At 33.2% G+C, this 114,730-nt stretch overlaps 11 protein-coding genes and 1 pseudogene across 47 annotated transcripts; 4 read left to right on the top strand and 8 right to left on the bottom strand.

Annotated features, from left to right (window-relative positions):
• The first annotated feature begins 4,343 nt into the window (after positions 1-4,343).
• LOC137811813 (putative clathrin assembly protein At1g03050) lies at positions 4,344-7,155 on the top strand. The gene is made up of 3 exons (XM_068613646.2): positions 4,344-4,612; positions 4,829-5,612; positions 5,912-7,155. The coding sequence occupies exons 2-3, from the start codon at positions 4,931-4,933 to the stop codon at positions 7,003-7,005; spliced, it is 1,776 nt and encodes a 591-aa protein (XP_068469747.1). The 5' UTR covers positions 4,344-4,612; positions 4,829-4,930; the 3' UTR covers positions 7,006-7,155.
• A 321-nt stretch (positions 7,156-7,476) lies between these two features.
• Positions 7,477-8,368, bottom strand: LOC137811815 (large ribosomal subunit protein eL42). Its single transcript, XM_068613647.2, has 4 exons — positions 8,237-8,368; positions 7,974-8,153; positions 7,807-7,881; positions 7,477-7,724 (listed from the first exon to the last, which is right to left on the bottom strand). The coding sequence occupies exons 1-4, from the start codon at positions 8,237-8,239 to the stop codon at positions 7,665-7,667; spliced, it is 318 nt and encodes a 105-aa protein (XP_068469748.1). The 5' UTR covers positions 8,240-8,368; the 3' UTR covers positions 7,477-7,664.
• A 410-nt stretch (positions 8,369-8,778) lies between these two features.
• Positions 8,779-12,535, top strand: LOC137811816 (Mitochondrial substrate carrier family protein). 2 transcript variants are annotated; one of them, XR_016518698.1, is made up of 7 exons: positions 8,798-9,056; positions 9,136-9,211; positions 9,470-9,565; positions 9,927-10,146; positions 10,242-10,443; positions 11,055-11,190; positions 12,029-12,535. XR_016518698.1 is itself a non-coding variant. In XM_068613648.1 (6 exons), the coding sequence occupies exons 1-6, from the start codon at positions 8,940-8,942 to the stop codon at positions 12,227-12,229; spliced, it is 1,143 nt and encodes a 380-aa protein (XP_068469749.1). In that variant the 5' UTR covers positions 8,779-8,939; the 3' UTR covers positions 12,230-12,535. The 2 variants fall into 2 exon arrangements, 1 of the variants encoding a protein (XP_068469749.1); XM_068613648.1 differs by having other exon boundaries at positions 8,779-9,056; positions 9,927-10,443.
• Positions 12,536-15,621: 3,086 nt separating this feature from the next.
• On the bottom strand, positions 15,622-17,503 carry LOC137811817 (NAC domain-containing protein 104). The gene is made up of 4 exons (XM_090298723.1): positions 17,227-17,503; positions 16,864-17,031; positions 16,327-16,598; positions 15,622-16,185 (listed from the first exon to the last, which is right to left on the bottom strand). Exons 2-4 carry the CDS (start codon positions 17,024-17,026, stop codon positions 16,048-16,050), a joined length of 573 nt encoding a protein of 190 aa, XP_090154849.1. The 5' UTR covers positions 17,027-17,031; positions 17,227-17,503; the 3' UTR covers positions 15,622-16,047.
• Positions 17,504-29,393: 11,890 nt separating this feature from the next.
• ARC5 (P-loop containing nucleoside triphosphate hydrolases superfamily protein) lies at positions 29,394-36,773 on the bottom strand. 6 transcript variants are annotated; one of them, XR_016518699.1, is made up of 14 exons: positions 35,673-36,733; positions 34,822-34,955; positions 34,642-34,734; positions 34,426-34,489; positions 34,096-34,144; positions 33,869-33,951; positions 33,155-33,312; positions 33,018-33,078; positions 32,523-32,585; positions 31,990-32,121; positions 31,579-31,636; positions 31,042-31,374; positions 29,863-30,027; positions 29,394-29,759 (listed from the first exon to the last, which is right to left on the bottom strand). XR_016518699.1 is itself a non-coding variant. In XM_068613651.1 (14 exons), the coding sequence occupies exons 1-14, from the start codon at positions 36,513-36,515 to the stop codon at positions 29,694-29,696; spliced, it is 2,271 nt and encodes a 756-aa protein (XP_068469752.1). In that variant the 5' UTR covers positions 36,516-36,773; the 3' UTR covers positions 29,394-29,693. The 6 variants fall into 6 exon arrangements, 3 of the variants coding, with proteins under 3 accessions (XP_068469752.1, XP_090154851.1, XP_090154850.1); XR_016518700.1 differs by having other exon boundaries at positions 32,021-32,121; positions 33,018-33,085; positions 35,673-36,721; XR_016518701.1 differs by having other exon boundaries at positions 33,018-33,085; positions 35,673-36,643.
• A 1,676-nt stretch (positions 36,774-38,449) lies between these two features.
• LOC137811820 (FAD/NAD(P)-binding oxidoreductase family protein) lies at positions 38,450-41,678 on the bottom strand. The gene has a single exon (XM_068613654.2). The coding sequence runs from the start codon at positions 39,949-39,951 to the stop codon at positions 38,518-38,520; it is 1,434 nt and encodes a 477-aa protein (XP_068469755.1). The 5' UTR covers positions 39,952-41,678; the 3' UTR covers positions 38,450-38,517.
• Positions 41,679-43,871: 2,193 nt separating this feature from the next.
• Positions 43,872-45,543, bottom strand: LOC150029152 (uncharacterized; annotated as a pseudogene).
• A 3,211-nt stretch (positions 45,544-48,754) lies between these two features.
• LOC137811824 (uncharacterized) lies at positions 48,755-52,053 on the bottom strand. 2 transcript variants are annotated; one of them, XM_068613676.2, is made up of 4 exons: positions 51,933-52,053; positions 51,023-51,640; positions 49,407-49,463; positions 48,755-49,321 (listed from the first exon to the last, which is right to left on the bottom strand). In XM_068613676.2, the coding sequence occupies exons 1-4, from the start codon at positions 51,936-51,938 to the stop codon at positions 49,001-49,003; spliced, it is 1,002 nt and encodes a 333-aa protein (XP_068469777.1). In that variant the 5' UTR covers positions 51,939-52,053; the 3' UTR covers positions 48,755-49,000. The 2 variants fall into 2 exon arrangements, with proteins under 2 accessions (XP_068469777.1, XP_068469778.1); XM_068613677.2 differs by having other exon boundaries at positions 51,023-51,752; positions 51,935-52,038.
• Positions 52,054-52,095: 42 nt separating this feature from the next.
• LOC137811821 (uncharacterized) lies at positions 52,096-57,778 on the bottom strand. 29 transcript variants are annotated; one of them, XM_090298730.1, is made up of 6 exons: positions 56,829-57,762; positions 56,027-56,184; positions 54,595-54,681; positions 54,433-54,504; positions 53,983-54,333; positions 52,096-53,912 (listed from the first exon to the last, which is right to left on the bottom strand). In XM_090298730.1, exon 6 carries the CDS (start codon positions 53,858-53,860, stop codon positions 52,439-52,441), a length of 1,422 nt encoding a protein of 473 aa, XP_090154856.1. In that variant the 5' UTR covers positions 53,861-53,912; positions 53,983-54,333; positions 54,433-54,504; positions 54,595-54,681; positions 56,027-56,184; positions 56,829-57,762; the 3' UTR covers positions 52,096-52,438. The 29 variants fall into 29 exon arrangements, with proteins under 29 accessions (XP_090154856.1, XP_090154857.1, XP_090154860.1 ...); XM_090298731.1 differs by having other exon boundaries at positions 54,433-54,517; XM_090298734.1 differs by having other exon boundaries at positions 56,950-57,043.
• Positions 57,779-81,145: 23,367 nt separating this feature from the next.
• Positions 81,146-86,152, bottom strand: LOC137811825 (beta-xylosidase/alpha-L-arabinofuranosidase 2). Its single transcript, XM_068613678.2, has 7 exons — positions 85,576-86,152; positions 84,473-84,760; positions 84,181-84,350; positions 83,704-83,801; positions 83,067-83,417; positions 82,165-82,575; positions 81,146-81,884 (listed from the first exon to the last, which is right to left on the bottom strand). Exons 1-7 carry the CDS (start codon positions 86,005-86,007, stop codon positions 81,313-81,315), a joined length of 2,322 nt encoding a protein of 773 aa, XP_068469779.2. The 5' UTR covers positions 86,008-86,152; the 3' UTR covers positions 81,146-81,312.
• Positions 86,153-95,939: 9,787 nt separating this feature from the next.
• On the top strand, positions 95,940-101,630 carry LOC137811829 (BRASSINOSTEROID INSENSITIVE 1-associated receptor kinase 1). Of its 2 annotated transcripts, XM_068613685.1 has the most exons (11): positions 95,940-96,285; positions 96,835-96,967; positions 97,041-97,112; positions 97,207-97,350; positions 97,704-97,775; positions 97,875-97,946; positions 98,149-98,222; positions 99,194-99,328; positions 99,418-99,759; positions 100,205-100,599; positions 100,961-101,630. In XM_068613685.1, the coding sequence occupies exons 1-11, from the start codon at positions 96,180-96,182 to the stop codon at positions 101,270-101,272; spliced, it is 1,857 nt and encodes a 618-aa protein (XP_068469786.1). In that variant the 5' UTR covers positions 95,940-96,179; the 3' UTR covers positions 101,273-101,630. The 2 variants fall into 2 exon arrangements, with proteins under 2 accessions (XP_068469786.1, XP_090154864.1); XM_090298738.1 differs by lacking the exons at positions 97,041-97,112; positions 97,207-97,350 and having other exon boundaries at positions 95,969-96,285.
• Positions 101,631-107,065: 5,435 nt separating this feature from the next.
• LOC137811830 (BRASSINOSTEROID INSENSITIVE 1-associated receptor kinase 1) lies at positions 107,066-112,911 on the top strand. The gene is given in 12 exon segments (XM_068613686.2): positions 107,066-107,675; positions 108,110-108,242; positions 108,362-108,433; positions 109,052-109,195; positions 109,497-109,568; positions 109,656-109,727; positions 109,962-110,038; positions 110,569-110,703; positions 110,798-111,139; positions 111,552-111,775; positions 111,777-111,953; positions 112,378-112,911. Coding segments are annotated over 12 exon segments (1,863 nt in total). The 5' UTR covers positions 107,066-107,581; the 3' UTR covers positions 112,699-112,911.
• The last annotated feature ends 1,819 nt before the right edge of the window (positions 112,912-114,730 follow it).

Genomic DNA, 114,730 nt, shown 5'->3' on the forward strand with positions numbered 1-114,730 from the left:
ATTGGAGATAGTAATAGAATAAACCAATACAATATATTTATACTTAAATAAAATTTAGCAACCATTAAGTTCTATTATTATTTTTCTTTAAAAAAAATTCATTGTTAAATCACATGCATTTTGAATTGTATTAACAATTTTAACTTGTTATAATTTTCACAATATAATATAGAGAATGAAACTTCAAGTATTTATTTACGATAAATTATTCTTTGTTTTCAACAAATAATGAACTATCATAATAATATTTTATCATCAGTTTGCTTAAACTTTGAGAACTTTTCTTTATCATCAGTTTCATCAACCTTTTTTCTTCATAAGATTTATATAGGTGTTGAAAAAAAAATCGTTCCAAATCTTTTAAGAGCCATTATTGTGAAGTCTTGCACAAAATCTTCTTCGTCATCTTGTGTCAATCTCTAGTTATGTACGTGGATGCATTAAATGTTCCCCATGAAACATTAAATACGAGTGACTTTTTTTATGCAACTTTCTAATATACAACATCATTTATCATAAGTACAAGACATGTAGTTTCTTCCACCTTCAAGTATAAAAACGTAGAATTTGACACAAGTGACTAATTTCGTGATAGTCATTCTATCTTTTTTAAAAAATTGTTTACATAAAACAACTTTAAGCATGTTTTTCAAGAGATAATTATGTAAATACTTCGTTATGAAATTTTCTTGTAAGACTTGAAGAGACAAATATTCACTACAAACATAAAATAAACATTTATAAATCTGACATATATTATGAATACTCAGACTACGTATCAACTTCATCTATCTTTTTTTCTGTCTAAGCAAAAACTTTTTTTTATCAACAATGAATAAATTAAATAACAAAGATACTTAAGGAGTATCCCAACCCATATACAAACCCACAAGGTACTCCCCTTGTGGTCTAGAACAAGAAACAACCATTATGTGGTATAATATGCACCATAACAACAATCTGGTTACATATTCTACACCAGCACTTACAAAAAATCACAAAAAAAAAAACAACACCCCTTCCTGCATTATAGCCTTGAAAAAAGGAGGAGTACATCATGTAGCTGCAACCACTAAGGACTGCACCGAGGGGCACACCAACATCACCTAACAAATTAAATTGACTGTGGCAGCAACCATATTAAAGATATATAACATTCCAAGTTATGCAGAAAAAACTTGCCAATTAGCGCAATCATTGGTAGCACCAATCAGACCTTACCATAGCATATATAAGCCCCTGACCAACTTTATATCAGACACCTTAGCATAAACAAAAGCTCATTCCAACGTTGCCAACACCTTAAACTATTCTTTTCTCAATTCCAGCATGACTTCAAGTCAAACGTGCCAGTCCTTTGCCAGTGACAATATTTAGCATAGATACATAAGTGAATCCCTAAGAGAGAATCCCTTTTTCATTTAGAATTATAGGGCAATATATGATAATCTTCCGCAATACCACTTCACCTTCCTCTATTACAGTCATAAACAGAACCTTCCAGTCTCTACATAGTTGAGCTCAATTCCTAAACAATCCACTACAGATTCCAAATTTTCATTACCAAAAAACTCCCCTGCTTCAATACAAAATCTGTCCATACTCCAGTCAAAACAATACATTCCCAATTGAAAAACCACCTGCACCCCACCTTTTCCATTACCTGCAAATCCTTTTAGCTGGTCTGCGTGGCAACACCATATTACTAGCCACTCCTTTCGCCCCTTAAAAGTACATCAACATTAAGCTCCCCCTCATATTGATAATGTATCCTTCCAGTTTTGAATTCACATTTAATCACCCATCAACATCCTATTACTTGAAGCTTCTACAACAAATTAGTGGATTTAGAATCCAGGCCTTAAAGACCAATGAAACTGGTCTGAGTGTAGTTGACCTCCAGCAGCCACGACCTAGAGCAAACACCTTCCCCACAGTAGCCTTAGGCAAGGCACACAACAACCCTGCAAAACTGCTCCTTTGTGGCACCAAAAAATAGATAAGTGCTTAGAAAAATGATCTCCACCTCTTGACCTTGATTCAGCAACACCAGCTACCCACACAATTAACAGGGTTGAAAATACTTGAAAGTGACCCTCCACTGTACACCTAGAGCCAATCCCTCCAAAGCCTCAGGGCATGTTCTGTTCGTGCCCAACTACTCCAACTTCATCACAACCTTCTCACAAGAGAAATATGTTAAAAGAAACCTTTACATCCTCACCAAAACACCCCTTTTAACTGGAGGGATTCCAATATATCAGACAAAGAGCTCGCCTTCAAGAGCTCAGCTATCGTCCAACACTCCAGCTAGCTGATTCTGATAACTGAACCTCTAAAACCACTTACCAGCAACCACTCACTTTGAACTTCTAATACAGATAATTGGATTGAGAATCCAGTCAGCAAGAGTGTAATTGAAAGAGTGACTTTTGTGCTTCAACCATTGCCAGGACTTGAGCTGGACCATCATGAAAATCTCTTCCCCATCTACAACACCTTGTTTGAAAACTATCAAGTTCCTATGGTCCCAAATACACCTCACTATGGTAGCCCATACTCCTTTCCACAAAAGATTTTGCTTGCTATTCAGGTGTGACAAAAAAAGCTTTCAAAGTGTTTTGATAGCTCATTGTGTTGTACAAACGTAATTCCTATCCACTTAAAGCTTAGCGTCCACACCTTCTGGGCGAAAGGACATTCAAAGAAGATATGTTGGCATGATTCCTCCTTCGTTTGGCAGAAAGCACACAAAACTGTGTTTAGCATTATCCCTCTCCTTCTCATACACGTCCTAGTTGGCACTCTACCAAGGAGAACCCTCCAAGTTGTGATAATAATATTAGGAAACACTTTTATTTTCCATAGGGACTTGAACACTTCCTGATGGAGTTGCTGGCCCTCTTCGCTAGAAATTCATATGCCAAACTAACAGTATAGGACCCTGCTTCTTCGCCCCACGTCAGTACATCTTTTACCTGAAATATGTAGTCTAAGCAAAAACTTATTAGCCAAAACATATACGCAAAATGTTTATTTACGTTTAGCCAATAGTCCAGAGAAAGTGTTTGCATCTATTGAGACTTAATATTTATAAAATATGTTCTCTTTACTGTTAAGCATATAATTAAAATAAAAAAGATAAGGTATGTTGAACTTTCATATGATACTTTTTTTATACTCAATCCATATATAAAACTTTTAAAAACTTGAGGTTAAAGCTCATTAATAATAGCTAATTACACTGTACATTCGAATACATACACTATTATACACAAAACATTAATTAAAATAATATTTAAGCATAAATTAAATTTAATCATACTTGCGAATTATTTTCACATGCTTAAATAATTACCTAAATTTTTTGCGAGTTGTTAAATTTTCAATTCAATTATCAATAAAATTGGACATGAAAATGTGAAATTGGAGAAAAGACTTTAGAAACTGGTTACTAAAAATTATTTTAGAATGATTCAATATATTATTAAAATTGTTAATTAAACAAAGTTACAAAATATTAAAAATTAAAAGATTAAAATTCGTAAAAAATTAGGAATTAAAATTACATATAATTAAAAATAAAAAAACAAAAATTATAAAATTTATAAAATATAGGACCAAAATTATCCTACAGCCATAGAGAATTTTTGGTCATTGGTGGTGGAGAGCAACGAAGGGGATGAAAGAGCAATGACATGTCTACCATTTAGTAATTAGAATGTATTTTAGAGATGACCTCTTATGATCACCAAAATTAGAATATTAAGAAGAACCAAGGCAAAATCTTCTATCCATTGATTGTGTACAATAAGGGTTAGGTTTGTGTAGATCCAAAAATTTCTCAAAGAACTATTAAAATATGGAATAGAGTAAAAAAATGCAATTATAAAATTCTAATGAATATTAAGTAAATATAACACTATCATTACAAATAGTTTTCATTTGAGGGAAAAAAACTCCTAAAATAAAGCTGAAAACTAGTTTTGTGACATTTGATGAGTGTTTTGTCAAAGATCATTGGAGATCATTTGATCCTCTAGTTTTCTCTGCTTGTTTAATTTTTAAATATTTCGTTTTTGAATTCATCGTAAACCCTTCAATAAAGAAACCAAAAATGAAAGTTTGAGAGTATTAGATAATTGGGTTTTAAAATATGATGTATAACTGGATCTTGGTAGAAAGATAAAGATAAAAGAGGAAAATTTGTAGCATTCACCTTAATTAGAAAGTTTAAGTTGTGGGTGTATTCTTGAAAAGGTCAAAGGGTGATGAGAAAATGCAAGCTAAGCATACATGTCATGACAACTCATTTGGCTACCACGCTTTCATGCTACAAAAATGGGCTATGCTTGGCCATTTGAGCCTGGTCATAATACTACCTTGACAGAGAAGAAGAGAGGGAAGGGAAGAAGAGGGAAGAGAGGACTGATAGAATCAACTATGTATCCTTCTATTCCTTATTCTCTCTTTTCCTCCTAAACATCATCAAGCAAATATTTTTCTTCTTACTTTCTAATTGATTTCTACACCAAAGATATCCATAACCATTTTTGGTTTATGGCATTATAAACATTTTTCTCATAATTGTTGCCCCTCCTGTGCTCTTCAGGTAGCATTCTCTTTTTTCTTTTGTGTTTTTGCATCATCCTTATTATATCCCTGTTCTCTGTTAAAAATCTATCTAGAAAGGCAAAAGCCAACCTTTTGATTAAATGTCAAATGTATCTCCATGCATTTTCTCCATTATATATTTGACATAACATGAAGCCAATGCTAAAAAAGTTATGTAATGCTCTGAGTAAGGTGTAATTTTTGTAAATTGCAGGAGGGGACACATTTTTTCAAGGCAAATTTAAGGAAATTCAGAGGTTCAAAATTAGAAGATTTCATAGTCTGATCCAGACCCAATTGGAAACAATAAAAAACCATGGCTCCAGGGTCATTAAGAAGAGCCATTGGGGCAGTGAAGGATCAAACGAGCATAGGCCTGGCGAAGGTGGGAAACAGCACCTCACTTGCAGACCTTCATGTGGCAATTGTGAAAGCAACAAAGCATGATGAGTACCCAGCTGAAGAGAAGCACATGAGGGAGATTCTGAGCTTAACATGTTACTCTCGGGCATTCATCAGTGCATGTGTAAACATCCTCTCTAGGCGTCTCAGCAGGACTAGTAGTTGGACAGTGGCTTTAAAAACACTTATTTTGATTCAAAGGTTGCTATCAGAGGGTGATCCTGCGTATGAACAAGAAATATTCTTCGCAACTCGTCGTGGGACTCGCTTCCTCAACATGTCTGATTTCAGGGACAACTCAAAGCATAATTCATGGGAATTCTCTGCATTTGTGCGCACTTATGCATTATATCTAGATGAAAGACTCGAGTATAAGATGCAAAACAAACGTGGAAAGCGCAGCAGGTTTGCTTGTGATGACGAAGAGGAAATTATGGAGAAAGAAATAGAAAGAGGTAGATATATTAGAGAAAGAGAGAGAGATAGAGAAATGGTCACAGCCACACCAATTTCTGAAATGAAAACTAGCATTGTATTTTCCAAAATGCAACACTTGCAATTGGTGCTTGAGCGCTTCATAGCTTGTCGTCCCACAGGTTTACAACTATTAAGTCTGTTTGTTAATGCCTCAATATTTTCATCGCAATTAGGAATTTACATGCATCTTTGAACAATTCTATGATTATAAAATATTGCTTTTAAAGAATCTCGTAATAAAATATCTTGCATCTTGATTACAGTTGGTACTGAATTGTTGTATCAAGAAATCACCCACTAGTTAACACAATATCATTTGATCAAGATCAATCGTGAACTCTTAATCAAGACATAGAGTAGCCATATATAATTTTTGTATTCAAAAGAAAAGCATCTCACTGTTGTTTTCAACTAACAGGGAAAGCAAGGACGCATCGACTTGTGACAGTGGCTCTCTACCCCATTGTGAAGGAGAGTTTCCAAATATATAATAACATCACAGAAATATTGAGTATCTTCATTGATCGTTTTGTTGGCATGGAGATACCAGAGTGCATTAGGGTGTACGACATTTTTTGTCGAGTTGGGAAACAATATGATGAGCTAGACTTATTCTACAGCTGGTCAAAGAATATTGGAATTGCACGCTCTACTGAGTACCCCGAGATTGAGAGGGTCACAACAAAGAAGCTAGAGGTAATGGATCAGTACATCAAAGATAAAGCAAAAAATAAGAAACTTAGAATCCAAGAAGAAAACAATGAAGAATCAGAATCAGAACCAGAGCCAGATGAGGACATAAATGCCATCAAGGCACTGCCAGCACCAGAATATTTATGCCAAGAACCAGCAGAAAATGTGAAGGAAGAGATAAAGGAAGAAGAACCCAAAGAAGAAAAACTGGTGCAAACAGAGGGTGATCTATTGGATTTAGGAGATGACATGGAAACAAGTCAAGAATGTGGGGCCAACCTAGCCTTGGCACTATTTGATGGAGCAGCACCAACATCAAGTGCCACGCAAGCGCTTCCCTGGCATGCTTTTGATGATGTAGCAGATTGGGAAACAGCATTAGTCCAATCATCCAGCAACTTATCAAACCAAAAGCCATCATTAGGAGGTGGCTTTGACACACTGTTGTTGGATGGTATGTATAGACAAGCGGAAATGAATGCAGCTATGCAAGCACATAATTATGGGATGAATGGAAGTGGTAGCAGTATGGCTCAAAGGTTAACAGGAGGGCCTGCAATGCTAGCATTACCCGCACCACAAACATCAGGCGGTAGTGCAAGTGTAGATCCGTTTGCAGCCTCACTGGCAGTGGCACCGCCAGCTTACGTTCAAATGTCAGAGATAGAGAAAAGACAGAAGCTTTTAATGGAGGAACAGGTAATGTGGCAACAATATGCAAGTAGCATGCACGGAAATGCTGCATTTACAAAGCCACAACCTAACAATACTTATCACATGGGTCAGCATCAACAAAACTATGGACATTATTACTATTAATTAGGAAAACTTCTCCATTAGTTTGCAGTTGCACTGACCCAAGTAGAAATACTTGTGTCAAAACTCTTTGCGTCTGCTGATCACTCAGTATTATGTAAACCCACAGATAAAAAGATAAAAGCCAACCTACAAAGGTTCATTACTACATTTTTTCCCAAGTGTATTTTACTTTGCCAAGAATTCATTGTGGTTTGTCCTACTACTGTAAAACAGTGTAATTACCAAATTTACGAGATCAAAAAATGAGGAACCACATTTCAGATTAGATAATTAACTTCTCCCCTAAATTCAAGAGCCACTGTAAATCTATAACAACCTCAATGCAACAAACAAGAAACAACTGAACTTAAGAATTTAACGCCAAACGCTTGAAAACAAATAACCGAAGTAAACCATTGTTCTCTTTCCAAACAAAGTAAACCAAAGAGCAATTCAGTGGTGCGCTAAGCATAGAGGTAGATGAAGCCAAACTCGACGAAATTGCAATAACTCAAATTCAAGGAATGGAAATAACCAGTCATTGATACTATAACAGTTCTCAAACAAAACTAAATAGCAAATTCTAATATCCTCAAACAAAAGGTATTACTCCAAAATTAAAATGCCAAAGACGGCAAACAAAACAAGAAAAAAAATGTGAGTGAAATAGTAAATTCCAACTAAAACAGAGACGTTCCTTTTCCCTTCTTGTCACCACCGATTTCGAAGTGCTTGCACCTCTGTAGATTAGAACCAATGCAAAACAATTAGAGCCACGAGTTCAAAACGAAAATATGAAAAACAAAACGACATATAATTTACCTTGATTGGATGTTGGGAGACATGTTTGCATCCCTGGCACTGAAGCCTCAGCACGATTTTCTTGGTGGTTTTGGCCTAATTAATTATCAAAAAAGTGAATTTAGTGACAGAAAAAGATAAGCAGTGCAAGGAGCGAACGGTAATGTATTTTAGGGTTAGGGAGGTACTTTTTTGTGGAAAACGGGCTTGGTCTGTCCACCGTAACCGGACTGTTTACGGTCATAACGGCGTTTTCCCTGAGCGGCGATACTGTCCTTACCCTTCTTGTATTGGGTGACCTTGTGGAGGGTGTGCTTCCTGCACTCCTTGCTCTTGCAGTAGGTCTTCTTCGTCTTCGGAACGTTCACCTTCCAGAAACAATTACAAACAATTAGTTACTGTTAGACGAAATCGACGAGAGCTTAAGGAGGAAGAAGAAAGTGAAACTTACCATTGTTGCAGGGATCGGTGGAGCAACGGTGGAAGCAGCGTGTGTAGGGTTTAATGGCTTCTGGCAATTAGGGCTAGTTAAATGTTCTTTCTCTTCTCCGCGTTGGGCTTTCTAGTTCCAAGGAACCAAGCCCATAGGGTGTTGTCTGGGTCCAGTTTCGTGGCCCAATAAATATCCTTCCCAATGGGGAATAGAATCAACATGCAAATTGTGTATTTTCAAGGATTTAATTTCAGATTGTGATTATAAAAATTTAATTTCGGAAAGAGTTTAAAAACTATACTAGAGATTTAATTTCATGATACAATAAATATTTTCCGGGGAGTAGAATAATTAATACCATTCAAGAACAAATTTTTTTTGAATGTTATGCAAAACATGATAGTTTTGATTTTCTAAAAATCTTGAACTTTTTCCTTTCTTCTATAACATGTTAGTTTTGAATTAAAAAATTTGTACTTTTTAATTCTAAAATATTTTAAAAATATATAAGGACTCATAAAATAGATATTATTTTAATCATTTCCAACTTATTTTATACTATAATAATATTGTTTTAAGTTTAAGGTAAATTAAGAAAGAAGGAGAATGAGAGTGTGGATTGCGTAGGGTTTAAGATCGTGTTCCAAAATCTTGGCTCTGGTTCTTCTCTTCAACGATCTTCAATCTTCTTCAGTATTTCCTCCATAGTTTAGATGTTAAGATGAAGGAGTTATCTCAGAACCAGACTATTGCTGTCCATGGTATTGCTGGTGCGGGGTCAGTGGCTTTAGCCACTGCCTTCACTTATCCACTTGACACTATGAAAGTTCTCATTCAGGTTCTCTCCTTTTCTTCAACCCTCTTTCTTTCAAGCACTACTCATATGAATTTCTTCAACGTGGTTTCTTTATTCAAAGGTTGGTTCCAGTCCTGGTAAACAATTGGACGCTGCTCAGGCTTTGACGAGAGTAGTATTTCTGTCGGGTAATGCAGGTATGATGAGTTGCTTTAGGAGAATTGTAACCTTAAATGCGTGTATGCTTAACAAATGATGGGTGAGGATGGAAATGGGTTACTGTGTAGTTAAGGATTGATGGGAAACTTTAGACTTGTTTATGGCATTTTCAGATTTGGTCGCAAGTTACAGGTTTTGTGAAGCTAACTGCAGTTTCCTGTTGGTTTCTTGATTAACAATATCTTTATACACACAGTATGGTAATTTGGGTGTTTTGTTGTATTTGGACGTGTTAGGTTTATACAGTGGTTTTGGGTGGTTGGCAGTTGGAAGGACTTTTGGTCTGGGAGCACGATTTGGGGTTTACGAAATTCTGACTGCCTTTTATAAAGGTAAGTCATTTTGTTTTCTTTGAATTCTTTTCTGTGATTAGTGTTTTTTGTTTCAATTTTCTCATAAATATCAACGAAATAGAGTGGGACTACTTTGTATTAATTGCTTATGCTTGAGACATGCTTCTCTTTATATCAGTAATTTAGTATTGAAGTTTTGATATGCTTGTAGATTTGTATTGTCTGATTTTGAAATGGCTTTTTGATTGCATGACTTAAAGTTCATTAACTCTTTCTTTTTTTCTTTTTGATTATCACAATACCTCTTAGAGTTTGTTCTCTGAAAATTACAATTTATAGTGAATTTCTTCTTTGATGGAGCATGATTTGGTGCTCACAAATATATTTTTGCACTTGGCAGATGGTCGGGAAGATAATTATTTGTTTGGTTCCGAGGCACTTTTGGCTGGCATGGCATCTGGTGCCATTGAGTCTGTCATAAGCTCTCCATTCGAACTCATCAAGCTTCGCATGCAGGTTACCTCTGCTTCATATGTTCCAAGCTCCAACATTGCTCTGGAAAACGGGGCTCATAAACCTTTAATTGCAAGATTACTTAATGGCTGTTATCCAGACAAAAGGTCCTTGGACCTGTATACTGGTCTTATCTCCACCCTAACAACCAAAAATACTAACGTGAGTAGTGCTTTACTAGAGTATCCATGGACAATGACAGGATCTGGGAAGCCACCATCAGTTTCCAGTGTCAGGAGACCATCTGACATTGTATCTTTGGAAGGTTGGAGAACTTTATGGAGAGGTCTCCGTTCTGGAATTGCTCGAGATTCTGTGTTTGGGGGCATATTTTTTTCAACCTGGCAATTTCTGCACCAAACTATGCTAGATTGGAAGGCTGCAGGGATGAATCCGCCACCCAGGTTCATCTCTTTTTCTTTAATTGAATGAACATTTATTTTGAATCATTCTTCCTTCTATTGTTAGTTTTGTATTTTTAGGGAAGGTAAATTTGTGAAAAAAAATTCAAAATATAGCTAAAGATGTTTAACGTTTTTGTTTGTACTTACTACTTTTTTATGTCCTTCTACATAGATTGTGTTGTAATAACCGTTATGTGCAATAACAATTGCTTGTTTTGTGGCAGTAAACTATTTGTAAGGTTATTGTGGATTAGGTTTACAGGTTTCTTGTGTTTCATTTCTGTTTGGATTTTTTGAAGTGGATATGTAATCATCTGCACTTGTACTTCCAATGAAACGAAGCCAGAAGAACTAATTAGGCAATTAGGCATTCTCAGTTGTTTGTTTTATTGAGTTTTCTTGTGATGTTTTCTACAGATTAGTTTATGCTTAAGCTAATTTTAATTCATGGAGAAGTTTGTGTCATTTTTTCTTAATTTTTCCCTCCTAGAAGTCCTTTTGGAGAGATTTGTCCAAAGAGACCCTAAATTGTATATTTTATCATCTACTAGTTTAATTGCAAGTGAATCTAGTTATTCAGCTTCAGTCTAAGTGTGCTTGTCCTGACTCAGGTTAAATGAAGAAGTTGGTCCATTGTCTCCTTTCACTGTTAGTCTTACTGCTGGATTCTCAGCTTCAGTTGCTGCTGCTGCTTCCCATGGTTTTGATACTTCAAGAAGTAGATCACAATGTAATGTGGTTCCAAAGGTATGAATAATACTGCTTGTTACTGAAAAGTTTGAAACTGTGTGAACTACCGCCTTGTTTAGATTTCTCTTACATATAAAAGCCTTAAGAATCAGAAAAAGGAAAAGGTTGTACTTGAATATTTTCTATATAATGATTTTGGTATTTTGCAGCCATATTCTTTCCGCTAAGAATTGCTTTTCTCTTCTGACCAAAATATTTGAAGGGCAGAAGGAGTACAAAGGAGAAGGAGGCTGACATAGTCTACTTAAAGTAAAGAAAAGTTAACAAAACATGAACTCAGTAACTTTTTAAAGTTTAATTAATTTCTACATTTCAACCCAGAAAAAAAGCATTTGCAGATGATACTGAAAAAAAAGACCTGACATATTAGGTCCAAGGTTAAAACCTTTTTCTCTATTGCCAGATAGGATAGTGTGTTCCTATTTCCAGAGACGTTTCTCTATAGTCCCAGCAATCAACTGCAGGATGCTCTCATGATAGTCATAAAGTTGTGTTTCAATACTTGTTACCAAAAAGTTTAGTACTGATATTTAGTTAGTAAAGTCAAAATTTAAGACTACAAATAATGGAGAAAAGGATTGCATAATGCCCAATTAACTACATTAAGCATGGCTCACTAGTAGGTTAGTCTGGGAAATTGCCTTCATATATCAACAAATGCGATCCACAACTTGTCTATCTGCTGGTGTTATTTGCTTAAAGTCTATATCTTTGCGTTGTCATACCAAACTTTTAATAATATTACTATCTCACTTAAATAAAATAAATACTGTAATTTCATGTATTTCCAAATTGCAACCAATCTGATAGCTACTCACACTTTGTATGTTTCTAGTACATCTCAATGGAGAGAAAGATTTTGAAATGGAAGCGACCAGGAAACAAGTTTGAAAGAATTACTGGGATCCATCCTTTAGACAGGAATGTCTTGTTCCGCGGTATTGGTTGGCGGATGGCTCGTGCTGGGTTGGCATCATCCATGATTGTAGGAAGTTATTTATTTGTTGCTGATCAGCTTACTTCTAGTTTGACTTAATTGCCAAATATTGATACCCCTTTTTGGTTAATATGTAATGTTTACTATTTTTTTCTCCTGGAGAAGTCACATAATTTGGGATTGTGCTGTACTAGTTAGTAAATTAAAATAGAAAGGAGACAGTACTTGATGCTACCACAGTTGAATTGGATGCTGGTGGGAATCAGTACACGGATTATAGTCCTGATAGAAAGCGAGTAGACTACATTTGTTCAATACATATAAAAGATCCTTGGTGTGAGGATTCACAATGGGAATTTGTACCTTCCAATGACTGGTAACTTATAAGATTATATATTTTCGGGATCTTTATGTATTATTGCTTCCCTTTCTTTGAGTTTGAAAATATAAAAGTATTCTTTAAATTATATACTGAGTACACTGACCTTCATATCTTGCCTATATACACCAGCCTCCTAAACATCCGGTTTTTGCCCACAAAGCAATTGTTGTATACTATTACTTATACAGCATGTTTGAGTATTCTGGTATTAGAAAAAGGCAAACTACTTGCTTATGAACATCGTATCCTTATCTCGTTTATGTGGTCCCTTAGTTGGGTCAGCGTTCTATTGAGCCCTAATGGTGCAAACCATATTCTTTTTGTTTCCTTAAATGTTAGGACTTTTGTCCATTAGGACTTCTCTCCCTTTAGCACACTCAGAATTTCATCTAAGGAGGCCTTTTCCCTTTTGAGTAATCCCTTTGTGTGGGGTTGACTTATTTTGAACTTTTCTGTTGACCTGGGATGGTTGCATGGGTGGGTTGGTATAATTAACTTCACTCAAAAGCTACCGAGGTATTGGCCTCACAATCATGGTGGCTCGTTGTACTTTTTGCCATTGTAAGGGGGGGAAACATAATTCCTCGAAAACAAGCAAGCCAAAGAGCAATAGGGTTGGGTTGGATGAGTACTTCTCAAACACCTGCCTTCCACTTTGTGGCTTTCAATACACATAAATTTTGTTACAAACAACCAAAACTTTATGAACAAGGTGAAAGGAAACCAAGGCCCATTGGGAGGGTTTTCATGACAGACAATCATAATGACTTCCAATTCGATTTGGCATTTTCCACTTTAAAGGTCCAAACGGGGCATATAGTTTTGTGAGATTGAGAGCCACAAAGTATAATTATGTGGTTCTTCTAAGTAATGACTTTTGGTCTCTTTGAAGTTGCCACCGAAAATCACACCTCACTCAACTCACATGTGTTATGTTAATAAGCAAGCACGAGTGAGATGATTAGAAGGTTCAGTGGTTACGAGCTGATTAAGCAATGAAATAGTATTTTTATTATTATTATAATTATAAGAAACAATGGAGACTCGTGGATGCGAAGATCGAAGGGAAGCATTCTCAGATAGGACAAAAACTCCCCGAACTCCCTTCTTTATTCTTTTTTTCATTAAGTACCAAGTTTCAGATGTTGGATTCTACCTTAAGATTTCAAACCACGTTATGATCTGTGAGAAGAGAGCCACATGACTTTTAAACTACCATTCTAATAAAAAAGAAAGGAAAATGTATAATTAATTAAAAAAGCACTTAGCAGTGTGACTTCAATGAAAAGTTTTACTACAATTGCAGCTTTTTCTGTAAGTTAGAACTGTTTCTATCCTAACTCTGAAAATGCAGGAAACAATCTCAGTATGGCTAAGTTCTGGCAATGACTTTGTTTTACTCCTAACTGAATGCAGTGATTAAGTTGAGAAATAAGATTGCTAAAGTTATTAGAGTGAATAAAAATGATGAGAGGTAATTGATTTGCTCCTGCTAGTGGATTTAATACACGGGTCAAATGTTTTTTTTTATCAGCAGGTCAAATGTTTTATCTTTTTCCTTAGTAATAGCTTTGAGATGTCAGTTATTACATTACTTTAGTTAGTTACTCTAAAGCAAAACATAAAGGCAGTGTTATAAAAGCTTATGTCTGTTTTATCATAGTCTTCAACTCTCATTTTCACATCCTATCAAAATCAAATTATTAAACTTGAAATGAATATACTTGTCGAGGGACAGTGTGATAGCTCTTGGTCTTTGACCAAAGCATTTCCTAATTTCGCATTTATCTTTCACTTTCATATTTTGTGGCACCACTGCTACACTTGTAAGGTTTAGAGTTGAGTAAAAATTTCATGACTTCACAACCTACCCAAGTTGACTTTCACATTAATTAATAAAGCCTTTTGTATAACTCTAAACGGTGTTTTCTGCACACAAAATTCTCCTTTTGAAAAAAGGAATTTGTGTGTGGTTTTTTATCTTTATAAAAAGTGTGAACTTCATTTTAAATATAAAACAAACAAACCATAAGTATTTGGCACACATCAATTATCAAGCACGCCTTTGTCAAACGAATCATTGCAATAAATTGACTTCAATATTGATGTTGTTAAATTATACCATTTGTTTCACTACTTAACCAAACATGTAATTACTGGACATTATTATAAGTCCTATTGTATATTCTAGAAATGAACCCTTTTTGTTTCTCTGGGTATTTTTTTACTCCATAAGTAAGCTTCATCATATCATTAATTAACGGATCTTGAATTTGGGGTAGATGCTAATGGCAAAGAGAGGCCCAATAATGGAGTTGTAAATTAAATTTTGTGATTATTCAATTTTAATCCATGATTGTTGTATTGGAAGTTTGTCATAAAACTTACAAAGCTCTTGGTCATAATCTTGTCTGTTCTAGTGGATATGTATGAAGAGAGAAAGAAGCTCATGAATGAGGTAAGCATCATGAACTGGTGTGTCACTCTTTTGTGATGACAATATATGGATATAATATAGTGCTCGTGTTGGTGCTTCAAAGCATGCGAATGCTTGCATCACACATGACTTGATGCTTCCCTAAGCCGGAACCCATATGCAACAAAAACAATACAAAGCAAAAACAGAAAATAAAATAAAATGTCCCTCAGCATTGTGACACAAGACAACTAGCTAACAAATACCATCAAAGTAGGCAAAAGCTATAAAAGCCTAATAGGACTATTGCCCAATGTTCAGTTGCAAGCATCCCTTAGAGTGCTCAATGGGCTCCACAACCCTCCACAAATTCAATCAACATAAATCTCATTCATTCTCTCTACACTATCCTTGCACGTGAGGATCACAACTACCTGTTCTAAGGAATGACTAATACCCTCATTCTAAACCCTTCAACACATATTAGCTGGTTGTTTCACTCCCAACATCATTTATTCCATATCTAAAGTAATACCATCAAGATTCAAGTTCAGAACCACTCTCTATCCCAGAAGAAATTTCATTTCATTTTTATTTGCTTTGTTAAATGAGAATGTCTTTTTAAGTGCACAAAACTCTTATGCAACAGTAGTCAAGTGTAGATTATATGGTGAATTGCGAATACATGTAAAGTTAAAGAAACAAGAAATAGAGCTTTTGCATATCTTATCTTGATTTGCAGGAGTAAAGAGTCCTACATTAATGGCTGAGAATAGATACTAGATACGTGATTATCCACGTGTTAGAATAAGGACTAAAGAGCATGGAATTTCCAAGATTGACCTGTGCTAGTGAATGGGATATTTGAAAGCATAACGTCACACTGCATATTGTTTGGTTTGGCCATGAGTTTCATCTAGTGCCCCACTTGAAAGGCTGCTATGTGGAAATGTAGCTATAGCGACTTCACTGATTACAATGGAAGCTAAACTGCTATAGGCTTTAACTACAGCCAGTAAATATCAATAATAATAATAATGATGATGATAAAAACAAAATTAGCTTAAACTAATATCCCATTTGGATATACAATGCAGCTAACTAGATCACTTGCATCGTTTAATTTGGCAAACTTATTTCCTCAAGATCATCCAATGACAAGAAAACTTCATCCAAACAAGAGAGCTCTGGTCCATCACCATCATCATCATCGTTATCCCGCTCATAAACTCGACATATCACCCATTTACTATGGTCCTGAATCAAACAACCAAGGAAAAACAAATTAAAAATATGAACAATCTACTATGGAAGAAAGCATTAATACACATATATCAAATTTGATTTTTGGGGTAAAGTTTTCATGTACTATCTATCTGTACTGCACTACGTACTAACCGGTTTTGGTTGTGGTCTTCTTCTGGATGATCTGCTAGAGGAAGCAGAATCTAATAGACGATACTCTTGCATTATCCAATTGGTGGTGTTACCATCAGGGGCTTCTCCTACATGGAAAACATAATATTTCTTCATGCCAACTCTCTTGTTGCTTGAGCTTGTAATCACTGGCTCTTCCATTCCCATTGGCATCCAATAACCATTGCCAGTGACCCTATTTTGTGTCCTCCTGCTGTAGTAGTACCATTGCTTTCCCTCTGCCAAAGCTCTACCTGCAGCCATGCATAACCACCCACCCATTCACAATTGATTAGTACACACCAACTTTCATTTATTCTCTACCTATTTTTCATGTCAAATTGGCATGAAATTTTCTCATGTATTGATACTTTTTTCCCTAAAAAGCATTCACCTTCAAAAGCAATTCTGTTTAAGACATTGTTGTAAACTAAATATGCTCACCTCTCTCAACAGAAATTTGAACTTGTTACTGAGACATGAACTAATAAAGAATAAAATATGTGTATATATGTGTACCATGAAGTTCCCAAGGATCATATGGGTAGAGTTCAAGATCAGGGATGACATCTGGATGGCAAGGTAGAAGATTTGCCTTTCTTTGAAGGAAATGAACGACAAGCTCTTCATCTGTGGGATAAAAGTGAAAGCCGGGTGGGAGGTTGACATTGTTATCTGCCATGCTTTCTAGAACAAGGAAGAAAGGTGGAGTGAAAGAGCAATAATGGAAAATGAAGGTGGTGAGTAACAAAGTAAGGTGTGGTATTTATAGAGTTGTAATGCAAAGAAGGGAGGGAGAGAAAGACTAAATGGACATATAAGAGACTGACGTGAAACTGAAGTTGGCGTTTATCACATACAAATACAATACAATACTCATACATCTCAATATTTTATCAAGTGTTTGATAAAAGTTTTGAGTACTTTCAGCACTCAACATCAAGCAAGCAAGGCGGCGGATAACGGAACGTGATGCACGACTTAGCTAAAACGAGATCTCCAAAACTGTGTTGGACAGAGGCTTGTGTGTGAGACAGAAAACGTTGCAGCTGTTTCTCTCAAAGTTTCTTATTGATTTTTTTCATTTCATTTTGGAATCTGCACAGGTTTATGAGAAGTTTTAGACAGAGACATGTCAAAATAGATTTTAGGACGATATGTTAATGTTAGGCACATACATACTCTTATAAGCATTATTTTAGATTTGTGTATTGTTGCTGTTTATGGATAGAAAAGTTTGCATAGTTGTATCTTGAATTTGTATTTTGTGTCTTGAGGGTTATTATCACACTTCATGCTGATATCATGGATGAGCGTTATGAACGTGGCACAAGAGTATGGTTGTGGTGTTGGAGAGTTGAATTGGGGTGACCGACCTGTTGGAGTATACCTATATATGCTTCATAATTATTAGCAATTATCATAGGATTTGAAATAAGATTTAAAATACAAGGTCTTTTTGTTTGCTTTCTACCCATATGCTTTTGCCTTGCTTTGTAATCAATGGATTAGTAGTAGGAGTAGCACAGTGGGAACTGCACATACATTCCACATGAAACAAAGCAATCAAGTGAAAGAGCTCATTTTTTTGAAGGGGAAGGGGCCACGAGTTTAACTGATTTGCTTGGGTCATTGGTGGGGCCAAAGAAGCCCCCACATTATTTATATAATTAATCAATTATTAAATCTTGCATAAGAAAGAAACAAACATATAAAACTCTACTAGGATACAACTACTTTGCTTATAACTTTTCCAACCATAAATTACATTTTGCAGCTCTATTATTATATATTTTCTTCTGATTTAGGAGCTCTGCAATTATAATTCTTCCATTAAAGTAGACAACATTATTCTGTTTCTGATGGCTAATCTCAAATTTTATAGTACCATTTGAGGCCAATTATAACCATATCGAGATATAAAATGTTAGGAAGTTACTATTTGCAGTACAAGGTGTTACAGTGTCTTTCTTTTCTGTCATTATCTTCCTTTAAGGTGGTACCAACCTCCGTGAGACTACAACCAAACCACAGCCATCAACAACAAAAAAACATCAAGTTTTAGTCTGGAAATGGTGCTAGGTGCCATATCATGTTAATTTTAATAAGTCTTGTTGCCAGGTTCGAAAGTTACTTGCACCAATTTTAGGTGTAATCCATGATCCCCTCCAAAGGAAAAAAAAAGTATTGTGTAAGTAGATGTGGAAGCACTATCATCTTGTAGTTTTTGTACCTTCATATCCATGCCCCATTTCTGGGCTCTGGTGGACCAAGAGTTGAGGAACAACCTTCTATAAGGCATATTTTATCCATAAGGCCCAGTAAGCAACATTCCCAAGTGTATATGAATTTAGGCTTTTCATCCCCATTCCACATGGCCATTGACTTTGCTACTTAAACCTAGTCGGTGCTTCTTCCACAATGAAACTGATCATGCATGTTGAAAGTGTGCTTAAATAGTTAGTTTTAAAATGAGTGAAATTTTCCTTTTAAGAATTTACTAATTATATTTCAAATCTTTGGGATAGTGTAAATAAAGGTACAAAATGTATTCTTATTTAAAAAATACTAATTTTTACTATCAAGAGGTTAATGTTTTGCACATATGTCACATATATTTCATGTTCTTTTAAAAAAATGTTTTTTTTTTTCTGAAAATATCCCTACAATGCATGCCATCTATGCAAACAGAAATAGTAATACCAGGGGAAAAAAAGTCTGCCATTCTATATCATGCCTTTGTAAGTGTCAGTGTCTAACACAGTTTTTTTATTAATATATTGTTTAAATTTACTTAGATTTGGTGAGTAAGACTCAATAAAAAATTTCAAGTGATTTCAGAATATCAAACAGTTTTTAGCTAATAACAATAATAACAAGTGTGTATGAAAATATAGTTTAAACAGTTCTCTTAATTCCATATAAGGACATGGGATATTGGAAAGTACTGGTGCAGAGTTGTGAGATTTTGCGACTTAAAGGTTGTGACTAGATGATTTACAGTGGAAAATAACGTATAAAGAGTGGTTCTATGGTGCGGTTTGTGAAGAGAAAGAATGCAAATAGATTGTAACAAGGACAGGGGCTGGAATGCACATAGCATCCCTATGTTCCTGCTAACCTTTTCTTAGAGCAAATCAATCTTTATACGAGAGAGACACAAACTCAGACATCCATCAAAATGGATAATTGCTGGAGCATTCATAAGTTACAGTCAGATTCATAATGCAAATTTCGGTACATTTCCATTTCATTGCCACATTCTGAAGTAATTAGTCACTTTTTTAGATGATCGAGACATCCAAAAAAATCCCAATTATACTAATATTTTCTCTTTTCTTTTTACCTGTTATATAATACACGTTCAATTTGAATTAGCAAGAGTGGAAGTATGCTAAAAGAGCATTATAATGCCCCAAATGGAATGAGCACGCAAGTTTTGCTGACTAAGATGATGGTGTTACTGTAATTGAGTGGTGGGTCTGAGTTAGGCATGTTTTGCTCTCATACTATCTTATTCCTTTATCCTTTTCTTATTATTGGCCGACATCAAAGGCAGGGAGAAAAATTAAATAGAATAATTTGTACATACATACAAACATACCAATATTTTACTGCAACAGTTGTTGTTTTTTGTTACATTGAGTAATCAATCACTAGTGAAGTACTGCACTATCATCGGACAAGGAAACAGCAAAAGGGTCTTTTTCTCCTTAATCCTTTTTCACCTTTTCCACAGCAAACAGTTTCAATTTCAACATTTGAAATAAGTAGGGGGCTAATGGGGGGCTGAAAGTCTTAAAACTTTCAATTTATTTGGTATGAACCACTCATTTACAGCTGACTCAAACTCAATTCTAGGATGGTAAAAGATCACTGGATGTGTCAATTTTCTGTATGAAGCACAGCCTTTGGTTCCCTACTTCCTTCCCATCATTTCACACCTTAAAAGGGTGGTATTGAAGCATAGCTCTAAAGCAACAGTAATTTGACCAGTGAAGCTTTAAGTGACTGCATGTGAACTAACAACTGTTTTTTTATGTTATTAGTCAATTTTGAAGTGTCAAGGGAAATCTGATCTGACTGAGAAAAACGGATGGAGTAGAGTGTAGAATAATTCACTCACAAAAGTCCTTTCAAATCCAATCAACAATAGCCAGCAACAACAGTAAGTGGTGAATGCACAGTACAAAATGTGTGTTTGATGTTTTGATTACTTGGATCACCACGAAGTTTGGACTCTGGCTGCTACATTTGTTGACAAAAGAAGCAATGCCAGCATAATTTAAAATAGCAGTTAGGCCATCTTTATCAATCAGGTAAAAAGACTCTTATTATAGTACTATTAATAGAACATGCTGATACAAAGAGAAAAATTTATCATAGGAATGATCTTGGGAAAAATAACATGGGGAAGATCGTACATGTCTCATCACCATCTTGAGGTGTTAGTGTCAGTGGAGTTAGACTGAAAGCGAACCAAAGGGCTACTACACTTGCTTGATTGACACCATGATGTGTATATTCATATCTTATAACTCCGTCCATCTAATGCTGAAATTTGACCCACTTCACATGCTTTGACTGAAAAAACAAAAAATACTCTAGCAGTGATACCTACGCAACCATTATTACAACACAGGAACTAGTAGCTCCAATAACACCGGATTAAAATTTTGATGATGTTACTATAAAACTTAAAAGTTGGATTCTTCATTGTATTCAAGTATTGCACTGCAACAAAATTAAGATAATCACAAGTGGAGCATAAAAGTCATAAACTGGTCTTAATATTGCTACCTGCCTTAAAACTATTACCATAGTGATAAAAAAAGATCTTTTATTTTGTGTGCATTGCTTCCTCCAAGTCTGAGGTTGTTTGGAATTTAATTTGTACCTTTCAAAGTTGAAAGAGACCAATCAATTATTAGGGTGTTTACTATAATAGGAGAACTCAATTTGACTTAATCTAAACTAAATAGGTTGGATTTCTCATCACTAAATAATAATTAGTATATTGTTTACTTTATTATTCTTTTGATTAAATATGTATTTTTGAAATATTAAACTATTCAATTCTTTAAATATTAAATGATAGTCTATTTTCTTTTAAAAAAAATATAACAACAAATCTAATAAAGAAATGTTTTGAAATTATAAATTAAAAACAAAGTTTATAACTTATAGTCTAATGAACCTATTAAATGACTAAAGATAGGTTAGACTCTATTCCTCAGGTTTACTTCCACAAGTTTACCACTTTGAAATTATATGTAATTTTCGTCTGACTTTTACTTCCACAATAAAATACTTTATTAAACTCAATTTTTTTTAAAAAAATATCCGTTTCAAATTGTTTTCACATTAAAAACTTATACCTTCATGTTTTATACAGTTATATATATATATATATATTAATCTTATTTATCACTAATCATTCGTTATTATTGTAATTTTTTACTTTCTCCAATTATGAAGTGAAAATATTAAATTGTTGATATATGTCAGGATACATGTCACTAATATTGATTGAATTTACTATAATTCCATTTTTCTATATCAATTTTAAAGTTTTGATAATACTAGTGTCCGATACTGTAATTTTAAAAGGTTAAAATTTTAGTTCTACTCTTCACTTTAGTTTTTATCGAGAGTTGTCTTTTCTCCAAAATGTTTGTATGAGTACTCTAAGTTCTCGAAGTTGTTCTACCGAGTGGTAGGACACTTATAAAAGATTCTTCAACGTTCAAGTCAATAAGAATATAAGTGATTTGTAAGTGAGCAAATGAGTATGAGAGATTAAATGTACTTCTTGAGAGAATGAAAGTATTTATAGACTTTTGGGTTTGATAAGAGCTTAATAAAGTGTTTACTTTATCGTAACAATTAAATCACGTTTTTTGACATGTGTCTTTGGCAGTTAAAATCAAACTATGGGTAACATGAGAACTTAATACTAAGTTATAAGTTGAATTGTCATAATTGTTGACATTTTTGTCCACTTAGACATAATAAATTTATTTATTAAAATAAATATATAAGACAAAATCTATATTTTAAATACTGGGTAGTATAACTTTCCTTTTTTTAATTGTTCTTCTTATATCTGTGTCAATACTTAGGAGTGTATTCATTTGTTATTATTCGATTTTATGAACCAACTACCAATATTATAATTAAATTAGTAAATATGTTAGTAATGCAAATATACCTGATTTTGATTGTTATACAAATGTAGATGCTTTCGTCGAATGTGGTATACAAATCAATGAAACCCTTGGTGTCAACTCGTTCTCCTGAAAATCCTACCATTTGATCATCACATGGTTGGATTTTAGATTCTGAAATCCTCATTTTCTTGAAAGTTTACCAATATAAAATATCAATTGAACTGCCTCGATCTACCAAAACCTTGATAATGGAAAACTTGTCAATCTCTATTATGATAACCATATGGTCATCCTGAGTTGGATCAATAACACTAAAGTCATCATCGGTAAAGAGAATTGGAGGGATCCTTGGTCGGTCCCTGATAGTGGTTGAATGGACTGATTGAATAGCCCCGAGATGTTTCTTGCGCGCTGAAGTGGAACATCCTCCGCATGCAAATCCTTTCGCAATTGTGTTTATTACTCCACCAACACGTTGTCCCGAACGAGATCTAGGGCTTTCGCTCCTTGGTGAGAAACGTCAACTATAACGACATGATCTCTCTTATTTTCGGCCTTGGCCATCAAGTGTAAATCCTCCAATAATTTTGTTTATAACTTCACGAATGCCACGTCTTGAACGATCATCATTCCGAGGATTTTCACTTCTTCTTGACTGATCACCCCGTTTGGGGCTTTCTCTCCTTCTTTGTTGCTTTGTAGGACGTTAGTCGTCCTCAAGACATCGTGATCTTTACGGTTCTCTTTGTTCTTCATTATACGAATACCTTTCTTTCTTGTGGAGATCGGTATGAGGTTTTGTTTGTCGTTTGAACGAATTTTTCTATTTTGTCATTCAAAGCTTGGCATTATTTCGTCGTGTGTCCAAAGTTGCAATGATATTGACATTGTTTTGACATGTCGACATCTCTTGGACTCTGTAGTTTTTTCAATGCTGAGATCAGGTCGGCATGTAAAGATTCATCCATGATTTTACCACTATCAACATTTAATGGGGTATAAGTATGGAACCAATGATCACGTAGTTCCTCATTTTGCATGAATTTGATTGTTTGATTTCTAAATTCATCTAGATTTTTTGTTGGTTTTTTTTTATCAAGCTATCAGTGAACTTTTTTGGTCAGAGAACCAAGATCAAATGATGCATGGCTATCTCTGGCATGAGGTTCCTAATATCAAAGATATTTAGCTAAATCTTTCCATGAATGCTCGTAGGGATTCTCTTTTTTCTTGTCTGATATTGAGAAGAGCTAGAGATGACATATGGTGCGGTCGACTCCTAGCGTGCTGAGTGCTAAACTTTGTCGATAAAGTTTTGAAATTATCCATTGAATTGGGCGGAAGCTGAGTAAACCAACTGAGTGCTCCTTCTTTGAGGGAAAACTTTGCACCATATCGCCTTATCCATGGTGTAAAGATTCTTTGTACGGATTTGTAGAACCATCATAGAGTTTGATGTTAAGTCATTTCCATTTAGGAGGGAGTTGCGTCTCCATGATCTCAGCAGTGAAAGGGTGTCCCTTTGGATCATCATCTTCATCAATGATTTGAGTTCGTTTAGTATGCTATTTGGATGCTTGTTGAGTGTGTGTCGAACAGTTATTGATTTCTCTTGGTTGTGGGTAGGAGCATTTGAACGAGATTGTTCTCTACGCTCTTATCTGGCGATTCTTCGTTTCAGCTCTTCATTTTGTTCCTTAAGAAGATGTATCACTTCTTCATTCTTTTGTTGGTCTTCAATGCCTTTCTAATGCATCAAGTAAATATTCGGTATACAAAGTGTTTAATAAGAACAAATTAAAAGCGTACCTTACACCTCTGTAGAAGATTTATTTATAGTGTTTAATCATAGGTCATCTATTGTAATTGGCCAAATCTATCGTATATCAACATTAACTTTATTCTAGGGAGATTTCCTGATTTATCAAAATGTTATCTAAATTTGGTGGAACATGTTCCTAATTCACAGGAAGTTCTTGTAACTGCTTTAACTATTATTTATTATTAATATTTTAAATATATTCTAACGCGGTCGATCAGTATCCGAAACTGAGTGAGTACACTCGGTACCAAACGATACAAAATTAGTTTTAGAGTTTAGGTTTTTAAATTCTGATTAAAATTGTTTGAGATTTTAGTTTTAGATAGATATTACCAAGAATTACTAAAAAATTATGTTTGTTCAATGAGTTATAAAGCTTGTAAGACATGTTACATGAGATAAAAATATGTGATCTAAATTTAATTTAATTATATTTTTACTTGATTCAATTACCTTCATTCTAAATTTAAACAAATTCATAGACTTAAGATTGTTTTTATTTTATAAAATAATAATTATATTTTCAAAAATAAATAGTATTTTAATAAATATATTCATTAATTTCATTAATATGATTTAAAAAAATTATTTTTCATTTATTTCTTTTTTAAGTAAACTAAAATAACAAATTGGTCTGACACAAGAACATATGAATCTAAAAATTCCAATTCATTTTAAATACTATTACTAATCATATCAAATTAGCACAATCTATTAGTAATATATGACACGAGAACTATTTTATTAACTCTAATTATTTTTTCTGTTGTCTAAATTTCAAAAGATTTCATTTGGTGATTCAGAGAACTAGTTAGATCATTCATATAGCTCATTAACTGTGTTTTTCTTTGATCGCTAAGCTAGTTTTTTTTTAATATGGAACTTAGAATATGTTAATTATCAATATGAATAATTTATATTTTTTAATAGATCACCAATAAATGATTGGATTTTATTTTTTTAATTTAATATTTTATAAACTTTTATTCATAAGAAATTTTAAATTTTATTTTTGTCTTTTCTAAATCGTTTTATTTCACCTTCTAAAGTGTTTATATTCTGAATCACTTTCAAAAAATAAATTATTAAGAACAAAAAGTTTAAATCCGATAATTAATCAAGAACCAAAACATGATTAACAAAATTAAACAATATTAATTTATTAGTAAAACAATTTTAATTTACCATCTAAGCCATGAAGGAGAAGTCACAACTTAATGTAAGTGAAACAATAAGTCCATGATAAACCCTAATTTTAAACTCTCATATTCATCTTGAAATGAGATTTGAAATGAGAAAGATAACAACAAACGCAAAAGGTAGGGTGGGAAGTTTAGGAATAAAAAGGAATAAAAAAAATTGATGAAAAGAGAAAACAGTGTAACAATATATAGTGGTCCATGTTAAGTTGGTGATATTATTTGTGTGGCTTGAAAGATGATAAAGATATCTCTTCACCTTTTAAGGATATGCATGGGAGCTTTGAGATTGAGAAATTGGAAGAAATTAGAAGAAATGTTGAAAGTTTCAAAGTGGGGCCAAATGTCAATTTTAATTACTCTTGTTTCCATGACTTGGTAGCCAAATTGTATCCAAAAAGTTGTACATTGTTGCCAGCTATTACTCATTCACACTAAGCAAATCAAAAGGCTATCTAATTTGACCTTCATAATTATAATTATGCCATTGACATTAGTAGTAAATTGGAACATATAAGATCATTTCAATCATTATTCTTCTTCCATCTTACAAATATCGACTTGATCATGCAATTAGAAACAATAATTTGTCTCATTCTAGAGTGCTCTTGTTGGTCTTAATGGGGATTTGCCCTAATTAAAACCCTTCTTAACAAGTTGTTAATGTAAATATCTAATTCATATTGATTTAGCTGCTTAATAGTGGATGAGATTGAAACTTGCTACAAAATGAGACGGATAAACATTTCATTGAAGGAAAATAAAGTTAATGCCAACCCTTTTTTGGTCAACATTTACTTGAAAATCAACTTGACCAACCCATTCTGTGTGCATGGCTCCACAATCAAGCTCACTCCCCCAATGCTAATAATTCAAGAGTTATAACAATTTTTTTACTAGTTTAATCCAATGTTTATGGATGTTCAATATTGTAATTAGAATTTAGAAAGCAATGTTGTAATGTCACGAAAGTTATCTTGATTTTTTTATTCTTCAATAATATATTTGATATATAATCTTCTTCAATCATTAATCTTCAATTGTTTGGAAATGGTGAGATGGTTATGAAAGTTTGAAAATAAGAGAAATTTTCGGTAAAAGAAGTAAACACGGAGCAGGATTCTAAAGGAGAGATGAGGCTAACTGTTCTAGGAAGGAAGGATCCGAATAACCGAATTTAATAAACTCTCTAAGATGACTGAAGAACAAGTAGAGTGTAAACTTGAACAATATTTTATTATTCATTCAAAAGTAAAAATACAAAAGGTAAAGTGTTCTATTTATATCCAATATAGTCGACCCTTTGGAGATCTAAAGAGAGAAAAATTTCAATTCAAAATCCTTAGTAGCGTATGGAGTGGATCAAGTGTCACCTGTCCACTCATGTTTTTCACATTTGAGCATGTGTTCAAAATATATAAAGCTTGCTCTCCATTCTAGATGGTAGATGTCTTAGAATTTCTCGAGTTTAAGCGAGTCCAATTAAAATTCTAACCAAACTACTCTAACCCTAATATACTATGATCCAAGTACAAACTCAAAATTCTACACAATTTAGTCCAAATAAATATCTTGTACTATTTGACCTAATACAATACCAACATATCATAATTTACTATGTATAATATGTACCATACTAAGACTTGATCCATGATGATAATAGTTTGGATCAACTGATGTCAATTGAGACTCATTCCTTCTGATCCAACTGAAGCATAACTTTTTTTCATTTGATTAGGAATATGCCACTATAACTTTTTTAGAGGAGAGATTTAGAAGTATATCCCCACTCAACATTTTTAAGACTATTATATCTCTTAATTGAGATTAAAAGTTACATTATGTTTCAATTGCACATAAAATAATTATTACACTAAATGTATATAAAGTCTAATATCGAAACAATGGTGTGTGTTTTTTTCTATATAACTTCCATCATATCTCTTTTTATTTTTTTTTTAAATAAAGAAAAGCGCAAGTTTATTTTTCTTATTTATTATAAAATGAATTAAACATGTTTAGAGCAGGTATAAGACCTAGTTTTGAATTTAATTCTTATAGTTTTTTTTTTATTTCTCTTATTGTTATTTGTCCTGATAAAATTAGTGAAGTTTGGCTTTAATTCTTGTAAAATATTTTTTTTTGTTCTTGAAAACTTTGAAACCTTAGAAAAATAAATACATTTATAAGTGAAGATTTTTGGGAAAAAAAAGTATGACCCACTAACATTATAACAACAATGAAGGATGTCTCCAATGATAATTTGATGTTGAGGGTGTTTGGTTTTGTGGCTGAACAGGGCCAGGTGGTTCAAGAATATCGGTTGCCTATTTTGGGTACAAATGAACACATCACACTTTCACTATTTTGTTCTCCACTTTATTCCATGTGTAAAATATGGGTTTCTGCAATCGGGCTTGAAAATGGAAGGGGCTTATGTGAGGCTGAATGGCATACTTACTTCACAAATGATGACTGCTTCTTCGTGCACCTCCATACATTCTTGTACCATCCCATTTAATCTTTAAAATTCCAAACACCTTTTTTATCTTCTTTTTTTCATTTTATCTCATCCCAGCACTCCAAAAACATCCATTCTTTTCTTGTATTGGTTTATCACTAATTTAAATATCTTTTATATTTTTTAAAAACATTTTGGAACTCATAATCCAAATCATATTTCTGAATTCGAAAATGTTATCTGAATTTATAAAATCTGAAAACATTTTAAATATATATATATATATATATATATAATCTATAATCTATAATCTATTTTTAAAAAGTATGGTATTTCGAATTTGAATTTTTTTTTTAATTATGTAATCTAGAATTATATAATCTGAAAGCTAATAGCTAATGTAATCCAGAAACTAATGCCTGAATTTGAAAAAACTTTTTTGAAAAAGGCTTTCAAGTAATCCAAAATATAAACTGTATTACACCCATAAACTTCATATATTTTAACTTTTTCTTTTTATAAAAAGACAGAAGAACATATCAAGGTGCATGAAGAAGCAGAAACTTATGGGTGCAGGAAGAAGCAACCCGCAATCTATCCATCTCCTTTGCCATTCAAACTCTACTACCTTTGTGTTTTCCATTGTTCCTAAGTAGCCACGGTTTTGCATTCGTCCTAATAATATCTACCAACCAACCAAAAGAGTGACTCAAAAGTCAATATTTAGGCCTCCCAAATGTCCCAATCCTGATGTCATAAATTGCGATGCCAATACTAATTTGTTGTGTAATTAGAAGAGGAATAACATTCCTTAGAAATGATGTTTTCTATATAAACATGTACGTGACAGAAATTTGTCGATATGTGCAACATGAATGATTGTCATAGCAGTATAAATATTACATTATTAACCTTGAAAGAGAAAAGTACTAAAAATATATTGAAAGGAAACAATATAAAGAGACTAGATTTGAAGTTCCTGTTTTGAATTTCATGTAGTATTGTATAGATTTATGAAGGGATCTGAAAAGTTATCTGATTTATGCCACAATATTTTTCCTTTGTTGTGAAAGGGTAAATACCTTTTGTGCTGTTATATTTTATTCTAATTTCTTTAACGATAAAAAAACGGTTAATCTGTAACAAATTGTTTAATATTATATGCAATGTTAAACATATATTTAGTTATAATAGAACAGAAAAAGAAATTATTCATCATGATATATTAGACCATTGTGTAAAAGATAGTGCTACGTCATAAAATCCACTAAACCAAAATGGTTTGGTTTGAATATTTTTTATGTTCAAACGAACTATGTTCAGATGTATATTTTAACCAAAAACCGGACAAGTATTTCACAACTAAGTTTTAGGGCCAGAATTAACAAAATTACTGATTCAACTGAATATGTGCTGATCCACTGTAATTTGCTTAACTTTTTAAACATATTAAAATTGTGTTACATACAAGAATAAGAAAAGAATGTCCAAAAACAAAAGCACAGCACCTGACTCGAACTACTTAGGAAAAAAGATTTTCAGTTAGCTACAGCAAAATGTCCTCATAATGAACATCTATGCATTCTTCTTCTATGATAATTCATTAGGCACGCACGAATATAAGAAAATTAAAGATCATAAATCCTTAAATCACATGCCTGTTTCATTTTGAAAATTATACTCAGCAGCTCACATATTCAAATGACATGATTTTGAATTAGCTGCTCATGTATCATTCTGAATTTCTCTTTGAGCCTCCTGATCTGTAAAACAATAGAAAAGTTTAACATTATGGACAACAAAGACAAAGTTGGCACGTCTGGATATTGTTCATTAGAAAACCATGTTATATGAAATAAGAAATACCCTTTTCAATTCAATTTCTGTATCTCTCTTTTGCTGCCCGAATGAATGCTGCAGATTAGTTATGTCAAAAACATTATCCAAGTCATCTTCGAAGGCAGATTCTAGGTCTTCCCGGAGAAGTGCAGGCAACTTGTCCACAATGGGCATCAAAAGGAAACAGTTGAACTGCGAAATATTAGGTATAAGCGGAGCATAAAAGATGGGGAAAAATTTATGCAAGAATTCTAAATTATGAATGATTTCTATCATATACTAATCTATTGCCCAAAAGTCTTGACATTGTCAAGTAGTTAGTTTTAATCAACCTGAGCAAAAACATAAAATTTGAAAGAATGAGAAGAAAAATACATGTAATATGGTGTATACCTAACATTGTTTTGTTAACTAACTTGCAACCTTTACTGCAGTCTGTTTTGCATGTGTAAATGAATTTTTTCATATATTGATATCCTTTGTGAAATTACAATATGCAAGTGTTTAATGAGAAATAAAAAATGTTTTTCTACAATACCTGATGTTGATGCAACTTATAATTTTTTTCTCAGCATTGTAAGAAGAATCAAACAGAAATATTGGAAAATCATCAAATACTTTTTCAATTTCATATAGTTTGCTTGCTTAGATACCTTTAACTCCCAGTTGCAGGAAAATAAATCCATTTGAACAGTGCTGCTATTTGTTTTGAGTAATTTTTAAAATTTTAAAAAACCTAGCAATGAATATAATTTATTTTGACAAAAGTAAAAACTTTAACTTTTCTGCTAACAGGAATTGATTTTGGGTATAGAATCCACATAACATACCCATATTTATACTTCACTTTGTTTTACTTTACACTTCAAACAAAACTGATTACTGGATTATTCTATACTCAGTCCTAAACAAGACACAAATAAACTTTTGTAACCTAATTCTTTCATACTCAACTGTAATTTTGAAGAGCTACACTTTTCTCGTATATTGTATAGGCAGAGGGGATTTCTTAGCCAAAAAATATTTGAGAACAATCAGAAATTTTCAGCGAATATTGTAGGTTGTGTACGTATGTTATTAAACCCAAACAATCAACCCTTCATTTCTATGCTTACCAGGGAAGCTTTCACTTCCAGCAAGAAAGGAGAAAATTGGCATACCTAACACAAAGAAGCATAAATTAACAAAAAAAGAAACATCACAAACCTTTAATTCTGTGGAAACCAGGAAATATTCTCTAATGCCATGAAATATCTGTTGTACTAAGCCATAAACAATTCTTTCAGATGAAGGTGCAAGCCTCCTATTCCAGAGTGTACTATCCAAAAGGTCGGCAAGCTTTGTTTCTGTTGTCTGAATGGATGAACTAGAATCAATGCCAGAGGCCACATGACTGAGTTTTACATCTGGTTGTGACTTTGTGTCTTCTCTGTCAATGGCACTTGTTTGTGACATAACAGTTGCTGTAGGATTATTAGAAGCATTGGACTGTTCTGTTCCACCAAATGAATCCAAGAACTGACGTAACCCAGCCCGACTCTACAAAGTTGACAGACACTAGAATGAGATAGAAAATGAGAGATGAAAACTTAGCTTAGCAAACAATATTTTACTCATTTTCTCTAAGGAGGATATAATCATACAATCCCAGCTAGCCTAAATTCAAAGTAGGCAGCAAGATCATTTAAAGTTGCATCATACCAAAGCATCTGTCTCTGTAAATGCCCCTTAAATCAAGAATACCTTATTGTGGAGAGACCATGAAACATATCGGGTGGTGCTTACTAAGTCCTCCATACATCTGGAGCAAAGGATAACAAAATGGGATTTAGAAAATAGCAAATAAACAATGCAGAGAACTAATATTTAATGTAAGAAAAAAAAAAGGATAAATTATGGATGAGTATGCGAAGCTAGAAATTTTTAAGATCAAGGGGAAAAATGTACCCTAACATCTAAAAATAACAAGCATGAAAAATATGGAAGAAACCACAAAATCGTGATGTAATGCAAGAATGCCATAATACACTTGATGTTCTCTTTTAAATGGTGAACTATGCATCTTATTCCTCGTACTAAAAGTAAGCTCTTGATTATCCATTTTCCCTTTTTTATTAAAAAAAATCAATTTTTCACTTGACATATGGAACAAACTTGTGGCATATGGGGACAAGTGGTGGTTAACTTTTCATGGCATGATTTTTCAGTAGATTCTGCGAAGTTGTTGAAGGAAGAGGCAACACGCCTGAGGAACACCTCATGGCCACTTAGATATTCACTATCTTTCTGTCAAACAAAGTGCACATAAATAAAATAAGTTAGGAAAATTAGCAAACTAATAATTGTACAAAACTTGCAAAAGCATAAACAATTGATTCATAAAAATATCAAGAACTTGCTATCTCAAAAGCATAAGCTGTTAGGTGAAGACCTAAATAGTTTTATACCATATTCAGGCTGTGCAAGAGCCCTTCAGGAATTGAAGCACTGATAATGCACAGATCCACCCCTACCTTGTGCTAAAATTCACTTTTATTTAGAATAATAGAGCTGGCAAGGATCAAACTTTAGGCCACTCGTTTATGGAGGCTCTTGACACCATGTCAAAAACTAGGTGTCCTAAAAGCTGAAGCTGTTAGGTAAGATTCAAATACTTTATATCTTACAGAAAAATTGAAAGAGAATACCTGAAGAAGATAAACAGAGATAGGAAGCAGTCTCTTAAGTATATACAACAGTCTGGAGCCCAACTGTGGCAAGAATGGAGAATTAATCAATTAGTTAGACTTCGATTATGAAAAATAGTTAATATTATTTTCTCATAATTTGAAGAGTACAACAAGGATCATTTTGTATACAGCTTTGATCATAAAGTTATGATAGAATCCTGGAAATCAAATCAAACCTAATTATTACAAATGGAAGCTGTCAATGATAAACTTAGCTACTCAAACTTGCTAAGAAATGAGTTTGGATCAAAAAAAACAAAATAGTCAGATCAAGAAATTTGAGGATTCTATGAAAATTGCAGATTTTTTAAAATCCAGGGAATAAGATCACAAAAATAAATAGGAGGGCTAAAATACCAAATCAGAAATTAAAAGAGAACTAAAATTGCAATTCGGCTAAATAATTAGAGAAAGAAATCAAAAGGAATATATTCATTTTTATAACATAATCACCTGATGAAGAAAGGGTTCAAATGTGTCACGAGCCTTTGCAACAGCAATTACACAAGCAGTCCTGGTTACTAAAAAAATATCATTTTAATATTTAACAATGGTAGTATTACAATAATGAATAGGTAAAACACACAGACCTAGAGTAATTTGTTCCATCATGAATGTCTTCAACTCCACAAGCATTTACAATTTCTTCACGAGTAATTGGGGGACACTTGATTCCTCCAACAACAAAACGAAATTCAGCCATGGCCCGATGATATTGTGCTCCACCATAAAGCCGCATACTTGCATTCTGTGTACAAGGATAGGTTAGCTGTCCTTGTATAGAGACAAAGCAAACACAATATACAAGACTATGAAATGTGTGTATTATTTATTAATGTATGCAGGCATGACCAATGAAATCAGAATCCTGGGCAATTCAAGAGGCCAAATTTCTCATGGGTCCCAATTCCAAATTCCAGCCTCCCCTCCACCTCCCTTTAACTGTTTATACCCCTTCTCTCTCATAGGTGTGTTGCACATTTTAACTCTCCCAACAATATACCTTAGTAATGGTGGGCTTTGTAATTAGCAGACAAGATGTTTGTTTCATCAGGTGTTTGTTTAACAAGATTCAGAGAAAATCTTCACCCACCACACAAACATAAAACTCATACGAAAGTAGTAATTAGCAGACATAACTGCCAAAGTTAAATAAAATCATCATCCAAAAGACAAAGAAAATGGCAATTATGCATGTTTTAACAAGGGAAAATAGTAAAATAAAGAGTAGTTAGATTGTCATCCACTGCAACGAAAAGCTAATGCAGCTCAAAAGAATGGTAAAAAAATAGGCCGAAACTTACAGGTATTAGCTTGTGAGGGAACTGAACACCATCAGAACCAATAAATGCACCTCCATTTATTCGCTCATCTTGCAGTGTTTCACCTGAAACAACAAAAGAAAGGTCAAGCAATTTGTCAAGGGAAAGGGGATATCCAAAGATAGTAAGCTTGCTTTTCAAGTATTGTGTATTATCTACTGTTCAATAGGCTAGCCCGTGAAAAGAGCTAAGGTGAATAGGAGATTTACCAAACTTATCAGGAGGTGCAACAACTGTCCCTTTAAGCAACAATGACAACTGAAATAATATAAAATATGCAAGTGAGGGAGGGAAAATAGGAGTACATTTTAAGGTTCAAGCACTATCTATGAATTCAAACAACTGAAAAAAAAATTAATAACAAGCATGCATATGCAGATCCATACAGACTAAGAGACAGATAAAGAGTTTACTCTGCAAGCTCAACATCCCAAATTAAATACCCCTCCCCTTGGTAGGAGGGCAATTAACCAGCAACATAATAATTTACCAACAAAGAAGGGTCAGATACTGAGAAGAAGAATTTATGAAAAAGAAACCTTGGTCAAGAACATATCATGGAATGCTCTTCCTTTCTCCTTCAGTTTGGCCTCATCAAGTGTGCTGTATATAATGTAAAGGAGAATAAAATAAGTAATGAATGGAAAACAGCTAGATAACAGTTCTATATATAAAAAATTGAAACCAAAATTATCACCCTCGTTCCTTCCTTTGCAGATCAAGTACAACAGAGGTATTTTTAACTTATAACATACCTCAACTCTTGATTTATGTCACTCAATTTCCTTGTCACACTCCGATACTCCTTCTCAAGAAGTGGAATGATCAATGGTACATTATTTATATACCTAGCACGATCAGTATTAAGGACTCAGCCACAGAATTATAAACAAAAAAAAAGACAAACTTAAAATCAAACTATAATGTACAAGAACCTCTTCTGTAGCAATTCTTCCAGAAACAGCCTAAGTTTGCTCACGCCTATCCTACTCCTTTCCTGCTTTGACAATGCCCTCCCTAACTTCTCCTCCAAAGATGCAACATCTTCTATCTCTCTGAAGCACACTGCCTGCATCCGTAAGTACAACTAAATAGATCAAGGAGATGAAACTCTCAAGTATGACTGCACAAAAATTTTAACCTAAATTATGAACTGCTTAAGGGAATTACAAACTCAAATCGCAGTGGCATTGCCCTGTTTATTTATTATTTGGCTTTTAGTTTCTTAAAGTATCACGACAGTGCAATTATGGTTCTTCAGGTTTCAATTGCACCAATCGAATCCCTCAAGTTTTTTCTCACTTCCAATCATGACCCTCCATCCCAATTTCATCCAATATTTAAGTCATTAATTGCTCAAGAGGAAGAACATTCCCTTTCTTCAAAACAATAACTAACCCACACACACGTCGACAATTAAGTCACTATACTCATTGTACCTTTTCAGGTCATTGTAATTCAAATATCTGTGCTTTCGTTTTACTCGTGGTCATGTCATGCTAGTTTACCATGCCATTTAGTTTTGTTTAAATATTGATGTGATAAAAGTTGAGAGACTCAATTGGTGCAACTGTAACCACCTGGACCAAAATCACAAAATCTGTTATTTTTTTAGCCACTGGATAGGCATTTAAAACAGTGGCAGAAGAACAGAAAAGAAAATGCGCAACTTACTTGGCATGCCGAACATTGAAATGAAACAAAATAATAAGTAGTAAATGAAGAGCATACGAAAAATGGCAGGGAAACCGGTTATATACGAAGGAGGCAAAGGAGCATAAACAACCTGTTTGAACTCATCATTGGAGGAGTAGAGATAACCAGTTCCACAGCCCACTCTTCCCGAAGGCACGGAGGTGAAGAAGGGGGAATCGCCGAGAATGCAGCCGTCAAGAGTGGAGGGAGGCGGCGAGAGGAAAACCTCAACATCGGAGGGGCGCGCGAACTGAGGAATCCTGGTGTCGAGCTTGGTGGAGACGATGACAGTCCTGGCGAGCTCGGGATCGACCTGCATGACGACGCGCCTGGTGGTAGCGTTGCTCCAGTCGCTGCAATCCTCGAGGCAGAGTATGATGAACTCTTTGTGCTGCATCTTGGCCCGCACGAGCGCCTCAACGGCACGGGCCTGCGCCTGCAAATGGCGGTTCCTGCGGCCGGGAGCGGGAGCGATGAGGCCGGGAGTGTCGATGATGGTGAGGTTGGGGCAGTACTTGTACTCCACTCTGATGATGATTTCTTTGGCGGAGAATTGGCTGGAGTCCTGCTCCAACCTGGCATTTTCAGCTTCGATATAAGCCTGAATTTGGGGAAGGGATTTGTGGTGAGAGAGAGAGGGGTCGGTGTCGGAGACGAGGTGGCAGGAAGGGGACTCGCATTGGGGGTCGTATTTCATGTGGAGGGTTATGGGCCTGCGGGTCTTGGTGCCGCCGCCAACGTGGTTGAACTGAAAGCCCATGAGGGCCTCCACCAGGGCGCTCTTGCCGTCCGTTTGGTGGCCCACCACCAGAACCGCGGGGGCGTCGAAGGGAGTCTGCAAGTCCTGGGCCAGCGCGTGCAGCTCATTGTAGGCTTCGTACAGGCGCCACTCCCGCTGCTCCTCTTCTTCCTCTTGCGCCAACTCCCTCTCCATTTCCAGATAACTCTTCCTTCCTCTGCTTCTCTACACACACCCAATGCACTTCGCTCTTTTCACACTATTCTATTCTTCCACCGCTTCCAACCCTAAAGAAATTGAACAAGAAGAAGAAGAAAAGAGAAAAATAGTTAGTGTTTAAATTCCCAAGTGCCAGGAAAAGGGACGCATGACGTGATTGGATGCGTCACCAACTGACACTTGTCTTTTCATCTAAAGCAAAACCCAAACTCATAAGTGTACGACCGATGGTATACCTTAAATAACATAATATAATAAATACCTTAAAACAGAGACAATTCCACAAACACTTATATTCAGGAAGCCACTACATATCACATAAGAACCACCGGTCATAACCGGTTATCTAACTCATAGAACCAAAATCCAACTCAATTTATAAAAGGAACTTCTGAAAAGAAAAAAATACATTTTTATAATATCTGGAGAGATTAAACAAAATACTAGCACTGATTTAAACATCAAAATACAATCATAAGTACCCAACCGATCGACCGAACACGCATGTCAAGAAAAAAAAATTCAAAAAATTAAGTAATTACTAACACGACAACAAATATGTATCGACGTATATCAACATTTCTTCTCTTTCGCATTCAGACACGTAGAATAAGTATTTACAAATTCTCTACAAAATCATCACCAATGGAGAATATAATTTCCAAGTAATGTATATGTATAATTTATACAAATCAAGATGTTTATACAAATATACAAGAGAACACAAATAAAAAAATTATATACCTGTCACAACTATAAATTTTTTCAAAAAAACACAAAATAAAACATTCGAAAAAATTCTAAAACAAGGAATTTTTTCAACGATGTGGCTAATGCAGCACAAGATAGGTGGCAAATGCAGCACACGACATGACACTAACACCTTTGCCGTTCACTACTCACACGACACATTACACTGACACCTTTACCGTTCACTACTCAAAACTTCTGCTTCTGAGAAAAATTCTAATCCACGTTTCCTTAATTTCTTTCCTACTCAGAAATCTTATACCAGCCTCTACCTTTCCATTTAGTAATTTCTCAAATCCATGCTACAAACTCTGTACATGACTTTTTTCCATTTGGTAAGGTCAAAGGCTATATTCACGGTTGGATAAAAAAGATCACACCAAATTCAATAAAATCATCTTATATCAGCCTCTACCATTTAGTAGTTTGCGAAATACATGCTACAAACTGTACATGGCTTTTCTCCATTTTAGTAAAGTGAAAGTCTATGTTTACATTAAGATCTTTGAAAATGCACACCAAATCAATAAAATCTTTTGACTGATGAATGATTTTTGCCGCAATCAGAGGTTATAAATGTTTAAAGTACCATTTTGGTACGACTTTCTTCTCTCTCTTTTTCAGATTTTTGCTTTAAGGACTGAAATTAATTTTTTTTTGGGGGTAGGTTGCTTAGATGTTTGATTAGAGTTTATATTTTTTAAGCAGAGGATTATTTCTATCTTTACTGCAACTCTAGTTCACCATTTAATGATTAAAAAATATATTAAAATAAGAAATAATCACATTTCCTTTTAGATTTTGCTGCAGCAATTCTGAGTGAGATTATATTATTATTGAAAAACAAGGTCTTTCCAAAATAAATTACAAGTGAATGGTTGGCACCATGAGCAATGTGGCTTCTGTTATCTTTTTGTTTGGTTTGATTCCGACCCACTTACTGTCCCTACTTATCCTTAATGACAAGCTTGGATTGGCATTGCTGGAATCCCTGTAAAGAGTAAAGCTTCTCCTTATCGTACACTACTTATCTCAAAGAGATATTCAATTTTATAATTTTGATAATTACATGAATCATATATATTTGAAAAATATCTCAGTGATTGCAGTAAGAAAATGGGATCCTAATAGGTGCAGACTGAATTTGTAGCAAAGAAAGATAAAGAAATGAAGTTATAGTTATGTATAACAAGGAAAAAAATAGTTTGACATTAAAAGTGGAAGAATTTTAGGAGGGGGTGAAGGCTCTGTCCTTCAATAGGGATTCTGATGCCCTTCTCCCAGAGACCAAAGCACCATCAAACGTGGCAGATGTCAAATAATCACCACAAACATACAAACCCGACTCAACTCTCGGGTTTTTCTTCAGATCCGTGGGTGGGCACTGATTGGGCTGGGCAAACCCGATTCGATAGGTCCTCAAATGCTTCCACTCCCCAACAATTTTTCCCCCAAACCAACCCGAAAGCTCCTCAATAACCTTACCCACAAGTTCATCATCGGAGACACCCTCAAACACCCCAATGAGTGACACTGATACCAGGGCCTTGTCAGATGGCCCGTACGATGGAGCCACATTCGTCGCAAAGAACATGTTGTTTACAATGCCCTTACCCGACCCGTTCAGAAATAGAACCGGGTCTTGAACCGGTATCTGATCCCGGTTCGCGGTGAAATACAAACATACCGTGCTTCGAACCGGTTTCTTGGGAACCGTACTAGTCCTTCGCGCTAATAGTTCAACTGCTGCGGGTTCTTCGACCGCGACGATGACTCCCAGCTCGCTCTTCAAAACGTCGCCGTTTTGCAGTCTGACGAGCGGCGTTTCGGAGCCGTCGAGGTCGACGGAAACGACTCTGGAGTTGAGCAGGATGGAACCGGACGGCAACCTCGCCGCCAGCTGTTCCGGAATGGCCGATATGCCTCTCGCCGGCAGGGTGTTTTCTCCGAGAGCGAGGCACTTGAAGACGAAATCGAACAGACGGGATGTCGTTTCCAGGTCTGGATCAAAGAAGATTCCGCCGAAGAAGGGGCGGAAGAAGCTTCCGATGATGGAATCGGAAAACCCTAGCTTCTTGAGTAAAGCGATTGTCGGGACTTCCTCTGCGGCGAGGATTTCTTCGTCGGATTTGGAGAGGACACGAATTCTGGTAGATCCGATTAGTAGCTTGTCGAGGGGGGATCCAATTGGGTTGGTGAGGGATTTTACGGAGTCCCAGAAGTGGCGGAGAGGGTCCGCGACGGTGTGAAATTGGCCATCGTAGAAAATTCGAGCTCCAGAGTAGAACTTCTGGAGATTCAGGGATTGATAATTGAGGAGCTTTTGGGCTTCGGGATAGGCGGTGATGAAGATTTGGAAGCCGCGGTCCAGGAGGAAGCCGTCGACAATGTCGGTGCGGACGCGGCCTCCGACGGCGTCTGAAGCTTCGAGAAGGAGGAAGGGGATGTTGTTGGAGTTGAGGTGGGTGGCGGCGGCAAGGCCGGCGAGGCCAGCGCCGATGACAATGACTCCGGTTTTGGGTAGTGAGGGGTTTTGGAGAGGTGAGGAAGAGGTGGGGGAAAGTTGCGCGGAGGATTGGGGATTGAATCTGAATCGTTTTGGAGGAGAAGAGAAAAAGGAGAGGTTTGTGCAAGGGACGGAGAATAGTGTGATAGTAGTCATTGGAGTATGGATAAGGTTTTGGGTTAATGATCAAAACCTTTTTTTTCCCCTAGAGGGGTTTTATTCGGGTGGATTTGGCTCTTGAATTGGTTTTGGTGGAGACGCTTACGCTGATGTTGATGCCATGTCTTTACGTGGTATGAGATAGTGATATTATCATGTGTCTGTGTCGAGTAAAATTATGGTTTTTAAACTAGTGTTTCCAGAATATCAGAAGCAGAACATGTCAGAATATTCTCCCCAGGAGCTCCCTTCTCCTTCACACGACATGGGAAGAAAATTGATTTGTGCACTGCTAGTAATATGAATAAGACCAATCCGCTCTACGATATAACTAATGGTTCAGTTGTGAACTTGTGACATTCCTCAAATTTTGACTAAATCTGAGGCAGGAAGGTTATTGCAGCATCAAAGTTCGTATGATCATACCTCCTTCAACAAGAATGAATTTCCGTTTATATAGCAAAAGATAATAAAAACAGAGACGTTGCAGAAATCCGTTCTCGATCCCGTGTGATGTTACAGTTTTTGTGTGCCTTTTCCGGCCACCTCTTATTTTATTTTTCACGGAGCTTTCCTCAGACACCGTCACACTTCCTTGCTTTCTGGTTGGATCCTCTGCACGTGAGTCTTATTTTCTCCGCAATCTCCTTTGTTTTTCTTGGAGAGTTGAGATGCTGGAACGGGAAGTACGCTAAGATTGTTTTGGAGCTGCAACAGTTTGTTGGTTCTTCTCCGTGTATAAACAGGGGTTTCGTCCTCATTCTTCACATATCTCTCACGGCCTCTTCCTCTTCCCACTTCTTATTTTCTTTCTCTCTTTCTCTATTAACATAGTTCTGGGTTCTTAATCTAAAAGAGTTCTTTGCTAGTTTTGATCATTGGTTTTTACCTGAGAAGTTTGGGGGACTTGTGCAATACTTTGCAGATAAATCCTTACGGACAGTGATCACCCATGTTTCAGGAAACCAATCTTTTCGTGTTTCCAGCTTTAATTACTACAATCGTAAAGACTTATGGCTGATAATACGGACAACAACTCTACACCGGAGACATCAAATGTAGTTTCCACAACTCAAACCATTTTTACGAAACCGTTTCCAAATGTCTTGAAAATTGAAGTCTTCATCGATCAGAATTTTTTACGCTGGCAAGAACGCATATCTACCCTATTGGACATGTACAAAGTCACTTTTGCATTTACGACTTCTAAACCTGACTCAAGTATGTTTGCGAAACAATTTGATGTTTGGACCCATGCAAATAAGGTATGTCGTCACACCTTACTCAGTGTGTTATGTAATGATTTGTTCGATGTTTATTGCTCTTACAAGGATGCAAAAGATATTTGGGATTCCCTTATTCTCAAATACATCGCTAAAGACGTCGTTAAACAAAGGTTCATGATCGAAAATTACTATCACTAGGAGATGATTGAAGACAATACCATAAAAATTAAGATAAATGAATACCACAAGCTACTTGAAGATATTAAAGCAGAGAGCATAACCTTGCCTGGTGAATTCGTGTTCGAACTGTTGATAGAAAAACTTTTTGGACCGACTACAAACAACAACTGAAACACAGGCACAAACAAATGTCTCTGTCAAATTTGATCACCCGCATCATCATTGAAGACACAAATAGAAAGGAGTGTGCTAGTACAAGGGCCAAAGCGTTGTCTGCCAAAACAAACATGATAGAAGACAAACCAACTCCAAAAAGATACGAGAAAAAACCTGATCATAAAAAAAAATATAATAATAAGTTCTCTCGTCCCAATGCAACTAACTCCACTTTCAAGAAAAAAGAAAATTGTTTTGTCTGTGGAAAGTCAGGTCATCATGCATTTCAGGTAAAATACACACATAGGAGTGTTTATTTATAGATAAAAATAATAACATAATAATATAAATTATGGGCTAAGTCGTTACATTTAACACTTCCCCTCAAGCTTATGCATATAAATCATATATACCCCACTTGTTACAAATATAATCAATTATAGATCCCCGTAAAGATTTAGTGAAAATATATGTTAATTGATCATTCGAATTAACAAATTCAGTTTTGATGTCTCCAAACACAATATTTTCTCAAATAAAATGACAAACAATCTCAATATGTTTGGTCCTTTCATGAAAGATGGGATTTAAGCTAATATTAAGAGCAAACTGATTATCATAGATGAGTGTCATTTGATTGGCTTCTCCAAATTGCAATTATTTAAGTAACTGTTTAAGCCAAATAAGCTACAAGTAGCTGAAGCCATAGCTTTACATTTCGCTTCAACACTAGATCTTGCTACAACATTTTGTTTCTTGCTCTTCCAGTAAGTTAAATTATCACCAATAGAAACACAATATCCGAAAGTAGATCTTCTATCAGACGGAGACCCTGCCCGATCAGTATCTGAATAACATATAACTCTAATATGATTATTGTGACCATATAACAAGTCTTTTTCAAGAGAACCTTTAATGTATTTCAATATACAAATGAATACATTCCAATGATCAACACATGGTAAATTAAGGAGTTGACTCATCATACTAACAAAATATTTGGACAAGTGATCGTAAGATAGTTCAATTTTCAAACTAATCTTCTGTACTTCTCAGGATTTGAGAAAGGCTCCCCTGACTAGGTAGGAGTTTGACATTGGGATCCATAGATGTCTCAACAAATTTTGAATTCGTTAATCCAGATTCCTCCAAAATATCCAATGCATACTTCCTCTGAGAAATAACAATACCATTGTTTGATTGTGCTACGTCAATTCCCAAGAAATATCTGAGTTTGCCAAAATCATTGGTCTAAAAGTGTTGACAAATGTGTGCCTTGGTGATCACTGCCTATAAGAACAATGTCCTAAGTTCCATTATTCTAAAGCACACTCATTTGATCAAGCATGGCCTGACGCCAACCAGAATAAGTTAAGACATCACGTACAGACTTTTGAATGGACACAAAATAAATAGACGGAAGACATGAATAAAAGGTTGAGACAGTCAATGGTAGCTTAAAGCATTATAATGTGGAGAGGGATTACGGGTAGAGGATATACCTTTATGGATGGCAATGAGAATATCAGGTTCAACTATCGGAGCTGAAAGGGATGGAGGTTATGGCACTAGAAGAGATTCATCATGTGGACGATGGGAAGACTGACGATGAATGTAAACTTGAAGAGGTGGTGGAGGAGGAGAATCTTCAAGCACACTAGACTTAACAGGAGGATCAAAGGCAATTGGAATATGTACTTATTCAAATGGAGACACAGGTGGAGAAGATAAAGACTTAAAATAAAAAAAAGACTCAGTGAAGGTGACATCTTCAAAAATGAAATAATAGTTAAGAAAGAGTGAAAAAAGATTTATATCTTTTATTAGATTTAGTAAACCCTAAAAAACACATTTGTGTGCTGTAACAGATAATTTATCTAAACCATGACAAAAATCATGAACATAGCATGTAGACCCAAAAACTTTAGGTGGTAAGGGATGAAGAGGTTCATGAGGAAATAAAATAAAATGAAGATTTTTATTCTCTAAAATCGAAGATGGAATACGATTAATTAGATAACACGCACTAAGAACAACATCACCTCAAAAATGTTAAGGAACATCACCATGAAGTAACATAGTACGAATAGTTTCAACAAGGTGTCTATTATTGCGCTTAGTCACCCCATTTTGTTGAGGGGTATAAACACATGAGGTTTGATGAAGAATGTCATGAGATTTCATAACAGTGGTAAAAGAATGAGAAAGATACTCACGAGCATTATCACCGCGTGAAGTTCGAATTGAAACTCCAAATTGATTTTTAATTTCGTTATAAAAAAGATTGAAATATAGAAAACAACTCATAACACGATTTCATTAAAAATAACCAAGTACATCTTGAATTATCGTCAATAAAAGTAACAAAATACATAAACCTTAAATTCGACTTAACACGACTTGGTCCCCAAATGTCAAAGTGAACTAAGGCAAAAAGGGATGAAGCAAGAGATACTACTAGGAAAAGAATTGTGACTTTGTTTACCTAAATGACACGACTCACAAGACAAATTAGACACTTTGGACAGACTTGGAACAAGGTGTTGCATCTTGGCAAGACCTGGATGACCTAGCTAAGCATGAATGAGAGATGGAGAATCTATAATCGTGCCAACATGTGCAGATGTTTGTATGTGGTAAAGACCATGAAACTCACATACGATGTCAATCATCCGTCTCGAACTCTGGTCCTATAAACAAATAGAATCTTTGGTAAAAGAAATAACACAATCAAGAAAAACAAGTTAGACGACTAATGAATAATAAGTTAAAAAGAGTCCCAAGAACATAAAGAACATTATCAATTGATCAAAAAAGAAGATGATAAATAGTACTAACACCATGGGATGAGACCTTAGAGCCATTGGCCATGGTAATGAATGGTAAATAATTGAAGGTAGACAAAGAAGAGAAAAAAGATTTATTACCAGTAATATGATCGGTGGCATCTGAGTGAGGAACCCAAGGACTAAAGAATTGGAGTGAGTAAGGCCAACATAAGATGTACCTGAATGTGAAACAGAAGTAGTGGAACCAGAGTTTTGACGATCCTCATACCATTTAAGAAATTCATTGAAAATTGAAGGTTGGCCTGAGATATCAGATGAAGTAAGATCCATAGTAGAAGGTTGTAGAGGAACATTTTGGGCAACCACAACAGATCTAGGAGGACGACCATGTAAGGCATAACACCGATCAATTTTGTGGCCAAGTTTGCCACAATGGCCACACTTGTGATGCCCTTTGCCCGAGTTGGAAGGGCGAGTGCGATCATAACATTGAAAGATTAAAGTATAAGAGTCATCAACTGGAAGAGGTATATCAATGATGTGTTTACCTAGCACATGCAAAAGGGTAGAACAAGTGGAAGTAAAATTGGGAACAACGGGAGATCCCAAAATCTGATCACGGAATCAGAATAATCATTAGGAAGGTCATGTAAGCCCAATAACATGAAAAACTTGGACCGTTGCTCTAGTTCTTGAGAAGGAGTGGAGGCAGGAGGCAATAATTCATTAAAATCATGAAGAAGAGCATGTAGTTTACCCAAATATTCAGTCATTGTACCATCAAGATATTTGGGAGAAACAACGTTAAGGAGATTTTGACACACACCATAAAGACATTCAGTATCATTAGTGTATAATAATTTCGCATGTTCCCAAACTTCCGAACACGTCTCAAAAACACGAAAAATTTGTTTTAAAGATTAGTGAATAGTATATTTAATAACAATGCATAATTGAGCATCAATTTTTAACCAACGCGAAACCTCATCTGCAGCAACATTGCAAAAACATTGGGTAAGATGATCAACATAATCTTGACTCTTAAGTCATAATTTAATATTTGAGACCCAAGAGTCATAATTAGTTTCATCTAATTTTTCAATAGAAAGATGAATATTGACATAATTAGTATAGATAGATGGATTGGGCATAGTGGCAGCCGAAGAAGCCATAGATCCAGTTGTCGGCAGCATAGTGGTAGGAGACGGATCAGGCCCAGTGGTAGGAGATGGATCCATAGATCTACTTGTCATCCAATTGGTGACAACAACGACTCCGACAATATTTTGGTGGAGGTTCCGGTGAGATTCTAGAATGGCGATTGTGGTGGCGAGATTCCAACGATAGCGGCAACAGTGGGTGGCGGTGGGGCGACGCCTGACGGTGAAAAATGGGTTCACCCAAAAAAACTTTGAATCCTAATCCTAGACTATGAATACCATATTAAGAATGGAGAAAATAAATATAGGATTTATATCCCTTGTATAAAATACACACATAGAGGTATTTATTTATAGATGAAAATAATAACAAAATAATATAAAATTATTGGCTAAGCCCGTTACATTCAACAGTATGTTATGAAATTGCAACGACTAGGATTAATCAACATGCATGACAAACAAAGTAATAAACGTGATATATGAGTAGAATATAAAATAACGAATAAAACATGTTATTTGAATGTCAATCTGAACTTCTTGATTTAATTCATACTGATCTAGCTAATTTAAAACAAACATTATCTAGAGGTGGTAAAAATTATTTTGTAAAATTTATAGAAGATTTTTCTAGATACATCAAAGTGTATTTAATTAAGCATAAGGATGAAGCTTTTGATATGTTCTTAATTTATAAGACAAAAGTAAAAAATCAATTGAATAGGAAAATTAAAAGAATTGGGTTAGATAGAGGTGTTGAATATGTTTTGTTTAATGATTTTTGTGTTAAAGAAGGCATTATTCATGAAGACCATATTCACATGAATCTATTGGAGTAGCTGAAAGGAAAAATATGACTCTTAAAGAAATTATTAATTTCATTCTTATTAGTTCTAATGCTCATGATAATCTTTTGGGTGAATCTCTGCTTACTGTGTGTTTTTTACAAAATAGGATACCACATTAGAAAACTGGTAAAACACCTTATGAATTGTGGAAAGGTTATCAACATAATCTTGAATACCTAAGAGTGTGGGGGTGCTTAGCTAAAGTGATGTTATCTTATCCAAAAAAAAGGAAAAAAGGTTCTAAAACATTTGATTGTATGTTCTTAGGTTATGCGGAACATATTTGTTGTCTATAGATTCCTTGTTCTTAATAGTGATATAATTGAATGTAACACTGTAGTAGAGACAAAAAAATGTTAAGTTTTTTTAACTTATATTTCCTTTAAAGAGCAGTGGTACATCTAAACAATCTATAGAGAATGCTAGTGATGTCATAAGTGAGGATGTTAGGAGAAGTAAAAGACAGATAAAGGAAACCTCGTGTGAAGATGTTTCTTATGCTTATCTAGTTGAAAATGATCCAATAAGGTTTTAGAAGCTTCTAGTGCTCATAATGCTAAACATTGGGATATAGCCATTGGAACAAAGATTGATTCAATTAAGAAAATTATATTTGGACCTTAATAGATCTTCCTAAAGGAGAAAAACTCATTGGTTGTAGGTGGATCTTTAAGAAAAAGTATCATCCATGGATCCATAAATAAATATAAGGCAAGATTAGTAATGAAAGGTTTTACTCAAAAACCTAACATAGATTATTTTGATACTTGTGCCCTAGTTATTAGAATTCCTCTATCTGAGTGTTGTTAGCCCTGACATCTATCCACAAGTTATTCATTCACCAGATGGATGTTAAAATAGCTTTTCTGAATGATGAACTAAAGGAGGAAACTTAAACCTGAAGGATATGTAGTTCAATGTCAAGAAGAAAAAAGTGTGCAAAGTTTTAAAATCTTTGTATGGTTTGAAACAAATACCAAAACAATGGCATGAAAAACTTGATAATGTTTTACTTTGTGAAGATTTTTTTACCAATGATGTTGATAAATGTGTGTATTCTAGATCTGAAAATGGTAAATGTGTCATTATATGTTTATATATGGATGACATGCTAATTATTGGTACATGCAATAATATTGTTTTTAAAACAAATTTTTTTTTTCTTGAATCTAAGTTTGAGATGAAAGACATGGGTGAAGCAAGTGTGATTCTAGGAGTTAAAATTATAAGGGAGATAGTATATTACTATCCCAAGAACAATACATTGAAGAACTTCTTAAGAAGTTTGGTTATTATGACTTCAAGTCAGTGAGCACCCCTTACTAACAAAGTTTTAATAATTTTCATATCTCTTATGGGTGATGTATGATCTGCAACATACACTTGATAAAATCATCTATATGAGTGTTAAGTGGAACCGCTTGCATGAGATCTTGACAAGATTTCTAGAGTGAATATCAGACATGCGCATGGCCTAATAAGCGCAACACAACGATAACAACAAGGATTGTGGGAGTGTATTGTGATTGAAAAAATCGCTAACACATACTAAGTGTCTTGGTTAATATAGTTTGTTATACCAACTACACTCTGTGTTAAGTTCATCAATCTAAGACTGGTTCATATAGCTTGTTATACCAACTCTAATGCATTACATCTTATATGAACCCAGGATTTTTTTCTTTCTTTTTATCTTCTTTCTTTTTATCTTCTGTCTTTTGCAATATGTGAGGGATTGTTGTAAAACAGAATTCTTGTATATCGCAAAAGTTATTAAAAACGGAGACGTTGCAAAAATTCGTTCTCAATCTCGTGTGACATTGCAGTTTTCGTGCGCGTTTTCCGGCCACCTCTGATTCCGTTTTTCACATAGCTTTCCTGTCCACGCTCCCTACTTTCTGGTTGGATCCTCTACACACGAGTCTTGTTCTCTCCACAATTTTCTTCGTTCTTCTCGAGGAGTTGAGATGTTGGAACGAGAAGCACGTTGAGATCGTTTTGAAGCGATAATAATTTTTTGTTCTTCTCCCTATATAAAGAGAGTTTTCGTCTGCATCCTTCACTTATCTTTCACGACCTCTTCCTCTGCTCACTTATTTTCTTTCTCTATTTACATATTCCTAAGTTCTTACTCTATCTTTCCAGTTCTTATCTCAATTTTTACTCGAGAAATTATTGTTGTATATTGAGAGACTTGTGCAATACACAGCAAATAAGTTCTTATAGAGAGTATCACTCACACCTCAAGAAACCAATCTTTACGTGTTTTCAGCTTTAATTACTACACTTGTGACATTCCTCAAATTTTGACTAAATCCGAAGGCAGGAAGGTTATTGCAGCATCAAAGTTCGTATGATCATACCTCCTTCAACAAGAATCAATCCCCTGTGCATAACTCCGTATAAATATGGTAGAAAACATTCAATCAAAAACAAAAAAATATCGATAATTTTTTTTTTCTTAATATCATGTCATTATTCTGAAACGTATGCAGAACTACACAGGTATTCTAGCCATCAAGTGGTGACCACGGTTATACTTTCCAGTACGCCCCCACAACCATGATTTGATTTATTTATTTAAAAACTGGGAGAATTATTCAAATGGAAAAAAAAAAAAGCCATGGTTTTGACTTAGAAGAGTAACTTCCATCAGTGAAGAGGTGTTGTTTTATGAATCATGAGGATCAAGCCCCCTGGCTAAATGCTTCAAGTACCGGTAGTCTCCTTTTAGAAGTCAGGGCATGGTGAAGACTTGAAATATAAGCATGAATTTCTTTCCTTGATGGAGCTTTATCTAAACCTGGGAGTACAACCTCAATACCATCATCCAGGGGTGACCAGTCATTGAAAAAGGTTAGGATATGATGCGGTTCGGGTGAAGTTGGTTGGGAAGTCAAGACTTGGTGATCAGATTCCGCTGCTGCATGCTGCTGTTGAACAATGCGGCTGCTTGAGCCTTGCGTGCTTGATCCTGCTCGCACAGATGATGATGTGCTTGTCTCCGCCTACATAACGCCAGAAGATATACTCAATTCCTGAATACTTCCTTTTTTACATTAAAGGACATTGCTATCATTTTTTATTGCTTACCCTGGATTTGCTTTTCGGGGAGGGTCGACCAGAATTGGGCTCTTCTTTTAAGTGTAACTACAACAAGTTCACACCGTTAAGCTATCAAATACCATTAAGACAGGCAATTTATTTCCTATTGACACTGGATAGAAAACCATGCCGCTTGCTTGTGTCCGTCAAGAATAGTACAAATTACCAAAATAATACATTACATCGTACATTTTTATTTTCATAAAATGCAATTCGATAGGTATATTTGCTACCTTTTTTCCTTAAATTTTTCAGGAGGCCAGACCAATATCATAATTTAGCAGATTCCTCAGTCCGAAACTCAAAATTCCATGTCAAGTAGCATTATCCAGGTCCAGATCATGATCGTATGTTGAAGTATGGGTAGTTATGTTTTAGTCTAAAATGTCATTCTCACCCTAATTTAGAATGGGTAACATGACCTGTTTTTCATGTTGTCTATGCAATTTATATATAATTCTACACGTGGAAAAAATAGGAGAGAAAGAAAGTGACGGGAACGACAGAACATAATAGGAGTCAAAGATGTTAGCATAGTATATAAAAAATCATTAATTAAACCCTCTAGACACATTTACAATCCCCAATATAATATATGCAATATGACTTAACAAATACGTAACCAGAAGTGACAACAAAGATTTTGACACTGCCCGTAGTGGAATGTAACTGATTTCGCCACATGCCGACATTGCTCGTCCTAGAAAGAAAGGGAACCAAAATGGAAAGAAACCACGGGTTGCATTTTGAGGTTATGGTAAAGAAAAATAAGAAAATAAGGCATAATACTCTCTATTCTTTTTTTTATTGAAAGAAGCTAATATAGTAGAAGATTTACAATTTCATTAAACTCCAGTGCCCAACTTTGCAAGAAATTGGCACGGACAAAACCACATTCTTTAAAAAACAAATTGGTTCGGAGAGTTTCTTTGAATGTAAGGCTACCGAAAATCAGAATTACTTCCAATGAACAAAGTTTTATCTTAAACAAAATTAGAGAATTTAAATACCCGGGATCAATAAAGAATCGTCTATATAAATCCACCATACATACCTATAGATAATTTTCTAGAGGAAGAAGAGAACCGAAAAAAAACTGCTACTAACCACACAGTTTACCTTACCCTGACTCCTTCCGTCTGGAGTAGTCTTTTCATCCCCATCAAACAACCCACGAAAAGATTTCTAAAAGGTTGCAAATTAAAATTATTCCTCCTCTTAATCCTCTGAGACCAGCTAAATTAGTGAATGCCAAAGCACTCGTGTTCAATAATTACCTGGCGAATGAATTTCTAACTTCTTCCTATATATATATATATATATATATATATATATATCATGCAAAGAAAATATGAAATATAAATCAAAACAAATTATTCAATAATCAACTAATCAAATAAATAATCTCTAACAATTTTTACACAAAGCCTTAATCAGACTTGTTTAAATTACACTGACTGATTTTAAATTTTTGGGGAAAAGTGAGAAACTTCATTCAAATTTGAGGAAAAAAAAAGGTCTTACATACATATTTTATAATCATATTATATGATGGAGCGAATATACTTATCTTCCAATTCATAACAGTAATGGTGCGTACCAACCTGGCATTTGGAGTTGAAGCGGCAGTTTGCAGACTCTTCCCACGCTCTGCTGATATCTGTCTTGAACACGCTCTTGGACGCCGACGATGAAGAGGACGAACCGCGGCCGGAGGAGGATGAAGACCTTCCACTCTTTCCTCCGGACATTGGCCTCACTAGAATGTCATCCATCACGAGAACGTCGTCATCCCCAGTCGCCGTCGTTCGGTACATCGGCGGCGACATCAGCGACGCGATCTCCATGTTCTCAATTGACGAAAGCGGCGACGACGACAACCTATTGCGAGAGCCGAAGCTGCTGCTCCGCCCCGAACTATTGCCGCAGTACTGAAGACCTTTCGTGGACCAGGCGCTGAACGGCGGAGGACTAAATGCCTCGCCGGCGGCAGCGACCTTCCCGGAGATCGGAGATCCGGCGAAGAGGTAGCGCGCTAACGGCGAGCCAGCGTCGATGTTTTCGGCGTACGGTTGAAACCGTGGACTCATTGCTGATGGTTGGAGATAGCGTCCTCTTCTCTCATCCAAGTCGATCTGCATAGGTGGAATGTTCTCGTTCGAAGTCCTTGGCTTCAGGATCTTCATCTTGCCGTTGCTCCACGAGTTTTCCATTGCCAACTCCTGTATTTCGATGACGAAAAACAGGAAGCTGTTACGTCGAAATTTTCTTGTTCGAGTCACGACGCTGACAAATATTCAAACGCGATGGTGCGTTCTTTGAACGCTAGTTTCGCTTCTTGCAACATTAAACAATTCATTCGATGTTTAGTAAACATCATAACTATCTGAAGAGTAAAATGCTTGAATCATTCGAAGAAATTGCAGAAAAGAAAATTTTGCACCAAAATTATTGTTGAAAGATAATTAGAAAGGTTGAAAACTTATGGAGGAAAAATAACCGGAGAGATATTACACGCATAAATGGCGATTCAGCGCGGTTTCGGCGTCGGTTGCATAGAGAAAAACGTAAAAGTGAGAGAAGAGAAGCCGACGACGACGACGCTGCTAGTGGAGTATGGATATTCTCAGATAAACCTCTTATTTATACCGCGCGAAACACGATAGCAACGCAAATGTTTATTAGCGAAATTGGCCTTTAGTTTCACCCTTTATTTTGAAACAAACTAAAACTACAGGTTTAAGAATACAATGATTCAATTGGAACAAATCCACGCGAGAGAATGACGCTGTTTGTGGCAGTGGACTTGGTTTTGACGTTGCCACCTTACATTGAATAATAAAAGCCATCGCACTGACGAAACACTACAAACAATAAGAGACTAATGGCTAATAACACCCAACTATACACAAGTTATTGAACAAGCACCAACATGGCTTTATGCACAATTCCATCATGGCAATGGTCCCTAATCACTAAACTGAATCTACAACTTCCAAAGACACCAGCTCCCTCCCGTTTCAGATACCGTTAAGTGCATTTTTAAGATTTCCTCCAAAATACAACATGAGATCACCGCCGTGGACCCTGCCCTCTGGCAGATTAAAGTCGAGGCCTTTCTGAGCAGTGCTGCAGCCTTCGACGGGGCTATGGCAGTTTCTGTCTTGGTCTGGCTTCTTAGCAGTCAAGAAGTTCGAATAAGACGGTGACTTCATTGAGACCGGAACTAAGACCTCCTTCGGTATGAGGTTCCTTTGTGGTGGAGTTTCCATAGAATCATAGGAGTCAGACACAACACTGACGCCTGAGGAAGAATTGTTCTCAAAACTGCTACAGGCAGTGGAAGCAGCAGGTACAAGTCCACGGAAAAGTCCAGGAGCAATCAAGCCCTTGTTCATTTCCCGCTCTTGCACCAAGCTGCTGTGAGCAGCACAGAGGCCACTCTTTCCCCTTGCAAATTTCTCACACTTTCCATCTCCCCAGCTACATCGCTTTCCTCCACCATGGGCCTTGCAGAAATCTGTGCTCCCTTGAGCACTCTTCCCACATCCTTCAAACTTGCATCGCTTACCTCCACCATGCCTAACGCAGCAGTCGGTACGGCCACGTGCACTCTTGGTGCAACCTGCAACAGCACACCTCTTTCCACCACCGTGAGCAACACAGAAGTTTGTGCCTCCATGTACACTTTTGGGGCAAATGCCACCTCCATTAAAAAGGCAGCGTTTTCCCCCACCATGTGCCTTGCACAGTGGGGTGCTTCCTTCAGCACCTTTGGTACACCCTGCAAATGAGCATCGCTTCCCACCTCCATGTGCCTTGCAATACATAGTGCTCCCTTGTGCACCCTTTGTACATCCTTCCAACTGACAACGACGTCCACCCCCATGAGAGATGCACAACCCAGCCTGCCCTTCAGCACTCCGAGTGCAGCCATCTATTGTACACCTCTTACCCCCTCCATGTCTAATGCAAAGTCCCGACTTACCTCGCGCAGCTTTTGTGCACCCATCTGAATACCCACATCGCCTACCACCACCATGGGCAATGCAATAATCTGTCTTTCCCTCAGCACTTTTAGTACATCCTAAGTGTTGGCACCTCTTCCCTCCACCATGGGCCTTACAATAAGCAGTTCTGCTCTCAGCACCTTTGTTGCATCCTGGTTTCTGACATCTCTGTCCACCACCATGTCCAATGCAAAGTCCAGAAGCACCTCGAGCTCCCTTTGTACAGCCAAAAAATCTGCATCTCTTAGGATTACTTGTTCGGTTCTCTGAAGTTATCCCTGTAGCCTGGGGCCCAGATGCATGATCAAGCGAGTAATTTACAACACTGGATGGTTCTGGGCACAATTGAGGTTTAGTTCCATTAGTTAATTGTTGTACCTGCACCGAACTTTTAGCAATATCCATTCTAGGAGCCAAAAGAAGTGACGGCATGTAGCCACCTGATTTCTTTGCTGAAGTAGAGCCCTCATCAACAACAGGAATCCTAGAAAAATAATTATCAGAAGACGTTTGGCTTGAGAAACATGACATATTCACATCAGTCTCAGTTGAACCTGAGCAGTCAAGTACACTTGATGCCTCATTTGTTACACCAGAAAGGCCAAGTTGAAGAACTGATTCACATTCAGATGGCACGTGCTGAGGAAAACGTTTGGCTGTCTTCTTTTTTGTATTAAACCCCAAATTGCTGTAGCCATCATCATATGCCATTGGGGTTGGGCCCAATCCCAGAACCAACCTGCATCCATCATCAGAAGCATTGGAAAACTTCATCCCAGTATTGCTCTCACTACATCTATAAGTAGCCTTATTTGTTTCCCCAAAACCAATGCCATTCAAGCATAATGTAGTATCACCGAAGTTGTCACCTCCCCCGAGTTCAGCATCATGAGGAGACAGTAAAGCTTTCATGTTCAAATCCATTATCAGATGTTGTATACAACAGCTACAGAAGGTTGAAGCAGCAGAACAGTTCACCACATACTACTATAATACTCACTTACCAGAACTTTAAGGCTAGAACAACAAATTCCAATATACAGCTTCCACCACTTACAAAGCCAGATGTATCTGATCTGTCCATTTTCACTATATCTCAGACAGTTTAATTTTTCAATAAAAGTAATTTAACCATAGATATCTTATAACATCTCTTGGAAAGAAACCTTTGATAAGACTGCTTAATACTGAAGTGAGGAGTTCTCTGGAGCTTCTCGTGCTCCCAGCAAATAAATCATTATGCTTCATTAACCCTGACAGAGACAAAGAAATAAGTTAGTAATGAATTAATTAATACTTAAAGAACAGCTAATTTTTAATCCACAGTGCACCCATATAAAACACACTTCATCGCCATGATTGAGAGGGTTCATGTGATTAAAAAAGGGAAATGTCAAGTTTTCATGTCTCGCCTTAACATGAGCTGGACATTTATCCACAAAATACTGTAACAAAACTACGGGATGACTACAGTAAATATAGGCTTACTTTATCAAGCTGACCAAAATATGTGAACCAGATATACATTACAAAACAAGTTTCAAAGATTATTTATGCAATCTTTCAAGCATTCAACCTTAATAAAACAGGAAGGCTGTCTAAGCAACACACCTGTCGTTGATCGTAAGAGGTTTTAATTAACTAACACACCAAATATCTAAAACCAAGAAGAAAATTGAAAAAATCAGAAAACTTGTATCCTTCAAAATGTATTGCTCCTTGTTAATTAGCAAGTGACATGTAATACACATACGGACTTCGAGCTGTTAGACTTTCAGATGCATTGCTCTTGGAGTATGCAAGAACCTAGAAGGTCTCCAAGTCTCCACCAAAAGCAGACAGACATAAATCTTAATGAGAAATAAATAAATATATATTTATACATATACACATGTGCAAGGTTATCAAACTCCAGTGAACTCTTGGGAGCTCCATAAACTTGTAAGAGTTAACTTCATATAAAAAAAAACTAATTTATACAAATAACATACTATTCAATATTTCAATAGCACAATTAAGCAAAATAAGTCCACAATACTGAAAAATAAGTTCATATAAATATTTACAAAACATAAATTGTCGAGATGAGATGCACTTGAATTGCTCTGAATTGAATTTGATCCATTCCTAGACATGACTTTAATTGCTCCCTAATTTCAATTTTCAATTACAAAATTAAAAAAAAAAAAAAATATATATATATATATATATATATAATTATTAATTTTTCTATAATTAAAAAACAAAATTGAAAAATACCATAAGAGCGGAGAAGAGCAATTAAGAGATATGAAGTTGTAATAAGCATTCTCAGTCAAAAAGGATTGATTTTTTTTAGAGGCAAGAATAAATGCAAAAAAAAAATCAGCAGTATGTACAACAAAATAACAGAAATATTAGAAGAGGAAAATGAAAGGGAAGAAGATCAGGATATAGAAGACCAAGTTCATTTATTACATGTAGAAAGAACCTCAAATCTATTTTGAAGAGAATATTAAATATAGCTTTGACATGAAACAGAAAAAAAAAAAAATAACAACAATAATGGAACAATGAAAAAGTAAAGGAAACAGGCAAAATCATAAGGAGTTCCCTGACCTTCGCCAACTTCATAAGGGTAGGATCCAATCTCATTTTGTTTGTATGTAACTCCATAGTCATGCAGTCCTTCAGTAAATGAATTTATTCACAAAAATTCCAGCAGAGACCAACTTTCCAAACATACAAGAGAAGGCTAATGATGACCAGTGCTGCACCTGCATAAAATTTGAACAGAAGCAATTCAAGCCTCAAGATTAGAAAGTAAAAGAACACTACGAATTCTGGTCTAGAACAGAACTACCAACAGCAGACAATGCTACATCAATTCTAGGCTTCAACCGTTCAACCAGGATAACTTCATAATAAGATAGATATACAACCAGTCCATATCTTTGTAATATATCGCGCTCATAAAAATATTAGCATTCAATAAGCACACACATGATGACTACAAGAGTTGAGAGAATCGGCTACAAGGGCATATGCAGAGAAGTAGATCTAAGTTAAAACAAAAACACCAAACTCATACATTGTGTTGAATCTTAGGTTAAACATATTAAAAAGAAGAAAAATCTTAAAAAATGACAAGGCGATATGCAGAGAAAATCAACCAACTAGAAGAATAACTAGTTGCCAGCGTCATACTCACATCTTAAAACAAGACAAAAACACAAATAGATCGAAGACTATTATATTTTCCCACCATTAGAAATTACAAGCAAAACAGAAAAAACACAGAGTGCGACCCCTACAACCAAATCTGGCAAATTATCCAACCAAAAACAAAAAAAAATGAATACAAAAAATCAGAAAAAAACTGAGCAATTTTGGATTACAGAAACGAAAGCTGAATACATACGGCGAGGATAGAAAATTGTAGACGGAACGTAAGGAGGGTTTCCAGATCTGAGAACCACTGAAAACCCTGGAGACTTGAAAGCTATCGAAGAAGAGAAGACGAAGAAAAGACAAGGAAGTACCGAAACATTGACGAAAGAAGAGGAACACAACACAAGCCAAGCCAGACAGAGAAATAGAAACTCGTTACGTAATAAAGCCCCGCGCTAATAAATAAAGTAGAGGCGGCTCTTTTTATTTTTATTTTTAATAATATTTTTCATTTACTAATTATTTATTTATTTATATATGGAAATTTTTCTTGGGAAAGTAGTACCAATGCAAAGCTAAAAAATATCGAGTGTTATAATGACAAAACTGTCCTTCTTGGCAAGTGGGGGAGAACAAGCGTCACATGCTGGCGGGGCATGCATACTTTTGGTAGAAAGGGATGCTGCGTGAAATTCCCTTACTACCCTAGAGTCAGCGTTTTAAGCGGTCCAAAGAAAGGGTGCTTTCGTCTTTTCAGTTCCACTGTAGGCCTTGTGTTTTGTCTTGGGTTAGTGGAAGCAGAAGCTGTCGTGGCGCGCTCGTGTCTACCAAAGTCGAACAAATTTTGGAGAAATAATCCGCTGCGCTCCCGCGGCTTCTGCACCTTATCCGTGACCGTTGATGCATCTGAAGTAAAAACAAGTCAACACTTGAAAAAAGATCAACGATTTTGGTGTGTCGCGAGGCTAGGTTAGGCTTAGACATGAGAGGACGCAGCCATAACTCCAGCTTCAGCTTAAGCAGCTAACTAAGCTCGCTGAGGTAACATATTAAATGTATTTATTTTTATTGAATAATTTTTTCGAAAAATAGTAACACTACTTACAATTTAAAATAGATGAGAAAAAAATAAATAAAAAATTAGGGTTGATGTTTTTTTTTTTGTATTTGAAAAAGCGATTACCAGAGTAATAGTAGAATGTGATAGTGAGTGTTGGGTGAAGCTTTATAGAAAAATGAGTTAGTGACATGAACAAATGAAATGAGTGTTACTAATTGGTTCCCCACACGATTCAAATCCAAAATACCCAATTGGTTGAAGTCTGATTCTTATCTTATCCCTCATCATCTTTAATAGTCATCTCTTCAACTTTAAATTCATTCTAAATGTTATTTTATTTTAATTAATTATTCTCTTGTGTACTAAATTTATTTTCAAGTAATAATAAATACTTTTCATTTTTCATGATCTACTAATTTACAGTACACCCTTCTGCCCTTTTTTATAAAAAAATATTTTTCTCTGGACAGAAATTCGTTTTAATTATACTTTATTTTAATACATATATATATATACCTCTTTTATTTAAAGAAGTTAAATTCTTTTATCAACTCTTGTGTTGGGTATTTATCTTACTCTTTGATGTACATTGATAACAGAAGTTTGACCCGTTCTTTCAATGTTGAATTAAATTTATATTTCTAAAACTACTATATATGTAATAAATCCCACGTTTTATAATAATTAATTAAACATCAATTTTATTGAATGACAAATAGTGATGTGTAGCGTATTTCTATACTCTTATTTATTCATGATATTCAATGTGAGATTATGTCTTTCAGAGCAAGGACTTTTTAACGTAAACTCGTGACTAAATTGTTAATTTAGTTTTTTTATTTTTTTTAATTAGGTTCAGCTTATTTTTTTATATTTTTAAAGTTTGATTCATTTTTATTTGTGTTTTGAAAATGTTTAAATTCTTTTTCTATCATCTTATATTTAACTCTATTAGCATTTTAAAGGTATTGATTATTCATAATTATTACAAAACAACATTTTGTTTAAAAAATAATTGTATGCATTGTTTGGTTAGATAACTTTTATTTAGAAGGATTATTTGAGTTAATTTGTGAGATTGTATGTGTTTATTATAGGTTATTTGAAATTATTTGAACGTAGAGAAAATTTTGAGTGAAAAAATTGTGTATGAAACGATGGTAAAGAGGAATTTGTGAAGATTATTGGATAAATTATTAATTTATTTTCATCTTCAATATTTGGTTTTTAAAATAATCTATTTATTTATTTATTTTTGTACCTTTTTATAATTATTATTGTAACACCCCAAAAATATATTTAACTCTTACTGTACATGTTCTACATATTTTTATACAAGTTTAGAGTTTTTCAAAATATTTCTATTACAATATTATAGAAATACAAATATTAACAATATAAGATTCAAAACTAACCATTTATAAACATTTCTTTAAATGTTGTCACATAAAATTTTAATACCAATTACATCATTCATATAGACCACACATGGATATATTTTCAATCATAATCATTAGATTTCATTTCAATCTCACTAACTATACATGAATTCATCGTCTTTCGGAAGACTCATTAAGTATGTTCCTACTATAGACTAACACTTGTTCCAAAGATTACCAGCGAATCCAAGAGAAAGAATCCGGGTAAGTTCAAACATCCAATACTGAGTGTCTACAGCGAGACCCGGTTTGTATGAACTCCCTCTCAGCTTCTCACCACCTGATATCTTAGCCTATATGACTTAAATCATCAATGAAGTTAGATGATCTCTGTTAAACATAAGCTTTTCATACTTAATGTCATCAAACAACAACTCATATATTATCCCAAATGTATGACATCAATTTCATATTATTTTCATCATTCATATATAATACATATCATTCAATCACATAACATTTAAAAATTCATATCATTCAAGAACTTTTCCAACATCAAAAACAATATTTAACTTTCAAACTATCAAAATATAATATTTATACATGTTCACACTGTTGGGTCTATTAGTGTCTAAGTTCAAGAGGGGAGGGGTGAATTTAGCTTATAAAATTTTCGCAAGAACACACAATTTTCAGTATACCAGAGACAAAAAGAACAGATTGATTTTACATGAAACAGATTGATTCTTCAGAGCAGTCTAGCACAATTTGACTTTGTTCAAATTAAAATTGTAATCAGCAGAGAGCTATAACAGAATCAGATTACTTTGATTTTATGAGTATGAAGAATACAGCTATGCCAAGAAATCAATCAACTTCATTCAACACAAGGTTTTAATGAGAATGAATCTTTCTCAGGTTTTAATGAATAGACAATTTGTTTTACAAATCAATTAAAACAGCATATACAACTGCCTTGTTTGAGATTAGAAAGCTTTAACAAATCTGGAAGAACAGTTCTTATTTAAACCCAGAATTAACAGATTCAATTTCAAAAGAACAGATTTAGTTCTTGACAGAATTAAACAAAACCAGAAATGAGTGCAGGGATGAGAAGAAAAAGCACACAAGTTTTTATACTGGTTCACTCATACAGAGCTACGTCCAGTCTCACCTTACCCCAAGGTGGAATTCACTAAAAACAGTATCAATTACTTACAAACACAACAGTTCTTGAACACTACAAGAACAACACACACAATGTTGAAAAAACCCTATTTCAGCACACCTTGCACTCCAAGAAACCCTATCCAAGAGTGACTAACACTTACACCTTTACAAAACAGAATAAAGGAAAGATTACACCTGAAAAGAAGATGCAAGAACTCAAAACCAGTAGTTCAATTTGCTGCAGAACTGCACCAGCACCTTCACCAAGATCAAAGGTTTCCTAGACCAAGCACACTTGAAAATCTCTTTGGAAAACCTTTAAAAAATCTTTCAATCCTTCTTCTCACATGGAAAATGTTTGATCTCTGTCAAAAATGTAATTGCTCAGTACACTTTCATGTGAGAGACACTTTTCTTTATATAGAAAAACAGTTATGAAAACAACAGATTCATTTTTGAACTTAACAGATTTATTTTTGTGAAAACCGCCAACTCAGCTAACTGAAATAACTGTCTGAATTGTACCTTTGGTGCCCTAACTAACTTGTGAAAAACCTTTTAACTGACCAAAAGGGCAAACCGATTCTTTCACAGTGAAACAGATTAAATGAGAGCAAATAGGCCAGCTCAGCTTTAACTGAAATAACGACCTAAGCTTTGCATGTGCTGCCCTAACAGACTTTTAGAAAAGCCTTTTAACAGAGAAGAAATAAACAGATTCTTTATCCATAAAACAGATTTATTTGTGTACTGATTTAAAACTTTTAAAATCATTTTAAAAAGCTTTTCAAAAACCATTTAACCACATCATGTGCTTGATCTAGACTTGGTTAGGCATCTAGGATAGGTTATACAGCAAAAGGCAATCATACACAACTACAAGCCTAATTACAAATGAATCTAAAAACCTATTACAATCTTCAAAGCACTCAAGCCATTTTCTTCATCAAACACATATCAAGCCTTGGTCGGGAAGAAGCTTCCTCCAGCTTCAACACACACAACATAAAATCAAACAATTTTATCAAATAACATCCCTGCAAGAGAAAATGAGTAATGGGACAACGTCCCCTCCACATCCAGATCTTTTAGCCTAGGATTTTATTAAAAATTAAAGTTAGCTTCCCTTACCTGAAATTACATTGATGGAAATTCTACCTCAAACAAAGAACCACTCAAAAATTTAGGAACCTATAGCAAGTTATCTAAATATTACCAAAAACAATTTAGTATGAGCTTAATCAAGTTGAGAGAAACACTTTTCTCAACTGCTCCCACTAAGATTGATGACTAAATCATAAAGAAAAACAAAGAATAAGGGATCTTTAGGGTAAAAATGAACTTATTTTGTTTGAAAATTTGATCGAGTAGAAATGTAGCCTGACTTCTCAACTACTGCAGGGTGTGATCAGATTTTGAAATAGATGAGTTATGGGGGAGAATTTGAAGAGAGAAGAGAAGTTGGGAGAAAGAGAAAGTAAGGTACGTGAAGGAATGGGGGGTTTCTTTTTTTGCTCTGTTTCTTTTCTTCTGCTTGTTTACGTTGTTACATTATCCCCACCTTCAAAAAAAATTGTCTTCGAAAATTAGCTTACCAAGAAAAATTAGGATATAATTATCTTATATTCTCTTTTATTTTTCAAGTGGAATCACATCATATGAGATTTCCCAATACTTTTACTATGTCGATATTTCTACCATGAAGTTACCTTACTTGAGAATCCAAATTTTTTAACTAAGTTCACTTTAAAAGAGAGACCTTTTATTTAACTAAATTAGACATTAGAATATGATTATGACCAATTATATATATTTCCTTAGTTATGATACACGAAAGACATAATGAATGTTAACGAAAGAGATAAACAATTTTATGAGCAGTATAACCTATTCCCTTGAGAATCTAGTAAGAACCTATGATCTTTGGAGTCATCTTCTTAGATATGATTGTTCTCCTAAAACCAAGGAATGACGTAACTCTAAAAAAATCATGATCATCCATAAAGAAACTTAAAAGTCTTCTTCATTTATCTACATTAGATTTTTGCTTGATCGAAGATGTTTTAATCATCATAGTTCTCAAAATTTGACTCATAACAAATAACAAGTTAGAGAACATAGCCTAGTATAAAAGTTATAAAAATGATTTAATGTGCATCACGCATAACTAAGATAATATTTGAAGAAGTTTTTTTTATGGTTCAACATAAAGAGGAAGTGGCTCCAGAGATCCTTTTTTGTCTGACCTATAAAAGGCTGAAGTGGAGTATCAAAGACTTGGGATAATGTTACAAACATTGGACGTGACTAAGTAAAATAAAGTTGTTTCTGTTATATGTGTGGTTCCTTTTCCACAAATAATGAGAGTACATCATGGAATTTGAATTGTGGTAGACCGAATAATGAACGATGCATAATTCATTTTGGAGAAGATGGATAGAGTTTTGAAAGATTATTAATTTTAGTGGAAGAACTATCCTGGGAAAGAAAATGTTGATGCAGATGGTTAAAGTCACAAGGATACATAATTATATATATGGTTGGAGTTCAATGAAAGTTTCAACAATTTAAATTTGGAAGTTGTAGTACATTTGTTATAACTAATGAGTTTCTATAAAAAAAAGTGAGAGTAACGAAATTGGTGAAATTCAATTTGAAGAATATTCTAAAATTATTAAATTATGATGAAAGTAAAGATTTCTCTATGAGGTGAATGGTATCTTGAAATTTAAAAACAAAATATGCGTGTCAGAGGTGTTGGGTATGAAGTCAGGACCAATTGGGTTGGGCTGAGTAGACACCATGTTTTAGTGAGTGGACTTAATCATTGTGTCCCTTTATTATCTCTATTTAAAGACGTCATTGTGCTTGTAATTTGGTACGCAACACGAAAGAAATAAAATCTAATAGTTGCTCGTGTGGATGTAGGTTGCAGTTGGCGACCGAACCACGTTAAATCTTGTGTGGTTTATTTTCTGCAGTTGATTCGTGATTGTGTGTGTTGTTTTCGCGTGCGTTTTTACTATCAACTGGTATCAAGAGCTTTGGTTCGTTCACACACTAGAGATCCGATCAGCAGAAATTAATCGACGAGACGTGAAAATTGCGACTGCAGTAGTGTTCCAAAGCTAGGGTTTCGCAGAGGCGGCAGCAGCATCCCAAAGCTAGGGTTTTGCAGGGGTTGCAGCAGCGTCCCAAGGCTTAGGGTTTCACAGCGGTGCAAGGAGGAGGCTCCCAGATCTGCCTCACAACAGCGGCTATGGCAGTGGGGACTGCGACCAGGTCTGTTGGTGAGTGATTTTGGGTGGTGCAATTTTTGTGTTCTTGATTTAAAAAAAAAAAGATTGCCAAGATCTTAAATCAGTTGTACCGAGTATCTCGTATAGTCATTTGAGATGACAGAAGAAGGGAGGTTCCGAATTGAAAAATTCGATGGTATAGATTTCAGTTGGTGGAAAATGCAAATTGAGAATTTGCTAGTTCAAAAAGATTTGGACGTGGCTTTGGATGACAAGCTAGAAAAGATGTCTAATGCAGAGTGGGCAGGTTTGGATCGGAAAGCTATGTCCGTTATCCGACTCTCTTTGAGTAAGAATGTTGTGTTCAACATTTTGAAGGAGAAGACAGCGAAAGGTATCATGGAAGCATTGTCTAACATGTACGAGAAGCCATCTGCTGCAAACAAGGTGTTTCTGATTAGAGAATTGGTAAACACAAGGATGAAGGAAGACAATTCAGTTACTAAGCACATCAATAAAACGAATTCGATCTTAGCCAGACTTATGTCAGTGGGCATTAAGTTCGATGATGAAGTTCAAGCTTTACTACTGCTATCGTCTTTGCCTGACAGTTGGTCCGGAACGGTTACAGCAGTTACCAGTTCAGCGGGATCCGATGGATTCACTTTTGAGAAGATTCGTGATCTCATTCTTGGCGAGGATGTCCGAAGAAGGAGTTCTAGGGAATTATCTAGTGAATCGCTATATGTCATGAGAGGTAAGAGAAATATCAGAGATAGTGGGAGCAAGAACAAAGGAAGGAGTCAGTCAAAGACTTGGGATTGCTCAAGTGTAACATGTTGGAACTGCAAGGAGGTGGGGCATTTCAGGAATCAATGCCCAAATGATAAACAAGTCAGCATTGCAGAAGATTCCGCGGACGAGGACCTCTTAGTCTGTTGCGCGGAGAGTGGTGTGGATTCCTGGGTCATGGATTCTGGTGCTTCATTTCATGCTACCCACAACAGTGAAGCATTGCAGAATCTAGTTATTGGGGACTTTAGAAAGGTAAGACTAGCGGACAATAGAACTCTTAAGGTAACGGGCATGGGTGACATAGTGTTGAAGACACCAGTTGGCTTTTGGACTTTGAAGAATGTCAGAGTTGTTCCAAGCTTAACGAAAAGTGTGATTTCTGTTAGGCAGTTGGATGAACAGGGACATGAAGTGAAGTTCGGAAATCAACAATGGAAGGTTGTCAAGGGAAATCTTGTCATGGCCTGCGGAAGAAAGAAAGGTTCGTTGTATATGGTCGGATTACCGTCTGAGGGAGTGACCATCCCAGGTCAGAAGATAAACAAAGTTCGGTTCACAGAATCTCGTGGGCAGAAGAGGGTTGTCTTTACAAGAGAGAAACTCAGAGCCACAGGTCAAATTCAGGATGAACGAGCATGGAAAGGTTTAGGTAGACCAGTCAGAGGTACTTGTGGCAGTGGGAGCACGGGTCGTGCTTCAGCTAAAGTTCTTAGACGACAGTGGGTTAGGAGAACCAGTATTCCAGCGGTTGAAACTTCTCCAGAAAATTTCTTGTTGAATATGGAAAGTGTTTGTTCTCAGGTTGTTCCAGGATCTGGCAGTTCCTGTAAGTGGGAGTCAGTAGGAATAGAGAACGGGAATATGAAGAGTGTTTTTTCTCAGGTTGTTCCAGGATCTGGCAGTTCCTGTAAGTGGGAGTCAGTAGGAACAGAGAACGGGTATATGGAGAGTGTTTGTTCTCAGGTTGTTTCAGGATCCGACAATTCCTGTAAGTGGGAGTCGGTAGAAACAGAGAACGGGTCAGTGACTGACGTGTTAAAACTCAGGGGAGTTTTAACGAAGTCTTCAAAATGATTAAGAAGGCTGGTGGCAACTAGTGGTGGAACATTGAGTTTCGTCGACAGATTACAGAAGTACATGTACACAGTTGAAGCGCAGGTGAACATTGTTCCGTGACTTCAAGTGGAAGATTGTTGGGTATGAAGTCAAGACCAATTGGGTTGGGCTGACAAGACACCATGTACACAGTTAAAGCGCATGTGAACATTGTTCCGTGACTTCAAGTGGGAGATTGTTGGGTATGAAGCCAGGACCAATTGGGTTGGGCTGAGTAAACACCATGTTTTAGTGAGTGGACTTAATCATTGTGTCCCTTTATTATCTCTATTTAAAGACATCATTGTGCTTGTAATTTGGTACGCAACACGAAAGAAATAAAATCTAATAGTTGCTCGTGTAGATGTAGGTTGCAGTTGGCGACCGAACCACGTTAAATCTTGTGTGGTTTATTTTCTGCAGTTGATTCGTGATTGTGTGTGTTGTTTTCGCATGCGTTTTTACTATCAAGAGGATGATAAATTGAAGCAAACAAGTCATCTAAGAGTTAAAAAAGCAAGTTCAATGACATCTAAGTATGATCCAAGGATATCAAGATTTCATAAAGTTTATTTGGTGACATGGTACGAAGGAAGATAATGTAAAGTATGTAGTTACTTGTTTATTATTCAAAAAAAAAAATCAAAGATCGAACAAATAATGACTATGAAGTATGTTAACATAGTTTGATATTCCCGGATGGGAGTGAAATAATATTTTCATGAGTTTTGTCACCTACTTGTCACATACAGTGAAGAAAAATGACTCAATATGAGTAATATGAGATGAATTAATAAAGACCACACACGTTCTATCTATGGAAGGGAATGATAGGCTTGAGATTATGCAAATAATTGAGTAAGATAAGATGTATCATTTTGACAAAAGTGGTGAAGAGGTAAAATTAGGTACTGTAAAAAATAATTTACATTCAAATTTTCAGCTAATTTTTGTCAATCAAAATATTTATATTTAAAAGAATATATCTAAAATTAATTTTAACATTATACTGAAAAATAACATAAATTCAAAACAAATGAATTACATAAAATCCGCAAACCAAATCATCTCAATATGCATTTATTTTTTGTCTAACTCACTCCAAAATAATCATTCATTTTTCACAACCTTAATTAAACAAAGAAATAATTGCCAACTTTTAACCATTATTATAATTAAAAAAATTCCCTCTTTTTTCTCCTTGTTTTTTATTAGTTTTTTCTGTCATTTTTGTCACAACTGCTAAAAAAATATGTTAAATTTGATTCTTCCATCCAGGAAATCTACAATAAATCAGATCAATTTTAATTCAAGTAATTTATTCCAAAGTTTAAATAACCTTGTATATCAAATCGATCCATGAATTTATATATTATATATTTTTTTCAAAATAATAATTATAATTATAATTTAAAATAAAATAAAATTATTTTTTATAATTAAATATTATTTTAATTAAGTAAAATATGTTTACATTGTAAAGTTCTTGAAAAATTATATGTGTTTTGAAATTTTTATAATTAAAACCACTTTTATTATAAAAATCACCTCTTGAAATCTTTTTATTTTTATTTTTCTTATATCACGTTAACAATGACCCTAAAAAAAATCTTTAAATTTTAGAAAGACAAAAATAATACAAAACTTTTCTTGGGAGACATTTAATATGTTTCAATTTACATGGGAGCAAAAACATATAGCCTTTTTTCAATGTCTCATCTAACCTAGGTATAGTAGTTGGATATAAATAACTATACACATACATTCATTTGTTATCATTGTGTGTGCATACTATCACTTTATCATTAATATTATCACTTTATAACTAATATATAAGTCACTCAACTTTCAATTTCCAAAGCTAGTTATATAAATACATGTACATATCATCAAACTATTGTAAAAAATTAAAATATCTATTTATGGGTAGTATTTCACTGCTGTCTACATTATCCTTTGTTATTGTATAAATAATAAAAATTTACACATATACAATTATACAAAATTGAATTGATTATTTTAAAATCATCATAAAACATTATATAAATACATATAAATAGTTATTTATATTAGATTCTTTAAGACATGTTCACATACAAAATAGCAATGTAATTATTTTTAAAAAAACCTTTCTAATCATTAATTAAACATTGTAATTTGTGATGATTAATGCATATTTTATTAAGTATAGCCTACCATACTAATATTTGACACATCATAATTATATTGGAAAAATTATCCTCAACTTTCTATGTGAGTATAATTTGTACACTTACTTTGTAACAACTTGATATACAAACTAGTTTCAGTATTTCATCTCTTAATATTTTTATTTATGTGATCAAATCATTAATGAAACATATAATATATAAGTTCTTTAATGAATTTTGTACTTAATACTACTAGCATTGATGATCCAAAATACTTTCACCACACATCCATAAAGATCAACATACCCAAAAAGAGAAACACACCCATAAAAGATCACACATACACCTACAAGGGATAAGACACACAACAATAAAAAGGTGATATACCATACATATATCACATAAAATATACACAATGTATATTATAACATGCATGCATCTCATCATCATCATCATCATCGTTAATAATCATATTGCACATGCATTTCAACACATTAATCACACACACATATATACAACATCACATACTCATCATCAACATCCTCTTTCGCTTAAGAGAATTCATCTCACTCAAGTCTTGTTTTCCTAAATTGAGATAGACTTTATCGCTTAAGTGACCTCACATCACTTAAGTGGTACAACTCTATATAAGAATTAGTTTTATTTTTTTCTTGTTCACATGTCCATCCAACATTTGAGTGACCATTACTTGAGTGTCATTGCAAGTTTGAGTGACATTACTTACTATATCACCCAAAAAGTTTAATGACTACTAATCAAATTGTTTTATTACTTGATTATGGCTTTAACATTAGTTGCATAGTTTCACATTTTCTATAATACCATGCACCACTATCACTTCAACATTTAAGGGACCTTGCCTTTAAAAGAGAAAGAATTGTCTTTGTCTCTCTCTCACTTAAACACATGTATCGCTCCAACTTTCATAATAACGTTTGCACGATCTTAAGTGATGCATACAATGATGATTCATCGCTTGTGTAACAATCTACCGATGTAGCAATATCAATCCTAAGAATAAATATTAACAACAAATATTTATAAAGTCAAATACAACCAATACAAAACACTCGGTTCATACTTTCTATTTTTATTTTTTATTTTATTTTTTTAATTCTTATTTTATATAAAAAAAAGAGAACAAAGTAATAAAGGATTATTTGATGGTCTAAATACAATAGAAATGCTAGATAAAAAATTTAAAAATTTGCACGTACCCTTAAGGTTATGTTAAATGACATTTGCATGCCCTGTAGTTTTAATTAGATATTCACCTCCGTTATATTTTTCTAATCAAAATGATATTCATATATTTCCAATAATTTTTAAATAAATATGGACATCTCTTATGTTTTGAATAAATAATACTCATTCCACTTATTTTTTTAATGAAAAGACACTTATTTTCTTTATTTTCTCTAAATATATTATATTGAATAAAATTAAAATTTCAAATTATATATTTTTTTTAAAACTAAAGAAAGTAAAAAATAAATGTCACTTTACTAAAAAAAATACGGAAGGAGTTACCAAATTGAATTCACTTATACTTTTAGTAATAATTATGTTTAATTAAACTCATTATATATGTTCAATTAAGCCCATACAAGACTAAGGCTAAAACAATGCATTATACAATTAATCCTAACTAAAACAATCCTTGGTCATATACACAATTTCTTAGCATTATTTAAACATTAAAAATATGTTTATAATATAAAATTAAATTGAAAATAATTGATAATTTGAAAATGCTGTAACAATTAAGAATAGTTTTATTAACAATTATTGGATGACATTATCCTAACAATTATTTTGCATAAGCGAAGCTAAGCCAAAGGAGGAGCTAGCCACGCCACCAACGAACGACAATAATACTAACTAAGTTTCATCGCCAGTTCGCTGCATCCAACAAAACAGCGCCCCTACAATCCGATCCGTCCAACTAAAATTTGTTTGCACAGCCTTGCCACGTGGCGCTTCCATGTCAACTTTGATCTGAATCGACGGCCACACCGCCTCCTAACTGAACCTTCAAACGTTTCAACGCATTGCGGTGCACGCTGCGTCTCGAGCGTGAGGGATGCGTGTGCGTGTGCGGCTTCTAAACGCACGGAGGGTCCACACTCTCTGCTACGCGCCAAACAGCGCTACCATCCATCGCTGCGGGTGGGCCCACTTCGGGTGTCAAAATCTAAGGCTTTCGACACGTGGAGTCCGGGGATTGGCTGATGCAGGTATCAATAATTCAATGCGACAGACATGGGGCAGTCTCTAAGGAGATCCGCTGGTGACGCCACACCCTCACCCGCGGGCCCCACTATCAACTATTATTATTATTGTTTTCAATTTTTATAATAATAAGTTATTGTGATTTGCACGCGTTGATCCGTCGGAGCAACCTCATGAAAATACAATATGACGTCATGATGATGAGATATATAGTAGTTTAGTGTTTGTTTGTACTTTGTACTTTGCGGACACTCCCATGTGTAGCTCTGATGCCCTCGCAACACTTAATCTATCTATGTTCTTACAACAACATTCTTTAATTATATATCATATTTTAATTTACTTTAATTATTTTATAATCTTTTTATATATAATTCAAATATATTTTATTTTTATCTCCATGCTTTCTATGAAAGATTTGACTCATGAACTAAAAATATATTAAAAAAACATAAGATAATCTACAAGTTAAAAACAGGAATACGAAAATAGCAATTATAAACAAAATTCAATGAAATAATTTTAATTTACTACAATATTGATTTATTTTTTTCATATAATTATATAAAATAATATATTTTTGAACCTAGCGGGGGGCTATAGAGTTATCGAGATAAGTAATATTTTACATTAATGTATCATATTTTAATATTTTACTTATTTCTTGGTTTGGATTTATTCCAAGACTTATTATCGAACACCTTATATCTTATACTGTAAGCCTCTTCTAATTTTAAATAGAATCAGGACATCACACCTTTTCTTAATCTTTTGTTTGAATTAACTTTTTAATAAACTATTTAAATATTTTTATATGATCAACTTAATAATTATGTATAAAAATGTTAGATAAATAATAGTTATGTAACTTTATTGACAGATATATTTATAAATATTTTAATAAAGCATCACATTGTTTTAACTTTTCTAATGTAAACTTAATTTATTCAATGGAAAATTTTGTTTTTACAATTAAATTAATAAAAACCTTTCATAAAATGTTTGAAAAATGTAATTTCACCAAGAATTGACTCAACCCTCCTTCCAAATTAATATTAAATTAAAGTTCGATATTTTACTTTCTTTATTTATAATTTTCTTTAAATTGCAGTATTAAGATATAATTAAATTAGTTATATTTTCACATATAATTAAAATTAGTTCAATGCCTGCATCATTAGTATTAGTGGAAGGACTATAAAAAAAAATCATGAATAGAAACCAATTTTAGAGATAAAAAATAATTAGTTGTTGTAGTAACTAAATTAGAGATTATTTTAGAAATTAAAAAAAAAATTAGTTTTTAAATTAGTTTTTATTATATCTAATCAGCTATCAAAATTTTAACTACCAATTATTTAGATTTTAAATTTGATTAAAACTAACCTAATGAATTATTATCATTGCATGCAAGTCGTTAAAAGTTACAAGAACACTTTGTTTTTGTTCCATGTTCATAATGAATTATACCCAATGCCCATTGCATTCAATCTCTCTAATAGCCTTTTCGTAGGTTGAGGCATTATGTCACTCCTGTATTTCATGCACTTTTGTTTATGAGTCACAAACCTATGTTGTAAAACTTTTTTCACTTAAACATTGTTATAAATGGTTTACCTATGAAAGGCCTAACTCAAGTTATCTATGAGAATATCACATTTAGGTTTATATGGGAAGACATACTTATCCTAACTACACATTTCCATAACCATTAATCAATTGAATATTGTCTCATTAATTTTCTTTAATGTTAACATCTTCTGTTGAACATCCTCGTAATAGGTGGCCTTGATAATTTTTATCGTAATAGGTGGCCTTGATAATTTTTATCATAATATCGTTGAGTTGAGTGTCTTTACCATTTTTTTTTTGAAATTTTTTTGGTATAAGTATCATAAACAAAACCTATATTTTTCGTTTGTAATAAACTCTTTTATAATTTGAACTAATCATTGACATAAAACATGTATGCATGAATGAGATGTAAGAATTAGTGACATTAACAAGAGGAGGGGGTGAATTGTTTAAGTAAAGTTTTCGCAAATACTGGCTAAGAATGAAGATTGATGTTGATTTACAGGTCAAAGAATCAAATCAATCAAGAAAACAAATATGTTAAAACTGTTATCAGAAAAACAATCGGTTGAAAATACGATTTAACCGATTGTTTATGGCAGCAGAGATGAAATCTCAAGTCAAACAGATTTTAAATGAGTGAGAGAGAGAGAAAAGATCACACAAACAATTATACTAGTTCACTCCTTACCAGAGCTACATCCAGTCCCCAGAAAACCATTGGGTATTCACTAAGTAACCAACAACAGATTACAACGCACCACAACCTCAAAGAAGTGATCTTGATCACTCAAGAACACACACTCTCTTTGACTTCACACACACAGTCAGAACAACCCTCTGACCTTACAGTTACACAATTTACAAGAATTCAAACTAAAGAACAATTACAAGAGAATATGGAACAGATTACACCTGATTACAGGAAATCACAGTTGCTCCTAATCTACTCTTTAACCAAAGCACAACCCAAGACAATCTTGCTTTCTTGAATCCAAACTTTCACAAAATCTTTTCTTAATCACTTGTTGTGTTTTTTTCAAATAAGAAGGGTAATCACAGTTTTATAGTTCATCAAACTAGTCGTTTTAACCAGTTAATCATGAGCCAAATTGAACAACTTTTGGCCTTCCATATAACAAATACTTATTATGACCTCATACTTATATTTGACCTATCCATTATCTAGATCACCTTAACCTCATTGTTAGCTTTTATATGATCAATTGCAATTTTGATCACCCATTTAAACCATGCATTTTTGTTTTAAAACACTCAGCCACATGAGTGTTTGGTTTGCATGCCTTAATCCTATAAATGAAACTCCTATCCACTCTATTACAATACAAAATCTTTACAACCACCTTGTTTGCACTTAACATTAACTTCTTTTGTCATTAAGTTTCAACTTTATATCTTCACCATTTAGAAGTTTATGTTCTACTATGGCCTTTGTGAATACAAAATTTATCCCAAGCTTTAATTGAAATTATTTGTTGAATTCTTCTCTCTTAAACCTTAAATATATGTTTTCAATGTTTTCATACGTTGATTCCACACTCTATAATTTTTCACTAACATAACCATCACTAATGTCACATGTATATTCAACCAATATATATTCCCTTTTTTTCCAACTTAACATTAATAAACTCATCATCTTTTTCCTCTTTAATATCTTTAAATAAAACTCCTTTTTATGTCTTTATTGAAAAAGATTCCACATTGTTCAACTTCTTCATGATTCACATTAGCAATTAATAATAAACACTTTTACCTAACATTTGTGCTAGTAAAACTAGATAACTCACTAAACTTATAACTCTAACTTACATTTTTTAGCCAACCACTACATCATAGATTCACTTTTACATTCTATGTTTTCTTTCATTAGACATACTAACTTGAAGTAAAACCACCTGTCTCGGACTATATTGTTCGTTGTGATAATCTCTCAATATATTTGACAAACTCTATACATTAGTGTCTCCTCCGCATGGTAAAGTTCTAGGATCAAACTCATTTCTTTGAACTCTAAAAAAACAAAAAAACATAAGGTTAAAAGAAGACTATTTTAATCTCTTTATGATGAAACACATAATACTCACCATAAAAAGACAAACAATAAAGACAATACCAAGAAAGACCACACCTAAAGTGAAAGCTTCAATACATTTATCTTATGGAGTCATTATCTTCACACATTGAGGTTGTTTGTGAGTATAAGCCCAACATATCACAATTGCATCAAATTCGTCACCTTCAACACAAAACCTTTACAACACATGAGTATTAACTCTTGTAGTTGAACATCCTCCGCTATCTTTAAGTGAACGTCCTCCCATAACCATTTTCATTCACATCCATGTACCTAAAAAACCTTATTGTTTTGAGTTGTAAAAATAAAAACATGTTGTGATTGTATCCTGACCACCTAAAAACAACATTGCTTTACGTTAAAAAAAACATTATTATTCTTAACATGTGACAACATGTTAATGACTAAATACAAAATAAACATATTAAGGAAATACTGATTATCAAGTTATACGCAATTATATGCAATTATACGTAATTATATGTAATTATACGTAATTAATTTAATAATGATAAAATCTCATGATTAGTGGATCATCACATAATTAACTTGTAATTTAGAGATAAAGTTTCCATACACTTGTATATATTTCATATACATGGAATGGTGTAAACACACAAGAACATAAGAAATATACATTTTTCTTACCTTCTTCTTATATACAACTTTCTTATAAAATATCATATTATTAATGACTAAATCAAACTAGCCTTAAAAAAATGTAGAATTTTCAATAGATACTTAGATAAAAATATCTAAAATGGTAAACTATTTAAAATTAATTAAACCTAGAAAATAAATTAAATAATATGTTTAATTCATAATATAGCCATGTTAAATAAAGTAATAGAGCATTGCAGAGAATAATTTTAGGTTAACCGTCAGCAAATGATGTCAATACGTTAGGTTGCCCTTTGGCGTCAACTAAAAGCAAACCTTGTTCTTATATTATTTACCAAACTTTTTGGATTCTAATAAAACTAAACAACAGAAAATTATAAAAGTCTAATTGTCTCTTCGAATATCACACGAGTCCTTATTTTTCTCAACATTCTCGAACCAACACTCACAAGTTTGAAGTGAAATTTTTATCACATTATTAGATCACAAGATTTCATTAGAAGCAAGCAAACCCTTTTCTTATATACATTTATCAAATTATATACATTTTCTTTGTTATCATTCTATTACAAATTTAAATCACACAAGTCAATCGTACCTTTTTACATTTTTAATTTAATTCACTATAAAAAATAATTAAATATAAATTAATTGTAGAAAAAAAATTAATTATTATATTAACTAAATTAAATACTATTTTAAAAATTAAAAAATTATTAATATCTAAATTAAATTTTTATTATTAATAAACAGTTTATAAACTAATATCTATTTTGCTATCAAAATTTTAGCTATCAACTCTAAAATCTAAATAATTAGTAGTTAAAACTTTGATAACTAATTAAGTATTAATTTATAAATTATATGTATTAATAATATAAACTATTTTATATATTAATAATTTTTTTAATTTTTAAAATAATATCTAATTTAATTTATATATTAACTAATTATGTTTTTATTAAAATTAATTTTTATTCAATTTTATTTCAATTAATATATACTTTATTTTATAAAATGAAGTCAAGAATCTCATATAGCTATCCATTCTTATTTCTTGCCATCTCACTAAAAGTAAGTGTGAAATAGTTGGATTATAATACAAATAATTTTTTAATAGTTTAATCAGAGTTTATTTAGTTCAAAACATTTTCATTTTCCTAAACACACTTATTTTTCAGATTCCTGTTGTTTTCTTGCTATTATTTTAAACAACAAACATTTGAAAGTCAAAGTAATTTTGTGTGCCAACAAATAATAGCAAAGTAGTAGTAATTTAATGAATAGTTGCACTGAATGGGATCATTGGCACCAAAATTTGATCGAAAAAATCGTTTTTAATAAACACTAGAGAAAACAAGTTGGTGATTGATTTTAATTAAAGAAGGTGAAGTAGCTAGGTTTAAGGTTATTATTTTATTTGCATTACTATAGGAAGCTCCACCTTGTGGTGGAGGTTTCTGCAATTCTAGGTCTTCCAACATTCATTAATCGTATACCACTACTATCAGCATAAAGTATATACTTATTATAGTGTAAACCAAATTTTATATAACTACACGTATTTGTCACTATCTTTGAAAAAGGAAGTTCTAGGTTCATTTTAATTCTATTTTTTCTTCATTGAGAAGCATTTTTACTCCTATATTTTTAAAAGTTGAAGTGTTTCATTACATCATCAAAGTGTGCTGAAATTTATTAATTAACAAGACTTTTTAAGGATTTCATTAAGATTTGTTGAGGTTTTCTTCATAGGAATGATGTAATTTTGTACTAAATTTACGAAATAGACATATTTGAAATAATTGACAATAAAAAAATAATAAAAAATTTATTGAGGATAAAAATAATTTTGATATAAGAAAATAATAAAGAATTTATTAGGATAAAAATAACTTTGATTGTAAAAAAAAATTAAAGAAGTTATATTTATTGAGCGCGATTTTGATTTGACTTAATTAATGATTTAAATTATATTTTTTAAAAATTATACTAATAAAAGAGATATGATAATTTTACTGTAAAAATAATTTAAATGAGTTGTGTATGGATATGACGACGTTTGTGTATTAGTTTTATTATAATGTATTGACAGTGAAAAACATAATGATGAGAATTAAAAAATAGTGGAGTTGTTTACTAATGTTCAAAAGATGGGACTTACTAATGCTTGGCTTGAATGTGATTTTGTATTGGTTTGTGTTGTGTTTACTATTAGGACTAATGTTCCGTGGATGCTTTGTAATCGATGGAATACTTGTCTTAATTTTTGTAGGACAATCATGTTTAGGGTTACTCATATTTTTCGTGAGGGAAATGCATGTGCTGATAAGTTGGCTAATTTAGGGTTCATTCATAGAGAATCATTTCATTGGTATAATAGTCTGTTCTTAGAATTCTTTATGAATAGGTATAGTCTACCTATGTATCGTTTTTGTTAACATGTGGGTTTTGGTCTAGTCCCCCATATTTTTGTATTTTCTTTCTTTTTCTTTTTTTTAATAATACTTTTTTTCATGTGATGGCAGATGATTGTTGTTATTTGAGGTGTCAGCCTAGCTGAGATATCAAGTTGCATAGTGATGCCTAACATGAAAACTTTTATAAAAAAAAAATAATGGAGTTGTTTAAAAGTAATAATCTGTATAATTTACTAGTAATGAGCTTATTCATTTAACAAATAATTTAATAACGTGTTTCACTAATTTAATTTGTTTATAATAAAATAGTAACTAATATGAGTTAATAATTAAAAAGTAAATGTAGTAATAGAATTTAGTTGAAGATTTATAATATGAATTAAAATTATGTAGTCAGTTGTTGAATAACAAGCTTGGTTGTTTTATGAAAATTTGTAATGTGTTTGAATTTTTTTTAAAAGATAATAAAATAGTAATTATTTTGTATGAACTTTTGTTATTTAAATATGTATTTTGCATCCTAATATTAGAATGTGTAAAGGAGGGTTCATAACATAAAAGTCCAAAAGTCACAATTCAACCCCTTTTATTGTTTCTTCAATTTTTGAGTGTAATGTTGGTTGTATTGAGATATAATAGTTTACTATTTTTTTATTATGAAGTTAAAATATTAAATTATTTATTTATTAGTATTTTAATTAAAAAATTATATTAAGTAAACTCTGCTTTTATGGAATTTTATAAGTTTACTTAATTTTAATGGTGTTTTCGAGTGATCACTACTAGATAAATGAATTTAGTAATAAGACTTAATAGCTTGACACTGCACACAGTAAATACATACTATTAAAAGATTAGGTATAACGCTTAAAAAATACACACTCCTAGTAATATTAAAAAATATAACTTATACATAAAAAATAATATACAATTTTATAACTATTTATTAAAGATCAAGTATACATTCATTACTAATGATTTTTAATAATTTTTTTACATATTAATAATAGAAGTGTTTAGTGACGTTCTTTTAAAAGAAACATAAATTTAAAAAATGTTTCTAAATATTTTTAGTTACATTTTTCAATAGAAAAGTAACGTTTTTTTTCTTCAATAAAAGACAATTCTAAAAATTGTTACGAATTTTTTTAATAGGATTTTTTTTAATAATTACAATATTATAAAAATATTACACTAATATAAATATTTTACAACATTCAATACATATTACTAAATTGTTTATTTTAAAATAAAAAATGTAATTTTTTTTAATATATTACATAAATACTTTTTTTAATAGACCGAAATTGTGTCCATTAATAATAATTTCCATCCAAACCTAAACTAAAATTATATAAAAAAAAAACTTATCAAGGAATAACCGAAGAGTTAATAGTGTATTTTGCTAACATGCATCCATAAATTTTGATCAAAACGTTGTTTAATATTTATAAGGAAACTACTAAATACAAGTAAAAAACTATATTATAAATTAATGGTAATTTCATAATGAATACAATATATATATATATATATATATATATATATATATATAATTATGATACTTCGCTTCAGAATATAAATGGGCTCCTTATTTTTTTGAAAAGCAAATATTAAGACCTCAATGGAAGTTATATTGGCAAATTCAAAAAGACTAAATGGTGACAGAAAGGAAAAACTATCACAAAAGTAATTGTGTATATAGTATAAAATGACTGAAAATCATACTTAATGTATAATATGTTACATTAATTTTTAAAAATTAAAAAATTAAGAAAACTTTGAAAGTACAATTTATTAATTATTTTATTTTAAAATTAAAAAAGTTAGATAACTTAATAATTATAATAATAATAATATTTTTTATGATTAAGTTTTGTAATTAAGTTTAGAGATTTATTTGATATTATAGGAATATACTTTTAATTTTATTAGTTTAAAAAATTAGTATGATTACTCTTTACTCTTTAAGAGTCAAATGTTTATCTAACTATGTAACCAACGCAAATGATTTTGAAAGATATATATATAGGTATTAATAATTCTACAAATTTCCTTTTAGAATTTATATTTATTATCAGTCAAATAAAATTAATATCTAAATCTATATTTTTAGGTTTAATTATCTTTTTAATGTCATTATTTATTTATTTAGTTGTATTATTAATAAAAATTCAATTATTTTCCAAACTTTTAAAACTGTGACCATATGACTTTTTCATCCAAACTTCATGTTATTAACCGGATCAAATCTAATAAAATAAATAAATAAATAATAAAGCAAGAATAAATAATCACTATTCAAATACAATTTACACACATTATTAAAAAAGTAACTCAATAACATGCCAGTAATCTTTATTATATTACATTTTTTACAATTTTTTTCCATCACATTAATCCAATCCACTATAAACTTCCATATCACTTTTCACTTAAATTCACTCACTTTCTCTACATTTAAATAACCTCACATTCTCCTTATTTCCTCCCCTTTCCAACTCCACCCTCCTCTAAACAAATCATTAAAGTCCTTCACCTCCTTTCATATAAGTTGTGACTTATCACTAGTTGGCCTAAGTGAAATCACCCAAAATATTTTATGTTATAAATCACATGTATACAATCACAATCCAACGAACTTAGGCAAAAATATGAAATTATAAAAATATTAATAAAAACTATACACTAATTTTATATAAATAATTTTTCATGTCACTACATATGTTTTTCAGAATTATCATATAATCAATAAACTTGGTTTATGACTACTCAAGACTTCTTGTGGTATTTAGTTTTCCAATTTGTAAGCGGACATCGATTTTTCACATACACAACACATTAATAAGAACTATACATTAATTTTATATAAATAATTCTCTTATTTTTCTTGTACATATGTTTTTCAAAATTATTATGTAATCAATAAACTTGGTTTATGACTACTCCAGACTTCTTGTGGTGTTTAACTTTCCAATTTTGTATGCAGACATCAACTTTTCACATACACAACACATTGCATCGCCCAAAATTCCTTCAACATGCTTTTTCTCTTCAACATTTATTGAACTATATCAAGTATCATTTGATTTTTTTCTTTTTGAGACACCATTTTGCTAAGGTGAATATGGTGTTGTCAAGGATATTTTGATACCTTGTTCCTCATAATAGTTTGTGAAAGTGATTGACATGCATTCTTTACCTCTGTCATACCGTAAAGTCTTGATGTATAAATTGGTTGTCTTCTCGACCATCACCTTGAATTTTTTGAACACCTCAAATACTTCTGAAATTTCCTTCAAAAAATCTTGTATAATCATCAATGAAAATAATGAAATTCTTCTTCTCACTAAAAGTCTTGGGAGTGATTGAGTCACATATGTTGGAATGAACCAACTTGAGAGATCTCCTTGCATGTCTTCTTTTGAAAATTTGTCATTGCTAGCTTACCATGTACACAATGTTCACAAAATTTCTTGACGTAGTCCATGTTCGGTAACCCATGGACAATTTTCTTCTTTCCTAACTCCTTTAGTTTGTCGTAATGTAGGTGCCCAAACAGTAAATTCCATAACCATGCTTTCGTCCTCCATGTTGACTTGTAACACCTCTCTTGCATATTCTTTAAGTCTAATTTAAACATAATGTCATCTCTATGTGTTTGAGCACTCAACCATTTGTCCTTCAAATGCAACATTTGGTCTTCATGAAAATTGAACATCCTTTCTCAATTATTGTCTCATACTAAGAATATTACTTTTCAAGTTAGCTACAAAATAAATGTCCTCCATAGCACATTTTTTTTCTGTCATTTTGAGAAAAACATATTTCCCCAGCCTTTGGCTAAAACTTTCGGTGAGTCTCCAAAAAACACATGTCAATCTTCTATCTCTTATATATATATATATATATATATAAATGTGTTTATGCTCTACTAACACAAATGTCTAGATATTATACCATGTCACTAGCCAGAGTGATGCCTTCATTGACCATCATGCAAATCCCTTCATCTTTTGTCTCATCTTTCTTGATTAAATTGACGTTTTCTTCTGTTCTTTTTTTCTCTCAACATAACATAATAATCCTCTGAGTAATGTCCATATTTTCTAGAGTTGTAACATTTAACATTTGAACGATTTGAACAACCACATTTTCCACGATTGCAGCCTCGTACATGCTAGTTTTGCTGGTTCATTTGTCTTGTCTTTTCATTGTTATTTCCACAACCACAACCTTCTTTATAATGGAAACTACGACCTCCACGTTCATCTCCTCTTCCTCAATTACCAATTTGTCAACAAAGAATATGTTTATTTTACTGCATTTTCAAATGGATAGTACAATATCACTACATAGAAATTCATTTGTTTCCTGATAATATGCTATAAACATCATTCAAAACCAGAATTAAAAGTAATGATTTTTTGCCATTCAATTTTTTCTGAAAACAAAACTAATTTAAAGCTTAGCAATATGTTGAATCATGATTGTTAGGAGTCAAGCCTTTGGAAGAAGGTAAATCTCCTTCTAGATCTAGAACAGGGGAATCAAGGTGGTCCATGAGGCTGACAAAATAAAGAGGAGAAACTCATATTATGTGATTTATAAAACATCAAGAAATGGAATCCATGCTTGAGCCTAGTGATTGAAGATCTTATGAAAGATGGTTTAACTTAAATAGTGTAAAGATATTGTAATACTAATAAATATTATAGTGCCTTCAAAACATTTCAGTTTTTTTTTTTTTTATATTTGAACAAGAAGAAATAAGAGAATTTGTTACAATTACCTCAAACTTATTTTTGGTCCCCTTTAATTTATTTTTCAAAAGGAAACCAGGGAGGAAAAAAAAGACTGAGTGATTTGAAGGTTTGTTTCAAATCATCACACTCAAAGGATGCTTCAAATTCCCCACATGAAGCAGATGCTGTCCTAAGGCAACTTTTCTGTTGCCAAGTTCATCAACTATACTCAAATCTTTACAAACATCTACTTTGAACCTAACCAGTGCTTCTGATTTTCCTATCAAGTGAACTTTCTCAAAACCCAGCAAGTGCTTCTGAGGTGCATTGTGCACTGCAGGGGGAGTAGAGAACAAAAACACCGTATGACCACTGCTCAGATTCCCCTTGTTCTTGACCTTAAGGTTAATATCAATGACCAAGTTTTGACAAAGTTCACCATCAATAACAAGTGACTTGCATTCCGAGGAACGGCACACATGATCCTCAGCTAGGGGAACAGACACCATTTGAGGAGCTTTAATTAACTTATGCACAATACTAGAGTAGCTTAATCCATCTCCAAATGAGAAAACGGTTTCCCCTTTATAGAATCTGTATGTTCTACCAGGATAACCTGTGGCAGGATCTGGCCTCATGTTCATGTTGGTCATTGGAACTTTGTCTACATATGATTGTGGATACCATGTCATAGGTAGTCTACCACCTGAAACAGACAAGCATCCATGACTGTCAAACTTGTGTCATCATTGGAATGAAAATTGAGTGCTATAAGAAGAGACTGTATGAATGAAACACTAGGACTCTTTTGAATAAACTTGTCTAACCAACTTAAAGGAAAAAAAAGAAAAGAAATTGAAGTGTATTAAGCATCTCTAATAGCTAAAGAGTATAAGTTAATTTATCTTATGAAGAAAGTCAATGTATTTAAATTTCTTTCTTCTTCTCCTCTAAGTCCTTAAGGATAAAGCCTATGAGTGACTTACTTGGATTATGAAACCCAAAGATCACATCAGCTATGGCAGCTCCACCAGCTTCTCCGGGGTAGCCAACCCATAAGATGCTTGTGATTTTATTGTTGGTTTTAGCAAAGGACACATCCATGCCTCCTCCAGACATTATGACAAGAATCACAGGTCCCTTGGATGCCTTTGCTACTTCAGTAACTAGAAGTTGCTGCTGTCCTGGAAGAAGAATGTTGACTCTGTCTAGACTTTCTGCCTCTATTGCTAAACTTGCACCCACTACAATCACTGTGGCATCTGCAGAGGCTGCAATCTTTTTGGCATCATCTAGTACTGGATTCGGGCACCGTACATCAAGACAGCCAGCAGCATAGCTTGTAGGAACTAAGGCTGTTAGGCCTTGCAAGGGTGATATATACTTACATGGGATGCCTGCAAAATTTTAGGTACTTGTTAACTGTGATCTTAAGCTGAAAGGGGAGATAGCAAGTGTTGAACTTATGACATCAAACAATGTAATCCATTTGCCTACAGCTATTAAGCGAGTAAAGTTTAGTCTCAAAAAGTATTATGGAACAATAATCATATAATAACATCAATTTGGTTTCAATAAACATTAACTTAGATCATTTTCACCTAAAAAAATGTTATTCAAGAACCGAAGTGATGTAATGTAATAACAATCTCTCCAAAACCAAAGTGGATTCCAACTAACTTAGGTCAGTAAGGTGAACTCATTTTAGAGAACAACACGCTTTCAGTTTTCCTCCACTTGTAACAAGTACGGCAAATTGAGAATTTACTTGTGTATAAGTATGATTCAACAGAGAAATACTAGATAAGTGACTAAATTTAGCCTGTTTCCCAAGTTTATATGTTTATGGCTGAGTGGTAGAAATGATAAGAGGTAGAAATTTTGATACCTTCATAGTTTCCAATCATGACCCTAGTAGCATTAGCATTGGGTCCAATAACTGCCAATGATTTAATGGCTTTGGCATTGAGAGGCAATGATCCTGGACTGTTTTTAAGCAACACAATCCCTTGCCTTGCAGCTTCACGGGAAAGTTCCCGGTTTGCTGGAGTGCAGACATCTTTTGGACCTAGATTTCCATAAGGTTGCTTGCTTGGATTACCATCAAAGAATCCTAGACGCATCAACGTGGCAAAGTTGTTCGAGACAGCATTATTAATGGATGCTTCACCTATAAGCCCTTGCTTCACAGCACCTTCCGTATATTGGCCAAGAAACCTTCCACAGTTCAAATCCAACCCTGCCAAATCAAAATTTGTGTTTAACAAAGATAAGTAAAAGAATTTCTTATGTAAATTGCAAGAAGACACTCAAGAATTTCACACTACCACCGAGTCATAGGTCTAGTAAAAACACAATAACATGAAAAACTTACATGATTCAAGAATGTAACACGTAGTTAATAATAGTATTTGTAAATACAATTTAAATGAATCCCAAATCCAAGTCATTTTCCAGTAATGATATCACAATTAATTGGTAATTTCAACATGTTACAATGATGCGTGATTATGTAGTCTTTTTACCAGCCAGAATGGATTTGGCTGCTGCTTCTTCAGGTGTCTTGGTGTAATGCTGATCTTTGTAAAGCACTTCTACCGAGTCACAGTCAGAAACTATATATCTGCACCAGCCAAATATTCATATTATTCTAAAGACAACAAATAACGATGGTAAATAAATATCATTATACACTTCCTCTGGCTCATTTCATTTGTGGTTTAAGGTGAAGTACTCCTCACAAGAAAACAAAATGATTATATACCATTTCCATGATAACATAAAATTATCAAACTAAAATATCATATGAATTAGACTCTACAGTTACAATGATACATCATCTACTGGTACATGTATCTCTTCTGGGTACTATTGGAAAATTTAATCAATAATTTGTTAATATTCAAAGTGATAAATAATTTAAGACTACAAATATTTCAGAAGTGAAAATAAATTTGGAGCAAGAGGGTAAGACACTAAGATTTTGAAAGACTGAAAAGTACCCATTTAGTTTCCATTCGCTCCGGATAACACCCTTAAGGAGGTCAGGGTCTGCACAAGTTGGCTTTCCATTAACCTTGTTGTAGGAACACATCACACTGGCCACATTGCCATCAATCACGCAGCTCTTGAATGGTGGTTGGAATGTGTCCTCCATATCTTGCTTTGTCACCTAAAAAAATCAACAAGCAAAACATAAAAAAAACATGAAAATGAATGATTCTGTGCATTCCCATCCAATCCATCCTTAAGAACTTGTGCACGAGTTTTAGATCAATGGTAGATTATTGTTACCACAGCATTGAAGGTGTAACGCTGAATTCCTTTCCAGTTATCAACATCATAGGCTGTATAATGTTTGCAACAAGCAGCAACCTTGAGCCTGTTTGGGTCCCCACCATCAGTTTGTTGAAGACCTTTGACATACCCTGCTGCATATTTGCTAGCGAGCACAGGGTCTTCCCCTGGTGTTTCCAGGCCTCTTCCCCATCTTGGATCTCTGAATATGTTTATGTTTGGTGACCAATATGTCAAACCGGCCAACCCTACATTGTGCATTGCTCTGGCTTCCGTTGAAACCGCCTGCAACAAATAGCCATATACTTCATAGTTGAGACCCTTTTCTGTACTACAGTGCTTGCTATTTTCAAATATCATAAACTCTACATTTTAGTTCAATTTAAATGCAACATCTGAAAATTGCATGTATGTTTCAGTTTAAAATTTTGCAACCGGTAATCATTTACTTTAAAGTACTATCTTTTATATAATTTCGTTTCAGAACATCAGAATTCTGCAAATTCCTGCTAAGAACTCACCTGCATTTTCTTTTGATTTTGTTGTTATTCAGTCACAAAAACTTGTATCCTAATTATTTCCAGCCAGAAGCATTAAACAACTACGTCCTTAACTATCCCACCTTCTGATCTTAACCAATAATCAATAGTTTCAACCTCATTGTGTAAGAGAAAAAAATGGCCACCAGACTAATTTGTTTTTTATTAGACAAAGATGTAATTCTTTAAAGTGCTTTTTGACAAATCCAATTCAATAGGAGAATAACACAATTTAATGAAAAGCATATAACTTTTGTCCTTATTTGTTTTCTAAAGTGATTTTGGACATTGAAAATGTTATTTGACACCTAGTGAAAAAGATAAAAGAGAAAAAAAAAAGTAAACATGATAAGTGATATGAGGTAATCAGAAAATAGGGATTGTGTTATTTAGGTGTTTGAAAACATTGGATGTTACTTTTCTATTCTGGCTTCATTGAATCAATATCAACCAAACACTCAGAGAAAGAAAGAACTTCTAACTCAAACCTCAAATCAACAGCATTCGCCAAGCAGTGAAGAAGGGAAAGCTACAAGAGAAAAGTAGCAAGAGAAGCCTCACCCTTCCAATGGTTTCAAACAAGGAAGTGTTGAAAGAAGCTGCGGTGAGAATAGGCACGGGAAAACTGGTTGCACCAGGAACCACATTGGAGAAGCGTGTCCCTGGACCAACGTTGGACACTCCATGAAGTGCTTCTGACCACCATTCATACTTGGGAATCCCAAGCCTACTCACATCCACTGCAGCATTCACCAAGTTCCCTATTTTCTCTTGCAATGTCAACCTCCCCACAAGGTCTGCCACCCTCTCTTCCACCCCCAAAGACTTGTCACAGAACGCATACCCCCCCAAAGCAGGGTTCTTCTCAACATCACAGGCAAAGATAGCAGATGTCTGCCCCCAAACACCACCACAATTCAACAACAACGTTGTCACAAAGAAACACAGAAAAACATAGACTTTGTTTCCAGCACAGGCCATTGTTATGGCCATGGAGAAAGAGGGTGTTTTACTTTAACAATCTATGCTGCTATGAATGAATGTGGTTAGATATATTATTGTGCCTAGTATATCATATCATATACATGAATCATGCATGCATGTTATTCTAAAAATGTTGTTGTATTTTAGTGGCCCGTGATGTGGAAGGAGTGGCCTATTAAATGGGGTTGCTTTTTGGCAGAGAGACAAAAGCAATGAAGGAAGGAATCTGCTCAGCAAGACATGGAGCTTAAACCAGTCCGTGATAAACCTTTTTCTATGTTTCAGAGGTAGGGGTGTTCTTTGTTTGGAAGCTCAACTTGCACTCTACATAATAACATGGGAAATCCCACCGAATCTCCACCCTGTATTCCTCACTTTAATCTTAATAAAACCAAGCACATTAGAGCAAATAACTTTTTGTTAAGGATGGAAAAAGTGATCATAGTTTTTTTTGGCATGAAGCTGCAGCACATGTGTGTCATTTGTGGATGTCAATCTTCTTTGGATTATACAAAATTATTATAAACAAAAAAAAATTCCTTTTCAATATTTAATGTAACTCGGTACTCAGAGTTTAAACAAAAATGATTGGTTTAATTTAATTAAATGAATGAGGTGGAGTGATCTTATATTATACTAGTTGATGATCACAGTGTAGACATTGGTAAGAGTTGATCCCTTAAAAGTGTAGGTCACATTGCCAAAAGTGAGAACAGAAAAAAGTTTCTCTTGGAAACAGCTTCTCTCTGGGTCACCCAATTGTGATCAGAGAAAATGAATCTTGTGATTTTCTGCAGTTCATGAGAGAACACATATCCCAATTCCAACCTGTGAGACTTTTACATTTTCATTCAAATTAAAGGGTTTAGGTTTTTTTTTTCCACTAAAGTAAGTGAATTTTTTAAGAAATTACAGTTTTAGGTAAAATTTTGTTTTTTACGAAAATGATAAGTCGTATTCATAGATAAAATTTCAGAATGGAAATCAACTATTTCAGAGTAAAATTCATATTTTTTTACCTAAATAGTAATTTACAAAAAAACACTAGTTTATTGCAAAAACAGGATTTGGGATTGTCATTCTTGACACAGCCAAATTGTCCAAAATAAAAAGCAAACAATAAAGCCAACAATAATAAATATTTGGGAAAGATACAAAATTATGGTTCCCTTGTGAGACTTTATTTGATGTAAAAAAAAAGTATCTGTTCTAATAAAAACATTAATAAATATTTGATGTGGATGGATATAAAATGTAAGGAAATATATAGGATATATAATATATTAATTATTCCTTTCTTTTAGCATTTTCCAAAGCAACAAGTTTTGATTCTGTTATATGCACTCTACATGTACCATAAATACAAAAGAATTAATAATTTTTTAATGCAAAATCGTTAATTGTTTTCAAATTTATGTATAGACAGAATAATAATGTGACAAGAACAACATCAACCTAGATTAATGATACTTAAGAATATGCAGCTTCTTTTATGCCTTTTTTTTCCGAAAAGAGGCAAATAATAATAAGAGAATTGCATAAGTATAGAACGCAATGGAATTTAAGTAAATATATTTTTGCAAAAAAATTAAATAAATAATATTAATCAATCCAATATATATGTTGTTGATGATATAAATTATTTTATATGTTGAAATTTAAATTGGAAATTCGTTTTTACTTTATTATTTTATCTATAAATATATTATAGTTATATTTTGACACGAGTGCAAATAGTTTTTAGATACTGTAGAACCTATATTATGCACATAGTCTTTATTAAATAAATAAATTTAAGTTTTTTGTATTTTTTTTAAAATAAAATAAAATAGAAATTAAATAAAATATTATAAAAAAAGAAATATATTTCAAAATATGCTCTTTAAAATTATAAGTTTTATTTTTCTCTCTTGCAAATGTTTTTAGAAAAGTTTGTTGAAACAAGATCATAAATAACATTATCTGAAGGGACAATGGAGAAACCTCAAAAGCATATAGTATAAAGTTATAGTATTATATAACCTATAGTGTATGTGCATAATCAAACTTCACACGTGACACTCTTTTGTTTTATCCTCTTATTTCTTTGGTAACAGGCTGTCTTGAAATTTTAGTTCAACAATGTTCTACTTCTCAAAGTGTAGACCATCTTCAAATTGAACAAGAATTATTCAATTAAGTGTGATTAGAGTGTTTTCTTTTAATACTTTACAATATTATAATTAAAAGTAGGACTATGATTGAAAATAAGACAACCCATTTGATAAGGCTACAAAATTGTTCACATATGAGTGGATTAATTTTCATTTGAGTCTAAACATCAAGGAGAGACATAGATTTTTCTCCTAATTTTAGTTACATTCATTTAGTTACATTCATGTGGTTTCTAAACTTTGATTTATGTCATTTTAGACTATTTTTAAAATTTTAATAACTCATATTTATAGTCTTTCTAATTTTTAATTGTTCAAAATTAAGTGTTTCCCTACAAAATTGCAATTAATAACTATTATAAATATACAGGGGTGTGATGTGTTGAACTATATAAAACAAAAACCAATGAAATATATAAAATATTCAAATAAAAATTATTCTTTTATATATTTTTGCTTAGATTTATGAGAAGAAATTATATATGGCTTTTTTTATTAATTGTTGAATTAAATTTGATGAGTTTAAGGCAAAATATAAATAATTAAATAAGAACTTAAATTGTCCATAAATTAGAGTAAGTGGAGAAGACACTCAATTAAACATTGGTCTTATTAGTGGTGTGAGACTATTGAATTGCTGTGCTTATGTCTCAAATTAGTCTATTTTTCAGAAAACTTAAGGCTAATCACTTTGATACTTTTATTTAAAAAGTGAAGGAGTGAAATAAGAAAGAAGGGAAGAAGAGTGAAAATATAATTGTTTAGATTATGGGGAAAAATGATGGAAACTAATTATGATTGATTTGTGGAAATAAAAAATTGTATGCAATTTTTCAATACAATGACAAAAATACCTTTTATAATATCTTATGTTAATTCTTTTTTAGTGTTTTTATCTTTCTTTTTGTGTAATAAATATATCTATTCCATAATTAATTATGCTTGTCATAAGACAACAAATGAAAGAATACGTAAGTAGGATAGAGAATTTCAAGAAATTGTGTTGTACAGATAACTTTCTCACCATTTTTCTATGTAAGTGAAAAAGAATAATTTCAAGAAATTATCTTGTCTAATTGGCTTTTTCACCATTTTTCTGTTTTTCTTAATAGAACACAAACTCAGACCCCCATATGTTTACTCACTTTTATCAACAAAAAACAAAAACAATCATTTTGCTCTTCTAATCCCCTCTATCTCTCTCATGTGTTTGTGTTTGGATGAGAGAGTAATAATATAAGAGAGTACATAAAAAGTAAATTTATTTAAACTAAGAAAAAGTGAGTAAAAAAAAAAGTTAAAAATGAAGAGAAAATTTATAGTTTGGATTAGAGAGTAATGAATTTAAGAGAGTAAATAAAAAGAAAATAAAAAGTAATTTTTTTTAAACTAAGTAAAAGTGAGTAAAAAGTTAAAAATGAAAAGAAATTATAAATAATTTTAAATAATTTAATTAATATAATAAATTTTAAATTTTAAGATTTAAGGTTTAGATATGTGTAACCTAAAACTTATTAAGTTGGGTTGAAAATTCTGTATATTATAGATATGGATAAAGTTTAGGGAGTAATTGATCACTCACATTCTGTAAGATTGAATTAAATATAGAATTGGTTTCTAACATAACATGATTCATAGTGCATTATGTGTGTATGTTATAGGAAATAGTGCATCACGGGTGCTTCTGAATGTTCTGTCTGTCACATACTTGTCATTCAATTTCAATTTCAAGCTACTTTCTCCGTAACACCCTCTATATATATAACTATTATAATAAAAGTTCTAATGGTTTCTATATAAATTTGGAATTTTTCAAAACATTCTTAATTCATATTAAGATAAATAGAAATACAAATATTTACATATCCGCAGTTTAAAATAAAACTCTGAAACCTCTAAGGCTCTCTTGCACCTGTATGGTCATCTGCTCGTGTACATAGTACATTCATCGCAGTTCAAACACAGCAAGAAAAGCAAGGTAAACTAGTGAAAATAGAATTTTATAATATACACACTTAAATCCAAATAGAAAACCAAATTACATAATCAATTTCTCAAATTATTCAACTTTCTTCAAATCTCAACAATAAACAATTACATAGATCACATGGATCTACACATCCAGAATATTCAACAAACAACGTCTTCCGGAAGACCCGTATTAAGTAAGTCTTACCAGAGACTAACACCTGATCCAAAGATTACCAGCGAATCTAACAGAAAGGATCAAGGTAAGTTAATACAACCCAAATCGTGCATCTCATATGTCACGGTATGCATGAACTCCCCCATCAGTTTCTCACCACCTGATATCTTAGTTTATGTGACTTAGATCATCAGTGAAGTTCGGAGATCTCTGTTACCACATAAGCATCAATACTTAATACACAACAAACATTAGTCCATACATTATCCTGACATCAATATTTAATACATAGCGAAGATTAGTGCATACATTATCTCAAATGTATGAATTCAATTCTACATCATTTCATCATACAATATCATTCCAAACACAATCCACAACATTCAAAAGCGTAATTAACATAAGAAAACAACACCTTAAATATTAAGCCATCAAAATCTAATATTTTTACAAATTTAAATAATATATAAACAAGCAACATCCCTGTAAGAGAAATTGAATATTGGGACCATGTCCCTTCCGCATTCAGATCTTCTATCTTAGGGTGCTATTAAAAATTAAATTTAGCTTCCCTTACCTCAATTGCTTGCTTTTCAAGCAACCTTTAGAATTTTATTCTCCACAGTTTGGATAAACTTCAAGATTTACGGGCCTAATGCAAATTATCCAAACAGAACACAAATTCAGTACATAGCAGAATAAGTTGAGAGGGTTAAACTTCTCAACTGACCCCACCAATATTGATGACTAAATCTTAAGGAAAAATAGAGAACAAAGGATATTTAGAGTAAAAATGAACTTACTCTGTTTAAAAATTTGATCGGGTAGAGATGTTCCTTAACTCGTCAGCTACAACGTGATATGATCAGATTCTAAAATAGATGAAGTATGAAGTGAGAAATTAAGAGAGAAGGGAGAAAAGAGAAGTTGGTAGAAAGTGATTTGGAAGAAAGAAGAAGAAAGTGATTGTACGGGGGTAGGGGGAAAACGCTGTTTCTGAAAAAAGGCGCTGTTACACCCTCTGCCTTTATAACTTGATACAATTTATTAATTTTGATATTTTTTAAAATTTTATTTATTTTAATAATTTTTTTAAAATTGATCTATTTTAATGATTAATCTATAAAATTCATTGATAAAAAAATATTAATTTTTATCATGTATCTGAAAAATAAGATGTAAAGGATAAAATTTATGTAAATGATTTCTATTTGTTATGTTTAATAAATTTGTCAATAGTTTAATTTCTGATTATGTAGAAGAACACATTATTTAGGAAAAACAAAAACAACAATCATTGCTTGTGAATGTCTAGGGTAAAAATTTCAGCGTTGCACAAAATTCCACTGCGTTCGTAAGTTGTCGTTGCCCCCCTCATCGATAATGAAGTTGGCTGATACCGTGCAAACGTGAAATCTGAATGAAATGTCCCAAAGCAAAAAATATTTTCTTGAATGTCCCAAAGAAAATTATGTAATTATATTTAATTTTATCCCACTTTAAACAATATGAAAACTATTATAAAAAAAATATTTAATTAAGTTTTCAATAACTTATAAATAGAAGATAATGGATCCAAATGTGAAAAGAATAAAAGTGTAACTGTGTAAGACTGATAATTCACTCTTTTTTTTCTTGGATCTTGAAAAGTATATAAGACAGGGAAGTATAGGAAATAAACAATAAATTTTGGCATGTAGTGAAGCCATAGTTCAAAACAAATAAGATACACAAAATAGGTAATTAAGCGGTAATAATAACTTAATTTTTTATAAAATAAATAAATAAATAAATAAAAATCGCTGGATCCATTCTTCACTAATTCAATTTTAAGTTAGGTTAGGTTGGAGCAAAATCAAATTTAACTTAAACTTTTTAAAGAAAGTCCTCACATATTATGGTAAAACAAATTAACCCATTATTGCTTTTTCTATCCTCATGATTTCTTCATACGAAATGTGTTGAAAAAGTTAAAAATATTTATGATTTTAAATTTTTGAATGATAAAATTTAAATTTATTTTGGATTATGAAATTTAAAAAGGTAAAATAAATTTTAGATTTTAAATATATTCTAAATTACTCAATTCAAATTATATAATCTAACACATTTTAAATTATAATGTATTATTGAATTATACTCAATTTTTGAATTCTAATTTATATTATTGGAATTGTTTTGAACTCTTTATGATAATTCAATTTGTTATTTAGTTGGAGTTTTTTTAATTTGCTTTATTTTTAACAATCTCTTATTTTCTTAATCAAGAGGTAAACTATTAGAAATTTCATATATTTAGATATGACTAAGATAGTGAATAAATTGATGGATGCTCGTTTCATTAATTATATTATGTTGAATTTGATTGACAACTTGTTTGGTTAAATTTAGCTATGTTCCAAAATTGGAGGGATGAAATCATACGACAATTGATGAAGAATGAACTCAAGAATCAATTTGCTTTCCAATTCATTTTATTCTTATCCTTTAAATTTTTCAACAACAACCCCTTTTTATTTACTGTTCTTTTTAATTAACATTTTTTTCATACGATATTTGAATATTATTTAAAATTATATTTTAATTCATTGGAATTGATATGATTTTGTTTTGTTTAAGCTTGAGAATGGTGTATGGAATAAGAATCAATGACAAACATTTTAAGCAATTATAATAGGCTACATAACCCCAAACTATCTCCCATGGAGACATTGAAGCTTGATTCATTCCATCGAAAATTTCATACTAAGCTTAAAAGACATATATAAAAGGACATGGGATAAAGGAACAAAAAATTGAGACTTAAGTGTTCTAGTGGAGGTCATTCTCTCTTTAGAGGAGACCTTTCCTAGAAGAGATACCAACTTACTTTGAGTGATATTTCCTTTAAAAAAGTGAGCAAAAATGTAAAAGAGGGTGCACTTTAAAAAGCTAAAGCTAGGGTTACAATGGTTGAGGACAGCTAAATCCCACAATCATTTCACTAATCAACAACTCATATTTCCTATGATTTTTGAGGTATTAATTCTACAAAACCCAATTAATCAAATAATTGAGGGCATAGAGGAATAGATGGAAAAAGTAAGCTAGAACAAAATCAAAATAAAGTGAATAACTTCTATGGATTGGATAAACTCCAAAACATCAAGTTTTTTTTATTAATCTCCATTAATATATTATCTTAGAATTTTAAATATATTATTTCATTATTACATTTATAATTGAATTATTAAACTTTAAATAATTGTTTTTATCGCTTTAATAAAACTCGAACATTACAAACACTTATATTACACCATATTAACACACCAAGAAGTACTTTCACAACCCTAATGCACCATTTAATAAAGAGAAAAGAAATGAAAGGAGTACAAGCCAATAAAATAAAGAAAGAGAAATAAGTAAATATTAAAAAGGATTTTATTTAAAGCAAATGAGTGAAAAGAAAAATAATTTGATTTATTATTAAAAATAATTTTGTTTAATTATTTTTCTTCTTATTATAATAAAAAACAAAAAAAAAACATCGATATAAATGTTCCATAACTAATTATAATCATAAAAAATAGATTTATTTTAGTAATATAATAGATTATAAAACTCTTTTGTGCACTACTTTGACTTGATTAAAGAGATAAAATAATTGATTGTGTTAAGAGCATACTATTCTCACTCATTTCTTCTTTGTTTTGCAACCAAAATAAGAATGGCCATTAGCTTTCTACATTTTGTTTTCCTTTCATACTAAACAACCTTCATTTCTTTAATTGTTCACATCTTCTTTCCCTTTCGTACTAAACAACCCTCTTTTTCTTTTCTTTTCTTTTCTTTAATAACAACAAAAATACATGTTTTCTAAAGGTTCACATCCCACTTCAAATCATTCTAGGTAATCTTCCCATGCACAGTCAGTTCACGATTCTCCAAAACACGCAATATTTGGAATTAATGAAAGCATATCAAATGAGAAGTTGTGGAGAGGAATTAAGTAGGTTTAGAGTGAATACAAAAAGTTGCAAAAAAAAAATTATGAGGCAGGACTCCTAACATAATTTTAAGATAAAAAATCATTAAATAAAAACTAATACTAGAGATTAAAAATATTTAATTATTATATTGAGTAAATTATATACTACTTTGAAATAATTTCTAAATTTATAAGCTAGTTTCTAAATTAATATTTAATTAGTTAGCAATACTTTAACTACCAACTTTAGAATCTAAATTAGTTGGTAGCTAAGACTTGAGTACCTAATTAGATATCAATTTAAAAACTAATTTATAAATTTTATTAATAATAGAAATTACTTTAGATACCAATAATTTTTCTAGTTTTTAAAAAATAGTATTTAATTTAGTCAATATAGTGACTAATTATTTTTAGTCTCTAAGATTAGTTTTTATTTAATAATTTTGGTGTAGTGATAATTTTAGTTGTCTGAATATATTTTTCGTAAATATGTGTGAAAGAAAAGAAATAGTTTTTCAAAATAGTGTAGGCACACATAAAAAAATAAATATAAATAGTTTATAAATACACATTAATTTAATTAATAAGAAACTATTTTTATTATTTATGAATGTTTATAACAAAGTTTATTCGATGATGTTTTTTTACCAGCGAAGATTTACTCGATGATGTAAATTTAAAGATAACAACAAAATAAAGTAAGACTATTGATTTTATAATATTTCTATCTTTAAGAAGGAGCATTCTCGTTGGACAAGGTGAGGAAGAAGGATGTTTTATTTTTTAGTTCATGAGCTTCAATTAGATTATCTTCACCTTTCTTAGACTTTTTGATAATCAAGTTATTAAGAACTTAAAATGACAATAATAATATTGAATAGATTTTTTTATCAGCCAATAATAGTAAATAGATGAATTGAGTAAGTTATTTTTTTTAATATTGATTTATAGATTTTTGAGTCTTCAATAAAAAGCTAAATAAAAAAAAATATTCATCTTATTGAATAATATTTGATTACCTTAGCTTCAAGTTATTCAACTGTTAAGTTATTAAGTAACAAACAACTATATTCAGTCAAAGCTAGGAACGTTCATATCATAACTTCATAACCAAATCGATAAAATAAATTGAAAACTGATCCAAAAAATTGATAATCGATTAAAACCTTTTTTTTGTATTCATTTTGGATTTATTTTCTAGAATCGAGCAATTTGATTCAAATTAGAGTTTACATTGAACCAAACCGAAATCAATTATTTAGATATTATTATATTACTTATCAGTTTACTCATATATGAGAGATTTGTGTGCGAGAGGAAAATATAACGTATTTCACTTGGTTCATCCTATAAATTTGTGGCAAAATAATACAATACGTTTAACATGTAAATGAGGAAGAAGAGAAGTTATCTTAGTAGTATGAAAACGTTACTCTATTTGAAGGAAACAATATTGAAAATTTGATATTTATGTTTTGTATTTCATGCAATATTGCACATGCATAAAGTTTGTTAAACTTATAAGAGATAGATTTTAGGGGGTTTCTAGTATCTATGCCACAATGTATAAATATAGCATAACCACGTTAATATTAGTAAAGTTAGAAGACTAAAAAACATAATTAGTTAAAGACAAAAAAAAAATATTAAGCCAAAGAAAAGCAAAAAAGCTAAAGTTGGAAAAATGCAAAAGCAAGACTTGGGGCTGAGTACGTGTATGAATGAATGATAACATGCTAAAGTATGAAGAGGTGAGGGTAGTGGGGGACAATCATAGGCTAATTATTAGTGTTTCTAAGTTGTGATAGACGCGACTCTAAGTTCACTGCTACCGCAATGAATATCTTATGGACAACGAGGTCTCTTTGCTCATGAACTTGCAGAGGAATATTCATCTTCTTGATTGAAGAGGATGGGCTACAAGAAGCGACTGATTCCATATTTCATGTGTTTGTATGCTATTTTTTGGACACTTTTGGTGCTTCACTTGCTGCTCAAGGTTTCTGGCAATGCAGAAGGTGACGTTTTGTACTTGCAATTGATTGTTTTTATTTTTATATTCCTGTTTCTGTTCATTTATGAGTTGTTGACTTTTCAACTGTGTTGTTTAGGCTCATATGTTTGAATGAGTCATACAACTTGACATGGAGTTAGTATTAGGCTTTTGTTGATTATTGAAATTGGTTCAGAAGTTCCGTATATGTTGGACAATGATCAATATATGAAAAAATGACAGCATGAATTGGATTGTTCTTCATGAACCATTTCTTTGAGCCTTGTTCTCACCTTGTTTGGTTCCCTACCAAAATCGCTGTGGTTCTGATGAACTGACAGAGTATGCAATATAAAAACACAAACTAGGAAGTTAAATAGAACTAAAAAATTTAGAGGATAAATTGAAACCAGTATTAAATTTAGAGGACAAAAAATACTATAACCTTTTCCTTTTTACTTTCTGTTTTTCACATAATTTCATTAAAAGCAACAATGAAAAGGCTCTAATCTCTAGTCGATGGGATCTCCAACAGACACCTGTTTGATTTTTTTAATTATTACTTCTATGACAGGTGATGCCCTGACTACATTCAAGAATAATATGATAGATCCTACTGATGCTCTTCGTAGTTGGGATCCTGGCGTTATAACTCCTTGTACATGGTTGCATGTTACTTGCAACGAAGAAAGTAGCGTAATCCGTTTGTAAGATATCTGTTACTTTTACTTGTAGTTTTATGAAAGTTTCTGCATAAAGTGAAAACGATTGTTTGGCTAGGGATCTTGGAAATGCAAACCTTTCGGGTCAGCTTGTTCCAGAGCTTGGTCAGCTCCCAAATTTGGAATATTTGTAAGTTATGAAATAGATATGATAATGTTGGCTCAAAGATACGCCTCCTTCGCTGAGCAGATTTTGCATGACACATTTTTCTTTTCAATCACAGGGAACTTTATAACAATAATATAACTGGGGAGATCCCAAATGTGCTTGGAAATTTGACGAACTTGCAGACTTTGGATCTTTACTCGAACAACATTACTGGTCAAATTCCAGACGAGTTAGCCAAACTTAAAAAACTGCGAGACCTGTATGACATGCTTTCCTTTTCTGATATCTTTAATCAGCATAACTTATTTAACTAAATTTCAATTTTGTTTCTTCTTTTTCAGCATTCATAAGTTTTTGTTTTCCAACATAAAATGGTGGCACATTGTGCACCCATAATATGCCCATTTCAGTTCCAACATATCTTGTCTTATGCTTTGAGCTGTTGCCCAAGAGAAGTATCATCCTACATAATCCCATGAAATAGATATATACTTATATAAGTTAACAAGAAGTTATTATGGCACACACCCACTGCACTTGCTACTTAATGATTGTTTGTTGTGAATAGTTTATTATCTGCTAACAAAATGGCTCTGCTCGCTGCTGAACTAGGCGTCTCAGCAAAAACAGCTTGTCAGGAAAGATTCCTGTGGGTTTGACCACAATTGATACACTGCAAGTTCTGTGAGTTTAACTCCTATGTCTGTATGTCTAGATGCATTGCTATGCTAGCGTTGTGCTATTTTGTCTATAACCTGACACCATGATCATTGTTGAATATAGTGACTTATCGTACAACAACTTAACAGGGAATGTCCCAATCGATGGTTCATTTTCAAGTTTTACTCCCATCAGGTGGGTACTACAAATAAGATTTTTTGTTCTGATGAGCTCATTGGGAAAACCACACAGCAATACTTGGCCAATAGCCATACTATAGTTCGAGTGGCACTATAAACTTTACATCAGAGTCCTATATTTCTTATGTAGGACACATGACTAATATTAAGGGATGAAATATCAAGATTTTATTAACCCCGTTAATCAATTTTTACAGTTTTGACCATAATCCTTTCTTGAAGCAAACCACTCCAACATCACCACGCGTTATACAGAAACAAAATCCTTCAGGTTTGTTATTATTTGCTTTATTGTTGGTAATGAATTTAATTTTTCAACGAATATAGCTCTTAAAGTATTCTCTCTTATGAGAATCCAAAAGGCTTCAGATTATTGTCATGCCACTAAGATAAGCAGAGGCTCAAAAACGGTGTTATACAACTCCAAATTAATGCTATCTAAAAGGTTTTCGGTTTTAGTGGTATTTACATTTGTTTCTTTTACAAGCTGAATGCACTCGGTTCTTTTCCACACACTACTAACATTTCCTTCGCCCTTTGCCGCCAAAAGGCTAAGAGAAATGGAGGTATTGATAAGGGATAGGTTGTGCGGTTTTCCCCCAAATGCTTGCTATGTAATTTTGCATGATTTCTGTGACTAGACATTTTTATACTCGAAAGTTTTAAATTTATAGAAAAGGACAAACTGGTTGTTATCGAACAATGATCTTTGGCAATGTAAATACCTTAAGCAGAACAGCTTCTGCATGCTTAAATGTATAGTTTCTTAAGGTGAATGTGTGACCTCATTCTGAGTCAACAAAGGGAGAAGAGTAGAGTTTTGAGGGACCTATATATACAATAAAAAAGAAAAGTTGGGGCAGGGGAAGAGTTACTTTGACTTGGTGGGGCATGTTGTTAGCATTCTGTTAGGAGAAAAGGGAAATACTTGTGTGATAGATGAGGGTGGCATGAGAGAATAGGTTGAGAGAAGAGTTTCCAATTTTGTACTGAGTGACACCTTTTATAAGGCAACCACTATATCGTACTTTTTGTTTGAAGAACACCACTATATTTTTCAGTCATTTGGGGTTCTAGTTTTGGTTTTCTGTCTGGTATCTTAGAAGGTGACTCATGGTCAAATACAAGAAAGGGAGTAAATAATAATGTCAAGTTTTTTTTTTTTTTTCTGTTCTATTCAATGGAAAGCAATGTTTTGAAATTGACTTACAGTTTCCCGTTTAACTCTGTTAATTCTTGTAGGTAATAGTTTCATATCTATTGCCGCCATTGCTGGAGGAGTTGCCGTGGGTGCTGCACTGTTGTTTGCAGCTCCAGTAATTGCATTTGTTTACTGGAAAAGAAGGAAGCCACCAGATTATTTCTTTGATGTTGCAGGTTGGTTGATTAGCAGAAAAACATGGTATACACACCGATTAAAGCTGTTTATGATAATCATAACTAATTGTTGTTTCCTCCACTGGCAGCTGACGAGGATCCTGAAGTTAACTTTGGTCAACTTAAAAGGTTTTCGCTGCATGAACTGCTAGTTGCAACAGATGCCTTTAATAACAAAAACATTATTGGCAGAGGTGGATTTGGCAAGGTTTATAAAGGACGCTTAACAAATGGTGATCTTGTAGCAGTAAAAAGACTTAACCAAGAACACATCCACTGTGAGGAGAAACAATTTCAAATAGAAGTGGAAATTATCAGCATGGCTGTGCATCGAAATTTGCTTCGGCTGATTGGTTTTTGTATGACAACTACTGAAAGATTGCTTGTGTTTCCTTTCATGGTTAATGGAAGTGTAGAGTCATGTTTACGAGGTACCTTTATTAGGCTACTCTATCGAGTGATATGCATTGCTTTTATCACTAATTTACCTCAACTTGTTTCTCGAGTAAAAACCTTTTATCTTACATGTTCTTTCCTGTAGTTATGCAAACCATACTTTTAATGTCAAATTTCTTTCAACTTTCATTTTTTTATTTTTGTAAAATAAAATTGTGTATGTCAGGCATCTTATATCTAGCAGGGGCACATTCACACAACAATTTGGATATATATGAGTAGCTTAAATTTAATCCTTTGTCAGAGCCTGTTTTTTTTTTCACAAAATTATCCAATTTTGTTTGACCACATCATTTGATGTGGTTGAAAGAGAATACAAATAAACTCTGCAGCTAAATAGCGTAAAAGCAATTAAAATTTGTTGTAGTATTTTTCTTTCCAAGTTGTTATGGTTTTATGTATATTGATTGTATTTTGTAGAGCGAGCAGAATCACAAGCACCAGTTCAATGGCCAGTTCGGAAGCGTATTGCTCTAGGAGCAGCTAAGGGGCTTGCTTATTTGCATGATCATTGTAACCCAAAGATTATTCATCGTGATATCAAAGCTGCTAATGTATTATTGGATAAGGACTTTGAAGCAGTTGTAGGAGATTTTGGTTTAGCAAAGATTATGGATTACAAAAATACTCATGTTACTACTGCTGTACGTGGGACAGTTGGCCACATAGCACCAGAGTATCTCTCAACTGGAAAGTCTTCAGAGAAGACTGATGTTTTTGGATATGGTGTGATGCTTCTTGAGATAATAACTGGACAGAGGGCTTTTAATTTAGCACGACATGCCATTAGTGATGAGGTCATGTTGCTAGAATGGGTAGGTATTATCATGTTTACTAAAGATATGCTATTAGTACTAGACCAGTTAGCAATCTAAATATTATGAGATTCAAGATGGTACAATAGAAGGAAATCATATTGTTGAAGGAAATATTTTGGCACTAAATACAGTTAATTCCTACTTGAAGTTTAGAAACCTCTTTTGTTCCCTATTCTATTTTTGTATTTTCAGATAACTAGCCTTAAAAAAAACAATACAAAAATTGAGTTAGTTGTTATTTCTGTCCTAGATTCTGGAATCTCATCTTTCTGGTTGTTGTTTGTTGCACCAATATGTGCTGATGTTAGCACCAATGACTAATGGTTTTTATTGGCAAATGACATTATTTTGATCCCAGGTGAAATCACTTCTGAAAGAGAGGAAGTTGAAGACACTGGTGGATGCAGATTTACATGGAGATTATGACGAGGAGGAACTAGAGGAGTTAATCCAAATAGCATTGCTATGCACACAAAGCTCCCCTTTGGATAGACCAAAGATGTCTGAGGTGGTGAGAATGCTAGAGGGTGAAGGTTTGAAAGAAAAGTGGGATAAATGGAGGAAGAAAGAAGATAGAATCCAAAAAGATTGCAACTCCTTCAATCTCTACATAAAAAATTATGACTCAACTTCAAATATTGCACCAGATGAATTGTCTGGTCCTAGATGATCTTTGTAGAAACAATTAGTTACTCTCAAAGCTGCAAAATGTTGGCTCAGTGCACCATATAATTATTGTGCCATGCAATGGTGAATTTCAGTGTGTGTCTAAATATTCCTAAGTCTTTACTCATTGTTACTTGACTGCATGTTCATCGAGTGTTTCTCCTACATTTTGAATAGGTTCTTCATGAAGGGTGTGTGGATGCAGAGCTAAAGTAGTGTCATAGTTTTTTTGTCTAACCTGACACTAGTTATTGTGGGTTGTAGAATATAGTCATGGTGGTTGTTTACTCCGAGCAAGTTGGTGCAAATGCTTTGTTTACAAGAATAGTGGAGGGATAATATATATTTTAGCTTTTTCTATAGTTATATCTCACTCATATATTACCATAAATTGATCGTCTTTTAACCCAGTTCTCTGTGGAAGATGCTCTGATTTCTTTGAGTTTGAAATTCAAGTGCTGATCGTAGTAGGATTAAACACAATACTTAATAAAGATCTACTTATGAAAGACCTCTAACTTTTAAGTCAGTTAGTGAATTAAAGATTATATGAAAATTAAGTATAAGATTGAAAGCAAGTTGAAATCCAATTCCATGTTGAAATCGTGAAGAAAGGAAGGATATTGAAATCCCTACATGACATAAACCATAAGTATGACCCTATTAGGATACAAAGAGAAAAATTGTCATCACTGTCAGAAGTTTTTTTTATTGTAAGGGATAAGAAATTCAGAATATTGTCATGCTTGATGAATGAATATTCAACATAGGCTCTAACATGGTATACACAAAGCATTGGATGTAAGTCCTGTAAAAAAAGCAACCATGGAGAATATTGTTCTTCTTACTCCAAAAGATTTGGAAATAATAAGAGACATGTTTCAAATTCCACAAAAGTGGTAAAGTTGTTAAGCGCATGGGAGGTAACAAAGAAACCTCAAAAAGATGGGCAAAACCATATTATCTTTGAACATGAAACAAATCATCCCATTGCTCCACCTCAACAATATTTTGATATGAAAGTTTATAAAGAGGAACTTGATTGTGTTAGAACAATGATTGAATCAATAAGCCTAAAGTTCATTCAATATTGCTGGCTTTGTGACTTAAGTGTTTGAATTCTTGATTCAAGATCAATGGATAACATGACTCCATTTTCTATGCTCTTCAACTCATTATAGTTGAAAATGGTGATAATGTACCCATATACAAATTCGGAAATATAACATTAGAACCATATATTGTAGTAAAAAATGTTTCATATGTCTAATGACTAGCTAATAGTCTTATCTACATACAAAAACTCACAATATTTAATTACTCAAAAACATTTTTCTTCTCTTATTGTATTTTTTAAAACCTTATCACAAGAATGATGATTTTAATTGCTAAGGAACAGAGTGAGAGTGAGTTGTATTTGTTGGATTCCAAGTATTTGAATAAAAGAAAGGTCATAAGCCAACAAGCAACATCATAGACATATACAAGTTCCCAAATATGTCTACATCACAAAAAATTTGGACTCACTGCACCCAAATACAATAAAGTTTGTAGAAACAAGAAAGCAATGGTGCTAAACTCTCCATGTCTCTTTTTATTGGTTTTGTTGAATCTAAATCTAATCATTCTCTTTTCAGTAAAAGAACACTATTTAGATTCACAACTTTACTCATCTATGTAAATGACATAAATCTTGGAGGTAACTCCTTGATCGAAATGAAAAAGGTGAAGCAGTTTTTGAACAAAAATTTTAAAATCAAATGCATGCTTAAGAGATTAAGCCATGCTCTAATCCTCTCATACAAGATATGGGAGTTTTGTTCGACTCCAGTTCTTCTCTTCAAGATGCAGATTCATACCACAAATTAATAGGACGATTGTTGTATCTCACCAATAGGAGACTTGACATGTGTTTTGATGTATATTCTCAGTCAATTCCTTCAAAAATCAACAATACACCACCATCAAATAGTTCAACGTATTAAACACGGTATCAAACTTAATCCATCTCGAGCCTTATTTTTTCCTTCAAATTCTATTATATAATTTATTGGCTTTAATGATTTGGATTCAAATTCTTATCCAAACACTCAAAGCTCAACCATGAGATATTGCATCATCCTTGGATCATCCCTCGTTTCATAGAAGTTAAAGAAACAAACCATTGTTTCACGTTCTTCCTGGAAGTCGAATATCACACATTAGTCACAATTACTTGCTAATTACATAGGTTGACTTATCCCATTTAAGACTTCCATTTACAAGTTGTTTTTTTTTTTTTTTATATTGTGACAATTAAGTTTTCTATCACATAGCCTCTAACTCAAGTTTTCACAAACGAACAAAGCATATAGATATAGATTATTATGTTGATTGTGATAAACTCCAATATAAATTTTTCATCACCTATAAGATTAGCTTACCAATCATGAATGTTTTCACCAAGCCCCTTGATCACTCTCCCTTTACTGCCATCATGTCCAATCTTGAAGTAAGGAGTATACATTTCCAGTTTGAAGGAGAGGTGTTAGAGTATACAAGCTTTCATATCTTGTTTTTTTTTTATTAGTGGTACCTTTATTTTTATTTTTATTTTGTGTACCAGTATGAGCAAGGCCGAGGTCCACCTGGTAGCCCGAGGCCGAGTCCACTTGACCGAGACCAGGGGAACCTGGCTGAGACCTTAGAAGACTTGACCGAGAGGCCGAGACCTTAGAAGACTTGGTCGAGACAACCGAGAGGCCGAGACCTTAGAAGACTTGGCCGAGACGACCGAGAGGCCGAGACCTTAGAAGACTTGGCCGAGAGGTCGAGACCTTAGAAGACTTGGCCGAGATGACCGAGAGACCGAGACCTTAGAAGACTTGGCCGCGAGTCCGAGACCTTAGAAGACTTGGCCGAGACGACCGAGACCACTTATTACAACTAACGCTCAAACCAAGATCAGTGAAGTTAATCTATCATTAAGAATTAGGTAATGCAGCCCTAAGCGGTATCCACCTCGATAAACGGGCCCAACAAGGTAGGCCCATTAGAATAATATAAATAACACACATTCCAAAGGAGTAAGGTATGTCATTTATTACTGTTCACCTACCTGAGACCTGACCACCCGAGCGTCGGAGTGCCTTCGCAGGTACCCCCACCATCCGGTGTTCACCCGAGGCCGAGTGCCGAAAGAGAAGCAGGAAGACGAGAAGAATCCCAGCTCATCACCCAGTCACCTGACCGACCGAAGGAAGGAGAAAAAGACTTCAATAGTTCTCTAGGTCCCATCTCCCTAGCAGTAACATTTTGGTTTTTGATATAATAGCATTTTCTATTTAATAGAAGCACTTTTATAAGAAAATGTGCTTTGTAATAAATGTTTTTTTGTCTTTTTCTCTACTTGTCCTCTTTCTTATGTATAAAATCCAATTATGAAACTACATGAAGGACCCACAACCAAATAGTTTACTCTCTCTTGGAACCATGATACAAAATGCACATACCAATGAGTATCAGTTGCAATAATAGGAATCAAAGATTTTGACAAAGTTAGTATCTATAAAATTTGCTTACTTGATCCAAGGGGGTAAGAAACATTTCAATGTTCAAAATCGGTGGCATGAAAATGGATGAAAGGTTGATGGCCTTTGTGATTGTATGGATTCTTATTCCTAAGGTAGAAATCATGCACAAATACCATACAAGTTGATTGGCCTAGAGTGATCATTGAAAACATTATGAAAGAAAAGGGGTTTGCTTTCTATAAAAAAAGCATATTGTATTTTTATTTCTTAAGTACTAGTGTAACCAAATGGACTTTTTATTTCTAAAGTACTAATGTAACCAATTGGATGCAACTAGTGAGGTATGCACCATCATTAAATCCAAGAAATGAGCCTTGAACAAGGACATTAAGATGTTACAGAAATCTCTCTATATTCAAAATAAAAGAAAATAAAAGAGAACATATATTTAAGATAAGAGGTATGTGAACAGTATGAGGAAAAAAAAGGAAGAACACAAGAAAATCAAGAAAAAAAAAACACAAACACATCTTGATCACCAACCACTTGTGAAACCCCTTCATAAGCAAACCTTGATCACCTTAATCAATAAAACTAAAAAAAACACAGATTACAAAGTAAAGATTGAAAAAGAAAATACTTAGATAAAACAATTATGATACTGAATCACATTATGAGCAAAATCAAAGTAATTTACACTATGTAGTAAGGTTAAGAATCTTGATCTTGAAAATATTTTTCAAAGGAAACATATTAAGGAAGTATTTTTAGCTTTGAGAATTTCACACTGAAAATTTTGGTTATTTTTTTTATTCATCAAGGTATTTAAACACATAAATCATTTTACAAAACCAAATTTGGTATAATAAACCAATTGAAAACAATATTAATGAGATGTTTCAGAGATTAAAATAGTCCAATTAATTATTTCAATCAGTTGAAAAACAATTTAATCAGTTAAAACCTTGATAATTAATTAGAAATAAATTTAAAAACTAGTTTATAAATTTTTATTAATAATAAAAACTAGTTTAGATATCAATATTTTTTTAATTTACAAAATAATATATAATTTAGTTAATATAATAAATAATTTTTTTTTCTCTAAAACTAGTTTTCATTGAATAATTTTCTTGTAGGGTCACTAAATATATATAATAATTATATTTCCGTTCCATTTAAAATTGCTTTGCACAATAAATATCAAATCAATAATAGAAATATTAATAACATTATTTTAACATTTTTTCTTTCTTTCTTATATTTTCTTTTCTTGGTTGAAAATTATTTTAAATTACAAATTTTAATAAATATTCATTTAGGGAGAGTGTCTTCCAATCTAAATGTAGAATTCATCAAAAAGTATATTATTATTCTCTCCTGAATCATCATAAAAAAAATTATTAAATAAGTTTTAAAAACAAAAATAATTAATTATTATATTAATTAAGGTAGATATTATTTTATAAATTAAGAAATTATTGATATCTAAAATATTTTTTATTATTAATAAAAATTTATAAATTAATTTTATTGACTATTCAAGTTTTAATAATCAATTATTTTAGATTTTAAATTAATATTTATAATTATTAATTTAAAATTTAAAGTAACTAATAACTAAAACCTGATAAGTAATGATAGATATTCATTTAAAATTTAGTTTATAATTTTTTTTAATAAAATTTATTTTAAATAACGATAATTCTTTTAATACTAATAATTTTTTAAGTTTATAAAATAATATATAACTTAAAAATATTAGTAATATAATAATTAATTATATTTTGTCCTTAAAAATTATTTTTTATTAATTATTATTTTTAGTGAATATAAATTTTTTAAGTTCACCACTATTTGAAAATAATAAAAGAAAATACAGTACAGAGACTGAAAATAATAAATTCAAAGTAAAAGAAGTCTGAATTAGTTGATAAGTGCAGAACAGGAGCTTACATTGACTCAGAGTATTACCACATATAAGTAAACACAAAAAGAAGATGTCATAATTAATTATGCAGAAACAGCTTCGTTTGAACAGGGCAATGTGATGTGGGACAGTAGTAAGTCTTGAAGGGCGCGTCTTTGACCATCTCTTCTTACTTCTTCTCTGTTCAAACTTCTAAACACAGACTCTTCTCAAGCTAATCACCACCGTTCCTAACATAGTACACATTTTTTTTGGGTTTATTGTGTAATTTGTTGTTGGACCACCATAATTATCTAGTCCTTGTTCAATAAGTCCATTCCTTGTAAAAGGGTGTGTTGCTGTGTTGATGTTAGTTAACTAAAGATTAAGCTAAATTATAATATATAAGTGCCTCACTATCATCTAAAACTCACTTTCTCATCACAATTTTCATGAAATTGAAAATAAAAACAAGTGACAGAAGAATAACAACAAGAGGAAATTTCTGGGCCAAAAAATGCAGCATCATTCATTGACTTGCCTCTCCGGTCTTTCCTCCATATATCCCAACGTACCACACGTTTAAGGCTGGTGGCTGGAGAATCACTCACTCTTTCTTTATCTGCCTAAAAGCTGTTGCTATCTTCAGCTTTTTTATTTGGAATTGATGACCCTCACATGAGATTCTATTCTAGCTAGCTCCATTGTAAGAACTGACAGAAGAAAAGAAGTTAGAAAATTTGGTGGCGGTATAACTCTGAGTTGACTGCTATTTCTTTTGGTCAATTTGCTTATGGACTTGAAGGTTATAATGGAGATCAACTAGTGCTTAAGAGGGGCTCTGGATTTGGGATATTAAAGTGCATGTGCATGAGTGAAGAGGAGGGCCAACATGAAGCAAGTGATTTCATCTTTCAGGTGTTTGTTTCTTCTTTGTGCAGTTTTGGTGCTTGACTTCATGGTCAAGGTTTCTGGCAACCAAGAAGGTGGGTGGTGGTGACCTTCTCTGAGCTTCCTTGGTGCTTGTCTTGATGCTTTTTTACTTGATTTTACTGTTTCTGTTATTGTTGTTGCTTTGCAACTGGCTCATGTTTGATTGAGTAATAAAACTGGAGGAGTTATGTAAACAACAATTAGGAGCATAAATTGAAAAAAAAGTTAGAGGACGAAATTGAAACCAATCTTTATTTTAGAGAAGAATTTTTGCCTCTTAAATATTTCTATGGTGTGTTGGTGCTCTATATGACTAGCTTCGGCTGTTTGTAGGTTGTAAAATGTTCTTGAGGAACTTGGATTTCATCTTTATACTTCCTTTATTTCTCAAGATTTCATTCGAAATACATGTTTGATTTTGTTTCACTCCTGTCTATTTAATATATGAAGTGTGTTTAATTGCACTTGAAAATTACATCTGTGACAGGTGATGCCCTGGATGCATTTAAGGGCAATATGAATGATCCTAACAATGTTCTTCAGAGTTGGGATTCTACCCTTGTAAATCCTTGCACATGGTTTCATGTTACTTGCGATAATGACAATAGGGTGATCCGTGTGTAAGATATCTATGTTATTTTTACTTGTAGTTTTGTGAAATTTATCATAGGTCCTAAAATTTCTCTGTTCGTAACAGAGTGTGCATACAGTGAAAAAAGACTTTTCTTTTTTTTGTTAGTGATCTTGGAAATGCAAACCTTTCGGGTGAGCTCGTTGCACAACTTGGTCAACTCCCAAAGTTGCAATACTTGTAAGTTAAGAAATGGATATGATATTGATGACTGAATCCGATGAAGCAAGATTATTCTAAAAGTCAATATGATAACTATTATTCATAAAATTCCTGACAGTTCTTATATACTTGCTACTTTATGTTAATGATATGTTTTGAAATGAAAGAACTGGGTGCAACTTAGAAAATTCTTGGTTTGGAGATTCAGAGACCGTCATGCATGAAGAGTATTCTTATCACAGAAGTAACATACTGAATATGTTGTTGAAAGTTGAAATATTTCTGCACTTTTTCCTTCACATCTTTAGCTTCAGACCTCTCCCACAGATGATGGAAGTGAGGAAGTGTGTATCATATTCCTTATACTAGTGTAGTTGACAACCTTTAGCATGTTATGGTGTGTACTAAACCTAATTTAGCTTCTGTTACATGATAAGACTAAAGATAGAGCTAGTAATAGAAGGTTGGAGTGCACTGATTCAGATTATGGTGGTCATCTTTATCAAAGATCTCTTTTCATATTAACTTTTATTAGATTTTTTAACCCGTCATAGCATTGATTCAGATGAGTTATGCAATTTTTAGTTATTCACTGGATCTTTCTCTGCCCAAATCTGAATATCTTTCTTTTGACAGGGAACTTTATAGTAATAATATAACTGGGAAAATCCCAATTGAGCTAGGGAGTTTGACAAACTTGGTGAGCTTGGATCTTTACTCGAACAAAATTACTGGTACCATTCCAGACGAATTGGCCAACCTTAAAAATCTACGTTTCCTGTATGACATGCTTTCCTTTATCTCATATCTTTAATCAGCAAAACTTATTTAAATCAGTAGCCTTCATAACTTTTCTTTCCTACATATGATATTCCTCTATCACATTTGAGTTCCAACACATCTTCTTGCTCAAGAGAATAATTACTCTACATAATCACATGAAATAGATGCTAATGAACAAGTTATTGTAGCACACACTCACTACACTTGCTACTTAATGATTGTTTGTTGTCTTGTTTCGCTACTCTTCCGTTATTGGTTTAAAATATGGAAAACTAAATGGCTCTGCTCCGTGAATCAGGCGTCTCAACAATAATACCTTGTCAGGAAAAATTCCTATGCGTCTGACCAATGTCGATAAACTGCAAGTGCTGTGAGTTTTACTCCTATTTCTAGATACATTGCTATACTAGCATTGTGTTATTTTATGTCTAACCTGACACATGGTCATTGAATCTAGTGATTTATCGAAAAACAACTTAACAGGAGATGTCCCAACCACTGGTTCTTTTTCCTATTTTACTCCCATCAGGTTGGTACAACTTAAATTTGTTTGTTTCCATAAGCACACTGGGAGAACCACACTACAACGGTTAGCCAACAACCATTTGGTTCAATGGATCCATATGAACCTCACATTAGAATCCCATAATTTTTATGTGGACACATTACTATTACTGTTATATTTACTATATTCATATATACTAATAATATTATGAGGGGTGAGATATCAAAATTTTATTAACCCATTTATCTGTCATTACAGTTTTAGGAATAATCCCCTATTGAATTATAGTAGCCTTCTATATCCACCAGCTTCAGCACCGCCACAAAGTCCTCCAGGTTTGTTGGTATCTGTTTTATGATTGGTAATGAACTTAAGTTTTCAGAGAATAACCTGACATAAAAATATAGGGTCAAAATATAACTATTAATGCCCTCTCAATCATTTTGGTGGTATTTACTTATCTTTTTTTTAACATGATGCATCCATTCCATATCATTCCTACTTCAAATATTTCCTTCACCCCTCTGATAATTGATAGGTTACAGGTATTTCCCCAACTGCTTATTCTGTAATTTTAAATGAATTTTGCCACCGAATCTTTTCATTCTGTCAAGTTTTAAGTTTATTGAAAAAGACAGACTTGGTGTTATTGAACAGTGATCTTTGATGGTGTAGATACCTTAAGCATAACCTCTGCATGTTTAAGTGTATAGTTTCTTAAGGTGCATGTGCTCATGATCTTCTGCTGAATCAGCAGAGGGTGAAGCCTGGAGTGTGGAGGGTATACTCTTGAAAGAAGTATGCTAGGAAGCAAAGTTTTGGAACTGAGTTGTAGTTTCCCATTTACTTCTATTAATCCATGTAGGTAACAATAACCGTGCTGTTGGAATCATTGCTGGAGGAGTTGCTGTGGGTGCTGCATTGTTGTTTGCAGCTCCTGTAATTGCACTTGTTTATTGTAAGAGAAGGAAACCACAGGATTTTTTCTTTGATGTTGCAGGTCGGTTGATTAAAAGAAAAGATGGTTTGCATACTGATCAAAGCTGCATATGATAGTCATAAATAACTGATTTTTGTGTGTCCTTCACTGGCAGCTGAGGAGGATCCTGAAGTTCACCTTGGTCAGCTTAAAAGGTTTTCACTGCGGGAACTACAAGTTGCAACAGATACCTTTAACAACAAAAACGTTCTTGGTAGAGGTGGATTTGGCAAGGTTTATAAAGGACGCTTAACAAATGGATATCTTGTAGCAGTAAAAAGACTCAAAGAGGAACGAACCCAGGGTGGGGAGATGCAATTTCAAACTGAAGTGGAAATGATCAGCATGGCTGTGCATCGAAATTTGCTTCGCCTGCATGGTTTTTGTATGACACCTACTGAACGTTTGCTTGTGTATCCTTTCATGGCTAATGGAAGTGTTGCTTCATGTTTACGAGGTACCCTTACTAGTCTACTCTATCATAGAGGATTAATGTGATATTAGAAGAACCTTTTCATTTAGCTAAATCTATTTCTCAAGTTTAAAAAAAAAATTCTAGTTTATATCCTTTTCTGGTAGCTATGCAAGCCCTTTCACTTCAAATTTATTGCAAGCTTTCTTACTTATTCTTTGTGAAATAAAAAACATGTATGTCTGGCATGTTATATCAGCTGCTTAAGTTTGATCCTAACTGAATTTGATTCACACATTCATCCAATTTTGTTTGACCACATCATTTAAGGTGGTCACAACAGAGAATCCAAATCTGCTTTTCTGCTAAATGGCAGAATGTTATAATTTCTTCTGTTAAATTTCAATGTGTTTTCAAATTAAAAATGCTTTTATGCATATATATTGTATTTCTGTAGATCGTCCGGAAGCACAGCCACCACTTGAATGGTCAAAACGGAAGAGTATTGCTCTAGGAGCTGCTAAGGGGCTTGCTTATTTGCATGATCATTGTGATCCAAAGATTATTCATCGTGATGTGAAAGCTGCAAATATATTGTTGGATGAGGACTTTGAAGCAGTTGTTGGAGATTTTGGTTTAGCAAAGCTAATGGATTACAAAGATACTCATGTTACTACTGCGGTACGAGGTACGAGGTACTATTGGCCATATAGCACCTGAGTACCTCTCAACTGGAAAGTCTTCAGAGAAGACTGATGTTTTTGGATATGGTGTGATGCTTCTTGAACTAATAACTGGACAGAGGGCTTTTGATTTAGCACGACTTGCCAATGATGATGATGTTATGTTGCTTGATTGGGTAGGTATTATGTTTGCAAAAAACTATGCTGTTATTACTTCTTGTTCAATTATCAGTCACGTGTTTTTTTCCAAAAAAATGGAAGTTGAAGATGAACTAGTGGAAGGAAATAATATTCTTGAAGGAAATACGTCTGCACTAAATATTCTTCTTTCAGCACAGAATGAGAAGTTCTTGTTTATTCTTCCTATATATTAGCTGAAGTTTTGAAACCTCTCTTTGTTGCTTCTTCTGGTTTTGGTTTTGTTGTAAAACTACCTTGGCTTTGAAACAAAATACATAATTGCCATGTATTCCTATTTCTGTTTTAGATTCTCGAACATCATCTTCTTAGTAGATTTTAGAACACCTCATTAGCTATGCACTGAAACTAACACCAATGTTTATTGGTTTTTGTTGGAAAATGACATTATTTTGATCGCAGGTGAAAGCACTTTTGAAAGACAAGAGGTTGGAGACACTGGTGGATGGAGATTTGGAGGGAAGTTATGAGGAAGAGGAAGCAGAAGAGTTAATCCAAGTGGCCTTGTTATGCACACAAAGCTCCCCTTTGGAAAGACCAAAGATGTCTGAGGTGGTGAGAATGCTAGAGGGTGAAGGTTTGGCAGAAAAATGGGAAAAATGGTGGCAAAAAGAGGATACAATCCAACAAAAGTTTGACCCCTCCAGTCTCCACCATGCTTACTGGCCATTATCAGACTCAACTTCAAATATTCTCCCAGATGAACTGTCAGGGCCTAGATGATTTTTTGATAGAGAGAAACTTTTAAACAATGAAAGAAGCTGATATCAAAGGAAGAGACAAAGCTTCAAAATGTTGGTTTAGTACACTATATAGGCTTTATTAAAAAGTTGTTTGAGTTATACCTATTTTGTGCATAAAATAGTTTATAATCATTCTAAAAGATATATTTCTTTCAAATATTATTAAGAATATTAAGATATGAATTTTTTGAAATGCTCTCTTTTAATTTTATGATTTGAAAACTTTACAAATCAATACAATTGATTCGTTTTAGTGAAATCATTTATTCAAATTGTTAAATACTATCAAGGTTCAAAAATATTTAAGTATGATTAGAAAGCCGTTTAAACACAAGTATTGAGTTTAGAAATTGTATGACGTGATGGACTGTGTATCACGAGAATGAAGACTAGATCATCTAACACAATGAAGATGACTAGAATTTCTAATGTGTTTCATTACCAAAAATCGTCTAGTATGATGCAATCCACTTAGAATGTTTAACAAGTCTAACATAAAGAGATGGTCTAATATATTTAACACAGTTTGACCGTCTTGTACATTTACCATCTAGTACATTTAGTACAGTAAGACTCTCTAACAAGTTAATTAGTGTGAGAGTGTCTTACATATTAAAATTATAGACTTTGACTTTACTCCTTTGAACACAGTAACCGTCTAATGAGCTTAACTCTGAGAGATCGTCTAACTGTTTTAATATTGTAGGAATGTATAGCAGGTTTAATGTTTATAGATCATCTAGTGTTTTTATGTTTAAGTTTACACATGAAGTAACTTTGTTAAAAATCTTAACACATCTTACAATGTTTTTTTATCATCAAAACTCGTACTCTTTTATTATGAAACTGTCTAATAGAGTATTATGAAACTGTCTAATGGGTATTAGATCGTCTAGCATATATTAGATGTCTATTATCTTAACAATTTTCTTTCGTTTGAATGTCATGTTTGGTTCTTTGCATCCTCTTTAATCACAAACAATAATTTAAACCTAGGTATTATAGGCTACTACCATAACACATGAACAGGAGGACCCTCTATTTCTTCCTCACCACTACATCAAGTTTCTTTTAAACCGTGATAACCCACATGTTCTCACCTTCAATGCAGATAACTCATATGCTCAATACACAATCATTAGGACTTGCATGTATATTTTTGTACTCCAAACCCATCAGACATAGTATCTTCTTCACTTCATAGTTACGATTAAGTAAGGTGTTTTGTTCTGGAAGCATCTCTCTCAAGAACTACAACAATTTAGTGAAACTTCTATCAGCATCCATTCCTTGATTTTAAACTGAACAATTTTGAATTTGTTAAGGGTCATGTAAAGTTAGTGCATCCTAGGTACAATTGTTGCTCCAAATCAAATTTTAAGGAATCATACACATGATCTCTTCCCAAAGTTTCTTTACCCACATCATGTATCATGCCCTATAAATGATTGTTCATCCATTCTTCATAATTTTGTTGTTGTTCCCACTATAGCAGGATTGTCTAATATTTCTTCGTGTAAAGTCCATATTGTATAACTCTTCACTATACCAAGGAAGAACAAATGATCACATATTTTCCCCAAATCCTAACGTATTTGATTTAGACAATGAACGTAACATTGATAGCTTTTTCATTTTGGCAAGCAGACCACAAGAACTCATCAATTTTCTTTTCATACTCTTCACTAACACGACGTTCATTCATCCAACTTCGCTCTAACCATGAAAAATAATATACAAATGACGCTTTTGATAAATATTGCGAAGAAGCTGACATTAAGCACAAACTTAAACTATCATACACCTCACAACAAAATGGTGTAGGTGAGAGAGGAAAAATAGAAGCATCATGGAGATGATAAGGTGTATGTTACATGAGAACGAATTACCAAAGATGGTGTAGACAGAGGTTACAAGCATTGTTGTATTTTTGTTGAACAAGTTACCCAAGTTTTGAACAGAAAACTCCATTTGAAGATTGGCTACAAACCAAATTTCCAAATTTTGAGAAT

Source organism: Phaseolus vulgaris, chromosome 2 (assembly GCF_051622355.1).
Source record: "Phaseolus vulgaris cultivar YP4 chromosome 2, ASM5162235v1, whole genome shotgun sequence".
NCBI classification, from domain to species: Eukaryota; Viridiplantae; Streptophyta; class Magnoliopsida; order Fabales; family Fabaceae; genus Phaseolus; species Phaseolus vulgaris.

Coding starts and splice junctions, on each gene's coding strand:
- LOC137811813 (XM_068613646.2), top strand. CDS start 4,931: ATGGCTCCAGGGTCATTAAGAAGAGCCATTGGGGCAGTGAAGGATCAA. Junction 5,613..5,911: donor CATAGCTTGTCGTCCCACAG/GTTTACAACTAT, acceptor TTCAACTAACAG/GGAAAGCAAGGACGCATCGA.
- LOC137811815 (XM_068613647.2), bottom strand. Junction 7,882..7,973: donor AGCCCGTTTTCCACAAAAAA/GTACCTCCCTAA, acceptor ATAATTAATTAG/GCCAAAACCACCAAGAAAAT. Junction 7,725..7,806: donor TCTCCCAACATCCAATCAAG/GTAAATTATATG, acceptor TCTAATCTACAG/AGGTGCAAGCACTTCGAAAT.
- LOC137811816 (XM_068613648.1), top strand. CDS start 8,940: ATGAAGGAGTTATCTCAGAACCAGACTATTGCTGTCCATGGTATTGCT. Junction 10,444..11,054: donor GGGATGAATCCGCCACCCAG/GTTCATCTCTTT, acceptor GTCCTGACTCAG/GTTAAATGAAGAAGTTGGTC. Junction 11,191..12,028: donor AATGTAATGTGGTTCCAAAG/GTATGAATAATA, acceptor GTATGTTTCTAG/TACATCTCAATGGAGAGAAA.
- LOC137811817 (XM_090298723.1), bottom strand. CDS start 17,026: ATGGCAGATAACAATGTCAACCTCCCACCCGGCTTTCACTTTTATCCC. Junction 16,599..16,863: donor TGATCCTTGGGAACTTCATG/GTACACATATAT, acceptor GCATGGCTGCAG/GTAGAGCTTTGGCAGAGGGA. Junction 16,186..16,326: donor GAAGACCACAACCAAAACCG/GTTAGTACGTAG, acceptor TGTTTGATTCAG/GACCATAGTAAATGGGTGAT.
- ARC5 (XM_068613651.1), bottom strand. CDS start 36,515: ATGGAGAGGGAGTTGGCGCAAGAGGAAGAAGAGGAGCAGCGGGAGTGG. Junction 34,490..34,641: donor GACATAAATCAAGAGTTGAG/GTATGTTATAAG, acceptor CATTATATACAG/CACACTTGATGAGGCCAAAC. Junction 29,760..29,862: donor CAGAAATTGAATTGAAAAGG/GTATTTCTTATT, acceptor ATTGTTTTACAG/ATCAGGAGGCTCAAAGAGAA.
- LOC137811820 (XM_068613654.2), bottom strand. CDS start 39,951: ATGACTACTATCACACTATTCTCCGTCCCTTGCACAAACCTCTCCTTT.
- LOC137811824 (XM_068613676.2), bottom strand. Junction 49,464..51,022: donor GCTTCAACTCCAAATGCCAG/GTTGGTACGCAC, acceptor AACTTGTTGTAG/TTACACTTAAAAGAAGAGCC. Junction 49,322..49,406: donor CCCCGAAAAGCAAATCCAGG/GTAAGCAATAAA, acceptor GGCGTTATGTAG/GCGGAGACAAGCACATCATC.
- LOC137811821 (XM_068613658.1), bottom strand. CDS start 54,352: ATGGATTTGAACATGAAAGCTTTACTGTCTCCTCATGATGCTGAACTC.
- LOC137811825 (XM_068613678.2), bottom strand. CDS start 86,007: ATGGCCATAACAATGGCCTGTGCTGGAAACAAAGTCTATGTTTTTCTG. Junction 84,761..85,575: donor TGTTTGAAACCATTGGAAGG/GTGAGGCTTCTC, acceptor TATTTGTTGCAG/GCGGTTTCAACGGAAGCCAG. Junction 83,802..84,180: donor AGCGAATGGAAACTAAATGG/GTACTTTTCAGT, acceptor TGGCTGGTGCAG/ATATATAGTTTCTGACTGTG.
- LOC137811829 (XM_068613685.1), top strand. CDS start 96,180: ATGGGCTACAAGAAGCGACTGATTCCATATTTCATGTGTTTGTATGCT. Junction 97,947..98,148: donor TCAAGTTTTACTCCCATCAG/GTGGGTACTACA, acceptor CAATTTTTACAG/TTTTGACCATAATCCTTTCT. Junction 100,600..100,960: donor AGGTCATGTTGCTAGAATGG/GTAGGTATTATC, acceptor TTTTGATCCCAG/GTGAAATCACTTCTGAAAGA.